Source organism: Poecile atricapillus, chromosome W (assembly GCF_030490865.1).
Source record: "Poecile atricapillus isolate bPoeAtr1 chromosome W, bPoeAtr1.hap1, whole genome shotgun sequence".
NCBI classification, from domain to species: Eukaryota; Metazoa; Chordata; class Aves; order Passeriformes; family Paridae; genus Poecile; species Poecile atricapillus.
The window spans coordinates 10,830,242-10,971,658 of record NC_081288.1 but is presented as its reverse complement, the minus strand read 5'-3'; the positions used below and the strand labels follow the sequence as shown (position 1 = coordinate 10,971,658).

Sequence of the window (141,417 nt, the reverse complement as noted above, 5' to 3'; positions counted from 1 at the left end):
TGGAAATAACGGGAAAATCCAACTGATTATAATGCTGGTGTTTTATTCCATTGTTCCTTATGGACAAAGTCTTACAGCAATCAGTAGAGCTGATGAGTCACAGAAATCCCAAGATACTATTCTTGAAGGTGAGGTACATGGCTGCACTCTCCTTTCAGCTGTGAGCTGGAGCTGCCAGCTGCCAGGGCAGCTGGTGTGACACTCGAGGGGAGGGCTGCTCTCAGCCTGTGTATTTGACTACTCATGCTGCTGGCTAGTCAATGAAGAACACCTTTCTCTCACATCCTCATTATTGCTGGTGTCATATGTGATGCTCTGTTCCCATATTAGTCTGGGGATAATTTGACACAACTGAAGCCATCCCTAGAGTCCTATTGACTGCTCAAAAATTGTGGGGACAGCTAAAGTAATTCAGCCACATCTCTGAGATAAACACAGCTCTGCTGTGGTTCAAGATCTGACAGCAACTTTTTATAATAAAATGTCCTTTGTGTCAGGATCTAACATGAAAGGAACAACTGCAGTGCTCCTGTAGCTTTTGATATGCTAATATTTCAGCTTCATTTTATTTCACTTCAAGTACATTGTCAGTTAGTGTTTGCTTTACCAGTGTTCTTTAGTGCTATGTGGTGCTCCAGCGGCAGTGATCCAGCAAGTCAGGCCATGATTTTAAATGTCTCAGGGCCAAATTTTATATGGACAATTTTATATAGAACTATGTTTGTCCATATGCATAATCTCATTGATTTCAATGCAGGTTTGGATTTTAAACTATGTCCAACACCTAGACTGCACTTGAATTGTAATTTGTAGTTCTTTATCCAAAGCATCAGTTACAGTTATTGTTAATTTATGATACTAAGGCTAATATTAAGTATTTACATTTGTTCACACAGTGCAGGGTAAACTGTCATTAGAAACATTAATAAAAATACAAATAAAATAAAGCTCAAATTTTTTTTTTTCTGATATCCTTATGTTTAATTGTAAATAAAAATTTCTGTGTTGAATAATGAAGTTCTTGTGTCTCTTTTCTTGGTATTTTGGGGTATGTTTTATTTTTCTAGAAACTGATTTTATAAATTAATGGATAACTGAGGCTACAGCTAACTTAGTTAAATCATTTTACTCTGGCACACCTCAGCTTCCTAGAAGGGCATGTTGCTGCGTGATATATTAGAAATATCAGTGGCATACAACATTTACTGTCTCTGTTGGTTAGAAGCCAGTGCTAATAACACCAAAGTCGTGCATTTGATCCCCATGTGGTCAATTCACTTAACAGTTCTATTCAATGATCCTTATGGGTCCCTTCCACCTCAGAATATTCTGATTCTGTGATTTATGTTCTGGATCACAAAAAGGAGAAGACTTTGCTGAACACGGTGAGCTCAGAATGTCTAAACTGAAGCAATTCTAAACAAACCCAGGAAGCCAAGCTCAGAGAGAGGCACATTTTCAAACCCTTGTGTTGGCAGGTGTTGGCACATCCACTGCACAGCACAACACCAAGGGAATTTCCTGGCTCTGCTGGCCCAGCAGGTTGGGTGGGAGGCAAGACTGGCTATGCTCATGCCTCATGTTCCCCACAAACCCCAGGTCCTTATGTGTGAAAATTGCTGGTCAATTTGAAAGGCAGATCTGACCAAAGATCTAACAGCCCACACACTTACACCCAAGAGTGGGTGTGCCAGCTCTTGATCTCTAACTGTAATTATGTATGTGTTAAAACCTGTTCTTCCCACCTAGCCTACCACTGTCTGTTAAGGTAACATAAACATGTTACTATACCTTGAAAAAGAAAGAAAATTAGTGCCTTCTATGTTCTTTTAACTGTGAGAGTAGGGAAGGGCTTGTTTTATTCGTGGGTGTACACATCAGCATAATTAAAAAAGAAATTTAATAACTAATAAAATATGCTTACAGCTTCTTTTTCTTTCTCAGTAGCCATATAAAAACAGAGACCAGAAAGACAAATGACTTGTACATACCAAATGTAATCTGCATTTATAAATAAATGCTATTCATTTTCCATTCTCTGTTCCCTCTTTGCCTATCCATTGGCCCTGATGCCCTGTGGTTTCACCCTCTCCCGAAGGTGCAGTACCTGAAGCAGGCAGGGATTTACAGCCTACCCAGGCATCACCAGGCTGGGATCTTTCTCAGTTCTATTTTGTAAGAGAAACCAAATGCTTTGTGTCAGGCGCCACCCAAAGGGCATCCAGGTTTTCATAAGTTCTTTTGCTTCACCTCATCATAGGCAATCAAAAATTATTCTGGCTATAATTAAGTTTTGCTACCTCTGCCAGCTAACATCACCATATAAAATTACAACACTTTTAAAGCAGTGCAACAAAAAGTCCATAAGTGTCTGCTAGATGTCAGGTTGTTGAATGAAGGTCTAAGACAAATTTTAATGGCCATTAATATTCTGGAGTGCTTTACTAAGACCATGGTTTCCTTTGAGTTCTATGAATTGTTGTTTTTACAAAATACATGGTTGATAAAAGTAAGCCCACCCAAAGTTTCCAGGACTACTTCTTGCACAGCATCCCTTGTGTAACACCAAGGATTTGTGGACAAATCAGGAATTACATTGAGCTCTGTGTGGGCTCTTTCATGTGATTTAGATTTGCAATTTTATCTTTACCAGAATATCTGGGCATAGGACTGGGAAAGTCACATTTTTGCCCATGCTTTGCCCTCGTAATTTTCCAGCTGAAAAGCTCCCATGTGAATGCTTCTGAAGTTAAATTTCTTGATTGATTCTTTCATGATAGGAGCTAAACCCAGCAGCAGAAAGTAAAAGCCTGCTGGAGGTGCAGGTACTCTTGGGTACTGACATTTCCTGTGTTTTTACCAGACATGTGGAGGCATTTCCTTTTCCATGAATTCACTCCACAGGTGTAGCTATCTTTATATTGGTCAAACACCTGGTCTGTTTTGTAAAATCAAAAGTTATCACTACAGTGAAAGCACCCCCACCCCCCAAAAACAAAAACCAAAAAACACACACTGTCACTGCAGGAGCTACATTTTATTCTGCAGTCTTGACAAGCTCAGCCTGGTTGTCTTCAGCAGGAGAAAATGAAGAACACTATTGACATTCACAGAGTCACACTGACAGAAAATAAGGTGGAAAAGGTAACCAGAAGCCACTAATTATTTCAATTTTTTTCCTATGAGTAGTGGGAATGCATTAAGAAAGAACTTCTGGCAAAGCATATGCTTTAATTCAGTGATAAATCAGTGCCATTAAGACCTTAATTCAGGAAATCTATTCCAGTAGACATCTAATCTTCCAGGCAGTAGAAAAAGTATTTCCTGAGCACCCAGGAGCATCACCTGCTTTGCTGAATGGATGTACATACATGTCATTTTGGTACAATCCTGAACAAGTCTAATAGACTTACACAGTTTTTCTAGCAGTAAGAATAAGTTAATAGCCAGAGTTATCAGCCATAATGTGGAATATGGGCATTCCAAAAGCTTCTATTCTGATGTGAATCCATTTGGATTACACTGACTCAGATGAAGAACATGCTATGGTTGAGGTTATTCCTTTACACAAAGCTAAAGACCGGGAGGAAGATGATTTTTAGTCCACAAAGATGAAGGGGATTCTGGCTCTGTTGGGATAACGGTTCAGATATACAGGACTCTTTTTGTTAGTTTTAATTCTTACTGGGTTGGAATCAGAAGTAGTCAAAAACCTAAGGCCAGAAACTCTTGATCTTCCTTTCTATCCTGGTGGAGAACCTCTTAACACACGTGCTAAATGCATCTTCTCCTCAAGGAAGGAGAAAGGTGCATCAGTTTTTGGAGTTTATATTATCTATTTCTTAGAACACCAGATTTTATCAATCCAGATGAAAAGCCAGACTTTACCCTGTGTTTTACCTGAATTTCTTTCTGGAGCCAAGCATCTCCTAGGCATTGGAGCACCAACTCTCAAAACATTTAAGTAGTTCTGTTTAAGGCTGCTTTCACCCCAAAGAGGGTATTCTGTCTGGAATCCCTGAGTGAAAAGGCTGGTGGTCCCTGAAATTTTACACAAAAATAAAAGCAAATATACACAGATGGTTTAGCATGACAATGCCTCATGCCACTGTGAAAACTTTCAAGAGTGTATTTAACTCAAATTCATTTGGTAAGAGAGTCCTGCAAGCCTTACTTCACAGCTTCAGGAGCATGGATGGTCAGTGACCCTAGCTGTGGTGGTAGAGGTTAGATCACACCACATCAAAACCTCCCAGATAGCAAATTAAAACAATTTTTACATAATGTCTGATATCTCATTATGCACTAAAAGCTGAAATTTGAATCTTATTAATTCTCACAAAGGATTGAAACAGAACAAGTCAAACAGATATCTGAGTTTAAACCATTCATGAGTGGTTCTACCTTGAATTAGTATATTTGACTTTGTGTTTCAATCTATCTAATGCAGCACACAGAGAAGACAATTTAGGCAACTATCTCTGATCAATCAGATCTGACTGAGACCTGTTACATAGTTTTATGAGTGTTTAAATTTCTGACAGGTGGTTAAAATCACCTATTTGGTCATCAACTCTAAGAGACCAGAAGTTCTCAGTATTGCACAAAGGATGATGAAATATTTACAGACACAAAGATGTAATTGCAGTGTCCATAGCTCATGGTATACAGAAGCTAATGGCAACTCTTCCAAAACAAAACCCAAAGAAGTTTAGGAGGTAGTGGGACAACAAGAAGTGACAGGGCTTCCTTCAGATGAATATCATTTTCAGGACATCTTTTTCAGTAAAGCATTGCGTGTAAATACTATTTTCCAAGTAACTGCAATTATATCTTACCTTGCTATTGTGCCACTTCTTTTCCTCTCTCATTGTGCTCAAAGAGCTGTCTGAGATGTACTTCAGTCTGGAACAGATTTTGCAGCTTTAATTGGTTGCTGAGTCTTGTGTGTGTACCTTACTGGGAAATGCTAATTGTCTATTTCAGCAACTCATCTACTGTGTTCTGCTTTCTCCCTCTTCCCTTTAAAGTAAAAGTTGAAAAGTGGGGGATGAAATGTAGATGTAGGGAAGAATGAAGGGCATCTCACATGGTGATGGGAATGGATGGATGACTTTTGACAAAACCCAATTGAACAGCCATATCAGCAATTCTTGAGTGCCCCCTTGCAAAGTAATGAGGATAATGGTGACTCTTGGATACCTCAAATATCCCAGAGGATGTCCTGTGAGAAGTCTTGTTAGATAATTTAACAATCTTTTTCCATACCTGCATTTTTCAAAACTGGGCTTTTTAACACAGTTATTGAGCTGAAAACCAGGCAGAAAGAGGGTTTATGAGTGCAGGAGGCCACAAAAGTCATGTAGGAGGTTAGTCACTGAGCCTATACATCTAGCTTTGGTAGAGTCCCTCTGAAAAAACTGGCCTTGCTTATCCTCATCTCAGACCCTCAATCCTCCCTTGATAAGCAGCCAAGCTACATCATTCACTGGTATGGGACCAGGTATTCAACATTTAAATATTTTTATGTTCTTTATTCAGACCTTAGCCCTTTTATGGTACCTCCCATAAACCTCTTTCTGAGGAGAAGAAATGAATTGCAAGAACACCCAACTAAATAATTCAGGAGCAGTTTTCTATTAACTTCTCTTGCTAATCTCTTCTAAGGTTTGTTTTTTTGTTTTTTGTTTTTTTTCCACAGTTGCTTCTTGGATATTTCAAAACAGTATTTTGGAAGAAACGCTCTCTTGCAGCCTGAAACCCTGAATGCCATGGTTAGATACAAAAAGGCATATTTTACTCTTTTGAAAGTTTTGAGTATTTTTGTTCCGCATGTGTGACAAAGCCAGTTGGCTACAAGATGGACCCACTGCTGGCCAAGTCTCAGCCCATCAGCGACAGTGGCAGTGCCTCTAGGATAACAGAGTAAAGAAGGGGGGAAAGTTGTTGTGCAGGAGAAATTGCAGCTGGAGAGAGGAGTGAGAGTATCTGAGAGAAACATCCCTGCAGGCACCCAGGTCAGTGCAAAGGAGGGGCAGGAGGTGCTCCAGGTGCTGGAGCTGCAGCCCCTGGTGCAGCCCCAGGCGAGGCAGCTGTGCCCCTGCAGCCCAGGGATGCGGGAGCACAGATCTGCTGAGCAGTGTAGAAGAAGCCATGCCAGAGCACATGGATGCCCAAAGGAGGCTGTGGCATTGTGGGAAGCCCACAGTGGAGCAGGTTTGCTGGCAGCATTTGTGACCCTGTGCCACACCATAGCATTGTGCTCCTGAGGGACTTCAGCCCATGGAAGAGACACACGCTGGAGTAGTTAATGGAGAATTTCTGCCTGTGGGAGAGATCCACATTGGAGAACATTCTGGAAGACTATCTCCCATGGGATGGAGCCCACCCCGGGACAGGAGAAGACTGAGGAGTCCTTCCCCCAAGGAGGAAGAGGCAGCAGAGGCAACATGTGAGGAACTGACCTCAACCTCCACTCCCTGTCGCCCTGTGCCACTTGCAGGATGGAAGTAGGGAGTTGGGAATAAAGTTATGTTCAGTAAGAGGAGAGGGGTAAGGGACAGGTATTTCTAAGATTTGAGTTTATTTCTCATTTCCCTACTCTGATTTAATTATTAATACATTAAGTTTGTTTCTCCATGTTAAGTTTGTTTTGCCTGCCCAGGACAGTAACTGATAACTGATCTCTCCCTGTCCTTACCCTGACTCTTGAGTCTTTCGTTGTATTTCCTCTCCCCTGCCCAGCTGGGGAGGGTAGGGATAGACTGGCTTTGGTAGGCATCTGATGTCCAGCCAGGATGGTCCACATGCATCCATGCAGCAAAGCCTGGGAATGCCACAGACCGAGCAGAAGTGGCAGAGAGCAATGCTTTACAACCCTGAGTCACAGTCACAGTGTGGGAGTAATGTGCAAGCTGTGGAGCACTCCCAAAGGCAAACAGTGAAAAATTTTGACTGAGAAATGAGAGTTACATATTTGCATTCGATTTTTGAGCAAATACTGAGCTGAAAGAGGAAACACTGCAAAGGACACCTGCAGCTTTTCCTTTCTGTATTTACAGGGAGGGAGTACGGAGGACTTTTCCCTGAGTTCTCCTAGAGAAGGAAGGAGGAAAATGAAAGAGCTCAGAGTTTCAAATTTCTCTTACTGTGCCCTCACAAAATTGATTCGTGCTCCTTTAGAAAAAAAAAGGACACTGGGGAATTCTAATAAGACTTTCTTCCTGCCACGGCATAATGATCTTCCAGCCTAACTTTTCTGAAGCTTCCACTCCTTTTTTCCATTTCTTTAGTGCCGGGAATCTCAGCTTCCCGGCTTCACCATGCAGTCTCAGTGATGTTCACTAGATGGCAATGCAATATGTAGGAATCTCCTAATTCTCCAAATATCCTGAAATATCCTGTCCAGAGCGGCTCACCCCGCACCGCCTTTTGGGTGATACACTTTGGGTGTACTGAGCCTTCAGCTGAGGACTATTTTATTTCACAGTACTCCAGAGCATAAAAAAATTGCATCACATCACTGCCTCACACAGTGTAGATGGTTGCAGCATTTCCACATGAAATAGATATTACAGGGCTCTTACCATATCATCAGGGCATCAGCTCTCACTTTTCCTCCTTTTCTCCAGACAAAAAACTCACCTGTGCTGATTTTCCCTGCTTCTCGGGGCTATAAGGACACCTGACCATGATCACAAGCATTTTATCTCAGTTTTGCTAGAAATGCTGTCGTGTCTAGAAATGGCTCTGTATGGATGTATATAATTTTGTATTTAAGATATTTGCTTAAATAGGGATACAATATCCCTCTCAGATATTCTGTTGTAAATCAAGGCTCTAACAACTAAATGATAACATTGCCTTTACTGCAGGACATGTTTGGTTGCAGAGAAAGGAGGTTATGTTTCTATTTTTTGTATATGGGAAAACCAAATATATTTACAAAAAATTAATGGCTAGATAGTTATAAGTTGGGAAAACATATGACAGCAATATCCATTAATAAGATGTCCATGATAGCAGTCATGAATGACAGGAATGAAAAAAAAAAACAACAAAAAAACCATGTACATTGCAAACTTGACTTTTAGCCTGCCTTCAAAAATATGTCTACAGAAGAGTAAGCAGCCTGTGAGCGATTTCTGACCCTTACTGTCAAACCAAGAAGTAAAGACCTGGTGAGAAGCAGCACCTCAGCAAGCTGGACAGGTCTAGTTGAAATTATGATTAGACTACTATTCACCTGTGTCCATTATTTATGGAAATAATGTATTTATCTATCCCTCTCTGTGTATTTTTTAAACCTAACATATATGTAGTTCACAGAGTTATGGAGATAGGACAACAGTGATAAATATATCTGTTTGTGATTTTTATATATAATTACAGACACAAAGAGAAATATTGGAGTCTCTGTTAAGAAATCATGGGTTATGATGTCTCATACGTGTGAGATGACATCCTAATACCCAGGTGAAACTACTTTTAACACTCAAAAGACCATTTAAATTATGATATATCAGTTTATTTTTCAAAACTGAGTGACTTGAATTGTATGGACAGAGAGTGAGAAGTAGAGTGTAAGTAATTTCTCAGAGAAATGAGGACCAAGACGTTACATCAGAAGTTTACTCTGCTGCTAAACAGACAAGGTGTCAAATGCTGGGCTCATTTTCTTCTCTGTTTGTAGTTGCAAAATGCAGATGTGGATGTCCTAAAGTTATGGTTTCTGTTGGCTGGTCTACAACTGGTATGAGGAACATATTGAATGTAAGTGTGACTACTTGTCACTCTATGTCATGGAGGTTTCTGGTGACAATTTTAGGATGAAAATTTAATGCTAAATTTCACTGTCATGTAGTATGAAATACCTCTTATGGCCTTTTCATATATATATAATTACCATATTGTTTTTTTAATAAATTTTAAACAATAGACCTCTACCTTCTACTAGTCACTGAAATTAGTTTTTGGCACACCTGCCTTTCACTGAAGGAAAATGAATTTTTAATATCTTTACCCATACAAGCTGAACTTGGCACAGAGATAATCCTGTGGGGACCTGGTACCAACTGTAGTGAAGGCTTTTGTGTTGTTGTGCTTTAAATGATTTAGAAACTTGTATCCATTTTCCAAATCAGCTTCACAAATGAGCTTTGCAGCAAGTCCTCCCTGATGGAAGCTCAGCACATGGTAATTTATCTCCCTGATGAAGACTAAGCCTTCATGCTGGGTGCCTGGAGGGCAGAGAGAGCATTTCCAGGTCTGAGGAGGTGGTGGAAGCATTTTAAAATTACAAATTTACAATGTGCATTAAAATTTCTACATTACTGGCTTTGCCAAAGGAGATTTCATAGGCAGCTGCCATAGTGTGAATTCATCTCCAGCTGCTGGCTCCCAAGGGAACACACACAGCTGCTGATGTACAAAATACTATTTCTCTGCTTCTGTCCCATCACTCTGTTTCCTCCAGCCCTCAGCAGTGGCTGCCATGAAATCCTCCAGCCTGGCATTGACAGCTAGCAAAAAAAGCCATATTGTGAAGCAGGAGTCACTGCACACTTGACATCATTACAGCACACCCACATAAACAAAAAGTAAAATTGCTTTACCTTGTACAAGGCTGAGACTCTCCATTACACCATCTGCAAACACACCCATGTGCCACATCACACTCTCCCCACCCATTTCTTCTGTCTTGATATCCACCCATTGCTTTGATAATGACTCTAACTCCCTGCACAAACTTACCTGGAATCCTCAGGTAAGCAGGGATGGGGGTTAAAAGCCAGATGGCAGTGAGACAACAGAAACATATTTGGGAAGATAAAATGTATCATGTCCCTCATGAGGTATCATCACCCATGTGAAATGTGGCCTCACACTCTTGAGCAACTTTACCATCATAAATAAACAAACTTAAACTGAATGCAATAGGGGAAAATATGCACAAACATGTTTTTTGGACATGATCTATATTTTCCCTGCAGAATGCAGCCTCATACACAAGACTGGTAATGTCTTTAAGTTCCCACCAGCCCCTCTGCTTAAAGAAACCTTGATTGCTGTGAAAATATGTGTCCAAGGCTTTTTCACATGGAGTATTAGAGATTTATTCAGTGTATACCAACAGTTTAGTCAAAATATGGGGTGACATTTTGGTGCAGAATGCTGTAGGGTCTGAGATGGGCAGCCTTGTGCTGGCAGTGTGACTGGAAAAGGCACAGGCATTTGTTTCCTGGTGTCATCAATTTCTGAAAATTACAGGATTAGGAAAAGGACTGGAAAAGAGTCACAAGTCTATTGACAGGACTGAGGTGTTTTATAACTGTGCTACCAAAGGATAAAACACCTTTACACCTTTTCCAGGCCATTGTCCTTGCTCTTGGTGGTTGCAGGTGGGACTCAGAGAGGGACTTCCCTCAGGAAGCAGTTCTGTCTTCTGCAGCTTAAACCTCCATGGGCAGGGTATTCACACCCAGAAGCTGACAGAGGTCCAACCTCTGCAGCACTGCTGGCATTTATGACCCCCAAATAATTTCAGTATCCTACAGGTACTCAGCTACAGGGGTAGCTCGGGCCCAAGGCTTAGGTTGCTTTGGTTGTAATGAGCCATGAAAATGTGAGCCCAGGGCAATGGATCATAATGTCTACAGACACCCACCCAATCCAAAGAGCAGCTGAGGAGCAAAACCCAAACCTACCTACAATGGACACCATTTCAACAGCACAGGCTCGGATGGCAAACCAGACGGCCCACCCCAGCTCCCAAAATTCCAATGAAAACTTTTCCTTTAGTGCAGTCAGTATCAGTTCAAGACATTTGGCCTTAATGATAGGTTTCTTGCAAGCAAAAATTCATCCACTTTGTCTTATTTCTGTGTTCAGAGATGGTGCTGCAAATGAGTAGATATGAAAGCAACGAGAATTTAGCAAAGCTCCAAATAATACCTCCCAGGAAAAGAATTGCTCTTTATTTTATGCATTTTTCTACTGAAAATCAGTGGCTAGTAATCAAAACTTAATAAATGTACCAGCTTTAAGCATCTGGAGAAATCATTGTCCAAAGTAAATTGTATGCTTTATGCATTGTTTAGCTCTGGTGTGGTCACTTGATTCCTGAGGAATGAACACATTCTGTGTATGTAGGACAAACTCTTCACCCTAAGAATGCAATCTAGCAAGCAACAGCTGTCTAAGGTTTTAGCCAACAGAACAGGAGAAGAAATAATAATAAGATAAAGCTAGAAATCTGTATTTACAGCTGCATTAACACTTAATAACATGAATTTCTTTCAGATTCAAGAAAAAACCTGACCTTTAAAAGTAGCAAACTAGGAATATAAATGCAAAACATTGCTTGATTCTGAAAGCTCTGATAGAAAGCAGGTTTTATTCTTACAGTGCTTGTCAAGCCTTGGACTTGGAACCACAAAGGTCTGCTTGCAGAGCATTTCCAGGCAGACAATAAATCTGCCTGCTTTGTGCAGTTTGATATGACAGCATGGCTCGTGCAATTCTTTTAAGCAATGAAAATACGCCCTATACTTCAAGATTGTGTCACAGATAAAGGAAATCTCTATTGCATTGTTTTTCTTTTTCACAAGGATGCTAAGGGTATTGAAATGCTCCAGGCTCACGTGCATATGGTCACTTATTGATTGACTCTGTAGATCCAGTTACAGCAAATGACATTATATGCTCTCCTCCCTAATTACTTAATGAAATCCCCTTGGGCTGTGACAATTTCCATATCAAAGTGGGTGGTTCATGCATAAATATAATGACTGGGACTGAAGCAATTCTCTTAAAAGCAGTGGCATAAGGCCAAAGGCCGTTTCCTACAATTAAATAAGGTAATCTAAAATCAAGTTTGATCAGGTGCTGTGGTCCCAGAGGTGTGCTGAATAGTCTGAGTTACTTTTCAGAAAGAACATTAAGTTTGCGTATCTCTTCTGTTGCAAAGGTCTGGAAGCTGGATAAGGTGGAGGAAGCCGTTCCTGGGAGCAGATCCCCAGAAACAGAGAGGTTTCATGTGTATCTGCCCAGCAACTCAGTTATCACTGCAGCCTTTCAGCTGCGCTGCCCTGGGAGTCCTGCCTTTTCCCTGCCTTGCTGACCTAGAAGAAGGCCATCATTTGTCTATCTGACCAGGGCCAAGAGCAGAGGACTGGCCAGTGTAAAACAAGTAGCTCCACTCACATTTGCTGTGTTTAGGGCTGCCCAGCACTAGAGAGAAAGTTTTGGGTTTTATCTTGGAATCAAACTTTTGTGTTGATCATGGGACCTATCTGCAGGAGAACTTTCTCTTCAATATGTTGCATCTCTCTCTCTGGATGCCTAAATCTAAACTCCCACTTCACCTACTTTCTGACCACAATCAGCTGTCATCTGCCCACAGGAGAGCACAGCAGTCACCTAAGCTCTTAGAAGTTCTCAGATTATGTACAAGCCCAAACAAACACATCCAGAGGAGGAATCCTCTCTTCCTCCAATTTCAATCACAGATCGTGGCCTAACTCAAATGCCAATTTCTCCCCAACCAAAGAGATTTTTTTTGCTTCTCTCAACCAGTTTGAAATTAGCTCTCTTGTTGCATCTTGAGCAGGGGTATTGAAGTATCTCATGCCTCTTTTTTTTGGCTTTGCATGGAAAAAAAAAAAAAAAAGAATAAAGAAACCTCAGAAGCCTCAGCAGTACATTGTTCAGGACTGTCACCTGAAAAATACTCTGTTCTCTCTGAGCATTTAAACCTTCCTCTTGTTCTGATTGGACTGAAGTCCACCCCAGAGATTCTTTCTAATTCATACTACACAGAGCAGCCCAATGTTGTGGCCTGAGACTTGCTCAACACCTCTTCCTGCTGTCAGGAGGACTGACAGCAGCAAATCCTGAACAAATCAGTCAGTGAGATCTGCATTCATGTGGCACATCCTTCTGCAATAATTTGAAACTTACTCTTGCAGAAAGTGTGTTAATGTTTATTTGAAAACCCTTTGACCTCATTGAGGTATTGTTTCTCTCAGTGTGTTGGGCAATAAACAGCTGTATCAATATTACCTTAACAGTAAAGTGATTTCTCCGTGTCAGTCGTCTTCTTTTTTTGCGTGTTTTCTCCAGTTCCTGGGCTGAAAAAAAAAAAAAAAATCTTTGTAAATTCAGATTTAAAATTGGAGGTGAAAGGGAAACTGCTGCCATTTTACAAACATGGAGCTACATCCATGGCAGTGGCTGAGCTGTGGTCAGATTGCTCATGTCCCTGGAAATCGCTGTGCATGGTGGGATGCTCAGCAGGCACCTAGCACACATCAGCAAAAGTGAAAATCATCTTCCCAAGGCTAGTTATAAAATATCAGCAATCATGTGCTTACAAACAGAATATGAGGATGTATACATTGTGTTTATTTAATAGAACTCTTTTTTTATCAGCTTGAACCCATTTTTTATCTTTGTGGAAAGGCCAATATGTAGTGTGGGGTCAGTGGTGATAAGAGAAGCAGAAAATATTGGAGGTTAAATGTCCTTTGAGACCTACATTTTCATTTCAGCTGTTGCTATGTGTATGTAGCTGTCCACAGACCAGAGTGTGAGATCTGGAATGACATACTTATTTTGAATTGCAACCAATTTTCTGACCAGCCAAATGAAAATATAAATTCAGGCTGTGCTCAACTGTGTCTGCAGGTCTGCCATATAATTAAATTACATGTTTCCTTCAGTCAGTGGACCCAAGTGAGCTACAGGCAAACAAGCAAAGAAAAACACAGAACCACCCTGCAAAGACAGTTAGAGAGATCAAGGGTGAAGACATGTGGCAGCAAGAAAAATTAAGCTGCACAATGGTATAAATTCCTTTATTAAGGAAGACAAACCTGCAGAGGTACAAAGCCCTACTACAAGGCCAAGTAGCTGTTACCAATGGCAAAGGAAGGGATTTTTAAATTTACATTTAAAAAATTTCATCCCTAAACACAAATCACTATTTAGTTAGTAGTGCACTATTCATGATTTCTAGTCCAGGACTGAAGTGTAGAACTGGCTCATTTTGCAATTTTTAAGTGAAGAGGCACATTGTAAACCCAAGTTTTAAGTAGTCTCTGATCAACAGTAAGAAGGATGTGAGCCATATGCTACTTAATGTAATGCAGCATGTTCTAGCACCATCTAGCCAACTTTAAAGGCAACTTCAAGGCAGCAAACAGGTCCCAAATGCCACATTTCATCAGACTGGCAATAATGGTGTTGCTGGAGTTGATGGACTAAAGAGCACAGTCACAGGACAGCTGGGCTTACAAATTCATCCGTGTATCTCTGTTTAGGTTTAGGACTGCAGTAACTCCTGAAAAAATGTGATTCATCCTACAAGGGAGAACATCCAGTGAAGAAACTGTTTAGCAGCCTTACAAATCACCCAGAGCAGAGGAAATAATCCAGAGCTTTGGGGCATGGAGATGATGCAGAGGACTAAAATTATCACAGTTATGACAGACATTTGTCAAATAAAATCAGCATCAGAGTGCATTTTAATTTCTACATAATGCCAGAATGTGTAGGAGATTATTTAATTCGAATTTCAGGGTTTGATTTTTTCTTAATGTTACTGAAACAACAATTTTTCTCCTCTTTCTTTTTTTTTTTTTTTTTAACGTGTATTCTGAATGTTTTCTCATTACTGTGTGTTTGCAATAATTTAAATTTGCAATTTGTATATGGTAACTATGGCCATAGTAACCTAAAATAAATAACACAGAAAATAAATGTTCTCTCAGTGATTTGGAATGAATTTATCAAGAGAGTTTATAGATCACCCTTGACCAGGTGGTGAGAAAGATTTCCAATTCAGAAGACCCTGGACACAGGAAAAGGAGACTGAGCATGCTTCTTAGAAAGTTAAATCCCACAGGCCTTATTCAGCCCTCACTCATCCAAGCTGAGTGACCTCAGTAGGAGTTTTCACTAGGAACCTGGCTTAGGGAACTGAGAAAGGAACTACATTGGACTAGACTGCAATTTAAAAAGTCTTCAAGGAAATACTTGCTGGATCTTTCCTAGGATCTGAATAGGAATTGCTAGATTATGGATGCATTAGCCAAGGAGTTTATGGCATTGCTTAAGACTCAGGGTATGTTAGCATGAACTGCCTTGACTTAATTCTGGTTCTTTCATGAATGATATATTTTTTATTTCAATTTGAAAGTATCTTTCACTTTGTTTAGTGAAATAGGTATGCAGCATGCTGTAAACATTTAAGAAATTATTCTTAACTATTCTCATCTTACAGCTGAAAAAGGTCACTGCCAAGAATGATTTGCAAATCAGAGTTCCTGGTTTCTGCACGTGCCCTTCTTTGGGATGCTGGTATGACCCAACTCTGTGCAACGTAGAGCTCTGTCCCCATAGAGGGACTTAAAATAATGGCCTACACCCAATGGCTGCTTTGCAAAATGCTGGTGACGAAAAGCAGCTGTTAATCAACTTAATCAACCAGTTAAATGCTGTTTATGACTGTCTCAGCTTTCTGGGACAGCACAGAGTAGCTGGAGTAAATCGAAGGAGAGGCGCAGCGTTGCCAGTCTGAAGCAAAGGAAGGGGGACTGCACCATTTCCTTCTCTTTCACTGACAAGTAACACAAAATCTGGTGTAAACAGGGCTGGGGGGATGCAGCATCTGGCATGGCACGATACTGTCTGCCACACTCAGCTCTGCCTTCACAGCCAGGAACAGCTCAGTCAACAGCAGTCACTTCAGAGGTTTCCCTCAGAGGGAGATTTATTCTTGGCAGCCCAACCTGAGTGCTCTTAGCGCAGGAAGGCTTGTACCATTTCCAAGATTTCTGCTGGCTGAATTTACAGTTGGCTGGAGGATACAGGGGAAGTTTCTGTTCAGCTTATATGGTTTTCGCCATCGTGTCGTTAGCTCCTTTCAAAATAACAGCTTGCCTTCTTGACAGGAACGAATAAACTGGCAAGGCAATTCTTTCTTTGTTAATCTCTAGCTGGTCTCCAGCAACACTGGAAAATGAGCTGTCTCTAGCTCCATTTGGGGCTCCTTGGCCTGTGTGTGCTGAGCCACAACAGCCCCTCTGCAGGGAGATGACTAGCATTCTCCAGAGGGCCAGGTGGTTACCAAATGGCACCAAACATTATTCCTAACTTCTGGAGTGCTGGATATCTCAGCAGGCATGGTATTCTCTGCTTTAACCATTTCCTCATAGCTCAGACATCTCTAGGTGGAAAGCACAGCACAGGACAGATCCATGCACAGCAAAAACCCATATATAGGTAAATATCATTAATCTTTCTAATCCTTAGAAAACTTGCAAAGGGAAGAAAACTTGAAAGCTCCTTTTCATCCCATATATGTGAAGGAGGCACCTGGATTTGTTGCTGAAATAATAAATGTGATCTTTCTATTCTGTGGCAAAAGGTTTGCCCCTCCAAAGAACAGTCTTAGGAACAATTTTTGTGCTCGATGCTTTGGGTACCTTAGACTAATTATTTTCAGTAATAACCTGCGTTAAAAAATAATTTTTCCTACAGGTAATTAAAATAAAGGTGTTTAAGACTGGCAATCTGACAAATAGATCTATATAATATAATCCATTGATATTTTTAATCTATATCCTGTACTATACCTCAAGTTCCCCAAAACAAAATCCTTTAGCTCGGATACTTGTAGTGTCAGGTATGGAATAAACAGCAACCTGCAACATGAATGTCGTGCTGAAAATAATAGCAAAAAATATTATTTTAATGTTTCTTAGGTGTGAACACAGACATGTAGCTAGTAGTTTAGTTCCAATCCTTGCTCTTAAGCTCAAACGCTACAAGCACATTGGAGGTGTTTTATACTTATTATATTTTGTTTGCTGACACTACAAGCAAAGAAACTTGATGATAAAAAGTCCAGCATCTTTTGAAGATTATAATAGGTAATATATTTCAGAGTATTGGTGTGAAAAGGAGTTATAATGAAAAGAGTTCAATTAAAGTGGGACTATTAGCATGAGTTCAGCTGAGAAAAGGAAAAGGAATAAAGAAGAGTCTATACAGAGAAGGAGGAGTAGAACCATAGAGGAAGAAGAGCTTTTGAAGGAGGAAATGGCTTAATTTTTACCCAAAATTAAGGGGGGTATAAAAGCTCTTCAAAGGGCTCAACCAGAATCTCATTGTGAGCAGTGAAAGGACCTTAGTCTTGGTGAGCTTTAACCCATGAGAAAATTTGGCTTTCAGGACTACAATAAGAATAATATTTTTCTATCGTATAACAACATGCAGCAGTGAGGAAATGTTCACAGTGTTCATGTAAGGACCATGGCATGTTCCATTGCTCTGTTTATTTCTGGGGTCTGTGCCATTTTCAGCACAGCCTTACAAATATTACATTTTTTTTTCCCAAATATTGAATCAAATAATGACATTTATTAGGCAGATATCATAGGCAAAACTGAATGCAATACAGCTTTTACTGAGGTCTTATTATACAAAAAGATGAAAGGATGCCCTGAACATCATGTTCTAAGTTGTCAGCTTGGAAAGAACCTATAAATTGCATGGTTTTAAGGGCCTTTGAAATGCAGACAGGGAGAGCAGATACTGGAAAAAGGACTACTATGAAGAGCTAAGGAACAGCATCCATTCAAAAGGTTGTGAACCCAAGATTAAACAAATGTATTTTTCTTATTCCTTCCCCACCCTGCATGTTTCTGTACAAGCTAGAAAACAATCCTTTTTAACAACTCTCATTTACCTTAGACAACAAAAATGGCTGGTTTTTAATTTGGCTTTTTTTTTTTTTTTCCCTAAGATCCTTTTGAAAAAAGATCTATGGCTCTATAAAATGTTGGATGTGATGAAATCCCTTGGCCTAAACTGTCTTGAATGTGGAGCTTAGCAAACATTCAGGTTCATTTATAAGGCCAGCATATGAGGCTGTTCGTTTATCAGGCATTCAAATCAGCAGTAATGAAGCTGATAGAGTGCTAAGAATACACAAATGCTGTTTGCTTTGTAAAGCTGTATCTGGAATCCAATAATGAGTCCTGAGACACAGGACAGTCTATCACTATAGAGTAATTATTTGTTGACTGCTGAGCCAGCTGTGTTGAATTTGCTTCTTGGTGTGTTCAGAATGCCAACACATCTTTAAATCTCGGTCTTTAGATTCGATTAGACATGTTAAATGACAGCACATTTTTTATTACTTACACTGTGCTAGTCTCCTGATGCTAAAAGCAAATTCTTGTTGAGATGGTACAGAACAAGGTAAGCTGGAAAGAAGAGTGAATAGAAGAACTTTTGTTGACTATTTACTTGTCTTTAAAATGCTCTCAGAGATGGGAACAACAATACCTACAAGCTGTTGGTGTCTTGGGACTGTGAGGACTGATTCTGCCCACGTGGAAACAGAAGAGGACACACATCAATGTTAAAGAAAGGCAAGTACTGCATGGAAAGAAAAGCTCCCCTGTATGCAGGTAGCTCCATGTATGCATGAATATCTGGGACCTACTCTGTGTCTCTGTGTAGTTGTACTTGGGCTCAGAGCACATGGAGCCACCTGGGGTGTGTGAGAAGGGCTCAGCAAGCCACTTGCAGTGAAAAGGATAAAGAAGCACTGGCCTCCTGAGACCTAGCCCATTGCTTTGGGCAAAAGCCACAATGCCACAACCTGTTTTTTATGGCCTTCACAGTAGAATTACATTTGCTGATTTCATTCTGGAGGAAACAATTAATTCCAGAGGCAACAATCTGGTAGCATTGGGGGCCGGACCAGTGTTGGCAGCCCCTCCTGTGCAGGGAACATTTTTCACTGGTCGCCTCTGGGCTTCTGTGGCTGCCTGGAGGAGACTGTGCTTGACACTGCTCAGTCCTATGAGGAAGTGCCTGAGTTCTGCATCCTGCATTTACTCAAAGGGAAACCTTAGAAAGGTCTTTCCACCAGAAGGCAGACCTTAGAAAAAGCAGTACCTCCCAATGGAGCTACTGGAAAAAAAAGTGATCTAACACACATTTGAAAGTCAAGGGAGAAGCGTCAGACCCCCAGAGGTCTCACATCTGACATCCAAAAACGTCTTGTTTGGACACTGCTCAGAGTCAAGGCATCAAAACCTTAAGTGCTGAACCCTGCAGGAGAGGGCAAAAAAGAGTCAGGGAAGATCAGCAAAAGACAACTGAGCAGTATGGACAGAGGATCAGACTGGGAAAGCTTTCTCAGAGTGTAAAACTCTATAAATGTCCATCTGTTTTGGAGCCTTATCCAAACATTTCCTACAGCATATGGGAGTGCTTGAAAACTCAGCTTCTGACCCAGACTGGTCTGAGTGCTGAGCAGGTAACTATCCAATACCAGCACATCTCAGAACCAGCCAATATGGAAATCCTGGAGTGAGGTCATCTTATCCACTCACACTTCATAAAGCCTTGCAGCAACCTATCTAGCTGGGAAATCAAAATCTGGGTTTAACTATCCAGAATCTTGCTATGAAGGTCAGTATTTGTGGCATTTAATTTTCAATTATTATCCCAAAGAACTGAAGAGTACCTATGCTTTCTTGTTAAAACCCATCTGGAAAAACAATCAGTAAGAAGAGCAGCAATAACACTGCTCAGATGCTAACTGCAGGAAAAAGGAGCATACTGTAGGTGTCAGGCAGGTTATTTCACTGCAAGTACAAGCCAAGAAACTGGGAGACAGCTGTGTGCACCACCCTGTGGTGCAGCCCCAGAAGCCTGCAGAGATAGCTGGAGAATTTATTTTTTTTTCATATTTTGTTGGTTTTTTTTTCCAGTGTAATAAAATAAAAAAAAAAAAAAAACCAACCAAAAACATTTACACTTCACTCCCCTTTTTCAGTCAGACATTTCTGATTTACTTTGTACTCCTAGGAGAACACAAATCTTTTTAGTCTCTTTTTTTAATAATGAATAAAAGTAACTTGCTTTTATGCAAGGTACTTATATGGGATAACCTCTGAAAGAATCAATCTCTGACTCCTCATGAGCTCCTCATTATCTCTGTGACTGGGCTTCAGTCTAAAGCAGGGCTCAGAACTGATCAGCTACAATACCTGATGCTCCAAATATTTTCTTGAACTTATTTAGAAAATCTAGAGAATTGCTTTTCAGGTTCCTTCCTTCAAAAAAACAAATTAAAACAAAACATTTTTTAATGCACATCCTTAAGGGGCAAACCAACAAATTTTTAAGATGTTGCAACACACTTTATTTTGTTGGGCATTTTAGATATTCAATTAAATAGCACTATGTTAAACTACATTTTGTTCTTTCTTACACACTATATGATGCATATTCACTGTCGTGACAGTTTCATCATGCTAGGAACTTATACACATAACTACACTTTTAAAACCAAGATTCTCTTAATAAAACACGCATATCTACAGTAACAACAATTGCAAAGAACACATTGTTAGGTCAAGAATTCAGCAAACTTTACAAACTACACAAAATAAAAAGGCAAAAAAAAAATAACAATACATAGTGAGTTCTTGGCAGCGAACACATCTTTACATTTGGTGAAGTTATGCCTAGAAGTCATTTTGCTTTTGCATTTTTTTAAGGAATAAAATTATATACATTATTTAGAAATCCTCAAAATAGGAAGTATTAAATAGCACAAATAATATTATAGTCTTAAGTTTTGGTGTTACCTACAGTAGAGGGGCTACTTTAAACAAAAGTTGCAGTTTGTCTTTTCTGTACATTTAAGGCCAAACACTCAGCTGGTATCAACCCCAGTAGCTATAAGGACAGTAAGGAAGTTACATTAGTAACTTCAGTTTACACCAGCTGAGCATCTGGCTCCTGACTTCTCTATACATGCAGGAAGGCTTCTAAAGCATGGAGGCTTGGACCAGTTATGCACTGACAGAAGCTTATTGTATTCATATACTGGAGTTCTCATGCAGCAGGAAAAATGTTAGTTTAAGTATAATCCCTTAAACAGTCATACCATAATAATGGTATATGAAGCAGCTTTAAAAATATTATTTTATAATCATATGAAACTCTGAGCTATGCTGATTGTTTTAATGGAATCCCTTATTGCCAATATTCTATTGGAAAAGTGTAACTGTAATTTCTGAGGCCTAATGGGGGCCCATTAAAATATCACTGTACCTAACCACTTACAGGGCAATTTGTACCCTGAAATACCTATTAATCACTGTATTCCATCTGGAAGCAATTCTGATGCTCACAACAGACATTAGTATCACACTAACTCTGCAGTGAATCTGCTGGGGAGACAGGGAAAGCATGGCAGCATAGAGAGAATATGCACTACTGTCATCCCAGGAGGTAGTTTTGTTCCATGGCACTCAATTTTTGGTTTGTCACTTACACACTTCAGAAGTCAGTCATATTCAGGGGAAAAAAAATAAAATAAAAACCCCCAGATTCCTCCAGAATCTACTTTGCCAGCTCATGGGGCCAAATTCAATCTCATGGAGGTCAGTTTCCATAAGAAGGACCTTAGTTATCAATGGCTAAATATTGCAGAAATACACATTTAGGCCTTGAGTGAGGGAGGAGATCACTTAACTAGATGGCAAAATAAGAGCAGGCTGGCCCTGCCATGCAAGCAGTAACCACACAAGTTCAAAGAGCTCCCACCAGCATCAAAGGGACTTAGAAACTGTTTAAAAGGTGTGATTAGGGCTCATTTCCCAGCTATCCTTCATGAGGTGGTGATAAAGTGACAATCCAACTAAAGGCAGGTAAATACCAGTGTTACCTCCATTACACTAGACTGAATTCACACAGGCACAAACCCAGAAGTGTTTCCCCATGCCCTGTTGAATTACTCCCGGAGTATTCTATTAAAAGCAGGATTTTAACAACATAGCTCAGTTTTGAGCTGAACATCAGTTAATATTTTTGTATAATGTCATAAATAATTGTGATTTTTCTAAGGTACTAATACATTTTTACTCCCTGTTACTGTTTTGAACAGACTCAGTGACTTACAGAACACTCTTACATTAAAAGTAAAAGGATTGATGATCTGTCCCTCTTTTTGGCATTTGTGTTGATTAAAAAAAAAACAACAAAAAAGTGATTGCTTTTCCTAGCATAGCTTTGTGCACACTCACATAATTTTCAACAAAACTTGCTTCATTAACCTGACAGCTGCTTCTTAAGCAAAAGATTTCTGTTTGAACATGCCTCTCAAGTTATAGGTTTTGGTTTTTGACCCAAACCCATTTTTCAGTTTTATTTTTCCCTCATTCATTTTTTTCTTCTTTTCTTTTCCTGATCTGCTTTTCAGCAGTGAACTGAAAATAGGAGCAAATTGGGAAAATAACCTGGAAAAGAATAAGGGTACAAAGACTGGAAAATGGGAATGGTTTAATTAGAAAATTCTAGTTAAAATATTTGCAACTTTGAGAAAAAAGTTGAAAAAATAGTGTTTTAAAATTTTTAAAGACACTTATGACTTGTTTCCACATTGCAGACCAGCTCCAATTTAATCATGGAACAGAATAAAGATAATCTATATTTTTCATTTATGAACAAGCACTATACAGTATATCTACATTCTGTCCATTGAAAAGAAATTGGAGTGTAATCCTTTGAAAAGTAGCTAAAATACCTAAGTCACTTAGGTGTTTTTCAAAATTGTATGCATAATGAACATTCTCATGTTACCTTTGTGCCTCTTATAAAGCTATGTAGTGTTATAGGACACCCTATTTTAATAAAAATCAATATGATGAGCAGAGATATTTTAAGTTACATTCCAGAACTCATTAATTTATTACAACTCATACTATGCACAATAATCAGTGCTTACTCTGATAAAGTATAAATTCTTTGTTTTCCTTCTGTTTGTTCCTTCATTTGACCTCTGAGCAAATGAAACATTTCTACTACACTTTACTTGCTTCCTGTCATGCATTCACATGATTTGATCGATGAGTGAAAGCTGTAAACCCAATATTGAGCAGCAAACAAGAAGAAACTCATGCTCTTAAACACAGTGCAAGGAAATCTTAGTACCATCCTACTCTGAAGACACATCTTAACCCAGATTCTTTCACCATCAGTCTAGTTGGTACGGTTCCAGAGTTGCAAGACAATGCACCGATTTTGTAAAAATTTCTATTCAGCTGTAATTAAATACTGTTGTTAAAGATGAATCTGGTTTAAGATGCATACCCAGTGCTGCTTCTAGGACAGAGTCCAGCCTAGAGTCACTAAGCATCCAGGAAAGAAAATGCTCTGAGTTACTTTCTTTAGTTAGGTTACACTGCATTTTATCAGGAGACAGATCTTTTATGACGTGTGTTGGATTTTAATTAAATTTTTTATCCGATTTGCACAAATTTGTTCTCAATAGACAAATATAAGCCCCCTACACTGAGGACAAAAATATCTATTACTATAAAATAAAATTAAGATCCAGGTAATTGATTCCTTCTATTTCTACTTTTTCTGCTATTGATAAGGGCCTTTAGTTTGCTGTAGTCCCCTCTCATCTTCTGGGAGTCTTCCCTCTGCTGCCCTGCCTGCCTGCTGTCTTTGCAGTACTGGTTAATCATCTGCATCTCGGAGTGGCTGAAGGCCCCCACAAAGTCCTTGGGGTGGAACTGCAGCGCTCGCACCGAGCTGGCCCAGCTCCAAGGGGACCACTTGTCAGTCATGACAGCCACCATCTCCGAATCCAAGACTTTGAAATTGATCTTTGCCAAGGTCTGCTTGAAGCTGTTCTCTGTTGCGATGCAGTGGTAAAGGCCCCGGTCGCTGTCCTGCACAGAGCGGATCAGGAGCCCGTGCTCAGTGGCTATGATCCTCTCGTTCAGCTTGACCTAGAGAGAAAAAAGGCAGGAGGAACCTTTTAGGGAAGGTTATGGACCTTCTGGGAAGCTTCACTTCAAACATAGCTTTCTTAAAGTCACTATATTTTTATGTAATTATCTTCAAGACACCACCAATATTGCTACCTTTAGGAGAGACCTTATCTCAAGGAAGGCAACTGCTGCTGAAGAAAACTACTTGAATATTTTTATTTCTTATATTAGAATAAATTTGATCAGGATGTAGACAAAGATGAAAATTTGGAAACCACATGAAATAGAAGTTTTCATAATGTTCAAATAGCAGAGTTGAAGAAATGAACTTTTATTTGCCCTGCTGCACTCCTGATAATGTCTCTTTCAGCATCAAGAGATTGTTGCTGAGAATCAGTGGAAGAAAGGTGCAGGATCAGGGAGGCTAATTTGGCACTGAACTCAAGGTGGCTTCTCATTAAATATTTTGACTTTGAGCAGGCTCCTGCTGAGGAACTCTATCTGCTCTGCAGAGTCTATAGCCTCGTATAAAGATTATCGCCACCGTGGTCTCAAGTGGGACTTGGCTCAATGTGAACCAGGAGCACAGGTACTCTCCTATTTCCTTTCTGCCTTCAGACCCTGCACTGTCCCAGGAGATGGTCACATCATCTGAAAGAAGCAAGCTACCAGAGCTTGTTATCATCCAACTATAAATGAATGTGCAGATGTCCCTTAGCATATCAGTATGAAGTAAAAATTGGTAGTTCAATCCGTTATGAGAGGAAATCACTGCTGGTATTTTTCTGAATGGTTTTTCTATTTTGCTACTCAACTTTGCATTATATTCAGTTCTCTGGGGAACTAATTTACTTATTATGGTATTCTGCTATTGTAAACTTCTGTAGACTTTGTGGAAGATTTCCAGAAATCTGAGAGCTTGAAAACTAATTAACACTTTGATTGTTTTATTCTGCCTGTTGTACCTTGAAACTGCATTGATTCAAATGCAGTTACTGAACATGAGAAAAAAAAGGGAGATGTTCTGCTGAAGTAATGAGTTAAAGAATTGCACCTATTGCCAGGACATGGCTTGAGTCTTTGAATAGTTAGAAAACTCAGTGAGACATTTGCAAGTCCCCTCTGTTTTTTTAAAATGGACTCATAGGAGAATAATACTTTACAGTATTTATAACATATCAACAGACACCACATTACTTAAAAGTTCCTTTTGAAAGATGTTTCTTTTTATCCATATAGTAAGTGCCTTGGATTTGAAATGGATTTTTTCCCCTTTTACATTACTTAAGGAAGGCACATTCCCCATAAACAATAATACTGTATATTACAGTGCTGAAACTCGAGAGCCTTAGAGAGTGCAGTAATGGAAAATGTGATTGCACCATGGTGAGGAAATGCTTTTGTCAATACGTGTTCTTAGACTGGACTAGTTTCTTGCTAAAGAAATCTTTCACTTTTCTCCCACTTTTGCCTTTTATCTCTTCAATGGCACAGAGGAGCTACTGCACGCTGACTTCTCCCTGAACTTTATACAAGTTATTGTTTTTGTGCCTATTTCCTTAGATCAATCAAATTCTGAGTGCTGCAAACCTTCAGTTTGCAATTTGTAAAGTGTGAAGCAAAGATTCTTTAATTTTCTGGTTGCTGTGCTGATCTGACAGACATCAGTGGGGCTGAGGCTGAAGTCCCAGCTGTACTGAGCCTGCTCTTCTAAGTTTGAGTAAATGATGGGCACGGTCCTGCACCCACACAAATTCTCCAGCTTCACTGTAGCCAGAGTGCCTAACAAAAACACAAACTGTCCCTTGCCTTTGTCTGGGGAGGGAATGTGATGCTGACAGGATTCTCCCAGAGCTCCTGCTCACATTACTCACCTCTTTCCTCCTGTCATTGTCTTTCTGTAGCAGCCATTTAATAGAAGCCTGAGGAGATTTAGGTGTGCATTCCAGAAAGGTGGTGTTGTTTTTTACTCCATACTGAACTATTTCTGCAGCATTTCTGTATGCTAGAAAGAAAGAAAGAAAGAAAAAAAAAAAAAAAAACAGGTCAGGATACTGTGAATGGTGATTTGATTAGGAAAACATGTAACTCTTTGCAATATAGATTAAATTAAGTATGCCTGATTCTGATATTGGCCAAAAATAAAAAAAAAAAAATTGGGGAAAATTTTCAAAGAAATTAAATTAAATTAAATGTGAAGCACATTCAGTTTCAAATGCCAGTGTTTTCAGAGTGACATACCTAGTCTGTTCTGAGAAATTAGGATACCTATAGGCTATATTGGATATATTGGATAACTGAGCTCAGGGATATTTTTCTATGAAATTATCTCATTCTTTACTACTCCAAAAGAGAATGAAGTATTTAATATATTTCTTCACATTTCACTATTTATGAGTTGGGGGAATTTGACCAAAATAAAGCATCATGCCCTAAAGAAGGCTCCAGCATCCCAGGGAGGAGAGAGGGCAGGCTGGGCTCCCGCTCCTCTGCTTCTCATCCAACACAAGGACGGGACTTGGCTCTCAACCTGAAATGTTATGAATATGTAGACAAGCCAGCAACAGAGAGAAAGACAGATTTATAGCCCTCCACCAACACCTGGGCAAGTGCTGAGCATATGTCATCACTTAGACTTGTTGTGTCCCTTTATAGCCTCGATAGATGGATAATTGGCAGTTACCAGTAGGAACTTCTGGATGCTTATTGCTTGGTCAAAATCGTAATATTTGTCCTGAAAACAAAGCACCTCCAGATTTAAAAGCTTGCCTCACATATGAAATAAAATTTTTCCTTTTTTTTTTTTTTTGAGAAAGGAGCAATGGATATAAAGTAATATGAGAACTGCAAATACCTAGAGGTTTGCATGTCTAAAACCCGTCTCCGTTTTTGCAAAGACCTAAGACAGGTTTTCCTCAGTCTCTACTTTATCTCCCATTCTTTTCAGCTTCTTTCATCAACTGATATGTGAAATTGAAATCCATTCTTCTGAAGGAAGGAGACTTTGACTGGTTCTAGTCCTTCAGCACATTTAGGAGTTGTACCAAAACCAATTCTAACTTTTAGGAGAATAATGTGGAAATATTTTGCACTCAAAATGCATTTCTGTAATGGCTATAAGGGCTAACACAAACATAACAATATTAAACAGACTTGAAAAGAAAACCTACAAGATTGCTTAGTTCTTGATGATTTATTTAAAAATAACGATGTGCCAAAAATGTTGAGTTTATATGTGCTTAGAGGTCTACCATGTTTAAAGACTTTGATTCAGCATTTTGATTCTCTATGAGCTTGGAAGATTCCTTGGCTTTTCTTGGTTCTCTGCTCTTTTGTGTTTTAGGTAATTTCATTTTTTTCTCAAACATAGTCATTTTGCTATAAATGGCTCTAATTATATTTCGCAAGGGTCTAAATTGCTCTTTCTTTTAATTTATTTTTTTCCAGGCAAACAACTGTCATTTATCTATCCTATATCCCGCTGCTACCACCAACACTTCCTTTACAAAGATGCTAAAATACATAAACTTATAAATGCTAAATACATAAACCTAGAAATACATCCACACTACAAAAGTGGCTGGAAAACAAGAAACCTGTTTCACAAGACAAGACAAGACTGTCAAGCCTCAGGGCTGAATGCAGACAGTCCACATTCTCACATTTTCCACATGGAAAGAGGAGACACCCACCCTTGGGACAGACAATGGGTGGGAGGTATCAGCACATGCCTGCAGGGGAAGACAGGCAGCTCAAGTTGCTTCAACGTGGATCTCTCAGAGCTCAGGTGTATTCTCTAACACTGGGGTCATCTCTTGGAATTACCTGTTCAAGCTCTTCAGCTTCATAGAAATGAGCTAATACTGACTCATGGGCAAAGGCTCATTTAAGCAGAGGGATCTGCGTTCAGCTGACTGCTGTGGTCTTTTCTCATCCAGGAGATTCTTCCAGCAATCAGTGGAGACTGTATCAGTAGAATTATTATTAACAGAACCTTCCACATGTAACCCTTAAAGCATTGTTCTTTGATTGGGAAAACATCAATAAAAACATTTACAATCAACTCTATTATTTGGTCTCCAGGTGGTACAGATGAGGACATGCTTCAGAATTCAGGCTCATAAATAGAGGTGAAAGGAGCATAATTCTCTGTGTGCCCTTGGTCTGATGGCATATATTGCCACTGCCTAGCTCAGACATGCATGGGGTTGAATAGGAGTGAGCTGCCTTTACATATTTATTTACTCCCATGACTTTGGGCATATCTGACTGGTGTCCATCAATCTGGAGAAAATGCTAGCTGGGAGGGCAAAGCCTTGGCTCCCCTGGCCACCCTTACCATGCCAGGCTGACAGAAGAGTTGCACAGCTGGAAATAAGAGACTTCATAAAGAAATTTGGAATAGGTTTGCTTCTTTTCCCATGTAAAAGGAGAAGGAAATAATCACAAATAAAAAGAGAGGCCAGCCTAGATCCTGCTGTTTGGTGAAAGGTGTGCTCCAAAACTCATTATGGGATCAAACATTCAGAAAAATTCTGAGGTCCAAAACTTAAATGAATGAAAAGGCAGTAATAAAGACTGAAGAGAAACAGAGGTAGAGAAGCCCTCAAATTAACTTCATCTTTTTCTAGTCAACAGTGTCAGCCCATCAATTCAAGTATGCTGGACTATGTATTTCAGGGCTCATCATTTTATCATATATGTGCAACTTTCATGTAATTGCAAGGAAAGATGCTAAAACCAAATCAAAACAAAACTCAGACTTGGAAAATAATTATGCTTTACCAGTAAACCATACCAATAATGTCAGTTACAATGAATCATATAAAGGAAAGCCATGTGTTCTTTATATAGCATGAGAATCTCTAAATTATAGTACCTTTCAGGTTGAAACCTCGGCACTGAGTCAGAGGGTTTCCATGTCTCACGTCTTGTCTACGGCTCCTCCTGCAATATTTTGTAAAAACAAAATGTTATTCCAAGATAGAAACACTGAAAATAACCACTCTTTTATTTGTGGATTTGTTGTGTTTTGTTTTTTTTTTTTACTAGATCAAATGCTAGAGGTAGTTCATGACCTACTGTGAGTGTGCTTAAATGTGCACTACTCTTGGCTCGAGTGAAGATCCTGTTTAGGTGAAGCATCTGTTGAAGCTTTAAAAAACAGGTGCAGTTTTTGTAGGTAAAGCAGTTGTGCAGTGGGGGTATAGAGATGGAAGGACTGGAGGTGATACATGAAAGAGACCTCTGTTCACTCACAAAACCAAGCATTCAAAGCCAGAAGCCCCAGCCAGAACTCTTCATAAAGGCAAGCAGCTGACAGTGACACGCAGAAGAGTCATACTGCTCATGTCTAACACACCAGCACAAAATTATGATAAAGGGCATGCTCCTGCCTTGATTTTAGCAATTAAGGGCCTGAGAATATTGGCATTTCAGTCCTCCTCAGCTAGGAGATCACAGCTTGCAGAATTCAGTGCATGAAAAGCTGGTACACAATTTTTTTATTAAGATATATTATTTTCATTGCTAAATATTGTGTAAGGTAGTTCAGTACTTATCAAGTTCAAGAAAAAAATATATTGGTGATAGACAGTTGCAAATGGACACTGTTGGGATATTAAACAGCTGTATTCTGAACCATGCACTAAGGACTTGAGGATCAGAAACCATAAGAAGCCCCTGGAGCTCCATTACTGCTGAGTGAAGGGTGACAGATCTGTGACCACGTTATAGCAGGTAGTGCACAAACACCCAGAGAAAGTGTTCATAATCCTCTGTCACCCGAGCCTTCACGGCATCATTTGAAAAGAAAATATTTGAAAGGTGTAATTACTGACATTCCAAGTATAGTTTTTATGTTTACCGTCAAAAATATTTCATTTTATGCCTTGGGGTCTTAACCCTTGTGAACTATTTACAGAAGTCAAGGGAGGCAATGAAGAATTTCTGAGTGAATATCAGAGTTCTTGTGCAGCCATGAGCTGCTCCACGCTGTCAGAAATGGCATGTTGTTTGCATTAAGCAGTTCTGAGAACGTAAACTTAGCACTTAGATATTTATTAAAAAAAAAAAAAAAAGTGGTAGTTAGAAAATAAAGATAATACCATAAGGTGTTTTGGGGTAAATCAATGTTGCATGAGGAACTACTGTAATTCACGGGAGACAGAAGTGTCAAAAGAAGCAAATAAGCAAATGCATACAGCAGAAACTACTGTCTAGACAATGGGATTTGGCTCTAATTACCAATGTTTTCTCCTTCATAATCTGTCTTGTTAGATAAAGAGACAACTTATTTCCTTCACATATGAAAACCAGAACTTTTTCCATACAGTTTGAGGTGTTTATTTTGGTTTGACATAAAGAGAAAATTGCAAGCAAAATACAGAAAGTAAGCCCCAGAGGAAATAACCCTGGGTGGGTGTGTATAATGGGGATGGCAAACTGGAAACTGCAGAGGCTGGGTGTACCTGACTGCTCCTTGTACCTTTTGGCAGCTATGTTACTGTAGGAGTTAGGTGGCCTGAGACATGGGGATTTTTTCTTTCCTTTCCTTTCCTCCCCCATATTCTGACCTTTGTTCCACGGAAGAAAACAATGAGTTTGCAGACTTGTGGCTGAATATTCTGAATGAAAGCAGCTAACAACCCCATGTTCTCTACCTATTGCTATGTGGCCAGTTTGGGCTTTACCTTGTAATCTCAAGTATGGATTGAGTCAAGAGAACTTTGCAGTAACAAAAACAATTGTCCAGGGGATGACTTTATTAGCAGCAGATCCAGGCTTTGCCTGTTTCTGTTAACTGTCTCCCTCCATGAGGGAAGAGCAATAAAAGCCAGTGACTGTATGAGGCCTTCTGCACCTGCAGCTCAGGTGTAGACACTGAGCACAGTCACAGGTTTAGGCTGGATGTCAAGTTCTTCATCCAGAAGGTGGCTGGGCACTGGAACAGGCTCCCCAGGGAACTGGTCACCAAGTCTTGAAGAAGTGTTTGGGAAATGCTCTCAGGCACATGTTGTGATTCCTGGAGTATCCTGTGCAGGCCAGGAGTTGCACTCAATAGTCCTGGTGGGTCCTTTCCAACTCAGCATATTTCATGATTCTGATTCTAGAATATGCAATCTAAACCTCTTCTGGCACAACTTGAGGCTGTTTCCTTTTGTCTTTTTGCTTGTCACCTGGGAGAGGAGCCCAACCCCCGCTGGCTACAGCCTCCTTCCAGGTAGTTGTAGAGAGCATACATGTGGAAGGTTTGTCTCCTCTGCAGTAACACTTCATTGTGTATTCTGTAGCTTTGTTTGTATATGAAGTGAAATCTTATTAAGAGAAGAGCTCACTACAGTCTTCTGCTATTAAATATTTCCCCTGGGAGGAGGAAAAAGACTCCCGATTTGCATAAAATTATGAGATGGACGATTAATTCTGTTGTAAATTAAACAGAAATTGCTTTCCCTGTCTGCTTTAATAAACCTCATGTCAAAAGACTCAAATCCACAGGCATTACATGGAAATCACATTTGCCTAAAATTTTCCTGAAAACAATTCTTCTCACTTAGGAACAAATGAGGAACGAAAAAATATAAATGAGTTTATTCCTCAGACAGCCTGAGAGATCTTTTGGTGTATTTAGGGCTATCATAATTACATCCACGGTAAGTAATTGAAGTTAAATGAAAGGAACAAATGTCTCACTGATTTTGTGTGCGTGAGACAGAAAGATTAATATTTATGATTAGGAACCATTTTTCTCCTTTTCTTTTTTTTTCCCATCCATTATTTAAATATGAAAAGCCAAGCTCTTTACCATACACTCTTGTAGCACACAGTCCTGGGTGATGAATTACTCCAAGCACACCAGCTATGGGGGTACTGTTTGTAGATGCTCATGAAAGGAATGACATCCTGCTTCTCTATCACAACACTCCAGGCTATGCAGCAGAACAAAAACCATCTTCCCTGGCAAACTTCACCAGGCTGCTCACCGTTTTCCTGTGGGATAAAACCTGGAGCAGGAGTTGCCATCCCAGGCGCAGTATGGATCTCGGGCTAGGCAGCAGTCAGCACAGGCGGTGCCGTAGATGTGGCAGCGATGCAAGGAAACCTGGGTGACCCCCTCATCTGAGCTCACGTACAACTGTTGCTGCAGGAGGAAATGGGAAGGTTTATTTCACATGTGGAGGAGTTTCACCCGAGACCTGGATAACACACCCAAAAAGCTTTTAAATTAATTTTGGAATTACCTCAATACCAAGAAGGGAGCCAAAAATACATATAAAATCAAGATCAACAGAAATCTCCCAGGTGAACAGGCCTACATTATTTGCACCTTCCTGCTAGAAAACACCTAGAAACACTGGGGAATGTTAATGGTTTATTGGACATTGAGTGTCACTGTTCTGCTCTGGGGCAGACAGGCTGAGTTAATATCGCTCAGATTTGAGAACTTGGTTCTTACTCTATGAGGATTATTGGCTCAAGCCTTTGAACTAAGTATTTTCTCTGCACATAGTCACTTTAATAAATATTATGCAGAGTTCCTAGTTGGATCCTCCAGTGCATACATATCCAAGATGTAAAAGCTAGAGATTATGTTGAGGCTTATGGCCAGATTCTGATAGCCTTATATACCTGGAAAAATAAGCCAAGAGAACTTTCACAATAAATCAGAGCTGCTGCAAGAGAAGTTCAAAGGGAGTAGGTCATTACCAAAATCTGGGCCAAAATGACTATTTTACAAAAACAATTAATCATTCTAAAAATATAAATCAATATTGAATTAAACCCCTTGAAATTCCTTTGATCTTTTTATCATAAAAATGAAAAAGCATATGAAATTCAAGTCAGTAGTACCTTTGCAAAATATTGAGCAACATCTTGCTTGCAAAATCATAAAATACACACTTTTAGCTTGTGTGTTAAGCATTTCAGCAGAAATCCTCTCAGCTGTTTTCACCATTCTTATTGCCATTGTTTATTACTGCTAAACAAACATGCACAATTGCACCAAGGACACAACACTGCCTTTTCACACTGATCAGACAGACTTCCAAGGAAAAAATTCTGTTTGGGACTTTAGAGAAAAAAATGGGGAGGGTGAATTTCCTCTTTTAGTTTTTTTTTTGATTCTTTAATTGTAAATAAAAACAACCAAAAAACTGACACTTTCACTGACTTAGAAATGACATTAGGAATAAAAATTGTTTTATCATAGTGGCTGAAGGGCATATAAACAGCTCCTGCACACTTCAGTCTCTACTCTATGGAAAATTCACCTTTATTTAGCGTGCTGCACAAGAATTGCTATTCTAACATCTAAGTCAATTTGCTTCTCAGCTGTCAAGCACTAAGCAGACATTCTACTTTGCCTTACCTTTTTAGATGAAATCTTCATTGTTGTTATAGGAGAATTACTCTGAAAGACAGAATTACAAACCATTGTCAAGAACTCTGTCCCAAAATTAATATTTAAAAGTCACTAAAACCTAAGTTTTAGTGACTAAAAACCTAAAGAAAAACTATAAGCTAGAAAAACTATAAGAAAAACCTATAAAAAAACCTATAACTATAAACCTAAGAAAACTATACGTTTTCATATCCTGGAAAGGGACCACTCACCCCTACTAAGTACTGCTATTTTCAGAACTAAACAAATGAAACATAGACAATTAATGTCTCACAAAATATATTGTTGAACCACAATATTATTACATGTATCTAAAAGGTTTTTGTACACTCATAATTAAACTGCATCTGTGCCATCTCAGAAATATAGGAGCCATTACTTTTACTTTGTAATAAGAAACAATGTTTTCTCTTTAATTATGATAATAAGGAAAAATCATAAAATAGCTCATGAACATTTACCACATGATCTAGACAAGAATTCAAAACTCTTTTCCTACAAATTATCTACCGTGAATATAGTTTGGCTACCATGCAACATATAAATTCAGATTATCAATGACTAGATTCTTTTAAAATGGCATAAGTGTTCTTGAATGTTTCTTTCCCAGAGACAGTATACTACTATGTGTCATCATAGCAGTCTATTAATGTCTGTGTCCAAATCAAATATTAAAAAGCTGGAAAAGGAATTGTTACTTTCATTGCCTTAAGTCATTATGTTCATCCAAACAAGTGATAAAATCGATGGTAATAAAAATATTCAGCATTTTTTTAAGATTCAGAATTTGCTCAGTCACAAAGGAAAGCCATAACAGCAGGCTAGGATTAACTGCAGTAGACCACAATCAGCAGGGAGGTCAGGACTAGAAAATCTGGCTGCAAATGATGTGAATTGGCAAAGGTTTGGAGAAGTTTAGAGTTGCTTCATGAACTGTTTGGACACTGCAGGTCAAATGCAACACTGGATCTGATGCCACGCTCTGCTCTCCTTGTTGACTCTGGAAGAGGATGACTCCTTTGCTACCCTTGATATTAATGAGCACAGGGCTCATGACTTCATCCCTGCTCTCTTGGAGAGAGCATCTAAACACCATGATGCCACACAGCTTGTAACAGCAGAAGTTGTGATTTCATGGTTTTTAGGGCTCAGGATAAAAAGGTCTGTGCATAGAAGCCCAGAACTGGGTTTAGGCTGAGGATGACTCTCAGCCCATCTATCTTCCTGCTGCATTAATTGATGTTTCAGTAACTGGAATGAGCAAAATCTCAATGAAGACCGTGGTTTAAGTACACATGTATCTTTTTTAGCAGGAAGTCTTCGATGAAAGCCTAAGAAGACTAACTGTGCCTTAATGAGTGTTAACACAGATACCTTTATGAGCGTTCCTTTCTTAAGGAAACTGTTAATGCTGCCTCAATAAAGAACCTTACATTTTCCTTTTTTGTATTTTGTCAATTAAATTGATAAAAAGCCATGACAAAATCCTTAACTAAGTTTATAGATGCATACTACCATTTTCCCAGAGAGTACTGTTTAATGAATAGCCCATTCAAATATTTGAGAGGGATTTTTCAACATGGGGGTGAATATTTTCTTTAGGTTATTACAACTGTTACATGCCAGAGTGATTGACAGAGGCAATTCTTTTATCTCCTTGTAGTTTTTGTGTTTATTTTCAGCTTATGTTGTTTTAGACTTGTAGCTTTCTTGACTCCAGAAGCATGTGACTTTGAAGAACAGGAGTTAAATAAAAACAACATTAATTTGATTTCATTTTGCAACCGAGAACCAGGAAGATTTTTAGATAATCGAAGTACAGAAATCTGAAATTCCAACCATACACAGAAACAGTCTCTATAGTGATGCCAATGATAAAAGTCTCCTTCTGGAAGCCATTGTAACATGACGTCCTAAAAAACTGATTATCAAAATATTTCTAGCCAGTATATCAACATAAAAAATTGGCAACTGAAATACCAGAGAAGAAAAGGGCTTCAGGTAGCCATAGGCTTCATAACAGTCAACATTTCATAATCCTCTTTACATGGTTATCAACCTGACATCATGCACATTTACTTGGTATTTTATCAAATCACAGTTGTCCTTGCCAAAGTCTGTTAGAACAAAGTGTTTGTGTGAACATAGACACTGGAAAAACAAAAGGAGGAGAAAGCCAAACCTGAAAAACCTCCATCTCTTCTAAAATGAGTTCTCCACTTGCAGAGAAGTTGGTGGGTAGGACAACAACTTTTTGTACAGTTCCTTGATCTGCAATAGGTGAGAACAAGTGAGACCATATGACACAGAGAGGGAGAAATAAAAAAGCAGATGAACCTTCATTAATTATTAAAGAAAACCATCAAAACAAGCACCAGGACATAGAGACAGGTAAGAAATGTTCAGTAATTTCTGCAGTTTGGAGTCAGTAAGAATGATGAGATGATTCCTTATACAGGAATACTATTAAAATGTTATTCTCATATATGAATATAAGTCATGATAAGATTGGAGTTATTACCATTACTGCTACCATTCTACATGAAAAGATCAATAAAAATCAGTATGTTCTCTTGCTGTACAGACACACAGAGGCAGAATCTATCCTAATGATCTTAAGGTAAAATACAATACAAGCAGGTAAAAGGGAGCTATTGCAGGATGTGATATATTCATATCCAATAATAAAACGCTAGGAAAACTGATGACATGAAAGGTAAACCTGACAAAGAGTAACTCTATCTACACATTAACACAGTAAGATGAAAGCTTTTTTTAAAAAATGAAATTAAAATAATAATCAAGTACATTATATATTGGCAGGAGTTAATATTTTGCTCTGTAAGGTAAAAAGAAAAAGTTAGGTGAAGATATTTTAGCTATTGTATCATGGCTTCCCTCTCAAAATACAGTTCCAAACCTCACAAATCCACTCAGAACAAAGGAGTAAGAAGTAGAAATATGTGGCAATGACAGTGTTTTTGCAGGGTAGATGTGATGAGTGAGACCAAAGGGAAATTTGTGATTAGTTTTCCAAATTTCTTATGTGGAAAGAATACGTAAGATGAAGGGGTCCATCTGTGAAGGCTCTTAAAGGCTGAGGCAGCCACTGAAGTATTTCTAATGTGGCAGAAGAGGCAGACTGTAGGATAATCACAACAACAAGCATTTTAACTTGGAAAAAGCACATAGAATTCCTCTTACCTGAAAGACCTAGAAATTAGACTGAGTAGAATAAATCTACCTGCTCAATACTGATTCTCAGGAATGAGAACACACGGGACAGATTTTGTTCAGCCTTCAAAAGTTTTAAGAGCAATGTAGAGTCGTGCAGTTGGAAGAACATTAGCATAGCACAATATAGGCAAGTATCTACATTTATGGGGAAATTTCAGTTTCCTGTTTGGCAACTCATAACAAAGACAATGTAAGCTGAAAAAGTTGAATTTTATTTTTGCTTTAAGCTCAGTGACTAAATTCTGTAGCTAGAGCTGCAGAGTAAGATGATTACTGTAAGTAATTTGCATCTCTTTATTTCACTTGAAGAAGCCAGATACTACCACTACTACCACCATCACCACTACTACTACTACTACTACTTGTTGTTGTTGTTATTATTATTATTATTACAAAAAAAAAAAAAGGTTTAAAGACAGAATACTGATATTTAATCACTTGACCACACACAGAGAGCACATTACAGTATTTGGTCTTTAAAAAAAAGAAGGGAAAGAGAAATTGAAAGCTGACAAGACTTAAAAATGTGTAGCTATCAATGGCACATGCTCAGGGCAAGTTAGGCATGAATTTTTCATGAGAATTTCTACGGAGACATTTATTCTCATTATACAATGGCATGATAAAACAGTTCCTTCTGAAGAAACTTTACTGAAACTCAATCTTGTGATAGCACAGCTGTGGTCTAGCCTGGGTGCCAGTATTAGCAAAGCTACGAGAATCTGAGAGAGATTTAGTAACTGCCAGGACCCACTGAAGTGTTAAACTGCTGCAGATGCCTCCCTCAGAGGAAAGGAGAAAGGGGTTGTGTGTATTTCTTCTCCTGCTTAAGGGAATAACCCACTCACACATGCACATGGCTTCAGTCCAGCCTACTTCTGCCTCTTTGCATTCTTTTATCAGTTCTCTCTCTCTAACATTAAACTCTATACAAAATACTCAGTCAGAAATGCAGGAAGGAATTGCAGCCTTTTGGGTTGTTTTTTGCAGCTGCCTGCAAAATGTCAAGTACCTGTAACCCTGACAGACAGGGCACTAAGCATGTTGACAGTGACCTTACCTGCAAAGGAATGTAAGGCTGCTGAGCCTCTGAAGAACCGGTTTATGTCAATGATCCATTAGCACACGCCACACATTTAAAATTCCTAAATTGTCTTGAGTCCTCAAACATTTCACCAAACTGAAATCAGAACCTGAGAGGAGATTTTATCCTGGGCATTGGCACAGAAAATATTGATAATGCCTGACGCCAAGTCCTTGTGTCCTAATAACCTTTCCTATTTGTAAAGCAGGTTCCTATCTACCTTTTTGTCACACCCCAGAAAAATACACAGAGTGAAGGACTGTTTACCTTTGTATTAATTCCCTTTGACTCAGTATTTTACCATTTGCTTTGACTCAGTATTGTACCATGATAGACAGGTCCTTGCAGAAAGGAATGTTCCATTGTTTCAAAGAAGACTTAATACAACATTTAGAATAAATATTCATGTAGGTAATAGAAAGCTATTGATTAAATGAAATTTCTTAAAGCAAGGGATTCTAATAGTCTGTACATATATATCTCTCTATATACACCTATATATAAACACTTCCAATAATATAAAGCAATAATATAAAGGCTATAGTTCTCCCATTGCTTCTAAAAATAGTCTTGCTACTGTTAGTCAGCCTCTTCCTTAATAAATGGAAAGCAAATATTTGTCCCCAAACCCCACTTTTTGTTTCTTTCTCAGCAGCACTGCTGTCTCCACTATAAACACAAATTTGTATCTGACAAATCAAGTCACTTACATGTGTTCACATACAAAGCTTATGGTACATTTGAGTTTTGTTAAAAATATTATTTGATTATTTCTGCTAATGGCAAAAATGTGAACTAAATTCCCTGGGTCAGAGGAAAGGATGAAGCACTGTGCACTACAGAACATTTATGCAAAGTATTGCCTGAGCTGTTTCTGAGTTTATTTCACAATAGATAATATTTTATGCTGTAAATCAGGCATAAGAGATCATCAAACAAGTGCAAGTGAAATTTTTTCAAGTTTGGCCAATGTATGAAATTAGAAGGTACTCCTCTAAAATTCATAAAAAGGAATAGCATGGTTTCCTTTGCCATTTACTTGTTCCTTCCAGAAATCCACTTGAAAACAGTTCTCCACTGCTATGATTTTACATAGTCAAGAAAAAGCTACTATGTCTCCAGAATATCAATCCGTCACTAAGAAATAAAGAGGCAGAATTTTGGTCACCACTTTCCCAATTCCTCACTGGGAGCTGTTTGCAGCCTTGCATCAGCTCAGCAGTCTGTGAGTTAGGGGGAGATGGACAAACAAAAGAGAATCTCCCTCAAGCTGACAGCAAAAGGACAGGAGTGACCCAAAATGCTTTTCCATTTCAAACCTGCTTAACAAATGTGGGTGCCCCAGCTTGACATGAAAGACAATGACACTGAGATCACATTCCTTCTGAGAGGACTGAGAAACTGGGAACAGCAAGGAAGGGAAGTGCAGACCAAAAAAAGGTGTAGAATGTATCCAGAGTGGGAAATAAATGAAGAAGGAAAGCATTCCGATAAATGGAATGGAAGCATAAGAGGCAACTCATCATAATTATAATAATATTTATTGAAATGCAAGGCATGATTCTGGACTGATATTAATCAGCTAAGCTTCATCAATACCAGTTAGACTGTGCCTGATTACATTAATTCCTAGTCTGCCTGACCATGGGCAATGGAAAAAGTAAAGCTTAATGAACAGATACGAAAAATATGGAGTTTTTTGGCTGAATCAGAAGGTCTGAGTATAAAACTTTTTCTCTGAATTTTGACTAGTTTTTATTTTTCCAGTTCCAAGTGAACACTGCAGCTGTCAGTAATGTGAGCCTCAAAGAGAGCCAGGACCCATTTACTCCTGATCCACATCACATGGACAAACTGAAGTACAAATAAAACCACCAAATTTTCCACATCATAAAAAACGACTGCAATAGGAACCAAATTCTACTCTGACATGAGTTTTAAGAAGCTTCTCTCAGTAATCCCCACCCCTGATGTGTCTGATACTGCTGGAGACCCTCTAAAAACTTTTCTTCATGTTTTACCTGTCAGCCTAATGGCAACTAATTATTTCTGGTCTCTTATCTGAGTTGATCCTGATGTATACAAATAACCTTACAAAGAAAAAAAGAAAGCAAAAAGTTGATAGAATGTTTGAAATGTCTGTTTGAGAAAACAGCCTCTGCTGAGGCTCAGCAGAGCACCTGAGAGGGTGGCAGGTTAGCAGTCAGGCCTGACAGCCACGTTCCCACGCTCTGTGTCTGCTGTAACTCAGAGCTCCCACCATGGCCACTAACCTCTCTGTGCTTACTTCACTCATCTGTCAAATGGGGGTAATTTTTTTCCAGCTCATAATATCTCTGTGAAACTTCATAAAATTCAAGCTGCATCAAAGAACAAAAAGACAAATACAAATGCTCACACTTGAGGGCTAAGTTTTTGTATAGCCCTCGCTCAGTCAATCTTTTGGGACACAGGGTGAGCTTGCTTGAATAAAAGCTGAACAAAGGAAATGAAGCAGGTGGAGGTATAACATCTTAACTTACATCTTAAAACTGTGAAAAGGCTTCAGATGAACAGGCCAACAAAAGGTTATGAATGACTCAGGCACTATGACCAAGAGGAAGAAGGAAATTGTGTCTGACGCCTGTTGTGCCACTGTTGTGCAACATCATCTTCCCAAGCTCACAGTCACGAAGCAGCAGCCAGGAAAACTACGGGAGGCAAGTTTGCTCTTTTGACAAGATTATCTCCCCGTTAGAATCTGTAGATCATTTGGCTATTGCATTACTGGAGGCTACTACTGTCAGCAAGGGTTGGTTTTCCAAAAAGACTGCCATCATACAACACCATGAAAATGAGTATTACAAACTTATGCTCTGGAGGCACTTAATGCATCCAGACTTTGAAAACAAATGTTTCATCAGAGAAGGAAAGATAATGAGAAACATCGATCAGCCTCATGCCACATCAGATGCATGTGGCTGACATTAATCATCTCAATAAGCCACACTGAAGTCTGTAGTGCCTTTTTATGACAGTAACTCAGATCTCTTTCCAGAAAAACATATCATATCTTGATAGCAAGGAGCTGAAAAAAAATCCCATTGGTGCCCATAGCTATTTAATGCACCCAAGTTTGACCCAGACATTTAAATATTTTCATAATAACAAGAGCAATAAAAAACCCCATGAATAATCTTTTGGTTGTGCAGTCTGTGTGTACTCTGACCAAAGGCTTTTGAGCTGCAAGCAGTAGGTGGCACTTAGTAAATGAAGATTAATCTCATAAATATGTTTGCATGATGTTTTTACTCCTGTCTTATAACTCAGAAAACAATATACAAAAGGATGAACACAAAATATTGAAAGCTCAGGTTTTTTACATATAACTGAAATGAGTAAACAAATTACAGTAAAACCCTAGGGTGAATCCAAAAAACTCAGGACTGAGTCCTGCCCCATCACAGAAATAGAATAATTGAAACAGAAATCTAATCCCAAATTCTTGAACTATGTTATTTCTCATTGCATATGGAAAAAATACCATCAGCACTGCTCTAGTCAAATATGCATATGAGTGATTACATTCTTTCCAAATAAACTATGTCTTGGGTTTCTGTTTGGGAAGACAAGATAGATAGACAGCACTCTTTTCTTGCAGCACTGCTCTCTACCAGTCCAGACTTGCACCTTAGTCCACATCAGCTCAGCCCAGACAGGGGTGAAGAGACCCCTTAGGGGAGACCTAACAAAACTATCAAGTTTTGTTAAGTGCTTTGGGAGCCTTCATGTTTAAACACATAGGAAAACCAGGAGATTGTAATCATTTGAAAAGCATGGAATGCCACAAGAACAATGTCTGTCCCTGGGATTTATTTTGTTTGTCTCCCTTAAAGGGACAAAAGCAGTGCATTAACTCTGGCTATGGACCAGCACCTGTGAGCACAGAACTGCCTGAGGGAGCAAAGGAAACACTACATTTAGTTCACACCAAGGTGAAAAAAATTACAGAGCTGCCTATACCCTCCTGTGCCATGGCTACATGATGAAAGCCACTGGGGTTGTTGGAGCTCTTTACTTCTGTTATTCTTCGCTTGCTTTCAGGAACTGATTTATTACTAAGGCTAGAGGAGGAAAAGAGGAAAAGCTAAACATTTCGTGTGCTTTGCATCTGGCAAGACATAAAACACTCTGATTTCAAGCATGAGACAGGTCACTGACAGTGACAGACATGGCTGGCAACATCTCAGTTCAGCAGCAGTAACTCATCATTTGAACTGAGTGTAATTGTCACCAGGTGTCAAGTCCCATTGTCTGGCTGTGGGGCTTCAGACTCCCAAGGAAATTGTCACATGAAATTCTCCCATACAATGTGGTTTTTGCATTTGCTGGGATGAACTGACACCAAAGCAAATTCCCTCTGCATTCCTTTTGACACTTAATATCTCTATCAAATCCTCCTGAGTCTCACAGAAAGCAGAGAATAAAGAAAACAAGTTTCTCCTCTCAGTGGCTGAAACCTGATCACTTTTGTTTGAAAGGGCTGAGAAATGCAGTAACTTATATTGCAACGATTTCTTTGGAGGAAGACCTTGGAAGGTATTAATGTCCTGTGCCCTGCTCAGGAAGAATAATGCCTGCCCTCCATCTCACTAGAATGCAGAAAATGATCCTTGTCTCCAGTGTAATGAAGAAGATAAAGCAATGGATATAAAGTATCAAGAGCTGCACTTTTTGTATCTGATCCATAATGGGGCCAGTACACAGAGGAGGATTAACATAAGAACAGACTAAGGTATGTTTATGTTTTTAACAGCTCACGTGTGTCTATGAGGCCACACTGATCACCTAAAATCACTCAGATGATCATCAAAGGATAAAATGAAATTACCTATGTTTAACTCTTGCAGAGTTATTAAAATGTTTACTATCAAATTGTGATTTCAAGGACATTTCAGCTTTTCAATAGTTTTCTAGCTTTAACTATCATTGCTACATTAACAATCTATATAGTCTGGGAACTTGTGTCTCAATCTTTTCCACTAAGCTTCAGTAGAATTTGCCTCCAAATAACATTAGATGCTTACAGAGCACTTTGAAACAATGGCACCACTATACATTGAAAAGAAAAAAAAGAGAAATCCCTGTCCTAATTGGGTTCATTTAGTAGTTTCCAACAGCTGCAAGTAGGAAAACGTCAAGAATCCCTTAAAACTAATTTATCAACTTACAGTCAAGAAAACAGTAATACCCAGATCAAAAACTTATGAAATTCTTTGAATAATTCATTACCCTGACTATGCCTTTTCATATACTAAGCATTCACTCTACATCAGATGAAGACTCGGTAAAGGTTTAGTGGAAAAACATGGAATCATAGAATCGCTTAGGTTGGGAGAGACCTGAAGGAACACTTTGGGACCAGCCACCAGCTGGCTGTGACTCCATTCAGCACCACTCTCTGGGCCCAGCTCTCCAGTTTTATCCCCAGTGAACAGTGCTCCCATCCAGGCCATGATCAGCCAGTTTCTCCAGGAGAATGCTGTGGGAATGGTGTCAAAGGCTTTACTAAAGTCCAGGTAAACAACACCCAGAGCCTTTCCCTCATCCACTGTGTGGGTCACCTCCCATGTGGGTCATAGAAGGAGCTCAGGCTGGTCAAGCAGGACCTGCTTTTCACAAACCCTTGCTGGCTGGGTCTGATCCCTGAGTGTCCTGCACACACCATGTGATGGCACTCAAAATTATCTGCTCCACACCCTTCTGCAGCCCTGAGGTCTGACTGACAGGTCTGTAGTTCCCCACATCCTCCCTGTGGCCCTTTTTGTGGATGGCATCACATAACTTCCAATCAGCTGGGTCCTCCCCAGTTAGCCAGGACTGTGCTAAGTGATGGAAAGTGGCTTGGTGAGAACTCTGCCAGCTCCCTCAATATCCTTGGGTGGATCCCATCCAGCCCCAAGGACTCGTGTGTATCTAAGGGGACAGAAGACATCTGGTGCAGTCCCACACTCAAAGCAAGTCCTATTAGAGCAGTTCTGTGTTTGTCTGGGTTTTAAATCTCTTGAGTCTCTGAAGATGGAGAATTCATCACCTCTCTGGATCCTTTTTCCAACTGTTTGATCATGCTGCTGGCAAAAACTTTTTCCTTTATATCTAATAGCACTGTCCCACATTGCAACTTGTGTGAAATGCTCACCTTGGCACTGAGCACCTTGAGAAGAGTCCCCGTCTGTTTTCTTCCCACTAGACTATTGTATCCACCCATTTGACAGCTGTGAGCAGCATTAAGGTCTCCCCTTAGCTTTCTCTGAATAAACCCATCTTCTCATCTTTTTTTTATACATCATACAGTCCCTCCACTGATCCTGCTCCACTAGGTTAATGTTTTTTTTGTACTGGTGAGCCCACAGCTGGGCACAGTACTCCCAACAGAAGCCAAATACAGGGAAAAAATCCTTTCCATCAACCTGTTTGCTGGATACACTTCTGCATGCACAGCACAGTGTGCAGTTGGCCTCCTTTGGCACATAGGCACCCTGCTGATTTTGATAGCTGGAGAGGTTTTTCTAAGAAGAGTGAAGAGAGATACTTTCATTAAGTACTTTCTCTATAGAAGCCTGACATTATGTGATTTTTTAGCACTCACTTCCTAAATCTATTATAACAAGATGGTTATTCCCTGCCCCATGCGAGTTAGTTGGCAGACACAGTTATTCCATAAGCAGAAAACAATCAGGACCCCAATAATATGTGAACCATAAAAGCAGTGCAAGACATCTCTGTAATCATTTTCTGATGTTCAGAGATACATTTGTTCTTTAAAAGAACTCTATAGAGTTATTTTCCTTTGTTCTACTTGAAAGTAAAAAAAGTAAAAAAGATTAGTCTTTGTGCCTATCAACCTCTAATGCCCTGTTAAAACAGTGGGAGTTTCAGATGTGAGTGAGTCCTAGGGTCTACTCAGAGTAGCACTCTACTTGTCTGCTTCAATCTAAAGTGTGTGATTCATATCAGAATATTTAAAAAAATCAAAATTGATCAGTACAAGAATCACTTAACCTGTTCCCTGTAGACTTCAGACACATAACACCAGATTCAAATTTGATGTAAGTAAAAACAGAATATAGGTTATATTAGACAGAAATTATTTTAGAATAGTTGGATCAAATTCTCTGTGTCCACTACTGCTAGGACTCCAACCATTTGTTTCTTTTTCTCTGCTAAGTACTTCCATATTACCACTGTTTTCTGGAGGAGTTGTTTCTGCCTTTGCAACATCTTGATCAGATCGTGCTTTTCTTCAGAAGTAGCTTACACAGCATAAATTAAATAATGATGATGGGAGTATATAAAAACATTATAAAGCCAGATTTTGGTATTTTTTTCTTGTGCTAGAGATCATCAAAATCTAATGTGGAATCATATTGCAGACATACCATATTCAAGAGAAGTATTATAATTTAGATCAAATAAAATATGCACTGGTGTTGTTTTTTGTCTCAAAAATAAGATCAACACATTGTATCTCTTGCACATAATTGATGTCTATGGTAAATGGAAAAATGCACAGAAAGTAAAAAGAACATAATTCCTGGATTTCTATAACATTTCTGTATAGTGGAAACATTTACACAAATATTTCTGAAAGCTGTAAATTTTAAAAATCAGAGTTGATTGCAGATTACATTGCAACAGAGGAAAATGAATGCTGCCAAATTTGTCTCACCTGTTCCGAGAAACAAGACATGGTATCTTCCATCAGCAGCATTCACTCGATCCACAGCAATCTTTGTATACTTGTAGTCAGCTCCTATCCTGATGATTAATGGCCTCTTGTGTATTGGGTAAATGGGATTAAACATCAAAGGGTGGTTCCTAATGAAGGTCACAACATCGTCTGGAAACTCTTTGGTTGTCCGCACGTTGGGTGTGAAGGCTCCTCCAGGACACTGCAAGAAACATGCACAGAAATGGTGAACAGCACTTACCATCTTTCAGAGAGTTTTCATCTCCACATCATTTACAAATATGGACAGATAGCCGACAAAGAAAATTCAAAAAAAACACTTCAGACTTGGGCCAAACTTACTATATTCCAGTAAGGGCAATGAAGTGTTGAATAGCTACACTTTGAACTCCCATCACTTTTGATAAAACAAACCAAAACATATTTTTGCATTTTCAAAATCCAGCTTGATTGCAAAGATCTGTACTTCTGAAACTATTTCTACATGTTTTATGCTTCTAAACTGCCTGTTGAAAAAAAAAAAAAATCCAAAAGGTTGGTACAGGAAGATACCAAACTTTGGCATTTGATTTTTACAGAATTACTACAAAGGCAGAAGACAAAATCTGATACTTAATTGTAATTTGGCCAATATCCCTCTTGTCATTCTGTTGATTATAAGATGATGAAAGGGCCTGTTACTCATCTTCATTTGAAAGAGCAATAATATGGAGTTAAGGAGGGAGTCCCATAACAACTTATTTATATCTGAAAAGGTTGTCTATACTTTCCCCTATGCCTGAGAAGTAACTGAAGTCCATGAATACTTTGGATGCTTCTTTAACTATAATGAAGAACTATCCAAATAATCATCCCTGAGGCATTCTGGGCCTCATGAGAAAATATTAGACATCTTAGAAAAGTCTTTACTGAGTTTGAAAATAAAAGGAAATTGTGAAGAAATCTGAGTTTTATCAGTAATTTGTACAAAGTTCTGGATGTATCGATGTTAATTTACTTGATTTATTTTTTCCAGCTACCACTACCTCACTTCTTATTGCTGCTCCTGAGTTTTCATTTTTTCCCCTAACCATATTTCTGAGCTGTGACTCTCCTCAGAGTACTGGAGAGATTCAGAAGTGTTTCAATGCAGTATTTTTTTCCAACTGGAAAATGATTTGTTCAATAAAAAGCACTTGACAGAAATTTGTTTATTTTGACAAGGGCCATTCTTACATCTAGGATGGAATTTCTGGTCAAAACCACAGACACAAAATAGCCAGTAGCTTAGGGAGAGATTTACCTCACCTGACTTTTACTCTCTTAAAGTCAGGCATCTATTCTTAGGTTTCCTCTGTAGTCAGCAATTCGGACTAAACACCCTGCTTTTAGATGGCTAAAATGACATAAAATGAATCATATTCTGAGAGACTTGGAAACTGTCTGGGGAAATGTGAGTCATGTGTCCAACCTACCTGATGAGATGCAATGTTAGAATTTGGGTCTTCACCTCCCGGGGCATCCCCGTAACCACAGGCAGGAGAGTAACCACAGCCTGTTCTACCCTCACTGCTAAAGCTGCTCCATATTGTGCACCCAATTCACTGCTCATTGGCCATACCAGAAAACAAATAGAGAGGGGACTCCAGCCTAATCACAAGCTTTAGAGTCATCTTCTGGCTCAATTAGGAGTCAATTATTTAGACAAAGTAGAACAGCTCTGGTAGGAACTCTTTAAAAGAAATTGCTCTGGCATCAGTTCCATCCAGGAAGAAGAACCAGAACTCAGCTCAGACATGGGTTGTTTCTCTCATCTGACATCCCTGACAATTTATTTTTCTGGGCTCATATTTATCCTAAGGGTTTTGTTTTGGCTCTCATTAGAAATGATGCTATATGTTAACACTCTAAGGTTGCTCACAAAGGAGAATTCTTATTATCTTGCTTGCTTTACCCTCTCTGGAATTTTCATCCACATTCCAGAAAATGTATGGAACTATCTGTTAAGATTAGCAACAAATGCTTAAAAAAGAACTGCATTCATCATTAGTAAGATTATTCTACTTGGTAGTACTCTGCCAGACCCTATTTCCTTTCAAGAGGGATTCTGTTTCACAAACAGTTCAACTTAAACCTTCCTGTCTCACATAACTCAATTAAAACTCTTTCTCTGATACTTTCAACCCTTCCATTATTGACTTGGAGTCATAAGACTTCTGTCTGTGACTTCTTGCAAAAATGTCTGTGCTATGATTCACACCAGCATGACCCTAAAAACTTACATTATATCATTGTTCCGAGCAAAGCCTTAGCAAACATCTTTAATCAATTAATTCTTTTGCTAAACCAGTGACAAGCAAAAGATGATACTGAAGAAACCCATAAGCTCTCTCTTTCCTGGAAGGATTGAATGGGCAGCCTTCACAGCTCATTTGAGAACTTGTCTACACAATTTTATGTTCACACTCGATTATCAAAATTCTTTAATTTACAGCATATTCCCCCATATGATGTAGGTACAAAAACTATTTCTGTAAACTCTGAAAAATGGAAACTACCCTCAAACATCACAGAGTTCAGTAGCAAGCTGCCAATTATGTATTTTTTTTTTCCATAAGTAAGTTTTGCTTGTGGAGAAATAAGAAACCATTGGTATTTAGTGAAGGCCAGCCAAACACTGCAGAGTTGATCATGGCCAAAAGACTGTATTGCTTTATTTAATCCTACTCAAGCTACACTGAAGCCTGTCCATTGTTTATCCAGTGTACTGCAACACAATGAACTTTCATTTCTAGCCAGAGGTTTAGTATGAATATCTCTTTAGGCAACTGCAACATAGGATTTTCCATGTCATATAAAAAGGCATGCCTCTCTAGTGCAGCATCCCAGAAGTTACAAAGAAAGTACATTCCAGGGAAGAAAAGAAGCCCCACAGACTGCAAACCTGGCTAATCATGTTAACTCTTTGAGCACAAATTCTGAGTAAGGAAAAATCCCCATGTCCTGATTTTCACAGATGCTTTGATATAAGTGAAAAATGAAGTTTGTGGCACACATTAAAAGTGGATTTTATTTCGGCAGGGAAATAAAAGAAAAGCCAAAGAAATTCCATCTTAAAAAATATGACTTATGGATACTGTGTTGTGGCTGAATCATGAGGAACACACAAAAGCCAGTGATCCAAAAACCAGCAATGGTCATCTAAAGGAATCTCTATGAGCTATGATTTAAGAATTTATCTTCAAATTCAGAGCTCATCAGCGTATCTGGAAAGTGTAGATAACTTCTGTCACCATGTAAAATCCAAATCTGATTTTTTTCCCCTTTCTGTTGTGTTGCCCAATTTCTTTAGGCCCATCTGGAATACCGCAAAAGCCTCCAAGACATGAACCAAGAAAAACATGGCAGTGGTTGAGGAAACACATACAAACAAAATACTCTGAAGAAGCAAGAAACTTTGAAATGTGACTAATCACAAGGGTGTGAAACTTCCTGTTCAAATGAGTCTTTTTTTAAAAGCCCCAGTGAACTCATGAGATTAGAGCTGTATGAATTAATTGCAAGGAAAGACTAATGCTAGCATTAGAGCTTAGTGGTATGTCAGGTATTGATTAGTTAATTCTAGAGATCTGGGAATGTGAAGTCCTAACTCTTAAAGCCAGAAACAACTGCATTAAAATGTCATGAAGAATTGTGTGAATGGGGAGAGCTATTCCATGTACCTAGCTATTCCATGTACAAGAAAGAAAGAAAGATATAAAAAGGACAAGATTTTGCAGTATAAAGACAAATCAGACTAAAATAGTGATATGGCTAAAGGTTCTCACAGGGACTGGCAAAATTTAAATAAAATTTAATTTCCTGTGATGAATGGAAAAGCAACAAAGTGTTAATCTAAAAAAATATATAACTGCATTGTTGAGAGATAATTTATGTTTCTCTGCATACTTATTTCATTCTGATACTTGAGAAACTGTAAGACTTCATAGGAGTCAACACACACACACACTACCATACTTCATTTAGCAAATTTGGATTCGGAGATGATTCTATAGAAAGTTCATACATTCTTCATTAAAGCTTGAAATATTAGATGTCACATTTCTGCTAAACATAAATTAAGAACAGCTAAAATAAGTAAGTAAATAAATAAAGAAGAAAGTGCATTAACAGCAATTTTATACATCATGAAGTTGAAAAGTAAGAAGAAACAACTGTTTTGTTTAAAATATTTCATGAGATACTTTTACACAACTGGGAAACAGAGCTAACTCTAATTGTGTACAGAATTTATTGGAAGATTATTACTACCCCTGACACAGTTAAAGAAAGTTCTGAAAGTAAGGCATACAGAAAGCATTCTTATGAGGGAGACTATGGTGAACTGAATGACAAGAAAATTTTCTAGAAACATCTATTTCTAGGTCTCTCTTCTAAGATTCAGAACCTGTCAGGGTATGATTTAGTCAAGTGACAAGTCCCAGAAACCTCATTGTCTAAATCTCCTACTACATCTCCTAAGCATCTGAGTAGAGGCGCAAGAGTCTAGACAACTAAAGAAAACTCATACAGACAGAAAACAGACTTACAGACACTTGGATCCAGGCTGTGGAACACACTAACAATGCTGTCTTTGCATGCTTGTTTATTTAACTACAGTTTGCTCAAATGTACCCAAAAAATGGAAATGCACATGCAAACAAGAAGCCTATCACCTAATGAACTAATTCTTATCACCTCTGAGCAGAAAAAGAACGAGTAGCATTTTACATGACTTTTAATTCTTTTTAGATTTCCAGACACTACGCGATTTGTAGTTGGATTTGTAGGCAACTGAAAAGCAAATAAAATAGTTCTGAATTGTAACTGTCACAGTCACATACAGACTTTTCTCCTGGAATAAATAATATTTATTTATGCATTAAATGAGGACAAGCAGTTGGCAAGACTGAATAAACATCTTTGTACTTACGGTGCCAGGTCGTGGGTATGGAATTCTGCCCTGATATGGAATCAGCTGGTGGTTTGGGCCCTCCTTGTGTGCAAATGGTCCATTGAACACAGTCTGGATGTCAGACAGATGATACACACACACGGCTGAGCCTTTAAATATGGAGCTGGAAGACAGAAGAAAAAGTTAGCATTGCAATCTACTTTTTTATAGTTTTACAAAAACTTTTTTATAGCTCTTCCATAATTTTACATGGTCCAATGTTGAAAGACACCTCTAATATAATATTTCATACAATTTATTGCTTTTATATGGATTTAAAACATTTTAAATCAACTAATCTAGCTGCCCAATATGCACCACTACTTCTTAAGACTTAGCACCTTTCTGAACAGTGAACTGAAAAAAGAGAGGGGCAGGCACTGCCCTGCTGGTGCAATAAGATTTCGTAATGCTAAATATAGAAGAAATATAATCTGGCTCCATTTAAATCAATGGCAAAAATATTGCTGAGTTCAGTGAGGCAGGAGTTTTATAAACTTTTTACTGCCAAGCTCAGCACAGGTTTCCATAACTCCCTTCCAGTATATTAACCACAAGACCTCCATGAGCCTCCTACAATACATGGCTAAAATATAATCAAAATATCCAAAGCGATGACAATCAGTTGGATAATTATAATCACTTTCCAGATGTTTTTGCAAAAAATGGGGACATGATGTGGCTGTAAAGGAATTACTCCTGTACAGTCCACCCATAAAACTGGTCTTATGAAGATCCAAGTTTGAAGTTTCCTGAGGAGAACCAAGGGATTTGCCTAAGAAAAGGGAATGTTCTTCCCACTGCTCTAGATTCAGCCATGGATACAGGTAGCACAAGCCCTGAATGTTCTCCATCACCCTGTGATGATGAAGAGCACTAGGGAAAAAAATTTCCAGGTTGATGCTAAGGCTGACTACAGTGAATGAACTTCATTTTAACTCTCACTTCATGTAAGGTTTGTAACATTCATTTTTAAAAAGTGGAAACTCTAGACAGTCTAAAATCTGCCTGGTGTTAACTGTAGGATGAAGATAATCTGAGTAACTGTTTTCAGCTGAAGAAGAAAAAACACTCCAGAAAAAAGCCTGAAAATATTACACATAGTGTAACACAACCAAAGTGAAATCCACATTGCTCTCAGATATATATGGATTAGTGGAATGAACCTTTTAGCTGGATTATGGCATTTGTGGAAATTTTACTAGGCATTAATAGATTTTGAGAAATGCATTTAGTCTTTCCAAATGTTTTATGTTACATTTACAGCATATTATGACACTAAAATAATTTAGTTCAGATTACTCAGTTTCCTTCTCTATGATTTAGATAAAAATACTACTAGTTATTACTTCCTGTGATATTTCTCTCTTGCTACTCTTATGAGTTGGAAGTCTACAGAGATGAAGATATGGGAACTATTAAGGAGTAAAAATCCTTACGGTTTCTGTATTTAACTAGGTAACACATTGAACCTATAGCTGAACAAAAATAAAGCAAGAATAGACCGTATGCTTAATGATAACAGAAATGCATGTGTAAAAACTTCAGTAGAGAGAGAAAATATCTTAAGAGCCAGGAAAAAGTGAATTTTTCTTTTTTTTTTTTTTTTTTTTTTGTAACCTTATGTGGTCCCTTGATTCAAACCTCATTTCCACTGAGAAATACCAGAATTAGGTAGAAGTGTTTCCAGTTCAGTCTTGTTGCACCCCTAACCTAAAGATAAGTGTGGTTTTACTACTAAACATAAGCTCATCCTTTTCTCTTTTTGTGAAATAGGAATTATAGACAACATCTAAGTTTACAAGTTAAGTGATACTTTTTTTCTGAATTAGATATCACAGAATCTTATTCTCCTGTCATATTTACATATTTGAGCAAGCAGACCCCTGTATCCAGTAAAAAAAAGTTTATTGGAGCAAAAAGGATCTGAAAGTATTTTTTTACTAAAAATTGCCATTAAAGGAATTATTAATAATAAATTACATAATTTTCTAATTTAATTAAATAAATTAAATTAAAATTAAAAAAAACAAAACAGAAGACTTCTTTGAGTGTAATAAATAACAGGTAAATAATAAAGGGTAGCATATCAGAAATCAGGGGGTAGTAACCAATTTTACTCTGTGTTAACACTGTGTAGTGAGGGCAAGAGGAAAAATAAAAAATAGAGGTGGAGGTGGAAGAATCTGTTGGTCCACCTGTCAGTCTATCTTTGTGGAGAGTTTCAGCATAGTAAGCCACATCTAGTGCTTCTACCACCCTTGGGAGCTCAGAAAATGCTTTCTAAACCAGACAGTGAGTGAACACTACTGACTGGCAACAGGGAGCTGCAAGGAGGTGACCAAATGCCACTTAAGCTTCTCCTTTTGTAGCCAACCAAAGCCAACCTCTGTGATCATCAGCCAGCCCAGAGACTGGAAATCATTGGTATGAATTCATGTAAGAATTCCTGGTTTGATCCTTCAGGGATGCTGGATGTTCTTCAGGAGGTGTTAAGTGCTCTCAGATGCCACATGAGTTCTCTGGAACGTTTTCCCAGTGGCAGCTGACAGTGTGGCAGGAAGCAGTTTGCTCCAAGAGGCATAGCTCTGACACAGATAGCAACAGCAATGACACTGAGACTCCTGCATGCAAACCACAGCCAAAGCAGACACACAAAATTGCCCAGCACAGCCTCATCCACAAAATACCAGTTTGAGTTTTCATACAGAAAATCAGGCAGTTCAGGTAATTTTTTTTCAAATCTCCATGTTTACCTTGATGTTGTAAAAATTCCATACACGAGTGTTGTTCTGGGGTTATCTGTCTCTAGGAGAAACACATCCTCTGTAAGAAAGAGAAAGAAAAACATTTTGAATAGTTTTTCTTTATTTTTAAAACCTTTATTTTCCAGTTTAATTGATGATTTTATTTCTCCTAAACTCAACAGTAGTTTTATCTCAAGACTTGAATGGGAACAAGGAGACTTACCACATGAACAGACCATTTATGCATATATCTGGCATTTGAACATTCAGAAACAAATTTGGAAATTAACTTCATGCCCCCTAGCCTTGTGGAGACAGAAGGCAAAGATTTTCAAATACATTCAGGATCTATGTCACACATTTTTCTCAGCTGTATCTTGTTTCAGCAGGTTGTTTAGCAGTAGGGAAACATTAAAGTTGCATTAGGTTAAAGACAAAGAGTTCCCATAGATGGATGTAATTGAGAACAGGGAAATTAGGTGTTTTATTGTCCAGACTGCACTGGAGTGTCCTCACTAGTGCATTTTCAACATGGTATGAACAGACAGCTTTGCAGTAAAGACGGTGAGGGATGTAAACCTCCTGCCTCCTGTTGTGTAGGGATTTATTGACTGCACCGTGCAAAACTCACTGTACCTACTCACCAAAATCAATCTACCCACTATTACCTCTGATCTGTTGATTTTTTTTTTACACTTCAGTGAGGACCACTTTAATCTCTGACATTTTCTCCTCACAAATGTTTTTAATAACTATAATCATGCTACCTCTTACACTTAATTTACAACAAAAAAAGACTGAACTGTTTGAGCTTTTTATCACAGAATATGTTCTTCAGCTTTCCATTAATTTATGTGGCTCTTTCATTTAGCCTGCTGAATTTTTTAAATATTCTTTTCAGTATGTCAAAAGCAAAAGACTTCACCATGCAGAACTGGAAGTGTTATACTCTCCTGCATTATACATGAACACAGAATCATGTGTTTGCTCTCTCCCAGTTTTCTGAATTTCCAGCTGTGATTGGATTCTTCCTCTTTGCTGTGAAATTGTGCTGGGAGCCCACGCTGAGAGCATTGTCCCCTGTTCACTATGGTCCTACACTTTGTCATACAAGAAACTAAAAGCACTTATCCTACTGCTTTGTTGATGAGGAGGGGGTTGGTAAATCACAGTTCTGAAAGATGAGCTGTGGCAGTGCTGAGGCACTGTAAACTTCAGAAAATCAGTCCTCCAAGCACCTTGCGCATTCCGAGCTAGACCAGGTTAGGAACTATTCCTAGGTCCAATCAGGTTCCATTGAAAACTTGAACCAAAGCAAGTACACAAAAGAGTTGTAAATATATAAACTCAAAAGACTCTAAACCTCATTTGCTATGGTGGGAATCAGAAATAAGAATGGACAAAAGAGGGAGAGGATACAATGAGAGAAGATCAGAACCAGATGCAGACCCAGTGCAGGGCACATTAGCTGCCTATATTACTTGTATTTATAGTAAAGCACATACTAAATCTTCCAATACCTGAATTTAGAACTATGATTTTGCACATCTCAGCTGTGGAAAATATAGAATTTGAAACTTTCTGATAATGTTGTTTGGCATGTAAGTACATGCATCTATTAATTCCTTCATGAAAAGAAACTTCTTGTGATTGCTGTATCATAATATAGATTATGTAATATATATAGATGTAATATTAATGTTTATTAGCATTAATATTACATATCAACATCATTAATATTGAATGATAGTAATTTAAATAGTAGTTAACATCAATATTATTATTAATGTTAAGTACTGATAAATACGTAATAACGTAATAAAGATTATATGCATAGAATATTTACAGTATTTCACATGTTGAAACAAAAATTGATGTGACTGAATGATTCCTGAGAAATTATATTTATGAATAGTGCTATTGCTGGTGCCAGTAACAGGATTTATTAGTATTATCTTGAATTACCAAATTTAGGACTGTGATCAAAAAATAGAAAAAAAAATGCATTATGGAAAATGATGTGTAACACTGTGTGTTACACAGTGGTATAAGAAACAGTTTCAAAGGGATGTTAAAAACCCTCTATTGTAATCCAAGCTAGTAGCAAAATATTAAAAGTCACTCAGATGTTTCCTTCTAAATATTAATTCTTTACATATGTCATTGTTTTACATAGTCAAGATCAATTACCTTTATTTCAAAGGTAATGATAATTACACAGAGAGACTTAGGAAGTTTTTTTTATTTTGCCATCATAAAACTGAAAGAGGAATTTTGTCATGGACTTCTAGTGCTATGATTTCACTAAGAACAACTTGACTGAGAAACTGAATGAAAATCAGTCATTAAATATGCACAAAATGTAGCATTCAGATAAAATTTTAAGGAATGTTTTTTGTGATACCTAATTCATCAAAGTATGTTTCTGTTCCATCTTCATCCATTACTGAGCACACAAGTCTTGCTTTCAAGAATGTTGTCCACTTGTTCACGAGACTGCGCTGACCTCCTGTGTCATTCTGGAAAGGAATATTATTTTCATAAGAGAAGAAATAAAACAGCTAATATTTTACTGGGTTTTCCCACATTTTTCTCAGGTTAATTCATTATCAAGATAATTATCTGGTAAATTTCATATTTAACAGAGATAGGCCTAAGCAAAATCCCCTCATCTAAGCATTCTATATGCAGAAAAAAAACGAGAATTAGTTTTCTGAGTGGACTTTTTCTGCTGGGCTAGAAGGGTTGGAGGGTTGGGCAGTAGATTTTGTGCATCAGCAGTGTATGCTGTTATGACTGGAAATGACTGCATCACTCATTGGCACCCAGGATAAAGACCATGCACACTCTGAAAGGTCTCATGGATCTACAGAGGAATGTTTCTTCTCGTCCTGACAGCAGCATAGCTGCACCTGACCTAATAAAACACACTTCACATGAGGTGGATGCTCTAGACAATACTCAGAAATGATGGCTACTGTCGGTCAAGCTAGTTATGCACTGTTGCAAGTCCTGCTAGCTTGGTCCAGATATGGCCTGGTCACAGCTCACTTGCAGATCTTTCCAATTTTCCATGGCTCTAGGTGGGAACTGTAGCTGCCAAACCAGGGGATGCAGCAGTTTGGTGACAGATCCTGGCTAACTGTGCTGGTGAATGCCTTATGTAAGAGCAGCGTCTTCCAAACTGCACAACATGATGTCACCCAAGGAAAGAGAAAAACCAAATTGAAATGTGATTTCAATAAAGTGCTATGCTATTCACTGATGCTGTTGGAGTTGGTAATCCAATGTTTTGGGTGACTTATAAGGAGTCTTTTCAGGGGGTGATATATCTTGCCAGTCTCAAAGGTGTTGATACATGAACACGATGGTGTGTATACAAGTATACAAAAACGACTGGCTCAGATTTATTTTCATTTGCCTTGGGATTCTGCCACTGGCTTCAGTGTAAGCCTAAAAAGGCTTAGGCCTTTCAAAAATCATCTGGGCTTTGCTGTAACAGTGAAAAACCAAATGCAGCTGTAATTGTGTCAAATGTCTTCTTGCAAAATACCAAAAAAGGCCTTTAGGCACTCTCACTAAAATACAGGGAACGGAGATTATAAAAGAGATCACATGCCAGAGAAGGACAAGCACCTTCACACCTAGGCAAAACAACATCACAAAGCATCAAATTTTAAAGAAAACCCAATGTAAAGAAAAGGAATATATAAACACTCACAATGAACTTCCTGAAACCTTCCAAAAGAAAGAATGAATAGGCTAGCAGCAATTGTACATTTATAATTTTTCTCTCATTAAAGAAAAAAAAATAATTGATTTTGCCAGAGATATTAATAGCTGCTTCAGTAATTTTTCATCTACAGTTGATTAGAGATATAAAAAAAAACCCCAAACCCACAAAATAGAGACAATGAAGAGTTCTGCAAAAAAAAATTAATTATTGCCCAGGAATAGCTATAGCTCCTGAATTTAAATTTCCTGTGCACATTTTTAAAGTTAGGCTCACACATGCATCAATACAAGCAAGTAGAAAGAACAGATGCCATAAAAATGAAAACAGCATTTGCAAGTTAAATCCACCAACTTAAAAGCTTGATATTTTGGATATGCTTTAAATATTTTGAGTGTGTGTGTGTGTGAAAGCCTTCACTGCTTAAAGTTCATTTTTATTAAGAAAATAATGTGCCTTATTTGTGCCAAGGACAATTCAACAATTTCAAGGAAAATCCAACACTGGCAGCTATTCTGACTCAGTCAGAGAAATACACAAATTCCTGAACCTTTACATTTCCATATTCTTACACATAAAGTCAGATATACATAACCTGTTCAGACCCTAGCTGTGAGTTCAGTAACAACTCTTCTCAATTATGAATGGTGACACAGGAACAGGAAACTTTGTCAAATCTTTTTGTCAAATCCGCCAAGGCTTTTCAAACATTTAGTCTTTTACATGATCATGTCACACTAGCAGCTTATCCCAGCAACCTGGTAAAAAAAATAGTTCTTACTGGGCATACTCTTGCAATCATTGAATGAATTTGCTTTGTGCTGCCGCTGTTGTCTGTGAGTCTTTCTTTGAAGAAGAAGTAGATTTTGGCATCATTGGGGTCAGTGCCATCTGGGATAACATGAGCATCCACAAAAATAGGCTCTGAAATGAAAAAGTTTACCAAAAGGATGAAACCAAAAGATGTATCAGTATAAGCAATGAATGATTTGACATTTACTGACTGCTTCAAGGAAGTGGTGAATATACCAAATATTAAGAAGTAAATGGCCCCTTGCTGGCAACCATATGTGTTTGCATCCTCAAATTTTATTTCATAGCAGATTTTTAGAGAAGCAGTCCAGAAGCAGTGGTATTAGATTAATGCAGAGACTCAAAGACTTCAAGGAAGAAGGAAGAATCAGTGTGTTATCTGGGGCACCAAAGGAATGTCTCATTGAGACAAAACATAAAAATAAGCTGGAAGAGCTTAGAAATATAACAAATGAGGTTCATAGATAAGAGAGGAAAACAATTTGTGTAACCCAGAAAAGGAAAGCAGAGTATGCAAATGCTTGAGCAGCATCTGACCTCATATCAGAGGCTGGTAAACATTCTGAAATACATGTGCAAAACACTGCAAATGAGAATTAGGGAGAGAGAAAAACGATTTATAACCTTAACAGCAAGCATATAATGGACAGCGCAGGAGCTCTCAGAACACCTCCTTTGACTGAAGGAAGAAGTGGCCCCTTTCCCTGCATTTGTCTTTTCAATGATCATGCAAGATTGCTTGTCCTGTTGAAGTGCAGTACAAAGTTTGAAACAATCTGACACAAAGGTTGAATGTCTGACAGAAAACTCTTTTAAGACTGCAGCATTTTTCTGTTCACGTAATTCTATTCTCAATTAATATAATAAATGTCATGACTGGCTCTAAAAGAACATGGAAATAAATTGTACTTTCAAGTACCTGTTTTGAACAGGTAGATTTTCCAGAAATTAGGCATTTTAAAATTTTCTTTTTCTCTCATTTTAGGATGCACATGTTAGGGTGTGCAGATAAGTATAAAAATGTACAACAAACAGAAAAAAAAAATTAGAGAGCAGGCATAGTTTCCTTTTCATAGTGAAATGAATTTGTGACTGAAATCTTGTGATTTCTTTGTAGTTACAGCCAGACAGGAGTAATAAGTCACCATAAAAAATATCAAGACAAAACCACAGTAACTTTACTTCAACATACCTGAAGGCTTTTTAAAACTGTAACTGCTATGTTAGTTGCTCTAAAGCCTTTCACACCTACCTCTGCTCAGAGGGTTGACCACCATTTTAATTTAAATTGATTTCATTGGAAGGAGTCTTCTTACCAAAAAAGACAGGGAAAATTTTCACAGTGATGTCAGTAAAGCAAAGAGTTATGTGATTCCACTCAGAAGTGAGTTTTTCTACTCTGTTTAGATGAACAATTCCTCACCACTGAATTAAGTGGCAATGACCCTCATTGACTTCTCTGATAGTGGGACACTCTTCTGCACACATTTCAAATGCAAGTGGTGGTGAAACTTCTGTGCAGAGATGGATTGCCTTGAATTAACTGAAGCTGGTGGCTTAGAATCAAACTCTAATTTAAGGCAATATCTGATTCATTAGAGGTGTAGGCATTTTTCTAGAAATCAGACTGTCTGACCAATTGGCACTGGAAAGGTTTTCATGCACTTGCCCTCAAACAACTTGGTTCAGCCTTAATGCAAAAAGGCCCTCAGGTGGAGCTTGGTTCATGAAGGGATCCCTCTACATCTGTGCATTGTCTACAGTTTGTATTTACACACATTCTTCACAGTTCAACTTCATAAATTAAATTCAGAAAAGCTCTTTAAAAGATAAGGTCTTTGTTTTAAGCAAAGGAAAGCAGAATCTCTGTGAAACCCATTAATATTCTGGTAAATTAAAGGCATCTCACCACTCAGCCACTTGGAGTTGTGCTGGTCAGTCCTCACTGCATTCCTCCTGGTCAGACTGCGAAAAATGGCCGCATCTGTCCCCATGAAATCAATATACATTCCTGAAAAAAGCTCTTCATCTGAAAAGAATTGAAATGGAGGGGGAATTGTTATGGCTTTTGAGAAAACAAAAGTTTATTTTAAATTCATCAGCTCCTTATTTACACAGGAGTCTATAAATAGTGGGTCATGGGAATGAGGATTTCTCTGATTTACAAAGACTTAACCTAGAATGCATGAGAGTAATCAGATTTTTCTTAGAGACTTCATGGAACTGTACCATTAAATGTCACAGCAGAGCTGAATATATGGGAAACCATTCGTGATAGAAAGTTTAGATGTTCCATTTGCACTGCTAAGGACTAAGGGAGAATAAGGCTACTGTTACCAAAAGGTATCACATTCAGTATGTTAAGTATGAACTTCAAAGAATTGTTTTTTTGTTGTTACAAAAGTAGATGAAATGACTGGATTGAATTTATTGCTGCTGTAAACTGACACGACATCTATTGCAGTCAATGGATCAGTGCCAATTTTTACCAGCAGCAGTTACGGCTGCCCAGGCAGCCTCAAGCTGACTTCAGTACTGCAGAGGCCAGACAATCATATTGTTGAACTTTACTCAGAGTAACACAGAGCAATAATTGTCCCCTTTTGTGCACTTGGTTCTAAGCACAGGGTCATTATGCTTGAGCAGAATGAGACATTCAACTCCTACATTAACATAACTGTGAGCTTCTGCTCCCTGTGCAGGGCTGGAAACTCAGCCCATCAGTCAGGATGTCTATCTGTGTTTGTTTGAGTCTGTGTGTGTGCATAAACGTATATATAATTACAATTATAATTACATATACTATCATTTTCTACTCTGTGAATAACCAAGCAATTTCCACTGAATAATGACAAAGAAACCCCAGAGTAGAAAACAGTAGCTAAAATAAACTCTCACTCTCAGAGTGGGAGTAGTGGCTGAATATGTTCCAGTACAGCTGGGTCCTTTGATTGATGTTTTTGTCTGTACTCCTGGACTACCCAGAGAGTGTGGTCAAGCTGGCAAAAGTCACAGGCTCAGAAATACTTGAGGCTATTTTCATGCTCTGTGTGTGTGCATTTTGTGCGTGTGTGTTCATAATCAGCATGGAAGACTACTGAGAAGCTCCTGAGAGAATCAAAACTCTGGAGAATTTGCTTTTCTGCTGCTAACTGGAGCCTGAAGTGAACCCTGCCAGGGCATCCAGCAGCCACTCTTCTGCTCTCACCTCTCCCTGTGATGACAAGATTCGTACACAGGGGATTTAAGCAATGCATTTGCTGCATGTTGCTGAAGTGTTTATTTCTGGAGCACGTATTGACAGAATGATGTCAGATCTGTACAAATTTATAAGTGATTTTGTACATCTGCCTCCTTGCCTCAATCCATCAGAACTTTATTCTTATTATGAAACAAATGGGCTGAAAGAGATCAGGTTTATAGCTCTCACTAAATGTTGTGTACAGTCCTGTGCATAAATACATACATACACACCTCAGCAACAGTATTATACTATGTAATTTTAATCCTATTACATATCAATGGTATTACTTATGTCTTAAGCATTCCTAGTGTCTGCTAATCATGTATCAGAGGAGATCCATCAGTTCCACTTTGTTCTGGTAAAATCCTTAAATTCCACTCAGTATTTGGTCTGCACAGCACAATGAGTTCACTTTGTTTCTGGGGGGAATTACTGAATTGATGAGGTATGTCTGCTTTTATAAATATCTCAGTCCTGGTGGGGAGAGAGACATGCACCCTCCACACTAGCAATGCTTCAAGCACCTTCTTCATTGCTTTGATGCAAATGCATTTGTGTACAATGGCAAACTGTACAAAGTTCAAATTTATTTTTATAGCACCACTTTCTTCTGAAGGGTGAGTCAGCTTTCCTGCTGTATTCTAGGCCTGTGATGTCCAAAATAGTCAAGAAATTGCATCTAAATTTAAAAAGGGTTCTTTTATTGTGGGAGAGTTAGTTGGTCTGGTGGTATGTACTATCGTCTGAATATGGGAGGGAATTCCTCCTGCAGAAAGCTCAAAGGTGAGTCCAATACATTGGCTCAGTCCCCTCATTACTACATGAGCTGAAACTTAGAAAATGTTCACATTTCTGGCATGGATACTAAGGCTAAATTCATTAGAGCATAATGTTTTTGAAGTGACTGGACTTTACAACTGAAACTATAAAACCCAATCTGTGAACTCTTTTTTACAAGACTCTTTTTACCTTTGTGGAATAATTTAAACTTTGTAGATGAACCATGTCATGAAAGATAAGTCAAACATTAGGGAAAGTCTCCTTAGTCACACAACAGAGATCAAGGAAGATAACGAAAAGTCTGTTAAGATGAACAAAGCTGCCACAGATCTACTGTAGAAAGAAATGAGCTTACTATGCAAACAATAACTCAGAAACAATGCTCTTTAATGTTGCTATACAAAATCCAGAAGAAACAAGGAAAGGAAACAGTTGCTTCACCTAATACCACAATGGCAATGAGTAGCAGTGGACTCAGTTATCACTGACTTCAAACAAATATTTTCTTTACACTGTGAGTATCTGTAAACTCTATCCCTAGATCACTGTTGAGATAAAGGTGTAAGTGCAGCCAAGGTTCAGAAAGATGTCTAGGTAGCATTTACCTGTTCTCTAAAGGTGTTCACTCCATGTATTTTTGAATAGATATACTTGTCCTTTGTTGAAAATATATTTGCAATGAGAAATCAAAAAAAAAAAAAAACCAACAAAACAAAACCCATAAAACAAAACAAAACAAGGCAATTTATATTTTGAACAGGCCATGTAGGACAGACTGTATAACACTTCCCTTAAGATCCATAAGATTTTAAAGAAAATATATTGCAAAATATGTAAGAGACTTCAGAGGAAGGTGAGCATCAGAAACACTGCACATTGCTCCCCTGTAAGCTTCGGGTGAAATATGCAGTACCTGTGTGCAATAAGTTTTATTTACTAGGAAAGTTTCAAAAATCTGTGCAACTGTTGTTACCATCATAGCCAAAAATACAGCAAGGAGCAGGCACATGCTGAAAAATCAGGCTTTGGCACTAGGAGTGTGTGAACATACTGCAAATGTGAAAGGTCAGCTTACACTATGTATTTCCAGCACTTCCTGGTTGAAAAAAATAAAAGTATCTTTTACAGATGACTTAGGCTGCTCAAAGTGTATGCCCACTTTGAGTTTTCTCGTAGGTGTGCAACAAGCACAGCAGAAATCCTTTATTGCTTCACTTTCTGGCCTTTCAGATGGAAGAAAATTGCAAAATTGGTTGGGTAAAAAGCCAATTGAAGAATGAAGAGCTTTATAGTTGGTGGGCTCTACAGCAGCAATGAGAACAAAAATGAAATTTAAAGCATCTGAAGTTTTCAGGCTTTCTTTCCCTGGCTACTCTGAGATTTTAAAAATAATTAAGTAAGACACAAGTGCTGTCTAGGATGAACAAGGTCAGAAACCATTCAAACACAAATGCTAGACAGGGTAATGCAAAGCTGAAACTATTCCTGGGAACAAAATGTGTAATCTGGAAAAGGGAGAACCTTTTGTTTCCTGTGTCTCTCTCCCCCTTTAAATAACTTATTCCTGCATTTCATTTGTCCACCCACTTTAAGCCTTGAAACACAGATGGATCCACCCCTTGAGCCCATCAGCCAGACAAAAGGCACTGCTCCTGGGAGGCTGAATTCTGTGTTCAGCTCCCTTGGGTTATTCCATCAGCCCACCCTACACATGACCATATGGGTTTAGACCTCAGCAACTTGGAGTATCTTTACTTACTGATCATCACAGACACAGTATTCACGTTAGGGTTGAAAGAACAGCGTCCCTTTCCTGATTCACACTTGGAGTCGATCTTGAAGATTTGTTCCTGCAAAGTAGATTTGTGTGTCACTTCTCATGTCAGAAACCATTAGATCTAAGCTGATTTTTATGCCTGGCTGTTCACAGCATTAGCACTGCTCTATTAGCAGTGCTCTATTGGCCACTTTTACTGTACTATGGGTAGTTTAACTCTTCTATTCAGAATTCCATCATTTTGTTAGATAACACTGACACATGGTTATTTCCAAGACTCTTATTATAAATTCAAGACACTGAATCAAAAAAAAGTCCCCTCTGTGTCTGTTAAGGATAGGTTGACTGATCTCTGCAATAATATCTGTGGAGATTGCTCCTGTGGGTTTGAAGTTCTTTATCATTTATTTTCTGAATATATTGGTGTACTTATACCTGTCTAGGACATTACAATAAAGCTATTAGAACAATAATACATATAAAATAAAGATCTCTTAAAACAACTGTCATTAGATTATAGCATAAATAATTTGGTCTTTACTGAGCTATCAGACCTCCAAAAATCTCCCAACATTTATTTTCTTCAATACCATCTCTTGGATTTCGTGTAGAGCTCCAAATCCACAGTGATAGATGATTTATTGATACCTCTTACCATGGTCTGAAATCTCCTGGGGTTTGTTGGTTGTGTTTTTTTGGGTTTTTTTTAAGAAATGATGGTACAGTGATTTGTTTATATGTTTTGTACTTTATGAACAGGAAATACATTTAGCAAAGTAGAAGCAATTTGGACTACTACAGCTTAAAATACAAACAACCTGAATATCTTTAAAAAACCTGCTCCTTTTGGTGCAACTCTTCACTTCTTTGCTCCCAGAAATATTAGCACAGTGTGCTCAGCAAGAAGTGACTCAGGCCCAAGATCATTCCTAAAAAACTGCAGTCAACAATGGCAGATACTCTGACCCAACACACACTGTATACCAAAGAACTTGTTCTTAGGCTCCTACAACAAAATTCCAAACTTCAACAAAAAGCCAAAAGACACAATTGCAAGGAAAAAAACCCAACAACAAATAACCAAACTGAAACATTTCCAAAGAAAAACGTAGCTGACAAAAATTCCAAAGCAAGTCTTCTGTCAGGTAGATGCCAAGAAATAGTTATTTGAGAAAGGACAGAAACTCCTTGTAATCCCTGTACCAGTTAATGTAAATCACAGGGGAGTGGGGATGCCACGCAAGTCCCTAAGCATTTGGCACCAGCAAATTGAAGATTACACCAAACTCAAATGCACAGCTGCATCAGGAAGTTTTCATATCATTATCCCCTCTTTTCCCCTTCTGTTTTGCCTAGTTTAATCCCAGAGATTTTATCTACTGTTTCAGTAATAAGCTCTCTAAACAATGTAAAACACAAGTATGAAGTTTCTAATGTGATCTTGGGTGGTATCTTTGTTGTTTTCTTACTTCTAGATTATATGCAGCTTGATTCTAATCCATATTTACTATATTAAACCACTATTTACCAATTCAAAATGCCCATTAGTCTTCTATTAAGAAAGCTCCAGGATTACACTTGATTTTCATATATATTAAACTGCTATTTAGTCTATAATTATTCCACATAGGGATTACATTTCCTTCTGTTTGCATTTACTTTGACATTAGAATATATTTGGGTGACTAAGGGAGTAATTACCAAAGACCAAAGTACCAAGCGTGCCAAGGAAGAAAATTAATTGTTTCATAACCTCTGTTTCAGGGAAAAGGGTAAAATTTTACTTCATCAATGTAACCCTTTTTTTTTTTTTTTTGTGAGCTCATGTGGGGTCCTGGAGACAGAAGAGCAAAACAGGCCCAGTTCTTACGATTGCTTGATATGACTCTGTCAGGATTTGTAGCTTCTAGAGAAAAACAGATGTGCTTTGTAAAATATTCATTTTGCACGTGCAAAAACAGCCTTTTGTGCATTGAAAATTGTACCAAATAGAAGGTGAAATGATAAAAGCAGAGGAAAAAATGAATTTTCACTAGTCCCATCAGCACTACATGGTTCCTCATTCTGCTCTATCAATTAGTCATGCACAGATATATGCAATGAGTTCAGAAGGAAATGCTTGGGTTTAAACTGTTATGCTATTGTTGGCCTGTACAGTAATGGCTTTGAGCATGAAGTGTCTACAGTCAAGTGTCTCAGACTCCAGATGTCTGAAACAGCAGTTTATTTAATCAATTGATCATAGGCATGCAGCTATACAGACAGCCTAAGTGAAGCCAGTTCTGCTTTTCCAAGTCATGTATCTTTACTTTTCATTTAAGAAATTTAACATCTTGCATCATCTGCAGATGTAATTTCCTGCCCTTCCCTCTGTCCCAATCTCATTTACAAACAGTCTAAAATAATGAGATTCAAACTTCTCTGAGCTGAAATACCAGTACTTAAGATGATAGAGTATTACATTAATTAAAGGCAAATGAGATCACTGTTCATGTTTTAAATGATTTTTCAAGAAATAGAAAAATGCCGGGAAAAATTGACCCCCATTTCAAAATACATCAAAATAAGTCAATGAAGAATTTTTTAACCAGGATAGATTTACATACTAATTCTGCTTGCTTCTGCTTTTAAATCCAGGCCTACAGTCTCTACTTTTGGATATTTTAGTAGGATTGAAGTGCAGTGATTCTGAGTGCATGCTCTGTTAAGGACACTGGAGCCAGGTAGAGATCTACCAAAAGTCACTGAGCTCATACCATGCAAACTGACCTGGAGAAACACTGACTAATCACCTCCCTGGCAACTCTGCAGCAATCTTGGGTCTCAGCCAGAATTCCCATCCCACTCCCAATGAAATCAGTGATGAATTTCTCAGTGTCTTCCCGAGAAGCCAGCCCAGCTTTTAAAGCTGCCCTCACGTGGCAAAGCTCCAGGTAGCACTCTCTGATCTTCCTTCCCAACACATCTGCTTCCACATTGTTCTGCAAAATATACTGCACACCCCTGTGCCTGCAGACATGAATCTGACCCAAAAGCTACTGAGGTGCTGCCTCCTGCTTAAATGCCTTTCTTTTTCCTTCTAGTTGATTAATTTATTACCTATTACATTTGCACATAAACAAACACTTCACTTTCAAATCAGGAAACTTGGACCACATACTTCTGAAACATCTGATACTTGTACTGAAAATACACTCAGTAAAACTGAATATAGAAAAACTGGAGACCTATCTAGAAAAAATAAGATCTTACAGTGAAACTTACCAACTTTGTCTGGATACCATCTAGTAGGGCAAAACTTACACAGTAGATAAAGTTCCTGTACTGGGATTGCGTCTAGCTGGTGTTAGGCTGAATTCCAGTTTAACCTGAATAGTTAGCCAAATTAAGGGCTCCTCCAGGGAACCAGTAACACATGGAAGTTATAAAAAGTGGACTTTGTATGTTACTTTTCATCTAACTGGCTATTTTTTTTCAAGTTTTTTTGGGGCATTTTTCTACCAAATGGTAGGAATGAATCCACCAGCAATGTCAAATAAAAAGTATTATCAAATGTATCCTAGATTTTGGTATGACTGTGGAATTTTGGACAACCATCATATTTGAGGCATGATTTTTGATTCTAGCTGGTATCAGGTCAGAAAACTATGGACCTTTGCTCTTTGGCACCTTAACATCGGTGAAGGAACACACCAGGACCACTGATTCTTGCATTTTCAAAACTTGGAGCTTTCACACCAGACCAGTAGGATGGACCACAAGATGAGTGGACAGATTGAAAAGGGAGGTACCTCAGACCTGCGTCCCCTGTTGATGTAGACACAGACGGGGCTGAAGGCGCCGCTGCCGCAGACGTACAGGTGGGTGCGGTTGTACGACTGGATCACCCGCACAAAATTCCCACAGCCGTGCTGCAGGAAACAGGGACACACAGAGAACAGTCACCCCACAGCGGCAAATGTATGAGATGTTGGGAACTCCAGGGAACAGGCATGACATATCATTTTAATTGCATCGTGAAAACAACTACTGAATTTGTTAGTCTCTGGATTTGGACAGGTGTTTCCTTTCATGTCATTTTGCCTGCTTTGGGGAGCTGGGCTCTCTCTGATGGAGCACCACAGATGAGTTATAGAGGAGTCCATGTAGCTTTCCCACTTCCACACAGCAATCCAATTTTCATTCACATATTTCTCTTGCATGAGAGGAAGTAGGACCTCTAGAAGACCAAGGTGTATGTAACCTTAGAAAGTTTCCTTAAGGACATCTCTGAATCTGTCTCCTCTTCCCCCAGATTTGTTCAACATAAACGGAGATAATTAAAAAGAAAGCAAGTCCAAATATCAGATTTTATTGTTTATATAAACAATTTATTTCAAAAACTTTAAACTGAGGTTTGCAGTCAATTGTTGCTTTGTATTGAAGACATACAGTAATATCTTCAAATCAACATGAAAATTAAAACAGAATGTTAAGGGAAACACAGTTCACAATATTGGATTTACAGTTTTTTCCTTCCCTTTGTTCTCTAACTCTTTCATTTCTTACTATGATCAGGTGTTAATTCACTTTAGGCTGAAAATAGATTTTTTTCATGAATATTTTTTCTTACCCATATCCCAGCACTGCTTTCATATTCAATAATCCGAACCTCACTCAAGACAGTGAGAACTGCATATGTTTTATGAGCACAGCGTTGGAAACTGTGCCTTCAGTCATCTTCATGAAAATCAGTGGAGTTAATCCTTGTTTGGCAGACTGCAGTGGTTTATTTACTTTTAAAGGCATTCACATTTTTGGTTCAGCAGGAGCCAGCACCATACAACATCATCTGAAAACTGGTGCACAACTGGGGTCTTCAGACTGCAGTCAGTGGGCACCACCCATCTTCATTCACAGTGAGCTCCTGGGGGAGCAGCCAGCCACAGAACTTCCCCACTCGGAAGAGCAGCTCAGCAGGCTGTTCAGCATCACCCCAGGACACATCTGGAAAAGCACCATTTCCCTGCTTGATTAGTAACAACCAAACAAGGCGAGGAAATGGACACTGCGTATCTTCTCCCACCTGGCAGTCTGAAGATTCATTCTGTTTACTTTGCCTGATTTTCCGAAATTTCACTTTATAGGTTGGCTTTCAAAGCATTTTAAAAGAAAAACAAAGACTTATTTCATTTTGCTTTGGCTGCACTCAAGGTGCTCTTACTTTATTGCCAAATACCTAATATGTGTGTAAGTGTGCATGTGGATTATAACTTACTGTAGGATCCTTTCCAGCCATTTTGCACTCTTCAACCTTGTTTGCCGATGCTGGCCAGAAAATCTGTAAGGAAAGAAGTATTGTTCAAGTAGTATATTGATTACATAATTTAAAAAAAATAGTTTTACTGCCTCACACTCATAGATAAATATTTAGATAAAATTTACATTTTGATTATAAGGAAAAAATGGATTTTTGTTGGTAAATAAAACTGCCTTAGCATGCACTAAACAAAATCAAGGTTCAAGTTTTTGACTGATATATATTAAGTTTATTACATATTTTTAAGGCAAGTTAATTAATTCAGATTTTTTTCTTCTAAAGAAGAGAGATTTTCCAACACTATTGCCTAAATTACTATCCATCTTTACTTTTTTACTTGTATTGAACTTGTAGAAATTATTCACACTAGAAACCAGAAGACTTAAATATTGAAAGAAGAGCTCTTGTAAAAAATTTTCAATTCTATTATTAAAGGTTTGGCTAGATAATGATAAAACCTACTTGAAATCTCAAGATTTCACATTAATTTCTTTCAGAGAGTTTTTCAAGAAATACCACAGTGTCTGAACATTTATCAGTTTATCTCAAACTGTAAGTATTTTGAGCTTCTTCCATTATTTATTTTGATTTTGAAATAGGAAAGACATCCATTACAAATGTTCCCTAGAAACCTAGTAAATGACAGAGCCTGATAACATTTAGCCCCAAGATAACATAAACAGTATCATTAAAGGATCTGTGTATATATGTACACATGCATATATAGATGTAGAATTGTGGATTTGAATGTATATGTATATAGGATTTCTGTAGATATATAGAATCTGCATAGTGAATCTATTGTTAAAATAAATAAACAAATGGAAGACTGTGCAGATTTGCAGTGATTCATTTTGAACTTAATACTGGGTGATCACATTCACCGCCAGAAGGCTTTGTGTGTTTTTCCTTTCTCTTGATTTTTTTTATTTTTTAATTCTTGTTTCTCCAGGCCTACATGAGCTGTTGAAGTGCCTCACAGCTTTACACTGCAGAAAATATTCCATGTAACAGAGGCCCTCCTACCTAACCAAACCCAGCACAGGATCAAACCCAACCTGCCAAGGACAGGAGGGAGCGTGCCGTGCTGGGGCACAGCTCCTGCCAGACCAGGGTGGCTGGATCACTGTGAGATGGAAATTAGCCAAAAGGTCACAGAAGGTATTTCAGATCCTAGGAGGCAGCCCCATTTCAGAGGGAGATTTGGGTACCATTAGGAGGGGGGAAGGATGCATTCACACCATTGAACGAGAGGCATTTAATTTAAATGGGTAAGTTAGAATCCCTGGCTCCCTGAACAATAAATTCAGGTGGACAGGAAAGTCCAGAGAGTGATTCAGAGCAAAGCCGAACTTGACTGTGCTCAATCACTCTCTGGCAGCGCCCCCTCTCTCCCCTGACACACTAAAAGCCTTGTCTCTTAAGGAAAGCATTTATCTTCCCTATTGCCAGCTGGGTATCGCTGCCCCTCTGAGGTACAGTAATAAAGCCCAGAGATTAAAGGACTGGATGGATTTGGAGGAACAAGGTACAGTAATAAAGCCCAGAGATTAAAGGACTGGATGGATTTGGAGGAACAAGGCCTTTTTGGTGCAGTTTCAGGCAGGGCAGTAGCTGTGACAGTCTAAAGACAGGCAAGACAAAGTCTGTAGACAGGCAGTAATAGCTCAACAGCCAAGCTTCTGGGCACACAAGTACTTCTGCAGGTCACCTATTTCAAAAGCAGAGAGGCTGAATTTCAGCTGGCTTTGGAGACAAGAGAGGAATCTGTAAGCATTTGATAATGTTATTATTTTCACACAGAGATTGCCTACTACTGTTTGGTGAGGGAATACAAAGTCCTGGGAGAACACCATCTCAGAAGGTGAGAGAAGACAGAAAAGAGGTGGTGTCAAGGAATAGCTGTAGGTCACAGTACCCAAAAAACCCAAATAAGGTGTCTCAGCTACCCAACTGAAGGGCAAAGGATAACACAGACATAACAAGAGATTGGAAAATAGTTCAGTGATTAGGGTTGATAGCAGAAAACAAAAAAAAAAAAAGTAGTATAAGGTTAAGGAAACCCTGTCCTTGCTTTTTTTTTCCATACGGTGTGAGAATGGTAGTGTGGATCTTATTCTTCCTTGAGGATTCTTCCAGAAGTGCATCTCTGAAATACCTGATCTTGGAAAGAGGTGAAAAGTGTCAAACCACACAGGTTCTCCTTGTGAGGTCAGGCCAAGCAGAGTATTTCTTCACAATTGGTAAACAGGTCAGTTTTAAACAGTGTTTGAGGAACAGCGTATAGCTTCATCTGCATTACACATCAAGCCAGGACTGAAAATTCAATAAGATGAGGGCATGGACTTCAATGCAAAATAATCAAACACCATTTTTTTGTCTTAAAAGGAAGGGCATGGAGTAAAGCAACCTCAGATTCTCAAAATAAAACTTGAACTTACACTGAGGGGGTCTTGGCTTATATTGTTAATATTCAGGGACAGAATATGATCTTTACTCCCCACGTAGATCCGATCCTGATCTTCATCCATCAATAATATCCTGTAATCCAGGGGGCTGTGGGATATCCTGTGATACTCAGAGGTCTTAGTTTCTTGCAGCTCTGAAATAGTAAAGACAGTAGCATAGTAAAGCAGTTCACTCACGTTTCTTGCTTCTCAACTGCATTTCTTTCTAAGTAAAGACATCTTTAGACACAAGTGGGGTAAGGGAGGGAAGAAAGTGCCTCATTGGACACTAGACAATAATACAATGGCTGACATAAAACAAATTTTCTTTTTCCAGTTTGAATACAATTATCTTGTGCATTAAGTAGACATAGCTCATAAAAATCAGGCAGTGCTGTTATTCATTCATCTAATTAACTCTTATTTTAATGGATATTATTATTTACAGGTTTGGCTTTTAAGGAAGATAATTTATTAAATTAATCAATGTGTTCAATATTATGACTACAGAAAATCCACAAGATCAATGAACATTTTACTTCCTTTCCCTAATAGGGGGCTTCACTAAGAATAGGTTTTTATCATTTTCAAGGTCAAATTTTACTTTGTTCTTCATCACCATGCATGGCTTACTTAAAAGAAAAACAAAATTATTCAGTCAAGCCTCAATGTGCCTGTTCATTCAGTTGTTTGTTTACAGGTTTGGACCAAACTAACAGAACTGTAGAAGGAACTCTATTTTTCTACTTAAAACTTTCTTCAACACAGTGAAAACATGCTTTGATCTCAGCAGTGCAGGATCAGGCCTGTTACAGGAATAGCAGGAACTGCAATCTAAGTATTACTTGCTGCCCTCAAGAAAGCTCAGCCTTCCCATCTTTGCTTGGCCAATATATTTTGGCCCCCAGTCAGATTGTTTTACTTTTCTGTAATAACAGAAGGGAGATTTCTCAAGAGCTGAGAGTGGAAAAATAAAACCTTAATAAACAATTTGTCTTTGTTAAAATACTTAACATATCATTATGCTTTCTTTCTTCATGAATATTAAGATCGAATCGTGTTCCCTGTGACTCTAAAAGGGTGGTAAATACACAGTACTTATGAAAATGAAGTGCTGCTATCATGTTTATTCATAAATGTAAGATCTGAGCCCACAGTTCTCAGTTGCAAACGTTGTCTGGGACAATACGGGTTGTCACTTTTGCTAAAGATTTTTTAAAAGTAAATTTTTTTGCTCATTCTTTCTCTATGAGAAGCAGTAAATGTCTTATACAAAAGTAGTCATCTAAAGCTACTGATATTTTATAAAATAAAACTCTCAAAAAATAAATATTTTGTATATGTGCTCCTGAAAAAAAAAAACAAACCAAAAAACTGTGCCAATAAAAGTGTGCCTCAAGTCTGAACCTTCTGCAAAAGACATACTTAGCTGAAAGAAATTTTTTTTTTTTTTTTTTTGAAAATTACTTAAGATGGAGAGCCATTTTTAATAGCAGGCAAAAGCTGGAGTCCTAGGATTTATGCCTGTCTAGTAGAGAACTAACGACTGCAAGAACACTTATCAGAATATAGTTTGCATTGGTAAATATGATACATAACTCAAATTAATTTTTTATCATTATTAAATAGTTTCATAGGAAGATGAAAAATTTTTCCAGTTACTGAAAGATAATTGTATTTTGATTAATTTAGATGTGTGACAGCTTTCAGGAGCCATTTATTTACGATAATATTAAAAAAACCCAAATAGTATTTCTTTTGTCCCTTGACAACAGATAAACATACAATCAAGATTTATAATCTGTGCCTAAAAACTGAAAAAGAACTTGTTAAATATATATGAAAATTCTTCACAGTACTTTCAGAAGTTTTTATTTAGTGGTTCAAAAATCAACTGTTCTACTTCACTTTAACAAAATTCTCCCTGTAAGCTCTTAGCTAGGATTGCCCCAGGCAGCTGGAGACTCACCAGCACAGTGCCATTAACACCCAGGACCTTTGGCTGCCCTCAAATGCTCACAGCCACTCTCAGACACTCGTGCTCATCCCTTTTCCTGGGCATTATTAACTTTACCATAACATTTGGCAGCTGTGAGGTGAAACTGAACCTTCTCCCACCTGTACGCTTGATATACCAGGAAAGCAGAGATAAACTGGGAGGGTTTCCCACACAGCACGGGGTAAATGTGAGCACAGTGAATGCACAATGTAATGTTCCACCTTCCTGCCTCACTGACTGACACTGCCTGACAATGAAACCACCATGGCTGATGTAAAACATACTCATGATGATTGCTTTTAAACAGACAGAAACAACAGATTTCCACAATTTTCACTTATCAAAATCTATTATTTTCTTGGAATTTTAACCTCTTTGAAATGGTATTATTCTTTCCTAGGCTCCTGAAGGTAATCTGCCTCCATCGAGCTGCTGATGAACACCTTATGTCAGGTTACAAAGCTATGGAAACTCAACACCATTCATAAAAGAAAGGAAAGCTGTGAAACAAATATTCTCACACTGATTTATTTGTTTTATTTCTTTTAATGCTGAAGCTTACAGCTTATTACACTCTCTGGGCTACTCAAGCAAGTAGGGAAGGAATTTATACCTAATCAAATTCTATTTTCATTCAACAAAATTTACCACACAATCACCCAAGAAAATTTGAATTTTTAAAGATTTACTATCTGGTTGTTGTTGCTTGGAGAAAGCAGTGGCTGCAAAGATGCTGTATGATCTTTCACATTCCCTTTCATCTCTCTCAAACAAAAGTTTTTGTCAAAAAATGAAGAAGATATTTACTGACATTCTGAGCAATTCTATTCCATGCTTTGAGAATTCAACCAAACATTGAAAGCAGTAAAACCTAGATAGAGAATGATGCTACAGACATCTCTCTGAATACTAAAAAAAAATTGTCAATAAAACAATATATATGTAACTTTCATCCTTAATGATACAAAAATAATCTTTGCTGGTAGTTTTCTTCATCACTTGGTGAAATTTGCCTTTCTTCATGGATAAAACCAATACCAACTTGATCGCTGCTGTAAGATATCTGATCTTAGAGGACAGGTTGCTCTAACAAAAAAACCAAAACCTCAGTGAGTTCTCTTTCCAGAATTATGCTTATTATTGAACTGCACATTTTGGAGATCCCAATGACTGGGAGTTTTCTCTGTACACAGTGCACAGATTACTGACAATTAGACAATTTAAGTCTTACTCTTTAATTATCCTTCTAATCCACCACAAAAAAAAGCATTATTTTTAAAAAGTGTTCTCACAAAAGAAATAACAAAATATTTGTGCCATGTCTATTACTGACATCACAAAAGCCTTTGTAACAAACCTAAATACATTGGCCAGAACAAAACCATTTCAGCTATTAGAGACAGGTGTGGTTATCTCACACAGCCTATAATAACCAAATTGTCCAGCCTGCCTAAGGATACAAGAGCTAGATCCATCAGGTAGTCCTCTGAATGTCTTATTTAATCACTCAACCTCAAACTTTCATCACTCCTTATTTCAAATTCAATGGTAGCACTATGTTAAAAACAGCCTGACTCCCAGACTAAGGAATATAAGTATCTCTGATATATAGAGGTAAAACCCTAAGTAACTTCCTTGGTTAACATCTTATAAGGATGTTTGATGCATTTGCTACTGAAATTTATGCAATTTTTAGCAGGATCCTCCCAAAATACAACTTCCTTTTTGCAGACTCACATAACCACTTATTAATGAATGTTCAACATAATCAAGAATGACTTCAACATAATCAAGAATTATCTTTAGTTGCAGGGTTTGGTAAACTACAGCCATGGTGTGCAAGCATCCCTAGCCCAAGTTCAAATGACTGAATTCATCCAGTGACAAACTGTGGATGAAATGGGAGACTGCATGCACTCTGCCATCCCTGGGTTTCCAGCCTAGCAGGGCTTCTTTGAGCAAGCCTAGGATGGTCTGACAAACTTTTAATTTAGGATCCCCTGTGGAAGAGTGCAAGAAATAATATGCTTTCCTCCTTATATCCTGCTGGCATAAGGATTCAGTCTCAAAAGGCTGTTTATGGGCAAGTTCAGAGCAAAAGCAGAGATTTGGTGCCTCAGAATCAAGCAGGAGTAAAACACAACAATTCATTCACACGCAGCACCACAGTGAACAAACACAGCTTTCCAGGAAGACAGGCTCCATCTCCCCACAGGACCTCTGCTGCCCAAATTGGCATGGATTTTATGTAGCCTTACTGACGTGGAAGTCAGCAATACAACATTTTATTTTACATTCTCATGGGGTGTGGGGTGCACAACTCACATGCCTTGTGTGTATCTAGTAGCAAGCTCGATGTTAGCCTCTGGTTACGGAGGCTGTAAGACTCTCTTAAGCCTCATTAAGTTTTGAGTTTGTGCCAACAAATATGCCAGCCCATGCCAAATGTGAGACTGCAATGTAAAATCTCACCTTCTAGGAACTAGAAAGAAAGAAATTTTCTTTCTCTTTTTCTTTTTTTTTTTCCCTAGAAATAAATACTTAAGTAGAAAAATATTTTTTATTATAACATCAAATGGAAATAGTCCCCTTTTGCCAACAGGTCATGTTTAAACAGGTGAAAAAGTAATTTGTACATCTAGACACTATGCAAAATGTTGCTAGTATTGAATGGAATGGTTATGTATTTTAAGAATGTAAGTGAAATCTGAGGTTTTTGCAAAGTTACCAAAAATAATTTAAAAAATCCCAAAACCAAAGAAGTTCAGCCAGAAGAAAAGTTCTGTTTTATTTTAGTTTAAATATTCTCCCTTCTACTTTGTATTTACAAATCTGTTTTGTAACATTTTAGCAGAAATGATTGGAAAATATTTAGCTAAATGGTATCAGATTTCATAAGAACCTAAAATTTTTAATTATTTTTGGCTTTATTTTTAATTTTTTAAAGCTATAGAAGAAATAAATGCACCATTTTTATAGTTTACAAAGTGCATGTGGAAATAGTCTGCTATAATATTGCAAGTCTGAGAACACCAGTGACTACTTTTTCAATTTTATGTATGGAAAGAGAACAAGTAAAGCCAGAATATTTCTCTTCAAAACTTCAGAATGAATCACCTTTGCCCTGTCAATATTCCTTTTCTTTGAAGATATATATATTGATTCCTGCTGGTTAAAGGGCTGAGATAAGGGAGCTGCTGAAGCATTTTGCCACTGCTCATGCAGTGTTCAAACCATCCCTCAGCCACGCTCAAGTGAATCCCATTGTGAAGGGGGACACAGTCACCTCACCAAAGAGCCAAAAGTGGCCAGATGTGCTACTGGTCATTCCCTTGTGTGCCTAAACTACACAGGGCCCAAAAAAGCTCAGGTGGACCTTTGACCTTTTCTTTATCTCTTTATCTCTTCTTCATGCATGAGACTTTTCCTCTTTTCTTTAATGCTGTGACAATGAAATCTGGCTTTTTATACAGGAGTAATAGCTTCATAAGAACTAGAAATCACAGATGTGCACACTTGCTTGCTTCTGAATCCATCTGAAAGGGGTTTAATTCATTTTTATTAAAAAAAAAAAAGTGAAAGGGAAGAAAATAGATTTACAAATGCTCATAAAATCACAGGCTAACTAATTAACAAGATCATTTGAACAAGAGAGAAGGGAGTTCAGACAGTACAGGCTGAAACAGAACCCTCTCTTTGCCCAGAGCTAAAATGTATAATCTGCTAGAAGGAAACTTAATTGCTGCATTTGGAATGAGAGTAAATAACAAGGAAATGTCAATGATATCTAAGTATGATCTGGTTCAAATATACACCTTGAATACTTGTGGGTGTATTTGCTAAGTGAGTTGAGAGTGGAATTTAAACATTACTGGACTGAGATAGTGCAGTCTTTTATAAAGGGAAATCAGAGCACCAAGGTGAGGTCTTTGGAGAATCAGGCCCAGAGGTGGCTCTAGCATATCTGAAGAACAATTTGTCACCTTCAGCAGTTTAACATATACATTAGGAGCAGTAAAACACTCAATAGCTCTTTGTGAAGGGGACCATGTGTTGATAGGAAAAGACATACCAGTTAACAGTTGACCTTAAGCAGAGCGTTCACATATGTCAGTAGATGGGTTTTTTTTTTACAATTTGCAAAATACTCAAAACTCTTGAAATCCTGGTTACTCACAGACTTTAAAAAAAATCATAATTGAGTATTAACTGGCTTTTAACATTGTGCCTTTTAAAAAGTTGTACCAAAAGGGAAATACTTCATAACAGAGTGCTGTTTTATTAAAATTACTGAAATCTGTAACAGAATTTTCATCTTTTATTCATCTTATACTTTATTATTTATATTTATATATTTTGAAGAAAAAAGGAGGGGCATATCCTCTGAGGTGTGGGCAGCTGCCAGTTTTGTGCAGAAGGAATGTGCTTTCTAAGCAAAAGCAAACACACAAGAAGAGAAAGCCACTTACTCATGTGTGGCAAAATGTATTAACATGGCTTTGTGGCACACTTATGAACCCAAGACACCCCACGATGCTCTGTGCCTCTTTATTGAAGCTTTAAATTATGAAGAAGAGATATCATTCCTTTTTCATTTTCAAGGATATTGTCATGTGAAATCATACTACATTCCACAACAGAAAATCTACTCCAAAACAAAGAGAAAAAAATGTGTCAATGTTTTCCAAACTACAGTTACACAGCTATCCTAAGTCTTGCCAAATATTCCAGTATTGAGATTCCTTCATTGAGCATTATGCAAGACCACCCACACCCTCCAGCCATCTAGTCTCACTAGGCTGTAGACACTTCTGGGCGTAATTTTCAGGTTATTCCTCCATTTACCTCACTGTAAATCTTGAATAACTCCTCTGAAGTCTGTATAGGCATTTCAATAAAAACATTGAAAAGTATGCTTGTTGCTTTTTAGAGTGAAGTTCCAATTTTAGTGTGAAGTTATGATTTTATATAAATGCAATTTGAATGTTTTATTTCAGAACATGCTACAAATACTGCCATTCTACAGAACTTTCTAGAAGATATCCTATTTTTTCAAATATTATCTTGTTCTTTTCTTCTCAATATTATCCTGTCCAGGCCTTGCTTTCATTTTGGGTCCCAAAACGAAAGGGACAACTTTGGCAAGCTTGGAGAGCCATAAAGACAGGCCAAATGGGTTTAAGATTACTGCAGCTGAGTTACGCAAATCAGAGCCAGTCTCCTCCAAGCTGTGTGTGCAACAAGCCTGTGTACAACAGCTCTGCAGCATGAAAGCTGCTCTCCAAGAGCTGCATACCTCAAAGTCTGCACAGTTACACAGAGTTTACCCCTTTGGCTGCTTTCCAAAACCCACGGAGAGAGAGGGCCCTTGCCACACTGCCCAAAGGGAGCTCAGCCTGGGTGCACACAGTGGCTTTGCCATTGGCACTCGGGATGTTTCTGTTTTCCAGATGCAGGAGTGAGAAGATTTTGGCTGCCAAGTATGACATTATTTTTGAGACAGAGTAAGAAAAAAAAAAGCCACACCCCTGGAGAAGTCAGACAGATTCCACATAGTTTTACTTCTTCTGGGAGAAGTATATCTCGTCACTGTAACCTCTTGTGTTTTTGCTCTTCCTTTTTTTTTTTCTAGTGGACCACCAATCACACAACTGGAAGAATGGCTGCACTTCTTCCTGTGATGCTCAGGCATGCAGAGAAATGTTCCAAGTAGGGATCAGACTAACTGGACAGCTAAACCCCTGAATGTATGCAGACACTGAAACTCTGATACAAATTTACAGAGAGATATGAGGAATGGAAGAAAGTGAATTCTTGTAATTGTCTGCCCAAAAAAATTAATTAAGACTGAAGCTTGTGGTAGTCTTCAAGTCAGAACTGGGCAACAACATGAGATCTGGGAACTGTTCTTCCAAATCATATATCTTCATCCCATTTGCCACTAATGGGTTAGCCACAAGGACAACAAGGTCTGAGTGGACTTCTCTTTAGTTCTGCATCTCATTCAGACTATTGCTTTTGTGATAAAAGCAAACCTTTTAAGGCTTAGGCTTAAGTACCTGACTATTTACTCCCCACAAACAGATGGGTCAGATGATGTCAGCTGAGACATCTCTGAATATTGGGAAGGGAGAGAGTGTAAGGAAGGTTGGGTGAGAGGTAGGTTGTTTTACTGCTAGAATTGTCTTTGCAAATTTATCTTTCTGTTCAATCTAAGTGAGCACTTTGCAGATGTATCGAGGTAGTCTGTAGACAGTGAAGACATAATTTGGATTTTGCAAAACTGACAGCTACTGGGCAGTAGCAGTGTTCAGTTTTGAAATGGTAATACATCTTTGCTGATGTACCAACAACGGTGACATTGAACTGTAGTAAAGATCTATCAAATGTTTAAGAATAATCAACACCTAAATAATGAAAGCTTGATAGTAGTCTCCTAACTCCTTTTCAGACTGAAAAAGCTCTTAGCTCACATGCAGTGCTTTTCTCTCTGAGCATATTTTCACTATGCTGCCAAATTATTTGTTTCCAGAGTTAATAAAAACTTTTTCAGAAAACGCAGCTTATCCTCTGAAACTTTTCATTATGGTTTCTGTAATAAAGTAAAAACCCACTTCACTGTGGCAAGGCAGAGGAACCCTTTCCATTATATTCCTTTCTCTCCCTCAAAGAGCAACCTCCCCAGAGATTCAGCTAATCTCTGTATGTCTACAATTGGCATTATTGCCCTTGCTGCAGTAATCCTTGCCTTTATTGATGTTACCAACTGTACTGCAATTTTAGCCATGCTACTTTATCCACAAATCTCCTTAAAACATATTGTTCATATCTTCACCAGTCACTTCTCACCACTACTCTTTAAAAAATAGGGCAATTTAGTATATGCAGGCTTGGTTAGAATTTCATTATTATTATTATCAATTTAATCAAATTAGGATTAGCTATCAGGCAGACATCAGGCATAAACAGATCAAGCTAAATCCCAGTGCTTAGCTTTCATTCATTCTTCATTAAAATAATGTAAAATTTACCCAGTTATGAGCAGAAGAAACTTTGGAAGGCAGTATTTCTCATTCAAAAGAATTACAGTAATAAATTTGTTTCAGTTGACTGCTGAAATAAAGGGTAGTATTTTTATACACAAAAAAAATTTTAATTTTGTGGGATACTCATAAAAACAGTTAAGTTGTCCATAGCGAAACCAAGCAAACAAATATGTGGCATGGCAGGTATCACACACAAATAGGTAAACCATTGCTTCTTATTTTTGGTGTGTTTTCTTGTTTCCTCAGTATCAGTATGTCAGTGGGATGCATTTACCTGTCTACATAGTCTTGTCTATATATCAGATAATCATCTCTATATGCCAAGTCAAGATAGTTAGCAAGCTCTGCATTACATCTGGGAGGGATAAAAGAAACACTTATTCTCACTCAACTGTGTGAGAAAACAAAGCAGCTGGAGGTCAACAAATGGCATCCCCTGCTCAGTGAACCTTCCATGAACCCCTAGTTCAACACGATGCCAGAAGGGTCATTATATTGGAGATAACAAATTTCACCAAAAGCAACAGCCACGCTCAATCCCACAGTCGTGTCACAACTGCATTTATCCAAATCTTTCATTGGTATTTCAATTTACAGAATTTTTAGAATAATAGAATACTTTTCCACATTATTCTTAATTCCTTTTCCTGTATTTATTTGTTGTTCTGTATGCTTTAGTAGAGTACCCACTGTACTACCCCTTGTAGCCTAATTTGAGCTCTTGGATTGAATTTTATTTTGCAGCTGCAAGGCCACCCAGCCTTTTCCACTGACAGGAAGCAAGCTGCTTTCTGGACGTGGGTGTTTGGGATGCTTTCTGAAGCCAAGGGAAGTTTGGTTTGGGAGAAAAGGTCAAGCCTCTCTTTAAATGTCTGGGCAATTGATTCTTTATTTTTTCTTGAAATAGATTTTTCTGGTATATTAAATGCATTCTCTCCTATTGGATGAATAGCCATGCGGTGTCATCAGATTACACATTAATTTTTATTTATTCTTTTTCAAATCACTGTTATGACACAACCTGCTTACATGGGGTTTGCCATGTCCCCCAGAGGACTTCAGTGGTTGGACACAACTGGAAATCATTAATATCATTACCAGTGTTTTCTGCTCCTGTTGCTGAACATCGAGGACTGTTATGAGTACTTTAAATATTAAATTAATTAAGACTTAGAGTGTTTTTTTTTCAAGTGTCAACTTTAAAAACAAAATATTTCTAAGCATGTGTGCAGTATTTCATTAAAGCTTATTTTTTTATTTTTTTTTTCTGTATGGATTTGGCTCTGTCATTGCTAGGTGACATTTATAGGAGTGGCTGTCCCTACTGCTGGCTCCGGGGAGCACGAGTGCCCCAAGCCTGTGGGCAGCCGTGCCCAGTGGGAAGAACACTTGCTGTTTAAACACACAGAGCACAAACGTTTTTCACTCTTTTTCACACCATGAACACTGACACAAAGAGTGAATTTAGGAACACATTCCAGAGCTGCATGCTACCATCAATCTTCAAGTGATCACCAGCTGGTATTTGGGTGCACAATAAAAGTCATGTTCAGTGGGCTGAGCAGAGCCTGGTGGATTAGAGTCCTCTCAGCTCTAAATCCTATTCTGCTGGTGTTTTGCTTTTGACTTTAGACATGTCACATAATCTCTGACTTGTATATGTAAGGTGAAGGTAACAGTTTGGTACTTATTTGCCCGAGATTTTTCTTTTGAATTGCACATGGTAATGTACAAAAAAGCCTTTGAAATGAAAACTAAATAGCTGAAGGAAGTTATTTCAAATGTATTTCATATGCAAAAAGAGGTATTTTTTGTTTGTTTGTTTGTTTCAAGTCCAGACACTTCAGACTTAATAAGCTCAGCCAAAACTCTGGTTTGGATTTAAGAGATAACTTTTATGCTTTTCTGTTTATATTTAATCTGAATGGAAAGCCATTAAAATAAATAAATCTTCTACAGTCACTCACTCCATGTTTAAACTAGACTTGCCATATTTATTCATCAAGATGACCATTTAGAACTTGGCCAAAAGCGGGAAAAAAAAAAGTATAAGAATTCCCTCTTTTGCATTTACACAGATAAAAAATAAAAGTAGATAAAACCTACTTGTTTATATTCAACTTTCAGTTATTAAACATCTCATGATTACAACACTATCTCTTTCAGATAATGGGAGGCTCTAACAGAACTAAGAAATTAGCGTATTTGGATATCCTGAACAACAGCTAAGAAGAAAAAGAAGACAAATTTCTGCTTCCAGATAAAAAGGCAGAAGAGTCAAGATGAGTAACATACTCAATAAAATATCATGTTGTTATTTCTCCTACAGGTTCAGTACAGAAAGTGGAGTTCAAGGAAGGAAAGATTCAAGCAGCAAACCGAACCTGAAGGGTATTTAGATTGCTGACAGATTAAAATTGGCACAGTGCAGGTACAGGACAGGAAGTGTCAATAGGATAGAAGTCAACCACAGTCATCCACTTATCTCCACAGCAAACTACTAACTGTAGCAGAGGATGATGCAAGTGCTTTCAGTATATAACTCTGTGCCCTTGATCCTTACAACAAAAATTGCATTAATTTAGGGGCAAAAATCAGATTGTGTTTCTTCTGTATGCCCTGTACTTATATTTTAGAAGCACAAGCAAAATAATATGGCTATTCTCTTCAAGTGTAATGTGCAAATACATAGAACAAAGGAGATTTGTTTCATGATCAGAACAGAGAACTAACTGTATGTCAGAACTCCTGGGCACTTGCTCTCTGACCTTGAACAAACCTCTCACCCTCCATTTATGTCAGTTTAACCATCTGCTAAATGTTTATAACAACACTTACCTGTCTTTCAGAATTACTATCCAGTTCAGTTAATGTACTTTTGTTCCAAAAAAACCAAATTAAAGGCATTTTTATGTTCAAGGTGGTATTCTAATTTGAGTTCCTGCTAACTTATTATTAGGCTTATTGCATAATACATTTAAATCCCTCTATTTTACAGGTACAGATGCTTTAGTGTTTCCTTTTTTGTATTAAGCAATGCTCCTTAATGTACAATCCATTTTAGCTCCATTAAATAGATGTCATGAATTTGATTACTATAGAAAGAAAATATCTACAATGTGATTGTGACAAAGCAAATAGAGACAGCTCTGAATAGCTTTTAATCAGAATTTGTTTACTAAAGGCATGTTAACTTCAGCAGATTTGGCTGTGAGGAGGAATGCCAAACAGTGACCTTTTGAACTCACATTGAATGAAAAATATTTTCAACAGGTTTAAGTCTTTTGGCTGGTGTTTATTAAATAGGGTTTTCAGTGTTATATAAGACATATTTTGATTTGTTTCCTTAAATAGCTTCACCTTCATAGCATTTCACTGTACATTTTAATCTTTATGTTTTAACAAACTGATTATCAGTTATAAAAACTAGCATTTATTCTAATAACTTTTGGATTTGTTAAACGATCTCTCATAGTTGCTCCTCTTGCTCAGCCCTGTTTGCTATTTCATGCTGAGTTACTGGCACTGAAAGTTCTTAGAAGAAGGGGTTTCTTTCAACAGATGCATATTTAGTGTAGAATAAATAATTTAAACTTATTTTGATGTGTTTTTGATGGCAATCAAAAGCTTTGAAGACACATTATCATTGAAGACACTAAAATCTAGTGATACTGATCTTTTCCATTTGTGCTACAAAAGTTATCAAATCTACTCTTGCTATGTGAATATCATTAGCCTGAGACCTAAAACACTTTACGTGATGCTGGATTTTGTCACTGACCAGTGTCTGCTGACCTGATTTTTCACTGCATTGCTATGAATGTTCAACTCTCAACACCAATAAAACCAACAAGAGCCACTGGTGTAAAACATAGCATTAAAGCCTTAAAATCAATTCTCAACTTTCCAAACAACTGTCAGAAATGAAGTCTCCAAATGTACCATACTGACCAGTATGGTAAAATTACCAGCAGGTAAAATTTCAAAGATTATTAAAGCATGAGGGTGAGAAATGACCTAGAAGTTCAGGTGCTTGGGCTCTAGCCCTGGTATTACAAACTAAACTAGAGCACAGACAATAATTTTCAGAAATGTCATTCTCAGTTTGGCAATACCAATCAGACCCTCCTGGTACAGCAACCCTAAGGCAGAACCAAGGAGAGCACAAATATCCAGCTACTTTTGAGAATATTTCAGGAATTATCCTTCTGTCTTTTTTTTTTTTTTTTACAGCAATCACAAACCATTTGGTGCAGGTTGGTAAGGCCTGACCATCATATCAGGCTCACCAAAGAACTTTGGCAGAGAAATGATTGTGTTCAGCAAGCCAGTACACTTTAGGCAGCCAACCCAATGCAAAGAGAAACTAAGAAAACTGTGCAGGGCATTCCAAGTAGTACAGTTTACATCTGGGAAAATATCTGAACATGATTTGGGCTGGATTTTCCTGAATTGATATTATGAATTCAGACTCCTAAATCCTACCTAGATGCCAGCTTAGGTGCATAACTGGTGTATTAAATTCGTGGTTGTACTTCCCTTCCATATTTCACTTCCTTTACTCTAGCTTTGGTAATATCACAACTACTTTCATCTCTTTTACAGTTAAATTTTGTACAGCAATGCCACATTATGTTCTAAAATAGGTCCTCTAAGAAAATTCTCAACACATTTCATAACAAAGGAAACACACTGGAATCTGGGGAATTATACTGTCCCTTCATTCTGCTTCCCATGTGCCACAAGAAGGAGACATGCAGATATGAGACTGCCATGCTCAGAGGTCTAACTCCTGAGTCTTCTCACAGGAGGCAAAGTGGGCTGTGCCTCACTTGTCACTGCCTATCGATGCCCCTTTAGCATGTCAAATCAGTGAATGCTTGCCTGGAAACTGAACAACACAGAGCAAGTGATAATAATTTACAACTTGTGAGATAAAGTACACGCAGAGAAGTCCTTCAGTGTTCCTCATACCAAACAAAATGGTCACAAATCCTGCACTGCCAGAAAATGCAACAATTTCTTCAGGCTTAAAACATGACAGTGTACTTTAGCCTTGGGCATGAGAAAAGGGAAATCTTAACAATCAATGACTACTCTGGGGGAAAACATTCTGGGGAATGAGGGAGAAAAGAGTAACACAAGAAACTGTCATCCAAACCTACATAATTTTCTCCTTTGTTATTAATTTCATCCTTCTTCTTCAGGTTCTTGATTTGTTTTGTTTTTCTCTAATGGCTACAAAAGAAGCCTGAATGATTAACTCAGACTAGATATAAAATATTTGCATGATGACACAGAATTTCCTGACTATGTTAAAGTTGAACTTCCTCAGTGTGACAAAAGTACAACTTTGAATCACCTGGTACTTTATGTGACAAGTGTAACACAGTAAAAAAAATTATCTGAAAACAGTTAACTAAAGGGTTTGTTTATTTCAATTATTGACTTTGGGCCACTGAAATAAAAAAAAAAAATCTAATTCTCTGCAACTGTAGTGAACTCAAATGTAATTGTATCAAAAACCTTCAAGCAGGACAAATAACACATAGGCAGAATCATGACAAATTAACTTCTTGGATTTATCATCTTAGAAAGTAAGGGGCACATGAGAGAGGAAGGAAGGGAGGGCAATAAAATATCTGCAATTTGAATACATTTGCATAAATCTGATGACCTTAGATACTGTCTAGTATCCCCCTGCCTCTTGCACACTAAGCCAAAGCAGACCTGCATGATTTGTCCTGAAAACACTATTCATAGAAGTAATCAGAAGGTAACTTTTCACAGATACCAAAAGATAATCATGCAAGTAAATGTTTGAAGGTTCTGTCAGGCTGCACATTACCAATATTTAGATGCTGCTCAAAGATAAATGATCACTGTCCAGATCATGCAATTAATAGTGGTTTTCTCCTTCAGTTCTGCTTCCCTTTCTGCTGCTCTCTAAGGTAAAGGACTATCCTTTCAGCTAGTATGAACTTATGCATACCAAGTGAAGTGGTAGAGAACCCAGGTCCAAGTGATAACATATACCTTTCAAAATTATGAAATGCTGCTGCTAAAAGACAGCTTTTGTTCTGTGTCTTGGCCCCCAAATTATTCATACACTGCAAGAATTCTGCTTCAAGTAGCTGACACCAAAAATCCCTTTAGTTGTTCACATAAGGAATTTTAAATATCTTCCAAAGTTATTTATAGCTATTGCATTACTGTAATTAAGACCTATCAATTACATTAATTAACAATGTTAGTGTGTGGATATCTGCCTAGCAAGTGACTATAGAGTGCAATTTGTTTGAACTGTTTTCTCTGCTGCAATGATACTGTTACTCAAGAAATATTAATGCTTAACTAGGTTTAATTGAACAAAGAAAACTATGTCAATAGCCTTGGGGAAAAAAATCTAATTAGAAATGAGCAAGTAGTTAAACAAGCTTGCATCCATACTGAAGAAAAAATACGAATATAAAAGGCATAAAATAACTGTTGATGATTAGATATGAGGACATATAAATACGCATTACCAGTCTAGAATAGAAAAAATATTATAATATTCCCAGAATCTCATCTCTTTTTCTATATTGATGCAATTTAGTTTTTGCCTTTTTTCTTTTGTATGTTCTCTGTATTCTTCACACATATATTTGTAGCTCTGTAGTCTACTGTATTAGTGACTAGTTTTCCCAATATTTTTTCATGGCTTTTCCTTAAGCAGAAAGACAGAACAAATTCCAGGGCTCAAAGCCCTGGGAAGTAGAAGGCTCTGTGCTATCTTGGTTCTTCCTGGCAACCAAAGCCAAGACCAATTTTGGTGATACATTCTCATGGACAAAGTACAGCTAGTGCTGAAGGGGGGCTCCAGAGAAGGGGCTTGATCTGGGGGAGAACTGCATCACCTCCCAACTGGTGCTTTTTATCAATCATGCTAATTTCCTAAAACCTATAAAAATGTACTCACCCTTGGGGGGTTGGGCTTTTGTGGACATCTTTCCATAGCTGCTCCTGAAGGCCTTCCAACAAAGATCCCCTTTTATATTACCTCCTTACTAAAATTATCTCAAGTTTCATTTCCAGGTTGGGAAAAAGGCAACAGTATGTCAAGGTAAAGAGCACTTAATTATTGTGGGGGTGTGTCAGCATATCCCACTGTGATAAAGGGACATGTTATTTCTGATTCCATTTCACGACACAGTAGACAATGCTCTTACTTCTTTTCTCAGTTTGTGAATTCATTAAATCAACACTTTTTTTCTATGTCTTGCCTCTGAAATTTTAGTGAGTAGCTTATAAAAGTCAATTGACTCAGCTTGTAGCTGGCATAAGCCAGGTTTTTCTTACTGGAACAACATATTTCTTGTGACAAGCACCTCTTAGATTAACTTGAACTCTGCTACTGGCCAGATGCAGAACCAAAGGTGCATCATTTCATCTGTCTAGTTCTCCTCCTGGCTTTGGTCTATCTTGTTTATTTGGATTATAAACTTCTCAAGCTGGGACCACACACAGCAGCTTCTGAATGTCTGTGCAGAAGGACAGGGTGGTATATTACATAACTTCAGTCTACTGCAATATCAATGAGGAAAAAAATTGTGCCCCCAATTTGCATTTTGAACTGACTGAGCAAAGTTCTTGTTGGAAACTTTCTATCAGGTTGCCTCCTGTCTGCTTTGCTGTGTTGGGAGGTCCAGGGTAAATACCTTGTCATTGATACTGAGTCACTCAAACATTGTAACAGCCCAAGCCAACACCAAATCCTCTGTGGGCATTAGGATTACAAGTAATCTAAGCATCATCTTCTGAAGCAAATCAGCAGGCAAGTGTATGTAACAACTGGCTTTGAATATTAAGCAGGGAAGGTCTGTAGAAAGTCAAAAATACGTTGTATGGCAGCACAAACCACAGGCTCAAAGTCAGGATTGCCACTAAGCTACAACAGACCCGCAAACATTCTAGGAGGAGAAAAACAAGGGTATTCTTCCAAATACAAATGTCTCCATCCTGACTCAGGGAAACATAAGCAATTAAGAGTGGCTCAGGAGTCCCATGTTAAGCATTCCAGGTTATCTGAAGGTAAGGGAATGGTTTGCACTAGTCTCTCATTTGCACTAATAAAGCCAAATTCCAAAGAGAGGAGAGTTTGCACATTAGCTGATTCAGCAGGCTGGGCAGTCATACAGTCCACTGCAGGGATCTGAGGTACTGAATTTAGGAGAACAGTTTGTAGAAGCTCTGTAAATTCTCTCTGAGAGGGAAAAATCAGAGGGTTAAAGAGAGAGGGGGATGAGGACTCTGCTTTACAAGTAGCTGTCAGTTTGCTTGATCTGCATAAGGTCATGCCTAATGGTGACAATTCCCCATGAACTGTCCATCAGAACAATTCCCATCAGAACAGATGGAAATTGCAACTCCTTGAACAAAACATTGTGGGTATTTTTCAAAACACCAGGCTCATAGGTCAGTGGTTATGTATGTTTTCTTACAAGTATTTAAAAATGCTGCAGGGTTATCCATGTCTCTAACAGGATCATGGACAATATAAAGTTAACAAACTAACTTCAGTTAATAAAACTTCCAACTTCCTTTTATGCCCTTTCAAAGAGATTAATCACTTGGAGAGCGGATCCCTCTCTAGATCTTTATCTCTGCACTCGCATCTTTCACAATCAATGGAATTCACAAGATCACACTGAAAGACTGGTGGCAGTGTTTTCCATAGGGCAAGGTTAAAAGATTGAAATAAAAAATTTAAAAAGTATACAAGAACAAAAGAGAGGCAAGTGATAAAGTGATTTTAATCTGATACAGTTGTAATATAGTCTTCTCTAGAAAAATAATAAGCACTTAGAGTTTAATTGAAAACATACAAGAATTTCCACTAGGACTTCTCAGGAATGCAAACTAAGCATCTTTAAATGCTCTACTGGACCAATTTTTAATTTCAGGTAAAAAAGAAAGTGAAGAAAGACAATCACTTTTGAGGGGAAAAAAGAAGGCAAGGAAATTGAAATATTGGGTTATTTATTACAAATGACAATAGTTATTTCAATGTTTTAAAATACACAGCAGTGTCTTACGGGAAGATAGGAAGCTAAATTTTATCTGGTTGTACAGAAACAGTGGGCTGCCACAATAATGTATTGCTATCCCAGCAGAGGAAATAATCAACAAGAAATAAGAGAGGATAACACTCCAAAGAAACACCAAACCAGAAAGAGAGCAAGAAAAAAAAAAATAAATCTAGAAATAAGATTGTCAATACAGCTGAAAATTGATTTAAACACAGTTTTCCTCTTTCTACCTCTATACAATCTCACTTGGACATGTTTAATAGCAGATGACCTCAAGAATCCCTCTAGGTTAAGGATACAAAGATGGACTGTGAGAAGATACTTCTCATAAACCAAAGATGCTAATGTATCTATCAGATAATTTAGTTGTCAGCATCAATTTACTTCAGATTGAAAGTAAAATTGCAACTCTGCATAGCAGAAACATAGGGCTGAACACAAACATCTGTCAAAAACAGCTGCACCTTTGTAAACAACTCAAACAGAAATCAGAAACGTAAAGAGTGATAGTGACTTGCCAAAAGTCATCCAAGACCGTAACTGGGAAGGGCATTTACTGCCAAGGCCCACTTTCACATCGCGTTCAAGCAAAGGTAGCACCGTGGTCTTTCATCATGCAGAGGAACAAATCATTTGGGAACAGCCATCCCTAAGGAGCTGGTATGAGGCAGAGACAGGATCCCTTCTTAGAGCTTTAGTGCAACTCGACTACTCTGAAGCCTTTCCAGTGGCCTTGGAGGGACCAAGTGCTCTGGCTCTGAATTTGCATGGGTAGGAAGCAAGCACCACATGCTTGAGGAGAAAAACGCAGAACCCCCTACTTTAAACAGCCATTAATGGCTTGTGGTTTAACTAAAAATAACAATGGCTGCAAACACAATCTGAATTTGTTTTTTCTTTATGGGTCAAATTAAGCTGTGCAGTGACGAAGACATTTAATGAGATTAAGTCCCATGAGGTTCACATTTTACTGGCCTGGGAGGATGGGCTGGTTGTTCATCCCTGGAAAACTTGTCAGAAGGAAGTTTTTATTATAAAGCCCACGCTAATAAACTTCACTCCTAGCCTCCCACATTACATAAAACTGAGTTAAGAGATCATTCAGACCATCTGCCTCTCCTACCTCCTAAACATGCCTCCCTTGGGTTTTGATCATATATATAATGATATATATTTAACTTAGTTAACTGCTACTAATGATCATTTTTGAGGAACAATAGAAAGTTTTATGTAGGCAAAAAGAAGTGTCTTTTCTCCTGTAAACCTGAAGGAAAAGATGATTCCCAAACAGAGATATTCTAGAGAGAAATAAGCATGCAATCTAGCAATGGAATTTTTAGCACACAACAGCCTCCAAGTAGTGCATATGAAACAGCAAAGGCTTGCTACTTCCACACCTTTTCACTGACATCCAAGTGCAATGACAACTCTTCCAACTTGTCTTGACATTTGTTATTCTATACTTCACATGCTTTGCACTGAAGGTATATAAAGCTATTTGTTATTCCTGTTTCCTACTAGCAAGGGACTTATGTCACTGCATTAGAATGCTGTTACAATGAATAAACTCATCACCACCCTGAAAACAAAAAGAAGAGGGAGAATAGGACGAACAAGAAAACCCAGATGCACAACCGAAGAGAAAAAATGTTCTAAGGTTCCCTAAAAAAATAAATGCTTTGTCCATGTACAAGTATCTTGGTGAGCCAGTGTCTCAAATGTAAGGGCTTTGACCCAAAAACTAGAATTTTTGAAGCAGCCACTGACACATTCCATAGCAGAGATGTGCTTCAAACCAAATTCGGAGAGTGAAAAGGAATGTATGTTTGCCACTGTGTGGAAGCAGCAGGATCTGCTGGTCTCCACTTAACCCTGACATCCTCCTCAAGTCATCAAACGAAGGTGCAAATTTTTGTTACTCTTATAAATATCACTGCCTGAGGAATATTACACAACTTAAAAGTTAAGAAACATTTTTTTAACAAACAAACAAACACAGCCGACATAAAAGTGCTTGGAGCAATCTGAATAGTGAGACAAATACAATTTTTGCCAAACATTGGCTTACACAGCAGGAGTATGACTAAACCTGGTTCCAGACAATTTTTGCTAGAGGAGCTCAGGAGCTGAAGATTTAAGAAAACAAAGTCACTGGTAGTACAAAGATCATAAAGCAAACATGAAAATCAGCAAACTATTTCTGTTTTATAATGAGAAGATGACTCGATATGAAATAATAAAACTTGTGCTATTCCTCTAAAATAAGGTCAGTTACTAACATTCCATAAAACTTGACTTTCTTCCTTGAAATCTTACTGAATGTTGGTTCCCACTGTTCTATTAGAAGAAGAGCAGAAGTCTCATGGGAAATATGGCACCTCCAGTTTGTTTGGAAGTGGTTTGATACTTCCTGAAGTCCTGTAACCTTCTGAGTTACTTTTTCAGATTCTCTCTTTGACACGAACTTCAGCATGATGTCAGACAGAGACAGTCAATTATCAACACTGAGTCTGACACAGGGCTTGGTCCAAGCCCATTAGAGACCTCCCAAGTTTCTGTTCCTGGACACTCCAGGCTCCACATGCGGGGTCGTGTGAACGGGCGCATCCCCCACGTCAGGGCACTCGCAGAGGGTGGGCAGGACACGCCGGCTGGGGCTGCAGCCAAGGACTTCTGCAAGGCAGCATGCTTTCCAGAATGTACTCCTGAGCTCCTCCTAGCCTCATCTCTCTGCCCCAAAAGCCCATTTTCCCAGTGCAGCAGCCAGTCAGTGTGTCCTGGCTCATACTGCTCCGAGAAACTGACACCAAAGGAACTGATGTGAGGATGAATACAGGAATGGATCATCTCTATAAAGCATCTGCCTGATCAGGCACAGTACTTGTGGCAATAGAAAAACATTATAGAAAGAAATAAAACTTAATAGAAGACTTTGTTTTTAATAGGCCATGGAGACAGTGAACTGATGCACACTCAATTAAATTAAGTCCAGGAAGAAGAAATCATGAGAAAGGACTGAGTACAGTCAGCATGAGAGTTGGCTTTCAAACTTCTTGTGTTTATCGTCAGCAAACTACATCTTGACTTTACCAAGGCTCTTCTCATCACTGTAACTTACAAACTGTAAAAACAAGCCACATGATAATGTGATAAAGTTTCCCAGCACAAATTTCTCACAGAAGCTTCATTTGTTGCCTAACATTACACAGGGAATTAATAAATACTAGTTAGAAATACACCAGTATTTATGGGCTCATAATATATTTGTATCTGTTACAACTAGGATTAAGTTGCATAAGCTACACCTGCAGGCTAAATAGTAGAAGTTTTAATTAATTTCTTAAACCATATAAAGTATTCAGCTTTCTAAGTACAACAATTCTATTCATCCAGTCTGACTGGATACCAATAAATGCCTAATATATCAATTAATATTGATGAATCTAGCTATGAGACAATGCAAGCATTCAAATTGCAAAATGCACACACAGAAATTAGTTGATATGTTTAGAATAATAAAGCAAGTGATTGTAGTGAAAAAAAAAGTGGTAGAATATAGTATACAAAAATGAAAAATACATGTATTAATGCATTTGGTAAACAAATTGTTTTTTCTCAAAAAATTATTTCCTTTTCCCTCAAGGGAAGCACACAGCCTCACATCCCTTGTCCAGAAAGAGCTCAACTCCTGCTTGCTACATACATTCAGGAATAAAGCAATGGAATTGCTTACTTTTTGGAGGTTTTAATCTTGAGTAGGAATGGCCTACCTGACCAGATAGAAGAACCTTTCTGTGACTAGGTCAGCTGCTTTGGCATGAAACTTTGTATAATTTCTTTTGAATTTTACTTAGGAGGATAATAGGATGTGAACTATTTATTTGGATACTATTAACTTTTTTTAGTTTAGTTGCATAAGGAAATCTGCTGAAAGGTCAGAAACTGGACCATAATAAACCATGTATCCAAATAAACAGATTTGTGCTCTCAACCTTCTAATACACCATTTTGAGTGTTAGATTTACAAATTAAATTTACGAATTAAGATAAAAGCAATTTAAAAACTAGTACTGAACAGCAGGTAGCAAAACACTAAACATGTGGTAACACTTCCCCAAGGATCTCAAACCACTTTAAATAATCCTTAAAACACAGCCCAGAGAAGAGTGAACACAGTATAGAGAACACATCTCAATAACCAGCTCCAGGTTAAAAGGAACAGCTGTTTCACACCATAGCAAACAACACTCAAGCTTGAGGATAAGGATAAAAGTGATACTGAAATAAAAAAAAAGATGGTTGGTCAAACACTAAAGTCAGAGGCTTAGACTTTACAAAGCTAAATATGGGCTCACATTTTATATCTTAGTCTTCAAACTTTAGTAACTTGATTTCTGTTTAACATTTCACCTAAGGGATAGCTCCTCCAAGAGCACAAAGAATCCAACTATAATCTGGTTGTACTGATGGTCAGTCACTGAACCACCAGCCAAACTGCAGCTGGGTGTGCCTGGATACCAATCCAGCTCCCATTAAATTCACAGCCTCAACAGCTGCCAGGATCCTTGGCAAACCAGAGCGGCTGCAAAACCTAGGTGATGTGTCAAGGTGTGCTCAAAACAAAAGTTGAATCCTCACAAAGTCAGAAACCTGAAGGTTTAGAAAAGGTTTTTTTGGTCTTTTAAAGCTGTAGTTCAGTAAAACAAAGCATACTCATCAGTCTTGGAAAACATAATATCCTTGAAAACCTTTTTAAACCATCTATTGGAAACAATGATGACAGAGAAGTAACATATTTGTTATTATTCACTTCTCCTTTGTAAAGAATTAGACCAAAAATAGCAATTTAAACCTCCCCAGTTACTGAGCACAGAGAGCCCACAATAGTCTTGGGAATATTATTTCTCAATGCCAGCAAAAAAGACAAACAAAGAGAAAACTGCACAAAGAAGCTATGAAGTCTATTGTTGTGCACTTGACTACGTTGAAAACGTGCTACATTTGTGTGTTGAGCTTCTCTAATACTTCATCAACACTGAGAAACACTGAATTATTTAATAACTACATAAGTTGTCTTTCTGTCACGTGCATGTAGCTGACCAAAGCTGTATTGCCTGGCAGTAAAATCACATATAATTGGCCCACAGAAATAGAAAACATAATTGTCACCTGCCAGTCCTCACTGATAAGTCACAATACTTGCTAATTAACTGTACAGAAAAGGACAAAGAAGGAAGCATCAGAAATGAGATTCCTGTGGTGAGGTCCTACGTATGACTCAGTTTGACCGAAAGAACTTACATCTGGACAAAATTAACACTCATGCTGGAGATTCTTTGAACTCTGAGATAGTGGCCACAGTGGCTTGGATGCAGCTCTATGGATGTGTGTACACAGACACACACGACTCCCTAAGGCTGCCAGCCCAGCCTTCTGCAGGGAGAGCCACCAAGCCATAGGAGGAACTGTGTCACAGCTGTTAGTGCTACACTGGGGACTTCAGCCATAGGCAGAGTGAGAGCACATAATGTGATTAAGCAGAAGATGCATATGTGGAAACAAAAAAGGTAAAAAAAAAAGGACATTTGATCATTAAAGCACATTAAACAGTGAAGAGAACTGAGCTTTCGGATGTAAAACACATGGCTAAGGCTTGTTATTTACAATACAGGAGTCCAAAAAATGTAAAGAATCTCCTTATAGCCACCAGGTTAAGCATTTGAATTCCATGAAAATGCACCCTGTTGCTGTTTTTCTTCAGAGCATTGATTATGTTAAATCTTGTACCCCCTCCTTGTCTCAGAATTGCCATGACCACATACATCAAGGGAAAGAAATTATGTTCTGAAAACAGCTTTCCAAAAATTGCATAAATATTCTCTCACCGATTTTAAAGTTTGCTGGTTGACACCACCTAGAACCTCAATTAAAAGCTAAATGTAAAAGACTCTCTTCAGTATCAGTGGAATAAAGCCAGAAAAATGTAACATTACTGCAAAACTGGCATGCTTTCATAGTAACTCTATATAGCCTTCTAAATCCAAAATTTAGTTTTGCAACCAGCAAAAGACTTACTGTTAAAGTGCTGGAACACATTTGTCGCTTCCCATGGAAGTGTGCACAGGAAGGACATATGTGACACGTGCTCGGATTTCTTGTTTCCGTACCCTTTCTTCAAAATATTCTTGCAAAATATGCCACCAACAGCACGATGCCAAGTGCCTTAAGGGTCACATTGGGCTTGCTTCACAGGATACAATGATTATATCATGGTGGCGTTGACACACAGCCACATCCAAACAGCTGCTAAAGAGATGACAGGATACCATCTGTCAGGAAAAACCATGCCCAGCTGCTGTCTAAGCTGAAGATTACTTTGCTGACATGATGCAGATGGCATGAAAGGCTTCATTACCAGGTTAGTTAACCAAGTCAAGAAATCTAATGTTACAATAGTAAAAGCCTTTCTCTAGCTATGACAATGCCTGAAGGAAGTGTTGTGTGCACCAGGACACAGCAGAAGACACTGCAAGCCCCGGACAGAAGTTAAAAGCTTATTAGCTTTTACCAAAAGATCTGACAGCCTCTGTTCTATGGTTGCTAACACTCGCTGCCAGGACAACTTGTTTTTATAAACAAACCATGGCTGTGCACTGTTTATCCTCCTCCAAGGCTCCACTGTGATGCAGAGGCTTATCACAGACCTCCAAGCAGGGAAACCAGGGCTCCTCTGTCCAGAGGGCACCTCCAGCACTGACCTATGGAGCAAACTTAATTCTATGACAGAAGAGATCTCATCAAAATGCATGAGAGAAAAGTTTTACAGGTAGATTTGTCACCCAGGTGAGAAAGGAAAAGGTTTTGTTTTCTGGAAAATCACATTTCTCTTTTTTACTATTACATTTTAATTAATTTTCTTCATTGTTTTGTAGCTCCAAGGCCTTCAAAGAGCACACTTGCAGACATCAACATGCCCCAGTGCTTTTCCTTCTGCTGCTTCCAAGAAAAAAATGTTTGCTGTAAGCAAAAAGATGCTTAAGTTCCCCTTTCAATATGTTTATAGTTTTATATTACTCTGATCTTGTTTTCTTTGTGATTCACATTGCATTATCTTCTGATTGGACTAATTACACAGATTTTACTGTTGTAATGTGAAAAGTATGAGAAGAATTTTCCATCTAAAAGGTTTAGCAATACCACATACTTTCAGTAAGATTTGTCCTGTCAGGCCATAATTGCTTCTGATTGCCCCACCCTCTAGTACTTTTAGAAAAAAAATAATGTCATTTCAAAATATAGGCTTACAGTACACTGTGTTTTACAAATATGTATGGTCCTGTAGTCTCTGCCAAAATTTACAAAATAAAAAAAATAAGAAGTAATGCCAAATGCAGAAAAGGAACTTTGTTTTATTTACTTAGTTTACAATTAGCAAACACAGTAATTCCATTTAAGGTTGCAAACTGAGGATGCAGAACTCATAAAGAGCACAGTAGTAGAAAAGCTGGATGAGTAATATCTTTTCATGTTTTTTAATTTCTTAGGGAAGAGTTTTTAAATGACAAGGGATACAGGGACAGTATCAAAATGATTGCTTTACAACTGGTAATTTTCTAGAATTCTTTCTCTAAAAATGATGGTAGGACTATATGAAATGCTAAGTAAATAAACTGCAAACTGTTTCCTCTCAATACATGCTGTGTCGCTTGAAATGAGTCGAGCATGAATATACAAGAACTCACTTGGTAAATGATCAGCCAAGTGAAATTTAGAACTGGTATTCCCTTTAGATATTTACATAATGCATAACTGCATCAGCCTTAAGATGAAAGTAAATAATGGAAACAAAGTCTTGGTTATGCACTCTCTGTGGACTGCACCGACCCAGACTTTGCACAACTGAATCCCTGTTGAAATGACTCTGAGCCCAGGCATACACAATAATAAATAATTGTTCTGCCTTACATGCCTCTGGTTACCATAATACAAGTCAAATTTTTAAGTGTCTTTTTCCTCATAATATATCTGTGGCACCAATGCTGATCTGCTGATGGGAAATCACAGGCAGAAGACACGATATTTGCTCAAAGCTTGTTAGGCAGAAGGAAGGTGAACTTCCATCTGCAGGAGGGACCCCAGCTGCTTGGTCAGCCTTCTGCCAGAACAGATCTAGGCAAAACTGGCAGAAATGTAGTTTTGCTTGGTTAAGATTTAAAACCTTGATCAGGGTATGTAACATTTACAGAAAAGCAGTGGGGGTGTTGTATCCTGCTCATGCTTGTGTCTAAAGGAGTAATGTAGACTCTCTTGGACTTGGACAATCAAGACAACTTCTCAATCCTTCAGTTTATCTATTGAATCATGTGCCTTGCAAAACTTTTTGCTTTCTTCTTGAAAAGTATTGTAAAAATATTATTACTAAATATTAGTAGCAATATTATTACTGTTTCTGCCATTCAACTTTTGATTCAGTAGTACCGGTCTAAATATCTTACAAACAACCACTGTGTTGAAATTCTTTACATACTTTCATTGTGTACGCTGACTAAGTCCCTGTAAGTGTAATGATTTTGTACACTCCTCTTTACAGAAAATGGAAAAATGTTCATCTGTTTGTGGGAAAGTACATTTTTTAATTTCCAAACCAGTTTTTTTATTCTTCCTTTCAAGGGTAATTAGAAAATTGTGAAACATATAATAAGCTTTCCACTATGTATTATATAAAAGATAGAACTACTGCTTCATTCACAAATTAAACACATACTGCTTGTACTGTTAGTCTCAGTGAAAACTCTCCCTTCTAACACTGCTGTAAAAACAAAATCAATCAAAAGTGAGAAAATGTACTGCCCACCCAGGACTCGATGCATCAAAGTCCAGGCAGTGTTGGTTGTTGTCTCTACAACATCCGCAAATGTAGAAGTGAAAATCTCACCCTTTCCTTTTTTTTTTTCTCTTTAATTTTTTTTTTTATTTTTTATTTTTTTTGTTCCCTCTGCATTTTACAAAGAAGCAGCAGCTCCAAGAACAACTTTCTGGCAGGGTGCTGTACATGCTGATTTGGAAACTCATCTCTGACTCTAATCCAAACCAGCAGGCTGTGAACAAAACCACAGCCTCTGAAGTGCAGCAAACATTTCTACCCACCTCCCTAGTCTACTGAGACACTGTGCCATCAAAGATTTTATTGTCTCAGCAGGTGGTAACCTCGGAGTTACCTACAATTTCAATTACAAGTCAAATGAGGCACTGTTATTCAAAGGGACAATTTTTTTGTTAAATGGTATGAAAAGTGAACATTTACAAAGCAGTATCAAGTCATTTAGACAGCAGAGGAGCTGGTGTGGCAGACCAGAAAGCACATCTGCAGTCACAGGTACATTTTAGAGAGATTTCACCTTATAGCTATAGAACAGAACAGTTATGCACACAAATGTTGAAGACAGATTTGATTCAACCCCGATGTAATGAAAACAATTATGAATCTTTAAGGCCACTGCTGCCTTCGAGTAAATCAGTGTCAAACACTTGTACAACCAGAAGATCAGTTCAATGTCTTTAACATGCCTGCTGTACCACCTCCTTACACATTTTGCATTACTGCCAAGTAATTTTCCTTTCCAAAAAATATGTCAATATCTTAAATTCCATGTTGATAATTTCATACATATCTCTATGCTTAAAAGTCAGGAAGACTGAAATCATCCTATCCCTAGGAGTATAGTATGCAGTATATCTCTATATTATGTTTATGTTGTTTTTAAAAGCATCAAGCCACCTGGAAATACAAGGCCTCTAACCTCCTGAATTTTTGGTGCAACAATCATTTCTGATATAATCTAGATATCTTTAACTACTGATGGGAAAACCTTGAGTTTTTATGGAGCACAACAGAGGACTGAGATACCAAAAAAATGATGGAGCTCGAACACTCAATATAGAAGCCTCTGGATTACAGACTCTCCCATTTAGTCATAATGGGTAACTTCAGTCTGGCACCTCCATTCATAATTGCAGAGCTTCCCTACATTTCAGTACTTTTTAGAAGTGCATTCAATTCTCAGTTCCAGGGATGCATCCTGGACCATCATAACATTATCAGAACTACAGCCTTTGTTTCAAAGAGTTTAATAAATGCATTCCCCCTAGGTTCCTAATATTTAATAATGGAGATATTATTTTACAGCTGGAATCTCACCAGAAAGCAGATACTGCATAAATTCAACATCTCAGATATTCACCTTTCCTTGTGGGAATAGTTGATAAGAAATACTAACAAGCAAGTGGGTTTGTCATACATGTGAGGTAAGATTGACCTTCACAAATGTGGTTGATCAAAATAATGCTGTTAGAGCTTACACTGGGGATACCTCCCCTTTGTGCAGATCCAGCACTGTTTTTAACTCACTAAAGTTTTAACCACATGCAGTATTTATCTTACACCTCTACTAGCTGAAGCTACATAATTATATTAGTCGCCTGTGCCCTTTATTCATTCATAATGAATCATATCAATCCAACACGATAAACACATTTAGCTTCCAGTTCTTACCTCAGGTGTGGCAGCAGGGACACCTCAGTCCAAACAAAACATTCATGCTGAATCTCAAACAAAAAGCTAACTACAAACCATCAAAAGATCAAGTTCTGACCTCAGCCCAAAGCTCTCAAATCCTTCATTTCTACTGCTGATCAATGACGAATAGTGGGCTACCCTGGCTCATTCAGTCAAAATCATCTTCATCAATTATTTATTCACTCCCCTGCATCCTGTGTGGGTAATACTAATCCAAACCAATCTTGCCCTAAAAAGTTGTAATCTTTAGTTTAACATATGGGTGCAGTAACACTTTCACACCAATATATTCTGTATATATGTGAGTTAGATTGGCTTAATGCCTCTTGTAGTATTGTAGTATTTCTCTTCAAATCTTGGCAGACCTAGGCTAGGCCAGCTCAGCTCTTGGCAGAGGGGTTCAATTAGGCACTATTTGCATGTGCAAAGAAGTCATATGCAATCAATTGGTAAATACCAGCCACATTTCTATGGCCTTTCAAGACAACTGCACTGAACCAAATAATTACTTTTTTGTTGTACATTCTTATGTTTGATGCAAATGTGCAGTATCATTTCACAAACTGTTGTATAATAAAATTATTTATAACAATCGCTGATGACTTTTTTCTGTAAATGTGATTTATTCACCCCCAAAGCCCCATGGCTCCATCCTCACCAGCTTTTTCTTTCTTTTCCCTTGGGGTGCTGGTGTCTGCTGCCTTTGCTGAATGTGCCCAGAGAGCTCACAGGTCACAGTACCTCACTTCCAGCACTGAAGGTGCACTGGCACACTTTTACAAATGCATCTGTGGTAGTTCAATACTGAAGTTCATTCAATATTGATGACCAAAGGCTCTCCAGAAGCAGCAAGCAGCAACTAAAGGTGAGTGCACGCTTGAGATCACAAAGAACCCTCTAATGCACAAAAGCAAGGTAAAAAACCACAAAACCAAAAGAATTGCCATGTCAGAACCCATTTGCAGTAACAATGGAGTAATACATTTTGATTTACATTTTTCCTTTCTTATATATATGGTTCATTCCAATAGCTTGGGCTGTATTGTCTTTGAGCATACCATGCAATTCTGTTTAAACTTCTCACTCAAAGTTAGGGTAGGAACATGGGGCCTCCCTAGAAGGATTCCAGAAATTTTAATATACATCTTCAGTACAGGAGACAGGAGACTCAACTCAGCAAAGTATGATATGGAAAAAAAAAAATTTAAAAAAAAGAGAAAAAAAAAGAGAAAAAAAAAGAGGCTTGAAGAATTATGAAAGACAAAACATGAATGAAAAATGTGGGAAATGCCAGGCTTGTAACACTGTGCACCACAACCCAAATGATGGCATCACTCAGAGATGGCAGCCATCCCAGAGCTGAATCAGGAAATATGCACTTTTGCAAAGGCAACCAAAAGTGGATTTCGAAGCTACCTTTAGCTTATTGAAAACGTCTTATTTCCACTGAAGTCTGTGGCAAAATATTGAATGATTTCATGGATCCAGAGAGGACATTTAGATTTTCTCATTTTCATTTTGAAAAAATGAAATTTGTACTAGAGCCAAATTTTATGATCACTGGTACCATTTTTGGAGGAAAGGGTTTATTTGAAAGTTTGGGTGGATGCTGACAATTAGACAATAGTTATTTTAAAAAACAGTTTATAAGTCCTAGCATACTGTGACGGAAAGACCATGAAAATGAGATAACTTTATCATGGAAATATATAGAATGTATGAAACATACAGAAATGTGTGAAATATAATATTGTTGTGGTTATTAAATGCTTATATATAGAAAATGTTAATTACCATCAAACACTGACATCTTTTCCTTCTAAAAAAACAATGGAGAAATAAGTTTTCATTTTAAAAATGTTAAAAGTAGTGGATTGCTGCAAGTTACTTGACTAATTTATGTTTCAGCAAAGGCAAGAATTGTATGTTTTATTTATTATACCATAGACATGGAAGCTAAAGTAAATCAAAATGGAGACACAGAGTTGGTAAGGATCACATCCTGCTAAACTGGAAAAGAATCACTATATGTAGACAGATTCACAATGGTTTTTTTCTGACAAATGTGTAATTCTCTGCAAACCATCACTCCCATTCTTCCAATACAACTTCTGTTGAGGTCTGCCTGATGAAGTTTTTCTTTTTGAATGCCTACTACAAATTAAGTCAGTAGCTGCATGTCTCATCCTCCACAGATCTGGGGAACAACTGATAACCCCTGAGGATGTAATGGTTTTGAAGACTCTTATCAAGTTCCCTTCTCCCACAGCACGAGTCTTCCTCCTTCCAGACTAAACAAAACCAGTTATTTCAAGCTTTCCATGCAGGTCATATCTTCTATACCTCTTATCAGTCCTCCAGACTCCCTTGGCTTTGTCCACATCTTTGCTAAATGCAGTGACCAAAACTGCACTCAGCAGTGTGAAATAGAGTAATTGACTCCTGTTCCTGACATGGACATTTCCATAAATTTATCTGAAACACTTATGCTTTCCATTTCTTAGTCTGCAAGGTAGACTAAAGCCAGCTCTAACTCCAGTTCTGTCATGTTGCCACACAATTTTCTTCCCTTTCTTTATTTGACCATTTAATTTTATTTTCTTAATTGCATACACAGTTCTCATTGTTGAATTTAAATTTATTGACTTCAGATCACTTTTCAATTAAGTGAAATTATTTTGAGCTCTGACCTTATCCTCCAAAAATCTTGAAATCCCCCTCAGCTTGCTCTCATGTTCAAATGTGGAAATTTTATTCCATCATCCAAACTGCTGCTGAAAAATGTATCATAGAAATAGATTCCAGACAGACACTCTGTAATCACACTAGAGAAGTCTTTCCAGTTTGACAGGAAAACAGTATTCATAAATTATTTTCCACCCACCACATACATTAAATTAATCTACACCTTAATTCCATAGTTTAGTTTAATGAATTTGAAATGGGAAAATGTCAAATCAAGTTGTAACTGATGTACTTCCTCACATCCACAAAAGCAGACACTCTATGAAAGAAGAAATTTGGATCAGACTAAAATCTACTTTAGTCCTTATAAATCTACTTTGTTTCATTCAATCCGCATCTGTATCCTTCCAATGTATTTAAACTGATTTCTACAGAACTTTAGTCAGTCTGGAAGCTTTCTGGTTGCCACAATATTGACTTGTCTGTGCTTTTTTAAACCCTCTGTTTACTTCTTTCCAAAGAGCAGCCTCATATTTGCTGATCCACCATGCTCTGACCCACTTGGGCATTATCATCCTTGAAGGGCTCTTGAACACTCACTGACGCTGCACTTAGCAGGTCAGAGAAAGTCCCAGTTACGTGAGTAACACTGAAGACACAAGTCTGTAGTGTTGAGCAGTGAAAACAGGAACCTGCCCTTGCTTGGCAGCACTTTCCCAACCAAATACTGAGGTCAGGTTTAAGGATGGAAATTTCCAGGATCTACGATTACTAGCAAACGCTTTGGATGCAGATTCCCTGTTTTGAAGGCAAAGGTAATTTTTAGTGGAAACCTGGTCTGTTTCATGTCTCATAGCATCAGTACCCAGGAAAGCTCCTAGAAAGTTGTATTTGTTATTACAACCATAGCCTTGGAACTGAGGAACTTACTCTTCCCTTAAATTTGTCTAGGATAATTAGCTACACATTTGAAATTATCTAGCTTGGATAAATATCCTTTAACTTGCTTCTCTTGAATTCAGAACAGTTTCTCTCTTTCTCCACACTAAATTGTTAAACTTGTAACTGCAATATGTTTATTTATCCCTTTTCAGTCAGGTATAACACCAGGAGGGAGGATGCACTATGGATAAAAACTGATTTTTCCTATGGGTTTCATCAGCAAGGGTCATCTCAGTGCCAGAGCCTCTTCGGTTGGAGAGGATCTCATGTTCTCAAAAATCATATATGATTTACGATTTACACTGTTTATGATTTTTATGAGCATGAGTATGATTGTAGAATTTCAGCAAAAGAGGAAGAAAGCATTCAGAATGCTTTCAAAACACTGTTGTTAAGTTTTTTATAAATTCATTCAGCTTTACTTTGAAAGAAAACTCATGCTGCAAATTTAAGCACTCAGGAGATGCAAACTGTCTGAAAAAAACTGAATTTGACCCCTGTGTTATTGTGAATTATAATACCATGAATTGTAACATGTTTCTATAATTATACCAGCACATTTTTCCTTAGCACTCCAATTAGCTCCTTCAGTGCATTGAATAACCTTGAAGCAATTTTTTTCTTTTTTTTACCTTTATTCCTCAGTTCTAGAGTCATCTGACCTTTCCTGAAAAAAATATTCGTAATTCCAATGGGGTTTTTCAGTTCTGCTCAAATGGGCATCTGAGTGTCTTTAGAAACCTTAACTAAACTTAACCTTAACTTAAATAAACTGCTATTAATGTCTAGTAACTTACAGATGGAAAATTGAAAGTTTAAGTGTTTGGCGCTTCACAATCAAACAGAAATCTCAGCCCCGCTAAAAGCACTTTGTGACCATCTGAAAACACTAACTGACTGGTCTAGAACTTTCAATAAAAACTGTGGAACATGCAAAGAAGAAGAGCCAATTTCCTAAGAAACACTGGGCTGAAATGTTTCTCTTACACTTTGCACCATCTACAAATGATGACAGAGAACCAGGAATCCTATCTAAGGCCTCCATAAATTCTATAGATAAAGGCTTACAAAAAAATGGAATGGTGATTTCACAATACATGATCACAAAATAGCTCAGTTAAATTTAGGCTGGCTATTTTCTAGTCTTTTAGTGATTGATTTGATCCTTCAGTAATGTTCTCTTCTCTTCTCGGTTTTGGAAGACTTTTGTAATGAGTTTGATTCTCACCCATGCTCACCCACCAGTTCTATTTCCAGGCTGATGTGAAGGGGCAGCTCTGTGAGTAGCTGACCTAATATATGGAAAGGCTTCACATTTCACAAGCTCTAATGCTTTCTGATATTTGATAATACAGTTTGTCAGTTTTTCACTTTTTATCCAACCTGGGATCCCATTGGAGAATGAAGACAGGCTCCCTCTGAGGAAAGAGACTCCATAGTTCTGTTCAGGTCATGGGAATCTTTCAACTGATTTTAAGGGACAGTGAATCAGATTTAAAGAAGATGCCAAAAGTGAAGTTTTCTCTGTATTTTTGAGGGCTTCAGACCACTGTTCATACAGAAGGAAACACGCTAATGTGTACACTGAATTGTTACATTGGGTTTAGACTGCCAGGCTGATGTCTGTACGTCTGTAGGAGCTCTTGACCTCCTCATGCATTGCAAGAGAGATTCCACGGCTCAGAGCTAAGGTAACCAAAATCTTTGAAGTAGGCTATAAACATGCATAGTGCACAAATAATCTGGTGGTTTTGTTTCTTGCTAGAGGAAATTTTCAGCATATTTATAATGTCCTTTGATGCACCCTGTAAATTTGCAAACAAGAGGCCACATGTCCTTTCGATGAAACTTGACTTATAAATATATATAAAACAAGATGCTGGAAGAGTTTGGAAGAGTTTGAAATAAACAGAAAGAGATACTCTACATCACCAAAATGCAGCTTAGTTAGATTTTAAAGGCTCAACAAGAAAAGCTCTTGCTCCCACAAGTTACAAAGGGTTATTAAATAGCTCTGTTTCACTACTTATTTAAGCTACAAGCACCATGTCTGAACAGGAGATTAAGATATACACAGCCTTAAGTGTTGCAACTGTTCTTAAATAAGCCCCCAAAAGCCATGCATGCAAGAATTAAACAGACACAATTAGGAGTTACTTTCCTTTCCCCTGCACAAAATTTCACTCAGTTCTAGAGCTAAACTCAAGCAAAGTCTGGTGTGTAGATGTGAATTATTCAGACAAGTAATTTTACCCTAAATAATAGAAAAGGAGTGGAAAGAACTGCCTCAAGACTTCTTGTATTAGATGGAAGTAAATCTAGAGAGGCAACTCATCTTGAAAACATATTGATGGAAATGAGAAGTAGGTTTCATAAAATGGGTTATGTACTACACGATAAAGTCTGGAATTCAGGAAATATCTTGTTGATCACCATTCATAACGAGAGGACAGAAGTCTTGGCTGACTTGATGAACTTGTATTTTCTAGCCAAAACAATGCTCCTGTCTTTGATAACTCAAACACATATTTCAGGTGAAAAACCATGCTGTGGACATCCCAAGCAGGAGAAAGAAATGAGACTGAGCATTACCTTACAGCACATGAAGTGAACTTGTACACAGTTACAGCAATGTACATGTCTGCAGTTTCCTCTGTATTTAGCTCTAAAGACTGCTCGCAATTGCTCTAAAAGAGGCAGTGATACACTGCATTAGAAGAGTATTTTAACTGCTCTAAAAACACTAGGTAGAATGTATTAGCAGCAGTGATGTAAATAACCTTCTGTGGAAGCAAGCAGGATGTCACTAACAGCAGTGCAAATGGCTTTGCAATGGCACACAACATAAAAAATAGTTACTTCAACAAACTTTCATCCATGTGACCTATCACCATTGTTCTCCACAACAAACCACCATAAAAAACAAAGGCAATATTATTTTATAAACCCCTAATTTTAGGCCTTTCCAGGTCTTGCTTTCTAGGCAGTTTTGTAAAAATCTATCTGAATTTCACATATTTAAAATTTTGGTTTTCTGCAGATTTTTTCCAGTTTATCCAAATCCAGAGGGATTGATGCTCATGCCAAACAATTTAAACTATATTGTTTCATTCCAGCTGATAGGGTAGTGACAGTCTTTACAAACATGAAAATATCTTGCAGAAATAACCTCATCAACTAGTGCACACTGTATTTTTGGTAGGATCTCTAGAGTAGCAACTATAGACAGGCTTTGTTCATCAGTGAACAAACTACCATTTTGATCAGCTTTTACAAACATTCATTTCTGCTGCCCCAAACATTTGAATGACCCTTTCATCTAAATGAGCTGCTGTTGCACACAGAACCATTAGCTTATATAAACCTGCTGCTGTAAGCATCTATTACCACAGCCTGGTAGTGACATATTGATTTTCAAGCTGGAACTAGCTCCCTTGAGACTAGAGAGCATATGGCTGTTTGTTAGACCTGCTGGGTAAAACATGTTGATTGCTAGAAGGAAAAGGATGGAAAAAGTAGGTGTTAGTCTTTGCAATTTTGTAAAATATTGATTTTAATTCTTAAAATAAGAGTAATAATTCAGTCTTGTTGCCTCTTTTTTTTAAACCAAATGAGCTTCAGAATTGGGTCTTCCACTGTGTTTATTATGGACAGGCGTTCATGATCATTTGACTTACAATCAATAGTGATATCAAGTTGAAACTATTAGATTTTGAGGTAAAACAAAGCATTGAAAGGAAGCAGAAGACACTATTGGTATATATGTAACTGAGATCATAACCAAACACCTGTTGTACAGAGTCTGGCCAGACAGCTGGACAGCCGTGCAACCCAGAAGAGTCTTCCTGTGAAATGCTTAATGGGCTTTATGTTAGAACAAAAGAAAGCTGATTTAGCTCACACCAGAAGTCTGTGCTGTGTCTACCCCAAGATAGCTACCAGTGAAGAATATAATGGAAATAATTTTTCAAATGAGATTCCATCTTCTCCCCACTCAAAATATCTCCACACGTGAATTACATCAGTACTTGGTGTACTAAATGTCTATGTTTTGCAGTACAAAAGATCCTATTAATTTAAACTTTTTGGTCTGGACTTACAAATCACATTAAGTAGCAAAGTTAAACATTTCAGATATATCCCAGCTGAGGCACTCATAAGAGAAGTGCAGAGCAGGAAGAGGCACAGTAGAAGAGCATCACACCCTAAGCCCTTCACAGGTGCTAAATGTACATAGGACGAGAGTGGGTGGTCACAGAGGGGAGGCAAAACCCTGTTGTGAGAAGACAGCAGGCACTGTGCTGTTCCTCCAAACTCTGCCCTCCTCACAAATCTCTTCAAAATATCTTTGCTGTAATAACAAATCATGAGACAATTATGTTTCTGGACTGTTACATGAATGCCAAATCCCCTGAGAAGCCGATGAGTACCTCGTGGGAAATACTTAGGAGCATTACTGAAAGAAAAGGTGGAACACTTGATGCAACAGGAAATTTTATTCGTTTTTAACAGGATTTAGAAGTTCTTCCTTCCATGGCAGCTGGCAAATGTCCCACTAAGTTTAATTAAATTAGACTCCAGACAGAATAACCAAAGCTTTTCATTATTTTTTTTTCTATGGGACAGAAATAAAATAGTTCTTTCCCACTTTAATTCAGCTCAGTACTTTATTGATTGGTCTGCTCATTCTGAAGCAGAGTCCACTTCTGTTTTCCTCCTGCCATCACTCCCCACTCTTCTTCTCCAATCTCTGTCTCACTCTGCTGCTGATCAGAGACTGCCACTGCAGCAGCACCAGCACTGGTGGTGCTAAAACTTGCTCAGCCCACGTTATTCCAGGATCAATTCCTGGAATAATTATATTCGTAAAGGCTTTTCTTTCTTAGGAACCTGAACATATATTTTAATCATTGTTTTAAAATGCTGCGTGTTTCTACGGAGCATATTGTAGCCCATGAGGAAACTGAAACAAACCAACCTGCAGCAGAAAGCTTTATCCTCTTAAAATGAGTTGAGGACTGTCAAACTAAGTTTTATTAGCGCCGTCATGCCAGAGGGTTAGTAGGCAAGCACTCAAGTGCTCCATGTCTCCTGAACTTTTCCTGAATACTTCTGGCACATCTTTAACTGTAAAGTTCAGAGACTTCCAAAAATACACTGCTGAGACACAGCTGCCCGCTGGCAGTGGCATCTGCCCGGGGAGGCAGCTCCGCTCCCTGCCGAGTGCACAGGGACAGCCGTGACCCCGGACAGGCTCGCAGGGCAGCTCTGTCATCTGGGCAAAAAGTCAAAGGAGCTCAGCCCTGGCACGGGCAGCAGCCCTGCAGAGCAGAGCTGGGAGCTGTGTCCGGCTGTGGCAGCCGCGCTGTTCGCATGGAGATGTGGAGGTTGGACATGGCCAGATTTACGCAGACACTCAGCACCCAGGAAAATCCAATTCCCTGTTCAGACACGGGTGAGTCATAATGTGTGAGAAGCACGGCATCAAAGCAGGCTCAGGAAGAATGATCATTAGAACTGCTGTAGCATTGCTACACAAAACTCTGCATTCAACTGTGTAAAGCAGTAATGGAGATGAGCAGGAGAGAAAATGACATAAAATATAACTGAAGATTAGAAGGACTGATTTCTCTGATTTTCAATTCTGATGCCTAATACACATGGAAAAGTGATAGTGGACTCTTATTTTCCTACCAGACTTACAGATTTTGATGCTATTTCTGTAGTTCACTCAGTGGCTCTCCTACACAGAGCCTCCTGAAATGGTTAATATTGCACAACATTCTCATACAAGTTTTTTGGTTTTTATGAAAAACCTCTTCAGAGTAGGCAATGAAAAAATGTGTTAAAATCCAAGGACAAACTCAAATGATCCCAGTAAAAATATAAGAATTTTTGATTTTATTTCATATTTTTTCTGATGCTGCCATCAAATTTTTTCATACCTTCAAGGAAGTGATAAAGCTAATGGGCTCAAAAGGTACTGCCTACATTCATTACATTCATTTACTCTGCTTAAAGAACATTCATTACATTCATTTATTCTGCTTAAAGAATTTAGCATCAAATTATTTAAACACCATTAATTGAACACCATTCCCTCTTGCATACCTAAACAGTTCTGCACTTTAAATCTGTCTGCTGCCTGGCACACAGACATTTATCCATAAAGAAAGCAAGAGAACAAACAAGAAATTCTTCTTATTTTGCATATATCATTTACTACAATCCTTTGAAGCCTATGCAAGTTAAAACTGCCTTCAGGTATCTTGTGCACCTGAAAAAAAAATTAAAAAAGCCAGCAAATCACCCAACCCATATAAGTCTAACTTTGTTTGTTGTATTTACCTGAGTCCTATTTTGTATGGACACAAATGCTATTAAAATAATATCTTACTTTAATATATACATAATACATATTTTATAGCTCACATAATATCTTAAATTACAAGCTTTTTCAGAGCATCATGGTAAGTCTTTCTTGTTCTCGATTTTTCTTTAACAAAAGCCCCCTTATGTCCCCTAAGCACTTGTTTCTCTACACCCCTTTTATGCCCCATCCCAAGAAACTGGATCAGCTAAATTTTTTCTTCTTAAAACTGAAAATTCCTCAATTTCTGTTATGCAGTAAACAACAGGCATAAGGAGATGATTTTATATGCATATTGCACAACAGCAGTAAGGACTCCACTGCTGAAGCACATTTTCATCTCCTTTCAGGGCATGCTGAGGCTGCTTTCTGCAGAGTATGTCTTGATGCTGAGGGCCGAGGAGGCAGCAGACTGAACAGTTGAGTAATGAGCACTGCTGGCACCAGTGACAATTGTCTGAATAAACAGTGCTTCACCAAGCCTGGGGGTCACACAAAACTTCAGACCTAAACATCCTTCTTTAAGTGTGAGACTGTTCAGAGCACAAGTTTATATGCAAGTCAAAATCCTGCAGGGGGAAGTGGGGAGACAAATTCCTGAGATAAGGAGCCTAATGAAGCATCAGCACCTGCTCTTACCAGCAATCCAACTCCACATGGGCCTCCCCCAACACCTGACAGGTCAATCCTGTCTCAGGTAGCAGTAAGGAAATTCTCTGAGTGATCTTCAGGTATCATTTCCTTTCATAGGAAAAACTTGGGATTTCCATCTCCAGTCAAGCTCACTGGCAAAATCTAGGATGAGTTACTCTGAAAACCTCTGGAAAAACATACTCCCTAATTCATGCTGCTGTTCTACTGCACACATGTCCTGTAGAAGACAAGAATAGACTTGTGTCTGAATAAATTAAAAAGTTGAGAGTGCAGCCCTGTGCATTTGTGCAGCTGGTGAGTCAACAGCAAAATGACAAGTTTCAGGAAACAGCATCCACATAAGCATGTAAATAGAGTTGTCCAAAGTCTTGGCTCCATTACTTCACCAGTTGTGTTTCACTGCTGATATGTGAGGGAGCCTATGGACTTGGCTCACTGTACTTTTACTATTTCAAATCTCATCCCTTAATACACAATTAGGAAGGTGATGCATATTCTCCAGCTTCAAGGGAGTCAGTCTGGATTTGCACACATTAAATTACCGTTAGAACAATGGAAGAGTATGCACCTGCAAGAAATAAATTAAAAATGCTCTGACTTGTATTTAGCATCACTTTGAAGGTTACCTGGAAGAATCTCATGACTGAACACTCCTTTACCACCCTGAGTTTATCCAATGAACTTTCTTTCCAAGTTTTTCAGTATTAGTAGTGTGAACGACAACTGGTACAAGTTTGGAACACTGTAAGTATTCAATTATGAAGAGACTGAATTATGAAGGCACATCAAGAAATCATGAACAAGCAAACAAACAAACCAAGGAGGGCCACCAAGGTAAAAAAACAAAAAATATTATAAAGCAACACAGCAACAGTTTCAGTATGAGTACTCTGTGCTCAAACTGGGTAGGATTACTATAGTACACAAAAGTATAATTCACTGTTACAAAGAGTTACAAAATACAAAACAAAGGCTCACAGTTAGAAAGTAATTCTTCCTCCTGAAATAACAGCTCAGAAAATAAGTTTCTGTGCTTAAGGCATTCATTACTAAACAAGAGAAAGCACTACAAAAATGTGCTGCAGCAAACACTTTTTCAATAAAATGAGGTGGATTAGAGGGTTAAGATTTCTAATATTTCTGTTTTTCAAATTTCCTACATTAAAACACATCTTTTCATTATGACTGGATTCAAATATTGATTTGGCCTATTCCTTAAGTCAGGGGTCTCACAGTGACTTTTTGTGCCTGTGTGTATGTTTACACATGTACATAAAATGACAGAATATTGCGTGTACATGCGTGCATTAGGAAAAGAGAGAGATTTAGATACCTTCCTTACCTGAGGCACAAAATATAAAGTATTCTGAATTCACAAACACCTTGAATAGATATCTATCCTGTTGCTTGAGGGAATGAGACATAAAAGCACCAAAAAACAAGTGAAGTTAATGAAACAAAGCCAAATTCTCTGCTGCCGTAATTTCATTAGAGGTAAATGCAGCTGCCCCCACATACACAGCTGAGAAGTCTACTTTGAATGACGAAGACAGAAAAGGGAGTCAGTCCAAATGTGTGGTTTCAAACTGTATTTTTCACTGTCAGCACAAATTCTAATTGCAACACAAGGCAATTTCTATTCATTACACACTTCAGCACTGGGTTCTAAGTACATATTGCTCTGCATTTCATGGGTTTTAAATCAGCATTGCCAAGACTGTTCTTATACATATACTGACTACAGTGTAGGCCTATTTTGAAGAAATGTACCATTTTCACTAAGACTCATTTTACTGCTTTTTTTTCTTAACTTCTGTAAAAATAAGTTAGAAAATTTAATTTACAGTTTTTATCATTTTATAGTTGCTTTCAATGCAGCAGTTTCCTTCAAGTTGTGAAGTAAATTATTCTTAGAAAATACCAAACGACAATTTAACTAACCTTATAAAGTTTTACAGGAGTTGTTCACCAGGGCTGAAATCCATTCCAGGACACAGGCATCTCTGTATGTCTGTATGCAGCTTTGGGGTTTGCATTCTAGCAATAGAACTGACAGACTTGCTCACTCACAATAGCAAGAACTTAAAACCTCCACTCACAGGAGTACCTTCTGGCAACATGCACAGAATTAACTCAGTTACAGCATCTGTGTGCCAGTCTAAAGCCAGGACAAAGTGTTACTAACCCTTGAAAATTACATGTTTCCCAAGATTCAGCTTTGGAGATTGAGAACAACTGATCTATGAGATGTGTGCAGAAGACAGTCAAAGAGGATTTTGGGGGCAGGTGGCTAATGCCTCTTCAGCAGGCTGCAGGAATCATTTGATGAATATGAAGAACTGAATAGTGGTTGGCCACAGCTCCAGTCTTCCACCATCCAGAGAATGTCCCTAAAGGACAATTCCTCAGTTTTACAGAGCTAACAGTTACTACAAAATAAAGTAGCTATTATGAAAAGAAGACATTGCACTTAACGACTCAGATCTAATCTGAACCCCTTAAACTTTTCAGTCGAATTTAGCTCATTTTGAATTATTTTTTGTGTATTGGGGCAGAGGGTAAATAGAGGAGTGAAAAGTGAACCTCAATTAATTTAGCATATGTCTCCTACCTACTACATTACTTAAGAAACATGGGTTAGAATTGGAATTTCTAACTCTTTGCTTCCAAATTAATACAGAAATTAAAACTATTTTTTCTCTTCATTTCTCTTTAGGCAATGATCCTCTTTGCAGATTCCAGGCTAATAGTTATCCCTCCCTGCAGACTTGAACAAGACAACTAAATACCAAGGTTTGTGTCTTATTCCTGTCCTCAAAGATTCTCCCCTAGATACTTCCAGGTAATGTTTAAAGAAGCCTGATGATTTTTGGAGCATTTGTTTATTTGACAGGGTTACTCCAGCTCCCAGTCTGAGGTGCCTAACTCCCAAGAACAAGCACAGACACAAACACACGGTGGCTTTGCTTTCCAGTCCCCAGGAGACAGTCTCACAATGTTTTTGCCAGGCATTTCAGCACATCATTCTTTATTAGCCCTCACTCTGCAATATTGTTTGCATGCAGTCCCTATCTAGTACACTGTGTATTCCAGTGTACAACATTTAGCAGGTGGATGGTCTGTTGAAGTTCATCCAATATATATTAGTAGAAAGTTTTCAGATAATGATGTCAGAGACCTTTGTATGGGATTGTGCCACTGCACATTAGCCATTACAGGGTTTGCTACTGAGTGAGAAGAACCTACATTCTCAAATCACAGCCCATCAGTTACCATAGGTATCTGTCACTCACCTGCAATGATCCATCCTTTATCCTAGAACAACGAAGCCTGGGAATGTGTAAATGTGTAAATATGTAAATATGAGTATCCTTGGCTGAGAATTTAATGTTGCTACAGAAAGCTAATTAAATCCATTCAGATATAAAATGCATTCATTTTTGTTGATTTTAAGCTGAGCTACTAGTGCATACTAGTAAGAATACTTTGAACACATATTCTAAGTTCCTGTTCTTATTTCTTGCTCTAAGGGAAATACTTCATGGGTTTCTTTTTCTTTTTTAATTTAATGAGAGATATGTGTGCTTCCAGTGAGTGCTTAAATGCATTAAAACAGCCATGGTATGTGTCTACTGGGCTTACACAGTATGTAAACCAGACTATGAAAAGGGATGGTATTCCTACCCAGTGGTTAAAGGCACAAAAGAGCCATGGGAACCTTGCTCTGGCCTTTATTTTTGGCTTAGTAAAACAAACCCTAATTCTTTATTTGTCAAATTACTATCTGTTACAGTTTGAACTTTCCTCAAGCCTTACTCTCCTAATGAAGTTTAATCTGCCTCTGGCTTGAAGCAAAAGAGCATTGTGTGTTCATCTGTAGGCAGTGTGAATGCGGTTTTGCAGAAAAGGAAGTCTTCTGAATGTTGGGGGCTAAAATCAATGGAAAATGGAAACCAGCCTATTGCCCTTGTTTGTCCAGCTGTCAATTTTTACTCTTATAAAGTAGACGGTATTTCTTTACAACCTCATTAGTTTTTCCTAAGCAAACTGACAATACCATTCACTGTTCTGTGACTGGAATTTCCATAATTTATGCAATTCTTCTGTGAGAAATACTCTGAAACTTGTGTGCAGAGAAACGAACATTTCAGCAATGTGTTCAGGGGCCCAGGAATCTCTTCTACTTTATTTTACATTTCAACTTGGACAGGGAACTAGATACAGAAGGGAGAAAATGTGAATCAAATTGAAGGAGACAGCATATGTGAAAAATTGTAAGGGCGATGCATATTTTAGCCAAGCGAAGTAGTATGTAGTATCTTAAGGAGCTTGGAAATAAATAACAGCATGTTTTATAGAAAGAGAAGGACATTATACAGAGATTGGTTTTCCAAAATCCTTCTAGATACTATTTTAAAAGCAGATAAATTGAGGATGAGGAAGGTTCTTTTTACACGAGGCCATCTATGATTTCACATGTGAACTTTACATTAGACTTGTGTGTGAAGACATCAGATCATCTTTCTAACCTCCGCTTTTGTCATGTGCAAAAACTTCTCAGATGCAGCGCCCTGGTTAAGATTCAGCAGGTCAAGCTATGACCAGGCAGCAAGATCAGAGCAGTAAGAATAACTTAGCTCCTATTGCGAGCTATGGATATTGACTGCATGATCCAACTCAACCTGGCCAGGCTGGCATTTGGGTTTTGGTTTTACTTTTTCCTTCCCACTAAAGGTGGAAGAAATGGTCCCAGTCTCACTCAGTCTGTTTCCAATGATGATGATGATGATGATGATGATGATGATAATGATGATTATAATTATTGAAAAAAGGCAGCTTTAATCAGCTACATATGAGACATATTTAATTATCTACAGGAGAGACAGTAATGAATTATTGTTTCTCATCCACCCCCATGTTTTTCTCACTGACTATCATAAGCATTAGCACTGCTTTACTGAAAACGAGAGTATTCTGCTTTTAATTTTGCCTTTTCTTCTCAACTGTAGTGTAACGTTCTCAATTAGGAAAATTAAATATTTTCAAATATGAAAATATTAACAGACTGTACAAGACAGAACAACTACAGAGAAGGTTTGTTCCTTCAACCTCTGTCTGAACTTGTAAATTACTGGCTTATTTTTGTGGTAGTCACTTGACATGCCTCATTTCAATTGCTGCCAGTTGTCATAAGACAACAAAGTACACAAAAATCTTTAATTCTGCTTCCACCAGACAAACCTCAAAAAAAGGCTTGGGTGCAGTTGTGTCGGATAGCGGCTGAAGAGAAAAGCAGGAATAAACAATACTGTGAACCAACTCAGTCTCTATAAATAATACAAAGTGGCAATTACTGGCACGGGCAGTGAGGAAAGGACAGTAGCAAACATGTGTCCTTTCCATCATTGCCAAGAGGAGTAGCAAGGCCTGTCCCAAGCCATGTAAATGCCACCTTGCTAATGCAAAACCACATCCATGGCCCTGAAACTCTGAACTGGGTAAACGCTTCATGCTGCAGTTTGGACATCTAAAAAAACCTGTAAAAACATAGAAACTGATTTTAATCTATTCTGTTTTCATTCTAGCATTCATTAGAAAATTTAACACTTTCTTACAATGAAAGACATCATTAAACACTGTCATGTGTTCATAATTGCACACCCTCTTTTGGTGTGGAGACTGATTAAATGTAGATTTCTCATTGAAATACTGCAACCACTGGAAAACACAATCATGATCCAAAGTTCAGTAACATCACTGGACTTCAGAAAGGGTTTTTTTTGTCCCCACAAAGAGAAATGTCTTTTAACTGTTTCCTTTTGTTTTGCCAAAACCAAATGGAAACATGTAAGACAGAAAAATACTGCTGCAATACAAATGATATGCTGGGCATAAACCCTGTGGACCATTTTGAAATTAAAATGCATCTGACATGAATATGGATTTTTTTTTTAAGTTTTGTGCCATAAGGCTTTGTAATACACAGTTCTGTAATATAATCTTACTTTAATTTCTGTGTAACATCCATAAAATTGAAATTGGAATGAAAGATTAAAGAAACATCCTTCCTGTATCCTTCCTCTAAGAGTCTCCTTTGGTTTTGGCATTTTGGCTTGCTTCAGTCTGAGGGCCTATTCTGCCTACACTATCCAGATTATGTTGGAGGAGCAGTTCCCCATAATTTTAACCATGACTGACAGTAAAAAAATTATGAAAAAAATCAAACACCACCACTACCACCACCTCCTCTCCCCACCACCCCCCCCCAAAAAAAACAACCAAAAAACATAATAAAAAAAACCCAAAAAAGTTTCAAGACTTATTCCTGTATTTTGGATCACCAATACATGTCACTATATAGCCAAAACCATGCCAGGAGACTGTGCTATCTTGCCTGTGCTTAAATCCTAGGGTAGCATTCCTCTAGGGTGCGATATGCACATGGAATCAAAAAGTCTTAATCCTGTTAAGGACTACGGCCTACAAGCAGAGCAGCACTAAACCTGTTATTCCCTTTACCTTGCTTTCAGCTTTTTTTCACATACAGGAGGATACAAGGCAAAGGAGGTGTGGCAGCTGGGTAAACAAGCAGCTTATTTTGCAGTGAACTTTGACTCCCAAATCCTAAGAAGTGTTTGTCAAAAAGAAAAATCTTGCTGGTACTCTCTACCAATAAATTAATCATCAAAGGTTTTTTTTTTTCCCCCTAATTTAATTTAGAAAGAAAACACTTTTATTTGTTCTTAAAAAAAAAAAAAACCCTCAGCTCCTCTAGTCTTTTTTATCATTGGTATTTATTATAGTAGATAACAGCTGAGAGCCTTCAATCACAGAGCTTTTCAGGGCTGATGGAAGCATCAAGTTAATATTTTCAATAGCTCTGGGATCTGAAGCCAGATCCTCAGGATTAAGGCAGATCAAATGAAAATGAATATCCCTTTACAGACAAAATCCACCTATCCTTTACCACACAGAGAATGATTTTGTCTGCAGAGAATCTTAAGAAGTGAATTGAGATTTATTCTATTTTATTCTCCATATAAAAGCAATTCTGGTATTGCCAAATGACACAATACTTCGGCTTCCCCCAGTGACCAGAATTAATGTCCAAAATGTAAATTAACAGGGAACTAGTAAACAGACTTTTCCTTTTAAACTGTATATAGAAATTGATTTATGGGAAGGAATCAAAGGGTATCCTCAGAAAGCTATAGAGAAATTCCTCTAGAAATGGCTGGCAGGTGATTTCCTCATAATATCATCAAACTCAGCTTCAACAATCACTCAACATCTGCCATGGGGACTCAAAGCACTCACATTTGTTCACATTCTCTGGGAAAAAAAACCCTCAAGAGCTGACTCTAACAACATTGAGGCCAACAATATCCTCTTTTTTCTTCCCCAAATGGACACCAAAAGAACTTAATAGTCAGTAAGTATATACGAAGAGAGATATATAGTTCTTACACAGTTTTAAAGTGGCTGAGTTATGAATTATTACAATAGACACAGAGTCAGACTCTGCTCATTTTATATGCACAGATGAACCTGGAGAGGGCTGAAGAGATGGTGAGCAGATACTGAAGTAAGCAACTAATCATTAGAATGACAAGATCACTTCCCAAGACTAAAAATAAGCCAAAGAAAGGATACAAGTTTCTGGGCCACATGGCTTCCATGGAGAGATGACAGAACTGAGTTTCTTCAGTTTTTAAAGGCAAATGAAAAGAGGAAATCCTAGAGTCAACCATAGAATGGTTTAGGTTGTAAAAAGATCATCTAATTTCACATCCCCTGCCATAGGCAGGGACACCTTTCACTAAAGCAGGCTGCTCAAAGCCTCATCCAACCTGGCCTGGAACACTTTCAGTGATGGGAAATTACTCTTCTCACTGATGTGTAAAATGATCTGCTGGAACGCTACTGGAACATTGATATAAAAGGGTGGGATTTCCACCACTACAGTTATGACAGACTTAAGTGGACTTGTCTCAAATCAACCTGATCTAATCAGACCTGCTTTGAGCATGATGTTGGCTGGAGGTCCCTTCCAAGCCACAGGATTCCACAACTTTATAGCAGACAGGAACAACAGTGGGACTTCGATAAATAATGACAGTCAGAGACCAGTACGGGCTTGCAAAGAGGCTAAAGAAATCTTCCCTAAGTCTGTAAAGACTAATAATCAATAGTATTCTAATGAATTTGTCAAATATTCAAAATATTACAGTATAAACTGCAGACTGAAAAAGTTTAAGCTCAGAAGCTTTTATCATGGTACTATTTTTTTCAGTGCTGGTTGTGTATGTGTGCACATACACCACTAAAGAGCAGAGCTTGAGCATGCAAATTCAGGCACTCAAATGAAAGAAAATAGCTTGGACAAAAATTAGGATGCTAAGCATTCAATACAGGATGTGGCCAGGTAATTTAGAATTTTTTAACCTGCAATATATCAGATAACATAAAATCTGCCCAGAAGTAGACATGTGTACCTCCCCAAATAGAGCGTGCACTGGAGAAATCTGCTTTATCAGTTCTGTGTAACATTACACACACACAGATACAAACTGAGAGTAAACTAGAACCAGAACAAGATCTAGTATCTGTTCTGAGACGAAACGCATACTGTGAAATATGGTCAGAAATGCAACTTATATAATTTAACCTTTATTCTGATTTGTAATAAAAGAGTTCAACAGAATTTAAAAAATAAATAAATAAAGATGTTACAGAATTTATTTAAACCTGTAATTTTAGCTACATACTCCATGCTCTATCATAGTGATATTGATACTGATTTATTAATTGTATTAGGAATGTTTAAAAAGTTCAAAAAGAAGGAAATCTCTTTTTCTTAAATAAGAGTAAAAAGGAGATTATGTAAAGAAAATACACATGGAATCACATGATCTTGTCCTCATATAATTCCATGTAATGCTGCATATCTAGGATTTTTGCCATTCCTTAGAAGAGGAATTGTTATATTTTACTGTTCAACCAAATCAGATAGACCTGCGATTTTCCTCTCCACACCAGGGAAATCTATTCAATTTCTTACTGTAAGAAAACAATTTACACAACATACAAGGTTTCAGTCTTGGAAACTCACACTTTAGGCACAATAATCTGCAGAAGGCACCTGAGTAAAAATTCCAGATGTTGAGTGTTTATAGCGTTCATTGTGGAGAACAGCACACAGGATGCCAGGTCATTTGGGTCAAATTTCTGACCTTTTTGAGAGAAGCTTTCTTTTTCAGAACTACTTTAGTAGATAAGCTGTACTGGAAACACTGCCAACATAGATACCAACGTCTTAACACTCACACCTGCTGATCTCTGATAAAATCACAGAAGCAAAAGAAATGCAGGTTGGAAAAGATATTGGAAGGTTGTGTCAGCCAAAATGCTGCTCAAAACAGGGCTGCCCACTGAGGTGAGGTGGGTTTGCACAGAACCTCATCTAGCTGAGCTTCAAATACCTGGAGCAGTGGTGAGTCTGTTGCCTCTTTGAATAACCTGCTTCAATGTCTCAGTGTGTTTACAGAAAAAAAAAAGAAAAACAAAAAAAAAGCCCAAAAAACAAAAGAAACCAACTAAAAACAAACAAACAAAAAAGAGAAAAGGAAAAAAAAAGAAAGGAAAAAAAGAGAAGAAGTCCTACTATCTAAACAGAAGAAACTCTGCTTACCATTTGCTCCATCATATGCAGCAGCCTTGTGGCCCCTATTTTGCCAGAACTTCTTATGCTGGGAGGGTCCAAAACTGAACAGCCTCTTTCCCTGATCTTTCATCTCCACAAATAAAAACAAATAAATTGGCATGACTGCAGAAAACTTTAACACATAAATGACAGATTGGGCAAGAACTATGCTCTATTCCTACATGAAAAAATAGCATTTTGCCTCCTAAATGGGGCTAAAAAGAACACACATATACTTCCTTCAACACCAAATCTGACAGCAGATTTCAAGCCAGCTTCAAAGGAACTGGAGATTACCTCTGCACCAGACACTAAGGCTGAATGTTCTCATACTACATGAGCAGTATTTTGTGTCTGTGATAATCTCTACAAGCCCCTTTCACCTCCTAGAGCTTCCTATGTTACCCCCTCACTCTCCACTGATAAATATTTGTTTTATTTAAAGGGCCTTATAGAGAAAAATTGTCCCACAGTCTGCTAGTTCTCTCTAACACATTTCCACATAGAACTTACACCTATCAACTAGGAATTAGACCTATTTTGAGCAAAACCTATTTTAAACTGCTCAACAAACAGGTTGGGGCTATCACAGACACAGTGCTGAAAAAATAAGCAAAGGAAACAGTAAACAGTGAGCGGCCACCTTGTTTATTCAGAGTGCTGTGGTTTATTGATGTTAAACACAAATCAAAAAGTCCCTAAACAGACACCCAAGTTTAGCTCTATCTTGGATGTTAAATGTTTTCTCTCACATCCAACCCAATCTGAAAGGGATCTCCAGCTGGCTAGGGAAGCTTTCAATAGTCATGAGCAAGCCATAAACTCCTTCCTATGCCATTGTCCCCTTGGGCAAAAAAAAAACCAAAAACTTGAAGAGAAAGTCTGTCACAGTCACCACACAGAGTGAAAAGCATAAACTCAGCTTCTTGCCTCTTGGAAAAATCTAGGCAAAACTCTTTCACTTCTTTAAGAACAAGGTAAGAGTGGAAGTGTGTATACAAGGAGCAGGACAGGCTGCTTCATAGCCAGCATTCAATGCTTGACCCTGGTACCAATGCTAATACCAATACCAAAATACCAGCAACCATAAAAATGCAATGGATATAAGCACAAATATATAATAATAGTAATAATAATAATAATAATAATAATAATAATAATAATAATAATAATAATAATAATAATAATAATAATAATAAAAATAATAATAATAAATAATAATAATAATAATAATAATAATAATAATGATAGTGAGGGATCTCATCACTGGACTGCAGTGCTGCATGTAACTGGAATGTTTTTATGAAGGAAAGTTCTTTGGCAATGACACAGAGAATTTGGAATAAAATATGCGTTTTTATTTTTTTAACAGCAAATGGAAATTAAATCATCATTTGAGGCAGATTCCTGTATCTGGAAGAAAAAAAAAAAATAAATCCTACTCAAGAAAGATTAAATAGTTGGATTTTCTTAATTAATTCTGAGGTTGACTCCCCCATCCAACACATCTCTGTAAATTACCACAGAAGGTATGAAACCTGCCCCAGTATTGATTCAGCTGGCACAGCCTCTATAAAAGCCTCCTCAGAGCCCCTGCACCAGGGTGGTCGCTCTGCTCTCCCCAGCTGCTGGGGAGATGCAGAATTCCTGTGCTTGCCCCTCTTCCCCAGAGCCTGCTCTGACTCATCCAGGGGCACATACACACAAAAATGCAGCAAGACTCATGTTCTTTCTCTTCAGTAAGCACCATGCTAGAGCTCCATGAACCCACTGCTCACCTTCTGGGTGCTGGGGAGGATGAATTCATCACCTATAGAGGCACATACCGTGCAAGCAGATTCTCCCATGTCTCAATGGAAAAAATGTGACTAGATGAAAAAAGTCTGTGGTTTGTTGGACCTGGCTGGTGGGCCAAACTGTGCTGGACAAGTTCATAAGCCTCCTCCTAGCTCCACTTTCTGAGTGCTGCTCAGGCAGACAGTGGTATACCTGACTGCATCTGAAAGCTTCCAATTATTTTTGCAATTTTATGCAGCTAAGTCTTTCAGCTTCAGGTGTGAACTTAAGAACACATGTACCTGAGACCAGGAAATAAAAGAAAGGGAGCTTGAGAAAACATTCAATGGAATAAAAATTACTGACAAATGATTCTTTACTTACTTTACTTTTCAAAATTTTGTCTAAAGAAAATCTTATACTTTCAAGTATAAGATTTGTAAAAAACTGTTCCTACTGAAGAAATAAATGGCTGACACTCTTCTCATTTTAAAGGGAGTTACCAAAGCTACAAAGATGATAAGTTATTAAATAAGAAGTCAGTGCTTTACAGGCGTATTTATTTTCATATTTAATAGCTGTGTATGAACTGTTTTAGATCCCTAATGCAAACCACAATAAAACACCTTATGGGGGGTTTAAAGTCTTTTGTCTTTGCTGTAGGTTTGTCTGCTTTAGGGAAAAAAAAAAAAAAATTATAGTGCATTATTTTCAACAGTGGCAGGAAGTGGTTTTTAGTCGAATCAGCTTAAAAAATTCCAGCTGTGTTCACGTTGAAGCCATCGCAAAGTCTAAGCCTGGGATCACTTCTCCATGCCAACTAAATCCTTTTCAGGCCTCAAGAAGTAAATTTTTGAAAAAATGCCAAGCCTCTCCTTGAAAATAACATCTTAATTGGTTGATATTAAAAAAAAGGAAAGTACCATTCTGAAAATGCAAGTGCTCACATTTTTGTGTTCTAATTGATATTTGCCTTGTAAGAGCACTCAACATACTCACACAGAGACTGTCTCAGAAAACTGCACTGAGAGGCATGCAGGCTGCTTATTCCAGACAAGGAGGAGTTTCTAAGGGCTATAGAAAGTACATGTCACTATGTGTATCCTGTGCTGCTGTAAAGCACCAGAAAGGCCAAAGACATGTGTGACACTGTTGGACCCAAGGAAATCAGTGCTTCATTCCCTGGCTGGCTATGGCTCAGTGGATTTCTCAGAGGATAAGGAAAATCCACTCTCCTGAGACCAGTAGTATTTTTCAAGGAGTTTCTGCATCAGTGTTCAAACAAAGTTAAATGCTTGGGATCAACAAACAGCAAATGCAGGCCTCAAATTCATGTGTCTGTAACACTGTTCTAAATACATATGCCTTTTTCATTAAAAAGAAATTATTGAAGGATCATGAATATATCTACTCTCTGCTTCCTGTTACTCTCTGTTTCCTGTTGGACTATTAATTGTAGTGTGCATATATATCATGGTACTTCTTCTTCTGCTGTTCAAAACTTTGTTTGCATCATGAGAAGGAAAGAAGATGAAGCTCATCATTCTCAGCCAGTTGAGCTAAATAAGGGATCAGGCACTTGCCTTGCATATTTCTCTTACGCCTGTAAATTTAAGTCTGTAGCTCCTTTAAGCTGGGAGACTGAGATCTAGCCTGATTTACACAGATGTTAAAAGAAGACAAATGTTTTTGCTATTTAATAGATTCTGAGCTGACATAAATTCATTTATTCTGCACAACTCAAAGCTTTTGAAAATAAATATATTTCATTAAGAATAAAGAGACAGAAGCAACAGAAAAAAAATTATTAAGCTAATAGAAACAACAACTAATGATAAGGAGAACAAGTAACTGAGAAAGCCTATTACTCTCACGGAGGGATTTACTAGACCTTGTGTTTCTCAGTTCCATTTCAAAGCAATATCAGAACTGTGAAATTACAAAAGAAATTCTAAAAGGAGACAATAGTTGAGACAATAGTTGAAAGTGAATTTTAGTACATCACACATTTACTATGTAATTATTAAAACCATTCTTTTAAAAATTTTGGAATGCCAGTCTGATCTTCTTAATGGCTGAAAGCAGTGTCTGTAATGAAAAGAATTTGGATTCAGCTTAATTTTGAGTTCTTTTTTCAAAAAAATAGAAGTAACTGCCAATACACATTTTTTTTCCATGAAGAAACTTGGCAGTCCCAGCTGACTGTGATGTCTCCTCATCCACATTCTAGAAGATCATTTTGGTGAGGTAATAATTTATTCCAGAGCAGTGTGTAAGATTAGGCAGAACAGTTCAAAAGTCTGGGTATTCATTCCATTCTATCACTAAAAATTGCATTTCACAGAATCACATTTGCATTTGAAATTTTTACTGGAAATAAAACATTCTCATAAAAATAGGAAGTATTTCAAATGAAGTCTTTACTTACAGCCCCCAAATAAAAATTTAAAAACCCCAAACAAAACTCAAAACACTCTTCCTTCCTCAGTATTATCAATGTCATTAAAAAATTACATATAGCACTTGGGAGATGGTGGCTAAATCACAGATCATGAGCTCAGCCCTGACAATTGCTCACAGACCAGTCTCTAAGCTAAAACAGTGATTTGAGGGCATTCATATACCAGATCTGAAATTCACTTCTCCCTAACAACACACAGAGTTCCCAATACATCCTGCATCTCTTACAGCTCCCTGGTAGGACTCTGGAGCTGTGTACTGGTGAAATGCTTTCCAGAGACTTTTTTTCTATCAAGGTGATTTGATGGAGAGTTCCAGAATTTTTTCTTTTTCTCTCCCGATCAATAATGATGAAATACCACGACCTAATTTCTTGTAAAATGGCATCAAGACATTTCTTCCAGATGCTGCCTTTGAATATAAGCCTCCTAAGATTATAAATTAAAACTATGTGTATTGTGTTTCTGAAAAAAAAAAAAAAAAAAAAATCTTCATATAATCTGAGGTATTAGTTGTGGTAATTGAGGAGCCTTTGTAGCACTCACTTTTGCATAACTGATTTGCCGAGTTAGAGCAGGAAATATCCCAAACACAGCTGTACAAAGGAGCAGGAAACAAAACTTCCACCAACCTTACACACAAAAGAATCAAGAAACTTCTCCTCAGGGAGGAATAGTTAGCCTAACATCCACAAAGATAAGAAAAAGAGCTAAACTCTCTAAAGGGATGATGGTCCCAGCTCCAGAGTGGTTTCATGGGAGAGGCAGAGCAATAACTTCCTATCTTCTTTCCATGGTCACACCTGAGTCGTAGCTCCAGTAAATCACTGCTAGGATTTCTGCTTCCTGAAGAAGCTATGCCAGTGGCTGATGAAGTAATGATGAAAATGCAACTGTACCAAGTTTGCACTGAATAAGGATGGAGATACAAAGGGAAGGGAGGAATGATGTAAACCCTCTGTTAATCACAATCATTCTCTTCATCCCTGGAAACACACTTTTATCTTGATTCCCAGTAAGAGAAATACAACATTGCCCTGATTCACACAAGTAATGGAGCACTTTTCACTCAGTTGTATCCCTGAGGCCCCAACTCTGTGATCAGTTGAACAGGGAAAAATATTTAGTCTTGTTTTAACCTGGTGTCTGCTGAGCCAGTGATGTCTGAATGTGAGACAACATGAGCTGAGGAGCTGCCCTGTGAATTAGTAAACTGTGTCTCTAAAACAGACCTTTCCCTGAGAAACAGTGCCTAGTCTTTTTATTAAGGAGTGTTACTGAGAACTCTGAAAAGTCAGCAGCAAAAAGAACAAAATACACATGTTGAGGGAACAGCCAGTTCAAATAACAGGATAAGTTCTTGGTCTATATGTTTATTCATGGCAGGATCTCAGTCAACGCACTTCAATAAAATGAGTAATTATTGTGAGTCACGTCACTAATTACATCTGATACACAAGAAAGGCTTGTGCAGCTCTACATATCAAAGTGCACTGTGAGCTCATCCAGTATGGAAATGGCTCACAGAGGAGCTCTTGTTACTGGTACCGGAACAATCTGGAAAAAAATGGGGTATTAGAAACGTCTATGCCATTTCTCTCTCATCACATTTTTTTAAACATAAAAAGAAGACGTGTTGTAGAATAATGGCAATTTAACTGCCTACGTAGGGACTTCAGCATTTGCCTTGGACTGGCAACACAAGAAAGGATTGTAATGACAGAGCAATGCAATTGGCCAGAATAAGCTGCTTTCTTCTATGACAACTAGAGAGCAAGAACCTGTCAAAATGTTCTAAGATAAAGTTTGATTTTTCCATACCAAAATAAAAAAAAACAAACAAACAAAACCATGGGCTGGTTCAGATACAGGTCAAGTTGACTGAGTTGAGGAACATAAAGAGCTTAAAGGAAGCAAGTAATCTCTTAGATTACAGATCTACTTATTAGTGTGCAAGAAAAAACAAGTCTTCACAAATTTTGTCAAATTCAGATGAGCTCTTCATCCAAGAGTAGGATCAAATTTATAGGCTGATAATTTGTTGCCTGGTAATTAACTACCTTTGTTAATCATCAGACACTTTTGTTACCTTATAATTAACTACCTTGAAGATGTTCTTATTTGTGCTTTCCCATGAGGGTACAGTAATTTTAGAGCACAAACACATTATTGGACCAAACACCATCTGTGGCTTCAGCTGTACTGCAAGACCATTTTCATAGCTGAAGTCAAATCACATGGCACAACTTAACTAAAAACACAAACAATAAATTATCCTCTCCTGTACACTCATGTCAACAATAATGACAGTGAAGCCAACTCAAAGACACTGCCACTGAACAAGAGTGGGAAAATAAGCAGATTCAATGTCATTTGGCATGTAGGACCTTTACCCATGGAACTCTACAAAGAATACAGAGGTTTTTTTGCATAATTCTTCCTTTAATATGTTTGGGGAAATTCTTTGGGTTTTTTGTTTTTTTTTTTTTAACATTTAACTCATAGCCTATTCAAGTAATTCAATTTCAATGCAAGATTCATTGCATTGAGCCTCTGTTTATCTGAGAAATAAAGAAATACAAACAAACAAACAAAAAAAATACAGAGAAGGCAGAAGTCTAAGAATGACCCCCAAAGACCATTATTTGTAAATTAGGCATTTGTCTTTAGGAACAACCAAAGCTGTCAATTCAAGACCCAATCTGGAATACTGAGCACAGTTCTGGTGCCCCCGAAATAGGAAGGACTTGAAATTATTGGAGCAAATCCAGAGGCCAAAAAGCTGTTAAGGGGACTGGAACACCTCCCATACAAAAAAAGGCTGAGAAAGTTGGTGCTGTTCAGCCTGGAGAAGAGAAGGTTTGGAGACATCCCAGCAACTTCCCAGTACCTGAAGGGGCTACGAGAGAAGCCAGAGAAAGGCTTTTTGTCAGGAACTGTACTGATGGGACAGAGCAATGGGCACAAACTGAAAGATGGGGAAATTTAGGTTAGATATCAGGAAGAATTTTTGTTCTGTGAGAGTGGTCAGACACTGAAACAGGTTGCCACGGAACTTGTGGATACCCCAACGCTGGCACTGTTCAAGGGCAGCTTGGATAAAGCCTTGAGCAACCTGGTCTGGTGGGAGGTATCCCTGCCCATGTCAGGGGATGTTGGGACCAGATACATTAAGATCTATTCCAACCCCTTAACATTCTACAACAAACTGTAAAAATCAATCCTCACTACTAAAGAGAAAAAAAGAATTTTATTTTTAGTTGGATGTATTCAAAAAAGTTTTCAGATCTTCAGTGAGACACAATTAAATTGGAAAAAAAAATTAATATTGCTGATGTTCAACACTTTATAAATTAACATTATTTAAGACCCATGATACTGTGGGAGCCATAAATAAGTTAATTTTGAGAAAATATTACTCATAATTTGCTGGAAATTAAGCAACTATATGAACATTCAAGGTAAGTTCTGCATGTAAATGAAATTAAACAATGGATTTTTTCTCTCTCTTTTTTTTTTTTTTTTCCCCCTCTTTCAAGGCTTTACTTCTACTTCATTTCATAAATAGCTTTCATTCCATAGACACCAAAAAAGATCCAGTCAACTATATGAGCGTAAACCTTTGCCTACTGGACTGTCATCAGCACAAAGTCCCCCAAATAATAAATGAACTTTTTATTAACTGTGGTAACATTAACATTACAATGAGGGATTGTTTAAAAACAAGTTGTACTGCTGTTGCTCAAGAGCTCAAGGAAAATGGTTCTCAGTTCCTTTATTTTTCCTTGAGGGTAACCACAGGGGTTGCATTAAATCTTTTAAAATATGTTGACAGTTGAATAAGTGCTGCTGTTGCTCTGGTGACATTTTATGCACTTTAATTGTCATTAATGAATCTGACTGATACTTTCTTAAAAGTCCTTTACGTGTTCTAGTAATTTTATAACAAAGAGAAGAACAAAACTGTCTGCAAATTAGCCTTGATCCACTTCTCATATGGAATTTTCACTGCACACAATAGGAGAATCTCCATGGGAAATATCTGCTAGACCAGACAATTGAGGTAGGAATGCATTGAATGCTCTCAGTAAATTGTGAAATTATCACTTTGTTGTGTATCACCATATAAATTTAAATCCCAAAGAAGGTTTGTTTGAGTGTATTTTTAAAAATAAGTACTCTATCTGCTTCAATCAATACAGAATTTGATGTTAAAATACTCAGCATTTTAGGGCAGGAACAAAACTCAAAGTAAATGTGAGTTGGAATGAAACAAACACTGACACTAATCTGGAGTCTAGTACCTCCTTCCTTATTCTGATAATACTCCCACTGATTTCAGAAGGGCTTTTGCCCTGTGCAGCCTGAAGGATACAGCTCCCAATTATCAGTTCAGGAACATGCAGTAACAAGGAGGAATGCATGGAGCTTGAGAAACTGCAGGCACCGCACTTGATAGTTCATAAACAGATAAGGTAAGTCTTTTGCTTGGAGAGAAAATAAACTGTGGTGCTTTAAATTGTGATAGGTGATTTAAGTAGATTAAAAAATATCTATTCCAGGGACAAGGAGCCCAAAGAGGGAGGAAGAGGGGGGAATAGTGTATTAACAGTGTAGGGAGACATGTTGAGTCCTTTGCTTGCCCCATCCCAGGTTCCCCCAGTCCTGCATGCTCAATGGAAACACTGCAGATGACTGCCAACACTGCTGCACCTGCTGCATCACAGGCTTCGCATCTTTGCAATTTCAGAATCAGACAAACCTGGGACCATCTTTCTTTCTTCAGCTGCAGTGGCTCCTCAAGTGCAGAGCTGCACAAGTGTCAGTGGTCTGAGCCATCATCACTGAACAGGACAATTAGGTCGTGTAAAATCGCTCCAGGCACACGGAGATCCCCTTTGCCCGATTCTCCACAGTCCCCTGTACAGCCACGCTCACCTGAGCAAAGCAGCAGTTCAGCCCCAGCCTGACCTTTCCTTCCAGCTGAGCAAACAGCTGTACAAGGTGCAAAGCAATCGGAATCAGGCTCGGGGTTCTGTACGGCACTGTTCAGGACACTCAGGGTGCAGACAGCAGTAACTTCCACACTCACATCACACACACAGCTAACAACCTCAGCTAAGTCATGAACTACATTTTAATTAGACAAGGGGCCAGGCTTTTGATTTCAAAAATAGAAGTTAGGGTTGCAGTCCTTCATCTATTGAAGTTAATTGCAAAATCCCTATTATCAGGCTCTTGAGGTATTACCCAGGCTCACTTTTTAATTACATTTGATTCTTAATGAAGTAGATGGTAAAGAGAAAAGCAGCCCATGATTCAAATGATTCACATTTTTATCTTTCCTGATGAAAAACAGAATAGGTCAAGATACTTGCTGGATTTTCCCATGAGAAATGCCGCAATGTGAATAAGCTCAATTTACTTGATGCTGAAGGAGCAGGTTAGCTTTGAAAAACATCACTCATTTTCTCCTCCTCTATACACTCTACCCCCAAAACTTATGCAATGTAATTGTAGACACCAAGCCAAATCCAATTCAGAGCTTGAAAAATATCACATAAGTATCCTAAGCTTGAATGACTTGTCTTTATTGTCTAATGCCACTTACAACATAAGGAGTCCTAATTATGGTTTTATTTTCAAACTATACACTTTAAAAGAGTGACAATTCTCCTCAAAAAGTGACAGCTTCTCAGGGCAAGGAGACTGCCAAACAACTTGGTATTGCTAAATGATTTAAAAACAATAAGTTATGAAGCAGCTTATGAAGAAAGAGCATGTTATCACACTTATCTAGACAAGAATACAGTTACACCTTTTTCTATTACATCTCTACTTATGTAAGTAAACAAAGATTTACAGAGCATAATTTCATGCTACAGGTGGGGCCATTCCCTTGGTATACACAACAACCTGCAAACTCTTTTCACATAATGAAAGTTCTTTCTTACCATCTGGAAATCAGGTTTAAAAATAAAACTTCTGTTTATATATTATACAAAAAGCTTAGCTTTTTATTTCAGACATACTTCTCATATTATAAAACACATAATTGTTTTTTTTACTTTTATGACTTCAAAAGACCAAATAAAAATTTAGGACCTAAAAACGTAATTTCTTTTTTAAAGGTTGGCTTTTAAGTATCAGGGAGAGTAGAAAGTCAGTTTTAAGAAAATCAGATAGTATTGCAAGGCTGTCTAACTGAGGCAAACAAGAAGGGTTACAGCAGGAGCTGAACTGAGGCAAGGCTGTGTCCCCAGGGCTGGCACAGGGGACAGAACCCTTGGGGCTCAAGAACCTGACCAGACAAAGGGGTCACTGCAGCTTAAAGCTGTCATAGCTCCTTCTAAAGGAAGAAGGGACAACCTTCTTTCAGGGACACAGAAAATAAGTTTTTAATTCAGTATTTTTTTTTTAAATTCCAAGGTTTGGTGTCTTTTGCCCTATGGCAGCTTCACTGTTTCAGCCTTGCAGGATACCTGTGATGAAACAAAATCTCTTGAGTTTCTGTTAAAACCATTTGCCTGTCATTACAATTCTTTCCCATTCACAAGGTTGAATACCACAAAACCTGAACACTTCCTACTTCATGGTCATACCAGAGATCAGGGGAAGCCTAGATTACTTTCAAGGCCACCAAGTAGATGATGTGGAAATCTAAATCAGCCTGTTGTGCATTACTGTGGAAAACCTGCAATGTAACAAACAACCACAGCCAAACTTGCTTCTGTGTTGACTTGTGCCAAAACAGTACCATCTCCACCAAGGTCAGTGCAGGCTTTAAGCAAGGAAAAAAATTCTTATCCCTACTTCTTCATTTGAATTCCCTCTTGGAACTCAATTCCAGTTATTGCTTTTACTGAGCCATCCTATCTTACACTTATTAAGTACTGCATTCATCAGTTTAGGGCCCTTATTCTATAATATAATTATTCAAACTCTGGGTGGTATTTGTGGAAGGTCTAGCTTGGCAGTCTCCTTCTGGATGTCTCTCAGTCTCATGCTTACATAGATATTGATCATTATAGCAAGTAAAAGTTTGAGATACTTACTAGCTCTGATAATTTTTAAAGCAATTCTTAAAGACTGTTCAGAGCACACAGAATATTTCCAAGGCAGTGGCAGGGCATCCCTGCACTAATGAACCACAGAAGCCATCCTAATGCAAACAGCACTGGTCCAGGGAATAGCAAGCCCTCACGCCTCAAAGACAATCACAGAAAAGGCAGAGGGCTGAAGAAAGTCAATGCCCATATAATTAGTGACAGAAAGTTTCAGCTCAGATTTAACAGACACTGTAAATTGAAGAACACACACATTCTGAAGTGGTGGCTAAAATCAGCATTTAGGACTAGAAGAATAAGTCACTTTACTATTAAAAGTAATGCTGGGGTAAATGCTGGGGTATTACTGCAGCAATAAGGTACTGCTCAGCACTTTAGTAGCAAAAGAAACTCTTTTGAAAATGGTAATTTTCATTGCTGGTTTACAGTAGGCAGTCATCAGTGATTGCTGCATGCTATATGCATCCTACACAAAGCACAAAGTGCACAAGGAATGATATTTTTTCAAAAGACTCTGTGCCTGGCTAACTATTTTAGTAAAGCTTCAGGCAGCCTCATTTTCTGAATATAAAGTGTTTCAGCTGGGCACCAATGAAAGCAACTCAAACCATTAATACTCTCCACTATATGTCATGTGCGGTATTTTTTACATTTTTTGTTAAAAACAAAGGATAAGAAATAAACCTTTAGTTGTTAGTAAGTCATAATAATTCAAAATAAAGAGAAAACCCCATTAATTATTAATTATATTTTCATTATGCACCTATATCATATGATGGGTAGACTCTGGTAAAAGAATCAAATTTAGGCTGACAGGTGCTTCAGCAACACAAAAATAGTAATTGTAGACACAGACCAAAAAGCCAGTTTCTACTCAGTTATTGAATTTAAGGGGAAGAAGAAAATGTTCAATCATAATATTTGTTTAAGAATGTTTATCTTCTTTCTTACCATTGAATGATAGGAACACCCTTGCTTGAGGCTGGGAAGATCCTTTTACACTGCTAAAGTAAATAAATATCCCAATCAACAGGTTCACTGCAAGAAATGCCATCTCCTCAGATTTGCAACTTAATATCCAAGAAACGAAACCTGAAAGAGAGAGATATCACATTACTCTTATATAATCTTGTGGAGCAAAAACAACAGTACAGAAAGATTGTGTTGGAAGCCTCTTCCAGCTGAAGCCATAATTACTGATGTGAAGGAGGTACAGCACCTCTGTTTTTCCTTTGTGCATCTGAAAGTGGTTTTCTCCAGCAGTCTTCTGTGCTGGCACAAGAAGAACTCTGCCTGTTAGCAGGAACCAAGAGAGACCAACTTTTGGGTAGGGCAGATTACAGCCTTAGACTCAGTTTATTTAAAATGAAGACAATTCCACCTGCTGGAAATATAATTATACTAAATGTCAAGGCAGAGCAAAGCAAGGACAGGAGATAAAGTTTCACGAATAAAAATCTGGCTGATATTTTTAGACATCTCTTTCTCTCTCTCATGTTAAGCAAGGGGAGGTTTGGTTTATTGGTTGTTTGGGTTTTTTTCTTTTCTTTAAACATCTGAAACCAAAGGCGCTTGGAAATGAGCTTTAAGTTTTAGTAAGCTGAGCTCTCTAATCACCCTCAAGTTTTTCTTCAAAAAAATTCTGGCTATGTATGTCATTAATTTCAAAACCATGAAACCAACAGTATTTCAACACAGTTGAAACTGTTAGTCAGTGTTTGCTTTTTGGGATAGCTCCTTTCAGGATACGCACCTGCTCTCATTGACTTCTACAGGACATTAAGAATCCCAGAGTTGGACAATGATACTACACTTCATACATCTGCTCCTTCTCCTGCACATCTGCTGAACCTTCATTTTACAGGAGTTAGCTGCTGAGAAACCTGAGCATCTCAGAGAATCAGAAAAATCTCCAGAACTCTGTATCTCTTAGTTCAGGAAGGACTTGAGGCCACTGGAATCACTGGAGGAAAGTAGCTTTTCTAACACACTTTGGACCAGATCCAAAAAACCCATCCACCTTTAGAAGCTGAAAACTGCATATCTGTATCACATCTGCTACTAAACTGCATCTCTCCAAAAATTGTGAAGTGCAAATTTCACTTCACCTATTGTAACAACTTAGTCATTTGCGTGAGAACACCTAACACTGTCATTTTAGGCCCATTCTTCCACACTGCTTATATATATATATATATATATATATATTTCTTTTTTATATAAACAGCCCTTCTACTAGACACCACTTAGTAGTTAATCAGGTGTTATACTTGATTTTTTGGCAACTGGAAGCACTTTGAAAGACACAAGCCCTACAGCTAGATCATTAAAGGCTATACATTTATTTGACAAAGAGACTTGTTACCTGTGCAGTCAGCTTACCGTTCTTCACCTCAGCTCTGCTCCAGCACTACAGTCCCTCCAGTGGAAGCCAATATTTCTACAGGCTCGTTCACCCTGTCCCTCTGAGGTTCACACCTGTCCTTAAAGCAGCGGCTTCAACGCCCCAGCACGGCAGGAATGAGCTGTCAGGCGGGGCTGGCTTTAGGTCAGCACTCGTTTGGGCTGGATCCACATCACTGCCTTAGCGGTGCAAGCCCCGTCTCTCATCACCACCTCCGCCATTCCCTACCCGCTCACTGGAAATCGCTTGGAAAGGATTCTCTTTGCAGGAGGACTTCACATCAAGCTGGGGGTGGGAAGGAGAGCGTGCAGGAAAGCGGAGAGCTCTGCAGCCCACACTCTATAAACTCTCCTTCACTGTTTGCTCTGAGTACTGAGAAATGCACGAAGATCAAATAATTCTACAACTCTGCTAATTGACAAAAACAACCTTGTCAGAAACTTGCCAGCTACACATTGGGTCTGTAGGAAAAATATATCCATTCTGGCCCAGTTCCAAATTATCTCTAAGGGTCTGTTAACTAAAAAAATGATAGTTGCAGAGTTTTTGCCAAGAATAATTTTTAAATAGGCTGCACAAACTCTAGCACTAATGTTGCTTTGTGGGCTTTAAAAAATTGTGACTTGCCCATGGGATATCCTTTAACTTACTCCTCTTCTAAGAGAGGCATTAAATCCCAATGAAATTCCTTGTCAGGCCAAAGGAAACAGCCAATCATACAAAACATGTGATTTAACAGATGCAATGGGATTAGTATTTTACAGTAGTAACACTATCCTTTCTTTGCAATATAGATAAAAAGTCAAAGAGGAACAAGTGTGCAGCTTTCCTTCTTCCTTTAAATAATACTGTAGGAAACAATAATAGAAAAAAAAAGAACCCTTTTAGCTCTCTTTCCCTCCCACTCTCGTGCCTCCTGCCAATTCTAGTGTAATCAGTTAGAGGAGTGAAACATTGCTACATTTCATTGCTCAAATTGCAGATCTTCACCGTTAACACAGAAGTGACAGGCAAATATAAGATTCAAGTGCTGAGCAGCATGGTTCCTACACAGCTTTTAGACACATAAATAATAAATGCATACAGTTCCAAAGAGGTACCTCAGGGTGTCTGACATGTGAGTTACCTAATGGAAATAGGTTTAATTTCAGAGATTTACAGAGCTGGTAACTGACAGCTCATTGCAGGTTTGACTCTTGCTTTGGGCTTATATCCCAGCTCTGAATTTATCTCAGTAAGTCATGCTACTATATTCAGCACGTCCAGTGCACATGATCTCTGCTGACAACACACAGACCTTGCAAGTACTTTAAAAGAATCCTACAGGACAGACAAAAAGCAGTGTCTAATTGCATTTCTGTTCTTACACTCTAGTCTAACTGTAAACAAACAGACAAACCGCTACCAAAGTGAAGTAGTGAAGTTTCCCTGCTACGGAGGTCGCTGGCAGCATGTTGCACGGCTTCTGGAAAGTACAGTACCGCTTTGCTAGGAAGTGCTGCGCAGGTGTCATCCGCTACAGGCTGGGTCCTACCCTTAAATCCGCCAGGAAAAATCATTTGGCAGAAGGAAGAAAAGAAATGGAGAAGAAAAAAAAAACAAAAACAAACCCTGCCAAACACGGACTGTGCCAATCTGGAAAACATTGATTTAACTATCTGTGAACAGCAGCAAAATTCAACCATCAGAACCATTTCACATGTATTACAGAAAAGAAAGAGAACTTTAAGTTATGCTTACCCGGCTATTGGAGGCACCAGTAATACTGATTCCTATTTGGTTTCTATCACTTTACAGACTCCACTCCTGCTACCAGAACATTTTAATTCCAAACCTGCCTCACGGCAGAGAGAAAAATAAATTTAAAAAAAAGGGGGAAAAAAAAAAAAAAGAAAAAAAAAAAGGAAAAGACTCTCCTCGTGTTGGTTGCAAAGATACTCGCGGGTCCTCTGTACAATAATCCCGGCAGTGGCTCCCGAGGCTCAGCGAGCGCGTCTCCCCTGCGCGCATTCACACCCCGAGCAGTGAATGGAGCGGCGGCGCGGTGCCGGCGCTGGTTTCCAGTTACAGGCGCTGCCCTCCCCTGGCCGCCGCTCCAGCGAGGCGAGGCTCGGCGGCCGCCGGTGCATCATTAGCTGAGCAAATAGGGGCTGGAGCTCATAAATAATGGCGAGGCCACACCCCGCCCTGCGCGCCGCCGGCTGCCGCCCGGCCCGTCCGCCCGGCCCGGGCACCGCGCGGAGCGGGAGGGGCGCGAACAGCGGCTCGGAGCTGGCAGGGGAGCTGCGGGTTCCCCGGGGCTGAGGGTGCTCGTACGGCAGCCGAGGGCTCCCCGGGGCTGAGGGGGCTCGTACGGCAGCCGAGGGCTCCCCGGGGCTGAGGGGGCTCGTACGGCAGCCGAGGGCTCCCCGGGGCTGAGGGGGCTCGTACGGCAGCCCAGGGCTCCCCGGGGCTGAGGGGGCTCGTACGGCAGCCGAGGGCTCCCCGGGGCTGAGGGGGCTCGTACAGCAGCCGAGGGCTCCCCGGGGGATGAATGGGCTCGTACGGCAGCCGAGGGCTCCCCGGGGCTGAGGGGGCTCGTACGGCAGCCGAGGGCTCCCCGGGGCTGACGGGGCTCGTACAGCAGCCCAGGGCTCCCCGGGGGCTGAAGGGGCTCGTACGGCAGCCGAGGGCTCCCTGGGGCTGAGGGGGCTCGTACGGCAGCCGAGGGCTCCCCGGGGCTGAGGGGGCTCGTACAGCAGCCCAGGGCTCCCCGGGGGCACAGCCCCGCGCTCGGCCCGAGCGGCTCAGCCCCATCGCGCACTGTGCGCGCCCGCGGAGGGAGCGGAACTCGCCGGGAAAGTTTCTGCCCCACCGGGCGGGTCGTGCCGGGGCTGCCAGCGCGCAGCTCGGGCCGGGGCAGAGCCGGGGGGAGGCGGCGGGGCCGGGGGAGAGCAGCCCCGGGCGGGGAGCAGAGCGGGGCCGGGAGGGATGCGGGAGCGGGGCCGGGAGGGATGCGGGAGCGGGGCCGGAGGGATGAGGGATGCGGGAGCGGGCGGGAGGCCGGTAGGTGTCACTGTATGGAGGGAATGAGAGCGGGCTGCGATAAGGGGGTACCGGGTGACAGCCAGACTCCTCGGGGGGGGCTCTTCCCCACTCCCCTCGAACTGTTTCCTCCATTTAAATATTTAAAAGCGAGAAAGAGTAAGCGAAGCATTAGAACAGTGCTTAGACTCAATGTCCAGATTGATCCAGGTGTTTTACCCCAGCTATCAGAAGCTTTTTTGCAGAGATTGGGAGCTATATTTACACAAGCTCAGTTTTCCCTAGGATACGCTGAGCAGCCTTTCCCATTTGGTGAGATTTGTGCTCTTACAATGGCAGGCCAGCGCTGAAAATTTTACCCAAGGTGTCGACTCCCTTAAAGTCAAGGAATTTCCAAGCAACGTCACTTGGGTTTTGGCTTAGGTTTTCCTAAACTGTCTTGCGAGCATATTCTGTGCTGCTCTGACCTGCCAGGTGCAAACTTCTTTTGGATCAAGATTTTCATTTTTGCAGAGAGAGAGATGGTCTCTGATGCGGTCGAGGTGGTGTGGATCACTCAGCAGTGTACTGTCTGTCACAGCAGGACTTTGAGAGGGAGCAAATCTCGTGGTGTACTTGGAGCCATCTCCCACAGCCAGAAATATGTTAAGAAGTAAACAAGTACCCATAATGAATGTGCACATGCTCGAGTCACAGTTTTGTTTCCAACTGTTAGACACTATGGCCATACTAACCAAAACAATCAATAATAGTGGTGGTGTTATAGCCAGAGATCAGGGAGTAGCCTGAATACAGCACCCTGACTAAACAAGCTTTGTCTATCCATGTGGATGTCTTTCTGGCCTGTGTCTATTGATTACTTTCTGTAAAGGCTCACTTGCATAAGTTAGGGTCACACATATTTCGAAGAGTGTATCCCCAGGGGCCAGGCTAGCAAGTTAGTGCTTTCTTCATGCATGAAATTCCAGTACTGTATGGCACTTACCATCCCAGAGGACACAAAGGTATGGGATGGTCCATCCTCTGAAATGAAAAGTCAGATTTACAGCTGATGCCAGAAAAGAAATGGATCCAGAATTTTTAAAAGCTTAATCCATTTCAGATCATGTCTTGAAGGTTAATTAGCTGATGCCTTCAGATGAACCAAACTCTTCAGATCACAAGTCCTTAAAAACATTGGTTCTCTTCCAGTTCTCCTCGTTAACACAAATAAGCTACACAGAAATGTGTGAACACTTGCTGTCCCAGAGAGTGGTTTAAATTAGTTCTCTCCATGGGCAGGCAGTGTGGTTGTGAACATGATGCTGCTCATCCTTGAATTTGGTGATATTCAAATGCCTCAGTCTGACAGCAGCACCCTGGCAAAAGGAGAAGTCACTTTTTTTGCTTTGGAAAATCCCCACAACTAAGTGCAATTAGAGATCGTCACACAGAGCAGCAGAAGTGAATCATCCAATCCAGTGTTCTCCCTCTTGCTGTGATCTACGCAGGGTGATTCAAAGGAAAATGCACAGAAAGCCACAGAACAAATACGAAAACCTTTCTCTTTAGGAGATTTTGGGGAGATGTGTAATGGATGGTGATACCAGTCAGAGAAAGAAAAGAATGTTACCATGAAATACCAACACTAGAATTTATAATGATCCTGTCCTTCCCAAATATTTTCTTTAATAAAAAAAAAAAAAATCTACTTTTTTTTCCTTAATAGTACTGATTTTCTATGTAAGAACAAGCACATGCTCCTTAAAATAAAGAAAAAAGAGAACAACAAGAATATGCTCAAACATGAATCAACATCAGCATTAGTTAAAGTCACTTGTGTTTGTCAAGGAGTTTCTGTATGTATGGACACTGCAGGGCCATCTGGCTATCTGCACTTCTTCACATGTGCTAGCTACATTGGAGATAAAAAGGTAAAATGGAACATTGAGGAAAATTGTGGGGCTTTCCAACACTCCCTCATGGACTTTGGGCTTATAAAATAGCAAATGAACTACAAAGAGACAAATACAAAACTTTAATCTGTGAGATACCATCATGCTCATATCTGATAGGCAAAGCCAGAGTATGCTAATTTTAAAAAGCAAATTGAAGCAAGAACAAGCTTGCCATATTGATTTATTTGTATTTAACATGTGCATATGTGCAGGTCAGAGCATGATAATTAACTTTAAAAAGCAGTTTGAACTTTACAGCTGGGCTAAGAGAAATGGTTAAAGTTTTACTTTAGGTGTTTTGTAATAGCATGCATTAGCTTCAAGCAAAACTCATGGAATGGAAATTACTTCTCCCAATTATGAGGTGGGGTTTCAGCATTTACTGGCATGAATCAGCCCTGTGAGTTAAATGAAAAGTATGCAAGACACTTGCTTTCCAGGCTGTGTATTTTACAGCCTAACAGGGGATGAGGACAAGTAAGTTGGACTGTGGTTTCAGCTGATTTTTAATCATTCCTCTATTACATAAAGTGTACAATGTCTTGTACGATTTCCTTCTGGTTCTGATTTCTTGCACGTGAGATCTGTAGCTAAGGGCAGTAATTCCAGGTCACATCACATATGTGGGGACAGAGTCAGGCCCTCAGTCGGCTTTGGAGCTGGAGCAGTTCTGACTCTTGGAGTGTGATCTGAGCAGGCAAATCCCCCTGGCCAAAACAAATAGAGCTGGTATTGTTCTATCTGTGCATGGTGTTTGCTTCTTAACCAAACAAGGCATCTTAATGGACCCAGGCCTAGCTTTAGACTTAAACATGAGCTATAGCCAGGACTAAGAAAGACAAGAGTGGATTTGAATGTTTACTTAACATATGGGCTTGGGGCTTGGCCTTTTTGTTTTGATTTGTTTTGTTTCCCCTCACTTAGATTTTAAGCTCCTGAAGAAGTGAACATATTGTAGGAGGCATTAGGACCGGAAGGAGCGCAGGTTTAGAAGAAGGTAGGAAAATAAGAATGATAAAGAGGAGAAAGACAGGAACCTTCTGAGAGGCAGTTGGATGGTTAAAGACAGCACAGTGGAATAGAATCAAATAATTTCACTGGATAGCCAATATGAAGATCAACAGGCTTGATAATCAGATTCTGCTTTGAACACAAGCACAGATCAAGACGAGATCAAGTGCCAGCCATTATAAAGAAAAATGTAGTAAAGACATAATAAATTGACCATCAAATGGAATTCATTAAAAATCAAAGGAATGCTGTATACAGTAAATGTCCAGATTCCAAGTGATGAGAGAAAATGCTATAACATCTATTTTCTCTGCCCTCATTTATGAGTGTCAAATCACCTTAAAGAAATGCAGGGTCATGAGGTAATCCAATTAATTCATCATTGTTTATTTTCTTTCTTACAGTTGCAAGAACTAGGGAAAGTGTGAAATATATCAGCACTTTGTTGTGGGAAAGCTATTAGGTGTTTGTTTTGAAGGTACGCTCGTATGAACAGCAATTTATATTGTTTTTCACAACCAATACTTCGAAGATTCAAGAGATAATAAGGACATGTGGTGTCCTGGTGTCACCACAGTCTGATCAGAGATGGCATAAAGTCCTTGAACATAGTGTGCCCCCACTTGTCAATGGCCTTGTTTGGGTGGGTCAGTGTCAGACTGGCCACGAAGAGTGAAGCTTCTTCACCAAGGTCACAGCCTTATAAAACTGCTGGCATGTAACTAACAATGAGATGTCAAACAGAATTAATCAGATTGCTTCTTAATGCTTAAGGTTCTGTGAAAGTCCATTTTCAGGAGATAATTTGTCTTTTCAGAGCTTAAGAAAAATTAGGTGCTTAGGATCAGGATTGGTGTAACCACGTAATGAAGTGCTATTACCTGGATGGGAACAGAGGAAAGCATTATGCTCTTAGCTTGATAAAAGTCCAGTTGTTTCATTAAATAGGCCCTTCTCTGAGTGGCTTCCCTGGAAGTCAGTGAGCCAGCACTTCATAGTAACTCTGCCCTTGAAGTGACTGTGACTTGGGCAAGGTCAGAATCAAATAAGTCCTTCTGTGCCTGTACACAAGATGTGAGCATGTTCCTGGTATGCTACCAGGCCTTCATGCTTCTCCTTTTCAGTACGGCAGCCACATTATTGCTGTTTCTAGGAGAAAGACAGTGTTGTAGTCAGATTTTCCACTTTTTAGCCACTATGACTAAATGAGGTCAGTGATACAACCAGAGTCACTGTTCTTGCACAAAAATGTGTTTGAATTTTTAAGAAATCAAACAAGTCATCATTATTTCACAAGCTGATGACTAAGAATATGTATAAGGAAGTCTTGAATGAAAGAAAGGAAAGGGTTGTTGATGCACCAGGGATGGCTTCAGGCCAAGCAAGCTACAAATAGAAGAAAGCACAAATGCATAGAGGAGGCAACAATTTGTAACTTCCACTGTGCATTGGAAGTACTTGGAATGAAGGTCATATGATGCAAGGAGTCTATAAACACACAGGGAAATGAGGCAGCAGCAGCTATGGAACTTTTTATCCAAGCAAAAAAATAGAGATAGGAGGGGAGGGAAGGCAAGGGATTACTGCTGGGGCAGTTACATAACCCTGTGTG

General features: G+C 38.4%; 1 protein-coding gene across 3 annotated transcripts; it reads right to left on the bottom strand.

The window, feature by feature from the left end:
• Positions 1 to 20,160: 20,160 nt before the first annotated feature.
• On the bottom strand, positions 20,161 to 135,950 carry LOC131591934 (semaphorin-3C). Of its 3 annotated transcripts, none has more exons than XM_058863065.1 (18): positions 135,574 to 135,950; positions 132,381 to 132,521; positions 71,076 to 71,236; positions 68,593 to 68,655; positions 67,127 to 67,246; positions 63,318 to 63,408; positions 59,444 to 59,563; positions 57,503 to 57,645; positions 55,393 to 55,507; positions 52,998 to 53,067; positions 50,221 to 50,365; positions 45,249 to 45,471; positions 35,402 to 35,490; positions 33,187 to 33,228; positions 31,799 to 31,956; positions 28,696 to 28,763; positions 25,691 to 25,821; positions 20,161 to 23,834 (listed from the first exon to the last, which is right to left on the bottom strand). In XM_058863065.1, exons 2-18 carry the CDS (start codon positions 132,481 to 132,483, stop codon positions 23,421 to 23,423), a joined length of 2,256 nt encoding a protein of 751 aa, XP_058719048.1. In that variant the 5' UTR covers positions 132,484 to 132,521; positions 135,574 to 135,950; the 3' UTR covers positions 20,161 to 23,420. The 3 variants fall into 3 exon arrangements, with proteins under 3 accessions (XP_058719048.1, XP_058719050.1, XP_058719049.1); XM_058863067.1 differs by lacking the exon at positions 135,574 to 135,950 and adding an exon at positions 133,795 to 133,906; XM_058863066.1 differs by lacking the exon at positions 135,574 to 135,950 and adding an exon at positions 133,812 to 133,897.
• Positions 135,951 to 141,417: the final 5,467 nt, after the last annotated feature.

What these genes read in the sequence shown, in the direction of transcription:
- LOC131591934 (XM_058863065.1), bottom strand. Translation starts at nt 132,483, where the DNA reads ATGGCATTTCTTGCAGTGAACCTGTTGATTGGGATATTTATTTACTTT. An exon ending in ACAGGGGACGCAGGTCTGAG is followed by an intron (nt 63,409 to 67,126) that starts GTACCTCCCTTT and finishes TCTACTTTGCAG; the next exon opens with GAACAAATCTTCAAGATCGA. An exon ending in AAGAGATGGAGGTTTTTCAG is followed by an intron (nt 33,229 to 35,401) that starts GTTTGGCTTTCT and finishes TCTGTCTTTCAG; the next exon opens with AGTAATTCTCCTATAACAAC.